We start from the raw sequence: 109,282 nt of genomic DNA, 5'->3' as shown, positions 1-109,282 counted from the left end.
CTCATGTTGCACAAATTTTACACTGAACTGAAAAGGGCATAGCTAGGAAATGTGTGCTGGGAAAATGTTCCATGACACAACACAGTTTTGTGAGAAAAGAAAAAAAAAAACACATGTTACGCAACCACCGTTTTACACTGCTAATATAAAAGATTTTTATTGATTGGCCTGTGTTTATGCCTAAAAGGAGTGTGTGAGTGCAACGCTGCAGCCCAACCCGTTCCAGTGATAGACCTGTCTCTGCATGCCCATTAGATGCAGGCGAACTGATTAATACACAGGATAGTGTTCTCATCTAAAGAAGTTATACATCCCAGGGCTGTGTTTCTGGGACAATATGGCCAAGATCTCTGACGGGAATTCAGAGCACAGCTCTCATGAATAGCACATAAACAGAGAACATCCGTAAACAGTTTAAAGGACTCGTTTGGACTTTGTTCCAAGACGGTGGGTGGGAAGGAGGGATTCAGAAAGGGGACCGAGACAGAAGGCCAAGAGAGTGAAGCACTGCAGCTGATATTCCCTCTATGGCGGCCTGGTTGGGAGGAGCAACATCAAGCTGCCTCTGTTCTCCTTTGGGACGTTCTGCCTGTACAAACAAACCGACCCCGGGCCTCTGGTCTAATGGGAACCAGACCTGCTCGAGGACCAAATCTCCTATTTTTTTCTTTCCTTTTCTCCCCCCCCCCCCTCAACAACCAACGCTCCGTTGACACGCACTCCAGCTGAAGGACGCACTTCAATTATTCTAAACAGACCTGAAACAATTTCCCTTCCCTTTATCAAGCTTTCCCACACAGCAATTTTACATGACATTCCAAGTTTGTACATCAACGCTGACCTTCTTGATCCTCAAGGAACCAGATTCCAGTGACCTGTACTTATCACCGCAGACACACTTTCTCTCACTTTTGCATACTTTCTTTATCACTCTTCCCCATTCCCTCTCTCTGTGTGTCAAATGTGTGCACACAGAGCTTCCCATGCATCTGTTTGCAAAAACGTCAGTCTTTTTGACAAAGTGTGAGTACATTTCTGCACCCAAGTAAATGCATAACTAGAGATTTCCACCAAATGACGAAAGCATAGGCTTAGAGGCACCAAGGTGATGTGTTAGCTGCTGTATGAAAGAATGTCATCCCTGGCTACAAAGTCTGAATGTTCTCACTGTTAGGGTTCAGAGTTTATCAGTGAATGTCCTCCCAGTCTCACTGGTGTCTCTATCTGAATGTTCTGTTTTACCAAAGTATGAATACTGGCACAGAGTCAGACGGGGAAAAAAAGGCTCTTAAAACACATAGAGCCTCCACATTGACAGCACATCTGATTCAAAGAGGCCTGATTGTGATACGGCCTGGTGACAGTGCTCCTAACAGACATGTGGAGCTGTTTAAATTGCTTCATTTCATCACTATAGTCTCCTTCCTGCACGATAAGGCTGGGATAAAAAATCCAACACTTCCTTCTGTTTTTAATTTTTCTTTTCTCTTTAAGTCCACATACAATCTGTAGTCAGGTCACTAACGCCAAGTGCATGGAAAGACGGCAGATTTTGTTGACAAGAATGAACCGTGTCTGAAGATGTGGAAAAAAACTCACAAACACTGGATATGACTGTTCAGCTCTGTCTTCCTCCCACACATCTGGGCACAAACCCGTCAATGTCCCTCAGGCAAAGATCGCTGATGAACTGAGCTGTCTTGCTGCCCAGTTCACAGTCATTCAACCCCACCACCCCCTGACAAAAACGTGTGCAAACACTCATGCTCAATCCACACCCTTACATTTGATTTTTGCCCGGTCTTGTGAGCTGCTCTGGGCTTCTCTCTTTCTCCATGGGATTGCTATGGGATTTCTGGCAGTGTTTACTTCTTTGTGCTCTACAAGCCTGGAGCGGCCAAGCCCAGGCATACACGCACTTCTATGGAAGGGTAATGTTTTTCTGCACTGTCAGCACAAAGTGTTAACAAACGTGTTGCAACTTATGGTTCTGTGTAAGCATGTAGGAGTCAGAGTTATATACAGGATGTGAAACAAAAACCACTCAGATATTGGGGTCACTTGGAAATGTTCTCATTTTCAAAAGAAAACTGAATTGCTTTTCAGCACATATCAGCTCATGAACCATAAACGGCTAATTTTCAGCAACCATTGTAACATCCTGTGTCATGTTCTATCATCGCAAGTTTCAGCTGGTGTTTACAAAAGCTGTCATTTTAGCTACTTTGTGTCTGCAGCATCTAACTTTGTGGGTTTGAATACAGGCTGAATCAGTGAAAGGGAAAAAAGAACTTTCACCTGAATTGTTGCTTTAACAAATAAGGCCAGCTAATTAACAATTAATTTCATACAACGGTGTGTACTGTTCCTATCACACACACACACACACACACACAAAAACCCCACAAACAGCTTTAAAACAGAGCAGAGAGAGAAATAGGAGGATCCCAAGAGAGCAAAACATCTGTGTCTCTAGTTTGGTAAACATAGCAAGTCTACTTTGTTTGATGGTAGTCGCATAATGCCAGGGCTAATGTCAGCAACAAATTAATAGATGCTGGCTTTGTGAGCAAAGCTGCAAAAAGAAAATATGTATCAGAAAGCAGTTCATAACTGAAAAAAGATTAAATGAGCAAAAGAACAAGCACCAACAATATATTAAGCCCACCTGCTTAATACACCTACTGTGTATTGTGAATCTTCCCCCTGTGCTTCCAAAGCATCTCTGACATGTCAGGACATGGACACAGGACCCCTGAAGGTGTCGTGTAGCGTCTGGCACCATGACTTTGGCAGCAGGTCTGTGGGATACAAGCTGGGGCCTCTGAGGATCAGGCTTGTTCAAACATATCCCTCAGATACTCAATCAAACTGAGATCAGGGGGAATTTGGAGGCTAGATCAATGCCTTGAGCAATCTGTCATGAAACATAATCTGTTCTTCAGCAGGTTTCTTTGGTAATGTTTAGGTGGGTTGGACATGCCTGCAATGATTTTTACTGTTGTTGCTGTGCTCAGGCTATGATTATCACTTCTCATTCGTATTTCGTAGCGTGCGTTTGTGAACCTTTGTGATTGGATGATACAGCTCCAGGGCATATTTAATTGGTGTCTCATTGATCTGCTGTTTTCATGTACTCACGTGTCATGTAGTCCTGTTACATGAAATAGAGATGGGTCAATGCATTAACGCTATCAGGGTCTGAACATTTTAAAAGTTTGTTTGGGGACTATATAGTTGTTTAGATGCTGTTACATTGTAATAAAACACTGTAATGTGACTGCCAGCTTTTACAATATCCATAAAACACACTGAATGAACGATATGTTGAAATCTTGCAACATAACCACAAAGTAATAGTGTCTTATGGTATTAGTGATGACACCAGGCGGGTGTGTCTAGGCAGGAGTTAATGCCATACTTGTTTATATTCTCACTGATGTAATTTGTTGAGGCAACACAACTTTGGCAGGAAGGGACTGACAAACAGTCAAGGTCATTGACCCAGTTCAGGGAAAAAGCCACCAATCAGCTGTGTGTCCCTGATGTTTCAAATTAACGATTAGTTCTTGATATAGGACAGTAGATGGGGCAACAGGGCTGTCTTTGTCTGTTAATGATCACACAGCACTATGACCAATAATGGTTAACCACACATAACATCTTTCACCATTTTTTGAAACCTCCTTCCTCTTCTCGTCTTTCTTTTTTAATGTGAGCTCTTCCTCTATATTGTTCCACTGCCACGTTGAAACTATTCCGAGTTTGGGAAGTAGAGACACCTGGATGTAGCCCCCCCCCCCCCGAAAACGTCTTTCTTCCAGGGTAGGTACGCCAAAGGCTATGGCCATGTGATGACAATGATGATGTGGCATGGTCTGATAGTGAGAAAGTATTGAGCGTGGGGACTCCACACCCCCGTGGCCTCGCAATGCTCCCCTGTCCTGAATCAAATACACAGAGATGTGTGGGATTACTCTCACAGGAGGCACTTGAACCCTTTGACTTCCTGCCCGCTCATGAGGTCACTGGTCTCAGTGGGAGTGTCTGTGAAATGCATGCTCAATAACAGCCGACTGAAGGCAAGAGAGACCAGAAGGAGGAACAGGACGTGCTGTGAAGGGAGAGGAGTGAATGACAGGTTAGTGGGGGAGGTAGAGAAGGAGGATGAGTGGGGGGAAACGACCATCCAGGGTCTGTCTATAACGAGCCTGAGGCTATTGGCAGCAATAGCATGTGTTATGGAGAGGACTCAGTTCTCTCTTAAAAAACTGGACGGTGGGGGTGGGGGTGCGAATGCTGCGCAGCCAGGAAAAATTCACAAAATAACAAAAAAAAAAGTTCCTCAGCTGTCTGACAAAATGGTCTGTTTTTCATTAATATGGGCAAGTTGCTATTTTGAGGCAGAGCTTCCATGTAAAATATGACCTTAAGTTTTAATCTGTTGGGTGCAGATAAAGATCTGGACTCTATTTGCTAAACACGCTGCATCAGCCTGAGGCTGGTCTCATTTGTGACCAGCCTTTAGCAAGCCTCGTGACAGCCTGTTATGCTTTCTACGTCCATCATGTGCCACAGTAAAGCCATTTTGCGCTTATAACATGGTACAAGGGCTGATAACGTGTGGTATCATGTGCTGGTCCCTGACAGCTTGCTTGTCTCTCACTGGCTCCCAGCTAATATTAGAGCAGCGCTGATTAAAGAGGGCTGATTTTGGTCCCAGTGAAGGCCAAAGTACTTAAAGTGGCAGCATCGAAGTGCTGTGAGGCGAACAAGAGTGAGCACCTGGTGTCCAATGCCTGCAGCTCGAAAGGTAAGGTTTGAGGAAGGAAGGGAGGGGGTTGATGATGATCTTATATACAAAGCCAGCTTGTTTGAGACCAGGCTCAGATGGAGCTGCTCTGCCAAGGGTCCAGGGCTCTACATCCTGCCGCGCACTGAAAGACCCAGTCTTCAAATAAGTCGCACGAACAAAGAGCCATACAGGCTGTAAGCACCCATAAGCAACCCCATACACACATAGAAAGAGTACACTGTACTTCTCTATCTCCTTTGTTTAGTTTTTACTGTTTGCAGAGCCACCCATTCAGCTCCGAGTATTTCTCAAGAAGTCCCGGTTTTAAAATCTAACTCACAAATCAGTGCAATTAAGTCATTCTCTGCAAAACACACATACACACAAACACACTCACTCCCTCGTCATCGTCTCCCCATGTTTCACCCTCGGGCAGCAACTGCGTAATGCCTTCCAGATGTTGGGATGCTGTATTCTCTGGCCTACCAAACCTTGGAAGTCAGTGCCCCTCTCTCATGGTGTTAATGGTGCCCAGGAGGCCTTTGAGGGGGGAAGGGAGGGGAGTCACAAGACCTTTCAACCTCCTATAGAGAATACAAAAAAGACCTCAGGATCCTTTCCCTTTCACAGGGTAATCGGTCAACTGTCTTCTCTTTGCATTGATCAGCAGGGTTTCAAATGGAATTCCTGATGAGAAACCTGGGTGTGGTTTAAAAAGAAATCCCAGTAACAGTGGAGGCAGGAAGGTGTGCTTACAAACAGGATAGCAAAGTCCTCTGCAGCTGTTCTTTCTCCAGATGGGTAGTGGTGGTGAACACTATTAGATTTCATATATCAGCTTCCTTGGGCTGAGTATCTTGTGTCAGCTGCTCCTTGTCAACTTATTGCAAACCTGCCGTATTATTCCTTTTTCTGAGTCTTAATAAATGAGTCTCCGGTATAAAAAAATCAATGGCTACTCTCTTGAGTTAGCTTGTGTTACCATCTTTCCATTTCTCTCTCCCTATGAGCCTCACTAAATGATCTTCTGTCACAGTCTCAGTTTTATGTTCCATACTTTACTCCAAGCTGAATGGCCAATCATTGGGGTCTTATCTATTTCGTAGTACAGACCATAAAACAGTATAAGACATGGTAGACAGCCACAGTCCCTCTGGGAATATCTTTTAAAAACAATATTAAAACCAGTGTTGGAACGTTTCCAGTCATGGTTATTCATTTATGTTCTTTTACTATGGAGGTTTGCAGTGATTGGATGATGAAATGCAACTATCAGGGATGCAGGACAACTTCCAAAGATGGCTTTGGGGTGTTTCTGTTATCCTGGCAACTTGCACCATATAAAGGATAGACCACTCAAACGCACCAGCATGGCTCGGGCAAAGGGTGCAGGCCAAGTGATCCCCAGACTGAAACCAAAAGAGGAGTGAGTGAGCTGAAGCGAGAGGAAAAAAGCTCCAGGCCGAGGATCTCTGTGAGAAAGTGTCCATCTGCAGCACACGCTGGAAACGACCCAAAACAAACAGGTTAAAATTAAACCACAGAGTGAAAGCCAATCTGTGTGTTTAACGTTCTTACAAACAGAGGATTACCGTGTTACCATTTCAAAGGTCTGAGAAATTGTCAGTTTTGTGGTTTATCCCACCACAATACAACCAATAATCTATGTAGCAGCTCCACCGCTGGCTGACGCACAGCGAGATAGGGCATTATGGAAAAAGATAGAACTAAAAAGAAAGTAAAAGGTCACAAGTAGGAAGGTCTTCAAACTTTGGCATTCTGTTTAATTATTAAAAACCACTTTTTAAAAACTAGAATGATAAATTCTCCTGCTATAATTTACAGCATAACATGTTCAACTTTTACAGTACAGTTACTGTAATAACTGCAGGTATGAGTTCCAAAGAAAAGCATATTTCTTACGCAGAGATAAAATATGAATACAAATCAAGCCAAAGCTTGCAGATCCTTTCTTTAGACTTTGACATGGGTCATGAAGCTGCTTGAGATGTGAGCTTTTCCCACTAACTGCACTGCATGTATCAGCAGGTTGACTGATATTTTTGCCATTTTTGGATGATAATGTAACATTTCTCGATGTAGAAACACAGAGGCTCTGTCTTTGCATCTTTTTAATCTGACTAACGGGCGTCCCGTGTTTCTAACCAGTTGATTCTGACTTTCCTAATTGGGTTTGGGCTTTGTTATGAAAGCATGTGGTTGCTGTGGTTGCCACCGCAGATGTTTCCCAATTCCATATGTACTGCATTCCCCTCCTCCACCTTTTTCAAAAGCCATGTCAGCCCCACAAGTTACTGCACAGCCATAGGGGATCAAATTTGTTCAGCTGCTAAGGACAAAGTGTGTTTCTGAGCTGTGGTGATTTGACACTTTGCTGCCATCTAGTGTTGACTAATGGGTCTGGATTTAAAGTTGTGTCTTCCGATAGTATTGTAAAACAGTGGAAAATCATTTATAAATGAGATAACTGTAGCCATTTGTTAAAAAATAAATCTAATATTTAAGGTGTGATTCACAATGAAGACATGTAAAGTACTGGAGTATATTTTGTTGGCTGTGGCTCAAGAGGGAGCCAGAGATAAAGGGACTAAAGTGAGCTGGTTAACAGATATTCAGTAGAGATTCAGCAATAATAAAATAAACAGATAAAAATTCACATGCAATATAGTGCAAAGATATTGAGGAACTCCTCTTTTCATTATTTTTTGCTCTCAAAGTTTTTCTTTTTCGCTTTTTCTGACCATTTTCCGTGGAATGTTTTTTTTAAACCTAACATTGACCCATGAATCATTTGAACATAAAAATGGCAGTTAGGTAAAGGAATGAACCAGGTTTGTGTTTACACATAAGAGAAAACTTAGCCAAGAATCAGTTTTAAATTGCATCTTTTGTTGCAGCTTGTTGCAGCACAAGCTGTTTGTTCTAATTGTTTTTGTTTAATCTACAAAAAAAGAAAAAAACAGTTTGACAGCTGAAGCCTCATCAGAAATGGTCTCAGTGAAAGGTTGCCGGCCAAGAAGCCATTCTTGAGGAAGGGAAACTGGGGGAAAAATTACATTGTGTGCCAAATTACAAAACAACTGAGATGAAAATCAGTGGCAACAGGTCTTATGGAATGATGAATCCATATTTGAAATTTGTGGCTCAAATCATTGTCAGTATCCACAGAGGAGGTCGAGACAAATGTACAACAGTCCTAGCAAGCAAGCTACTTTCAGCTGCTGCCCTGTCACAAGAGGCTGCCACAGCAGATAGCTCTGCATATTTGGTATGACAGATGCCTGACGCACACAAAGAAATTTTTTGTCTCCAGCTGGAAGTCATCTGTAAAACACAGTGGAGAATCGGTATGATTTAGATCCACCGTGCAATACCATCTGGAAAACATTTGATTTATACCAACTTCATTTTTCAGCATGACAATGTTCCCAAACACAATGCCAGTGGAGTAAAAGCATACCCGGAGAGCAAAACACACAGTGGAACACTATCAGTCATGGATTGGTCTCCCCAGAACCCAGACCTCAACATTAAGGAAGCAGTGTGTGATCACCTTGACAGAGAACGGAACAAAAGGCAGTCAACATTCAAGAAGAGTGAAAGTCCTTGCCTGGAGAAGTATTCCTGAGAACTACTTAAAGAAATTAAAAGAAAGCTTGACTAAGTGAGTTCAGGCTGTGTTGCAAAATAAAGACAATCATACTAAATATTGACTTTAATGCTTGCTAGAATTATACAAACATTGGTTTTATTTACCTTATATATTGCATTTAGATGTATGTTTGCACATATTTTAGTGAATCGCTCCAACTTTTTCCCATTTTTCTTGAAAAATATAAAGAAATAAATGGAGACTCAAGACTTTTTTGCAGCAGTGTTCCCCATTCTCCTTGTTTATGCATCTGAACCCATAAAACATATCTGTTGCTGGAGAATATCATGCCAAGGGTTTGGTGGTCTTTCCAGCCAGATGATGTAGCAGGGCATTTGCCGTTCAGCTGGAAAAGTATTTACAGTTTATAAATCCCAGACTGCATGACATCATATTTTGCATCCTCTTCACTCAGCACACACCTCTCCTAAACCCAGAGTCTAAAGTTACCAAAGTCCAGATAAATAAATAAAAGCATAAACAGACAACCCGGTGCTGCAGTGAGTCGACCAAAGTTTTCTGCGCTTTAAAATTCTTCAAGGCTTGTAGATAATAAAAAAAAAGACTGCACAGAGGAAACTGAATGCACTTCTGTCATAACTCTTTATCTATCTGTCTATCTATCCCCACTATAATGATGCTAAACATTTCCATATGTCTATGATGTCAAGCTTACTTGCAGAGTAACAATCCTCTCCTGGGTCCATCAGGCCCAGATAGATTGTCCCTCAACAGATTGAGTGAAACCTGCTGTCAAAACACATTTTTCTTGCCACATGTGCTTTGTATTTTCTCAGAAAATGCATTTCACAGAAAGAGAATTTTTTTTAAAAAAAGAAAAGGTAAGTGAAAAAAAAGAAAGAAATGTTTTTGCTCTGGAATCTGTGTGACATTGTAAGAAATCTAAATATGTGTCTTTTTAAAACTTTTCATTCCTTCTATGGTTATCAGCAGTTAGTGATTTGGCAGATCACCAAACTCTTCTCTCCTGAGCCACCTAGGAGTGTTTTGGTTGACTCTGATAGTTGTGGGTAAACAGTTGAGCAAAAACAGGGGCCTGGAAGAGGCAGATTGTTCTTGGACAAGCTTTCTGCCCTGACTCAGCTGGACAGCAGGCATCCCATCATTGCAAAACAACAAAGAAACAATGCCATTACTCTGAAAAGAGGCCTTTGGTCTGAGCCAAGGCTTTGAGTAACACTGCTTAATTTCCAAGTGAAGAGAGCTGTTGCATTTTAAAGCACACAGGAGAAAGGAGCAGACAGAGGATATACGGTGTGAAAGCAAGGCTGGAGTAAGCTAAAACAAAAGAAGTCAAGAAAAGAGAAGGATTTAGGTCAGCAGATGTTTGGCAGCTTCACACTGACAGGCAATAATCCAAACGTGCTCAGCAAAAGCTCAAAGCACAGGATGTACTGCCTTCATTAGGAAGCACAGGTAGTGGACAGGATGGAAAAGTGGACTGAGTGTGATTACTAAAGGAAACAGAAAAAAGATCATTAGGAGATAACAGACAGGAGTTTTAACCGTGAATAAGATCCAAACATGGGATCCAGGAAACAGAAAAAGCCCACCTTCACTGCTTCTCGCGCTGCTTTTAACAATCAGATTTATGCCTTTTCTCTACGGACTCATTAGGCCTGTTTACTACTAACGACTTCCTGTTTGTTATCTGGCTCCTGCACACTTACACGTTTACACTTTCCTATCTAACATGCTAAAAGATTTTCATTGCCATGTGACAGATTTATGTTGAGTGTTGGACCGAGCTTGTTTTGGTATGTTTTACCAAAACATCCCCATAAGAGAGTCTGTCAGAATCAATTACTTACTTTTCTTGATTATAATCAACCTCATATGGCTGCTAATGGCTTTGACGGTCCAAGGGTCCAAACTACTGACATTCCAGCTTCAGCTTATATAGTTTGTTTAATTGATAATTGGGAAATGTTAGCCTGCTAAAACAATAAACTCCCACTGTATATCCACTTGTATGCAGACTTACCAGCGCAATGTATGGATTTTGACAGGACAGTGATGCCTCAAGTCAAATATGGGAAATTATGCACTTACTGGAAATGAAGATAAAACTGTGGCAAAAAGAAGACAAACAACAAATCACATGCATATGCTAAAACAGTAGAGAACAGCCTCTGTGCTTTATTGTTGGGTTCTACCCTTTCAGTAATTCTGCAGCAGGAGCTTATCTACAGTTTATAGCCGACTAATGTAAAGCGATGACAGCTTTCCCCAGTTTTGTTATTGTTGTCTCACTCCATGAGAGACTCAGTTCCCACAAAATATCTGCTAGGTTCGACTTGAGTCACTCATTTAAGTGCATTTAGGCATTTGTCACATTGTTGAGTGAAGCACTGGACGTGGGTGAACCGCTGAGGACTTTAGTCTTAGTCTAAACGGCGACTGCTTCGTCTTCTTTCTCTCTCAGCTTCTCCGTTCCTCTCAGCTTTCAGACCTTAAGCTAAACCTAGATGCTGCACTCAATTGCACTAAATTGCATCACTTGCCCCACGCTTTCCTTCGCAAGTGTAATTTGTGGCTGGCCTGTTTGAGTCTTATTGGTTTTGTGCTCTAGTTTAGTTGTGCAAACAGATGACTGTTTGTACAGCGTACAACCTTTACTTGAGTCCAGTGTGTCACAGGAAATAGTGTAAAGGTGAGGTCTTACCAACCTACAAAATTTAATTCAAAAATACTAAACACTTTTCAGAATAACCATCACAGAGTCACCATTTATTCATAAAGTAACAATCAAAAACAACAACAACAAAAGGTTAAAGAAATGAAAACATGAATAAAAAAAAGAAGAAAAACAGCCTTCTGGGGCCTCAAAGGTGAAAATAACAAACATAGGCACCTTTCTTTCTAGACACAAACAACAAAAAACAACAAAGCTACAGCATGAAAAAATACTACAAATCCTAGACCCCGTGTCTAACCACAAATGGAAAAAACGGAGGAAATAAAATTGCTGACTCCCTACCAAGCTTCCACTGCCTTCAGGCTAGGTTTAAACAAACAGAAAAGAACAGGAACTAAGATTTCAGAGGTTTTCAAATTCAAGAAGTACATTTTAGGTCACACCAAATAACCCTGAAGCCTTGGTGCAGAGGCTAGAAATACACCTTGTTCACTACCAAAGTTTTCTGCTGTGGCATTCGGGTGTAGCCTGCCTGGAACACACGGAAACACACACACACACACACAGCAAACAACACATTGTCTCCGGATCTAACATGTAAAACAATCATGCTACTTCATATGAAGTAGCATGATTGTTTGATGGTTGTTCTTCTTATATGATCACCAACGCTGAGAAGTGTGCAGCATTCCCCTAAAAAAATCTGTTTATAAAAGACAGACAATAGCTAACAGGTCAGATAAGTGAAGCCAAAGCAGAAGCATGTTAAACCTGCATTAATTCTGCGGCTCAAAATGTGAAAAGTCCAGTCTGACAGAAGTCTAACAGTAAGTGAACCTTCATTTCCTCTAAGTGTGAGACACTGTCCTTGGTGAGTTTGTGGTCACAGTCACAGTTTCAAATCATATTCAAACTAACAATCATTAAAGTTAAAAAGGAGGTTGAAGCAGGTTATTCCGACCTACCTTGCTTTGATTTATTTTAATCATACTCACAGTCACCTCGAGGAATCATTAAATTGAAAGGTAACGACCCTACATTATTAGACAGAAAACCCTAACAAGGAAACCCCCTATAAGGAAGCACTTGGGGTTAGAGGGAAGAATGAAGTCTCTTTAAACAGGAAGAGACATTGGGCTAAACCAGACTCCAGGAGCAGCAGGTATCTGTCAGAAACAGAGTTATAGTGAAAGGGTGTCGTCGACATTTGAGCGTGCCCGCTGTTCCCCTCTCAGATTCATTCCTCATTCATCACATCCAGTTTCAATTTCACAAAGACAATACTCTTGACTCAAGGTTTCACACATCCACCATTTATATACAGTCTATGTGCATCTCAAACTTACATTTTTGACTGCTATGATGGCACCACAGTTGTACTCATAGTGCACGTCATGTAGCTGTATTTTACAGTATGAATGCAATGAAAATGGCAAGTGTGGAAGTATGCAATTTGAGACACTGTATAAGTTAAAATTTGCAGTTAATCAGTATGTTAGCATGCTGAAGTTAATGGTACTCTAAACATAAAGTGGATTTGCTAAAATTAAGGCTGGGTGTGTGCAGACTAACTTCAGTATTCACCTACAAAAGTTTTGGATAACGATAACTGGAATACGGCAAATTCTGGGAGTCTTTCCAAGAATGTCTGTTTACAGTCACACGTAGCCTAATATATACAGTATCATTCCCAAAAGTACACACACAGGAGGTAATGAATGAGGGAAGAGAGCAATCTTTGGCAGGGGAATTGATGTTTCTCAGTGCTGTGGCATGTAGCATATTTCAGATTCAACTTTTGGAGATTTACTTTCCTGGATGATTGAGAATGCATCAAGACATGTAGCATATTAACTGAAAAGTGCAGTTTGCACAGAGATTAACAAAAGCGTATTGAAACTAAACTGGAAACAGTGACAAATTTATTCTCAAATACATGTTGTAAGAATTAGTCTGAAATTGCTTTGAGATTCTGATTAAGTTAGGAGGAATTTTCCACACTGGATACAAGATGAGTAAGCTGCTGCTTGACTTAATCATGAATTTCCCAGCAGGAAAGATACAATTACTGTGTACTGCAGTCAGAATAGGGCATATCTGATGTTATGTGTGTAACAAAGAATTTTAGGGAATTTTGTCTCCCCAGTCTCCCTGACACTGATACAATGTCTCTTGCACAAAGTAAAGAAAATGCCAAAGAAGAAAATGCCAGCAGAGAAACAAGGAATCTGTGGACACAGAGGGTCCTCTGTTAGACTCATGAATCTTCCAAGCTCACGTTACAATAAGCCGAGCTTCAGTAAGTAAATGGAGATATTGTTGCACTGTGAATGTCTCTGTTGTTTTCCTGTGTTTTCACAAATGAAGTCGTTGGACACTGGTTGCTTGCTCGGTTTTATAACGGGGTGAGGAAAGTGCATGTGGTCTCCAAAAGAACTGAATTTCTCTCTAACAGAACAATGCCATCCTGTCTGTGGTAAGATATATGATCAGTTCCTGTGTGTTAGTACAGGACTGGCATTAAAACTGCAGGATACAGTCAAGTGCCTTTTTCCTTGTCCTTAGGACTTTGTCAAATTTGAACGGCCACTTCCCCTTTGTCACTGGAAAATTCATTCTAAAAAAGGCCAACATTGTCACATCAGCCTCACGAACATTTATCACGCCATTAATTGCTCTGTGATTTATTCTAGTAAACGCCTGAGTCCAGTTAATCTCAGTGTCCTTGAAATCCTTCGAGGCCAGCTGATGAATGTGGTTCCTGCACATTCTTAGACTTGAACAGGAAGTACCCTTATTAAATGAAACTGATAGCGATCACAGCGTGGCTTCATGAAATGTAAGTGAACCGCACAAACATTTGAACATTTCTGTTAGGTTTGGCAGCACTTAGCTTGGATTTCAAATGGACTTTGTTGCTGGGAAACACACACCATTTGTCATGAGAATCAAGCTGGAATGAGACCAGTATTAATCCAGTGAAATTTTAATAGCAGCCTTTCAAGTCTGATATGTGTATAAACCTCCAGGAGAGAGAAAAGAAGACAGAGGGGGGTGTAATCCTTGCTAGCTTTTTCTGCAGCATGACTGGAATTTCAATGCTTGTTTTCTTCACTGGAGTGTGTTTGTCTTTCAGAGCATTCCTTCTTGGATATCCTCCTCTATCTTTTCTGCTTCAACATAATGGACCTTTCAAATAACCTTTGACCTACACTGGATTAAAAGACAACTTGCTGCACATAGCTGCTTTTTCTCACTTGCCCTTAACCAAAAACATATTGTTCTGGTTTCTATTAAACATTTCTGTGGGTCCCAAGAGCACAAGGAGGATGTGATTACTTGCTTTTAAAGCCTCCCACGGATTCACTATTCTTGCTCAGTGATTTGTTATTTGATGCAGGGGGTGCATCCCAAAAGAGTTCATCACCTTAAACTGACTCAGAAATGATTCCTGCATCCATTCCTTTAGTGTGACAGGACAATTCTCTTTCAGTTTCTAGAAAATCACATGCTTATCTGGGAGTATCCCACATTTCCAGATTGTGCCACACAGACGCCACACACATACACAAAGATCTAACTGAAAGTGAAATCTGGGAAATTCCAGATTCCAAAATGGGCACAATACGTTAAACTGATGCTAAGATGATAATGAATCGAAAGCAAAAGCCCAATCCCAATACGTAAACCCTATGGTACATATTTCATTTCTGAATCAATGTGGTGTAAAAATTCAACCAGAAGGGACAACAAAATGGCCCAGTTTTGGTCTTTAAACATTTGGTCTAAATTATGAAAACACAGAGCAACAGAGCCGATGGTGCGTGGGTGTGAATCTATGTGCTGTTGACCTTAAGATGTGTCTGTGCATGCGTATGCGTGGGCATAACGACGGCTAACAGCCAACAAACCAAAAAAATCTTCACTCTTCAGCTGATTTAGAGGATTTGGGTAATTTTGTTGTTGTTGTTTTAGTAGTAAAATGAACAGATGTAAATGAGGTCACAGTGAAATCGCATATACAATATATATATATATATATTCCATATAAAATTTAATTCCTCCTTTATTTTGCACAGTTTCCGTTCTTTTATAGTGTAAAACTTTCCAAAAATAATCACATTTATGCTTTTTCAGGGGATTTTCCCACAGTTCTAGAGAAAAGACAGGATGTCTAAATTTACAGTATGGAAAGAGGAAGTATAAATGACCTATACAGATTTTTTTTGTATTATTTGTTGTCTAAAGGTCAACGGTCTAAATCCCAATTTGCTAAATGTAGAGTTTTTATGAATATAATATCATAAATTAACGTTTTCGCAGCAAATATCAAATTGTGTTAAACAGGCAAAATGATTATTTAAAGCTATTAATGTCTGTAAATACCTCACTCAAGACCTACAATAGTTAAAGGTGCAAACATCAGACTGTGTATATAGCCTGACTCATGAATAACAGAAATATCTCCCCCTGCATGCAAATTACTAACTGTGCAGTGAAAGTGGGAAGAGAGAGAGAGAGAGAAAGCAAGAGAGGGAGAGAGAGATAGGATCTCAGTGTATTTCTCTCTCTCCCGTTCATCTGCTTGTACTTATTCACGACAGCTCGGAGCTGCACAGTCCAACAGGGGAAGCTGAGCAGAGGAGTAACAAACGACTGAGGGGTCATTGTTGAGTAAAGCAACTCAAATGAGTCAAAGTAGATTATTTGTTCAGCTGTCAGTGGGGCTCGTTCTCATTGCGGCAGGTAAGATGCTCTCACTTTCATTGCTAAAATGACGGTCTTCAAGCTTTATAATGCATATTTGGTGTAATTTTGTTATGTGATGTCTTTTTCTCAGTGGCCAATTTATTTTTGTTATTTATTTCTTTATATTTTATTTTCGTTACCCACGAGGTCTTATACAGATCAAGCATATATGAAGCCATAGCCATATTCGTGTTAGAGAAAGAGAATGATGTGGTCATTGGCGTGATTAGTAAAACAACAGCAGATAAAATTGTGACATGCCCAAGGCGCAGGACTTAATTTAACCAGAAGGGTGCGATAGATTGTCGTGTGTAAAAAAGAGAGGGAAAATAATGAAAAACAAATGGTGGATAGTTTCCCAGATGTTGTGAAAGAAAGTGTAAAAGGGGAGAAAACAAAGATGTGAAATCTGAACCAAATCTTTTCCCCTCAAATGAACACTTATTATGTGCAATTCAGTCTTCTTAGATGTGAGTTAAGGCTATTTATGCAACAGCAATTTCAACTCGCTGGCACTGGCTGTGACTCTGAATGTTCATTAGTGGTTTATTGGATTGATGTAGTTAAATGTATAGGCAGCTGTGTGTGTTTCTTTCCTTTCACTTTCCATTAAGTATATATTTTTTTAAAAATGTCTTTTTTTTGGAATTGGGAACATGGAGGAATACTGCAATAAGGCTTCAAATTGATGAATAATTTGATTCTACTAAAAGGTTTGACTTGCACAACAACTTCATTTCCCCTTTAAAGGTGTTGCCCTCTTAAGGGTTCATTGTTCACTGTGAGGTCATGGACTGTATGGCACTATCAACCTCTTGCTTTCATTGTTATCATTTAGGGAAGTGTGGCTGTGTAAAAAAAAATCACTCTGATAATCCTGTTTCTACATGAGTCCTCCTGAATAACAATGTGGGGGGTACGGTGAAAAACAAAATGCTTTAAAAGCTCTTTTCTGCTTAACAGGAAAATATATCAAAACAAGGGCTTGATAAAAGAAAAGTCTTATCTGGTGAGAATGATCACTGAAATATTTTTGTTCAGTTAATGCACTGACTAAAAAGGGGGGAGACTATCAAACTCATAGTCAAAAGAATGACTCACCATGGGAAAGGAATGTACACGGGCAAATGAAGTCAGCTTCCAAGAAAAATATGTGCTGTTTAATGATTTATTTTATCCATGGTGAGCAAGCAAGCAAACTCTGGAGGGAAGAAACTCAAATACAGGTATTAGTGAGCAAAGCAAAGAAACACACAGGAGGAGGGGGCAGATCCCCCCAAATTGCCATTTTGCTTGTTTGACTTCATCTGCTTTTTTTTATTCTATTTTGTTGTTTAGTGAGAGAAATCTAGCATGCTTTTTTACTTGTGGGTTTTTAAGGTCTAAATGTCTTACAGAAAGTTATTTTACTACAGCAAAAATCTGTAAAACACTACAGGTCCATATGGCGACTAGTTTTCCACTTCCCTCCAACAAAACATCAAAATAAGGGGAAGTGAATAAATAGAGTCCATACACTTCCTTTTCCGATTTCTTAATTTGTGCACACTTGATGAGTCTCCTTGCACATGTCACTTTGTCTCTCGCACAAGAGATTTGGGCAGAGGAGAGGAGAAGGAACGAGGAGAGAGGAGAGGAGGAAACAGGAGTTTAACAAACAAACAAAAAACATTCAACCTTCATTTTAAAGCAATGTCAATTAAACAGATGAATTATAAGTTGACTTGTTAGCTTTGTTTATTTGCATCAACAAGGTGATTCCCAAAGAGCTAATAGCTGAAAACTTGGTATATATCTGCACAGTGTCCAGTGTTGCCTGAGAGATGCATTTGGCTTCAGTTGACCCATCTAGTGTTTCCTAAAGACTCATCTTTCAGTGGAAGGCTGGCTGTCAACAAGCCATTCTTCAGTAAGGGAAATGGGGAGAAAAGGCTGAGGTATGCCAAAGTACACAAGAAATGGACTGAAAATCAGTGCCAATAGGTGTTATGAAGTGCAAATAGTCATACGTGTTGAAGAGGTCATCTGAAAGGTACAACAGTATGGTGGAGGCTTTGTCATGGTATAGGACTACATTTCAGTCTTTGGTGTTGGTAACTTTGTCAAAAGTAATGGAATTACAAATGCAGAAAAGTACCATCTTGCAGTGCCATGCAGTACCACCTGGAAAACATCTGATTGGCCTAAAAATCTTCCCAAAAACACTGCTGAAGTCCTCTTCACTGTTCTGCATGCACAACATTGCTATCAGTGAAACTACGCTGTGACTAACTGAAATGGACTGCGGCTAGGCTGTTGGCATGCTGGTTTGCTGGAGCCTTACATGTCCATGAAAGCATCATCTCTAACCCGGTTGTTCTTGTCAGAAATCTGACAGCACAGAGGTGCTGAGATGACCAGTACATGTGCTGTTCTTGCAGTAGCTAGAATAGCTCTGCAGCTGTTTCAGCAGGGCATTGCCTGACCCAACACAACCAGAGGAGTGCAGGCCTTTCTAGATCAGAAGCATATCCTATTACACATATTAGCCTGCTTGTATATATATATGTAGTAGTGTTGGTCTATAAAATATGTTTAAAACACAAACTTGCATTTCCTTTTTGACTAGTATATTTGGTTTGATTTGTCGATCGTACATTTTATTTTTACTACAAAACAGAAACAATGTGAAGCATCTAAATATATACAATATTTCTATGCTGCAGGTGTAGGTGCCTCATGTCGCATTGAGTTGAGCCCTTCCAGTGTTGTGGTGAGATATGGAGACCCAGTTTTAGTCAACTGCACCACAACAGTGAGCCATGATGGAATGGGTTGGGAGGCTTCACAAGGAGGGATAGGGAATATGGAGGTCGACCATTTGGCCTGGAAGGTGGAGAATTTAACAGAATGGGACATCTCTCCTTCTTGCTATATTAACCCTAAAGATTCAGACCAGTGCCAGGAGAATCTGAACATTGTTGTTTACAGTAAGTCCTGCTTGTTGCATATATTATTACAATGATATTCTGATAGCTCTAATAACTCCTTCCTTTTTCTCAGCATTTCCAGAAAAAATCAAAATCAACTCCACCGGTGAATCCAATGGTATGATGGTAGAAGGGAAGGAATATAACATTATTTGTGAGATCCCCAAAATAGCACCAGTCCAAAATCTTACTGTAAAGTGGTACAAAGGAGACAGAATCATTGAACCAGATATTTTAGAAATCATTGAACCAAATCACTTAAAAAATACTAAACAACCAGTGAAGCTGTTATCTACCTTCCCGTTTACACCAACTCGAAAGGACAGTGGTACCAGGTTCAGATGTGAGGCACAGATGGACCTGAGCCCAGTAGGGCCACATTTTAATGTATCATCACAGGAGTTTTCTGTTACAGTTGTCTGTAAGTATATACTTATTTGTTGCACTTACCTGAATATTCACATAAAATACAATTCTGTCTCAGATCGTATTTGTGACTATTATGTTTACCTGGCAAGATGGTATATGTCTAAAAGAAGAATAAAACATTACATTGTAACAAATGGTTGGTGCTTTCGCTTCTTTTCAGTTGGACCAGATGTACAGTGTTCCAATCTTATTGAGTTAATGGAAAATGAATCTTTGGAGGAGAATTGCAACATAACAGGAAATCCCACCCCCTCAGTTAAATGGCTGAAAGATGAACAACTCTTCAACTCAACCACTCCGATGAGAAGGGAAAATGCAGGGATGTACACACTTGAAGCTAATGGCCGGAGCTCTGTCCAAAAGAACATCCAGGTTCATGTGTTATGTGAGTGTCACATCCACTCTTTATGACAAACTAACAAAAGTAATACTACATTTGAACATTATACATTTAAAAATAGCACAAATTGCTGGATGCAGAAAGTGGAAGAAGTGCTCAAGTCCTAACTGAGAGTAGCTGTCACCGTTTTAATCAAATGACTCAAACTTAGAACATAGTCAGCAGGTTTAAAGGTTTTAATTAACAGAGTCTTAGGAAATAAGAGTATTGAATTTCAAAGGAAGCTTGTCTACTTAATCAGGTGAAAGTCTCCAGACTGTCACTTTATCTGTTCACATGCTGGGATGAAACACAGGTGAATATTCAAGAATGATCTCTTAAAGTGTTTCTCTTAGTTCTGGTCAGTGTCAGTCTGGCCAAACTGCGACTGGAGCAGTATCTCTGTTTTCCAGCAGATAAATTCCTTTGAAAGACAGAAGCTCGGTGTCATACTCAGCTGTGTGGGAGGATATTGTGGACATAAATGCAGGAGGCAGGACCTTGACTCAAAGCAAGACTTTTAATGCTGACTAGACCAAAGAAAACACAGAAAAGACCAAAGTTCAGGAGAAACTAGGAAACCATGCCAGACAATCCAAAAGCCTTAAATAACTGGGAAATAAATATTCTCAGGGCATTACAGAGCTGGAAGACAAACAACTATGAGGGTCAAAGCAACAAAGAACAAGGAGAGACTCAGACAATATACAATGTAATACAAGGAGGTGAAGAGGGTTAAGGGAAAGGGGAAAGGGAGTAGGACAGGACAGTGTAGGAAGGCAAAAAAAGACAAAGCAGAAAGATGACATTAATGGAAACACCAAGGGAACTAACTAAAGGACAAGCTGAGAGTAACAAAGTTAAGAACAGAAGACTCAAACAACAAGACTGAAATATAAACTATGAAGAGCCTAAATAAAGCAGAAGATAAACAAGAATTATAAATACAAGGGAATAATAACAAAATTTTAGTAAATAGAAACTAAACACTGACAACCCAACATTATACCTTTTTTGCTGAAAATTTATAATGAATTAAAAATGTAATAGAGAATTTAAAGAGAAACTAAAGAAGAACAGTGCTTTAACATAAATCACTTTACCAAAAAGTGAAAGGAATAAATAACAAAAAACTCAAAACCAAGGGTCCAAAACCCAGGGAGGACCACACTGAGTCTTTGTCCTTTTCCTTTGTCCTTTCCTTTTCAGACGGACCAGAGTTGAACTGCCCAAGCATTTACATTGCAGAGGAACATACTCCTCACAATCTCACCTGTACTGTTGAGGGCTTTCCTGAACCTGACACGGTCTGGTACAAAGATGATAAGGTGGTGGAACTTCCAAAGACGTTGTTGAGAGATGATGCAGGACATTACTTGATCACAGCTTCAAACAGTCAGTCAAACGTTAACACCACTGTGGAAATTATTGTTCACTGTAAGTCTTTCAGACACACGTTAAGCGAGAGTGATTACATACGTATATTGCACTCCTTTTTTGTCTTAAATAAAATTGTTGTCTTTAGATCAACCGTCAGAGATATTTGAGCTTCAAGACATTCAAGTCCACCTTGGTTCCACTGTGGAGCTGAAGTGCTCCTCCAGTGGAAACCCACGACCAACGTATAGCTGGAATTATTACCAGACTGACAATGTGATGGAGGAAAATGAAGATGGAGTGTCCCGTCTGGAGATTCACAGCACTACTGCATACAACATGGGTTCCTACACGTGCCATGCACGGAACAACAAGGGAAGCATTTCCAAAACAATCAGAGTGACAGTTATAGGTAGGTGAACTGCAGTACGCAGTATGCAGCATGATCAACCTACCAATTACAGCCTGCTTAGTAAATAATGTTCTGGAAAGACTGATAAAGTATCATGGATTGTGTGTAATATGAGAGCATTCATAAAAACCAGCTGATCCTCAGGCTTTTTGGCTTTTGAGTCTAAATCAAGAAGTATCGATTTACAACTTCTCACCATTACCGCTACTGATGTGTTGTTCAAACCAAATGGGGAAGAAGGGTGATGTAAGTGACTTTAAATGAAGCATGGTTATTTGGTCAGTTGGTTGGTTTTTGAGTATTTTTAAAAACTGCTGATTGACTTGCTGATCAACAGCTGATTTTCCTGCACAGCCACAGTAGGATTTACAGAGAATGGTCCAAAAAGAATAAAATATCCAGTGTTAATGTTGAGGCCAGAGGAGAATGGCCAGATTGCTTTGAGCTGATAGGGAGGTAACAGTAACTAAAATATCACTTGTTGCAGCCAAGGTATACAGAGGAGCACGTCTGAATACACAGTACGTGACACCTTGAATCAATAAAGCAGCACAAGACCACACAGGATGTCACCTCTGTCAGGGATCACATCACGGATGTGCAGCCAACAAATCTGAAGCAGCTGTGTGATGCTATCATTTCAATGTGGACTGAAATCTTTGAGGAATATTTCCAGCACTGTGTTGAATCTGTGCCAGTTCTGAAGGCAAAAGTACCAGCAAGGTGGTGGTGTCTATGTAGCACTGTGACCGAAATCATTTCTATTTACCAGTTACTTTTTATTCTCTGTTCAGAATGCTATTAGTAGGAAGCTTCCTTTGTCCACAGACTAATTTCACTCTAGATCAACAGACTGGTAATCTGTTCAGGAAGTACTTTGCTTATCGCTCTGTGGTAGAGGGGATAGCCAAAAATACTATTCAATCCTTGAATCACACACGGTCATCTACTTGGGCATTACACTTGAGGCAAACATGCCGATTTGCATGTGACAACTGGTTCAGACGCCATCACTGATCCTAAGACAAAGGAAGCAGCAGACACAACTTCTTAGCCTTTATGTCAGTTCACTTATTAATTTTGAGTACATACAGATATTCTTGATAAGATTATGTCATTCTGTTACCTCTGCTGAACTTGGGAAAAGAGTTTCTTTTATGGCAGGAAAAAGATGCACTGTTGTCAAGTGAATAAAAAGGTAAACAAAGAATTTATGCAACAAACTTAAAACAAAAAACAAAAAACGACAGCACATATGTATGAGAGGCATATAATTTATGACTGGGTATTCTTATGGGTTGGCTTAACTGTTTCTAGGACTGGAATGAGGGGAAATGAGTGACTTTTTACTGTGGTTATTATTAAGGATTGTGACCTGCTGTATATAAACATTTTGAGCTTCTTCTCTCCACTTGTGTTTATTGTAGTTGCATGGTTAAAACATATATACTTCAGTTCAGATCACATTATACCTTATATTAAGAGTAATTGGGCCAAGTAAATGTGACACATTTAAATGATATGTGTTCAGGTGCAGTCCACCCCAAATAATTCTTTGAGCTAGCGAGGGATGTATCCTTCCTGGGATCTTTTCCTGTTGCCTCCAAAGAAACAGCTTAAAGACCTTTCCTTTCATTGTTATTTCACTACAGTGCTGGATGTGGAAATCTTGCACTAGTGTAATGGAGGAATGTAGACTTGGACTGAAATAACATTCATCACTCCCACCCTTCTTTCTGCAGGTGCTGAGCAAGAATGCCCACTTGAAATAACTCCAAATCCAATGGTGCTTGAGTACAGAAGCAGAGCACAGGGTGCAACGTGCAGGTCAACATCCACCATCTCCACAAATGTCCAGAGAATGTACTGGGAGGGTGTAGAATCTGATAATATGACTTGGTTTGCTAACACCAATGAAGACTGGGGGATGACACCAGTTTGCACTGCATCATTTCGAGGAATAGGAAAATGCAATAAATCATTGAACTTTACTCTTTACAGTAAGTATGTACATAATGTCTGAACATTATGTAGACATTATGGACTTGAGTAGAACTACACATAATTGTGTTAAAAAATACTCTGGTAAAAGTGCTGTTTTAAACTTCTTTACTAAAGGAAATGGGAAAAGGTACAGGCTCAGAATGTACTCAAAGTAAAAAAGTATTGAGTAGTTTTTTTAAGGATTTTTCTACCTTGTGCTATACTAATGTAATAAAATTGTATTAGTATATAAGGGAATAGAAACCTTATTTCAGTCTAAATTTTATTCTAATGATTGTTTTAAAGAGCTCTATTTCTGTTTCCTACATTGTAGAGGATAACTTTGCCTCCACACGTAAACAGGAAAATGTACACAGTCAGGGGTTAAGGAGAGATTCAGCAACACATCAGCCCACTTTAACCACTATCAGTATGCCTTTTGTGTATTACCGTTTAGGATCAAATTGATTTAATGTTTAAAAGCACACAGTCATGCGAAATAATATCTCAACTTGAATGTGTTATACCAGATGTAACAAGGTTGTTTTGAAAACGTAAGGAATGGAAAGTACGGACAGTTGTCAGACAAATACTCAGTATTGAATACTCAAGTAAAGTACAGATACCTGAGAATTATTTGTGCTTTGTTACTTCCCGCCTCTGTTCACAACAATTTTCATAACTTTGCTGCCTTCAAATTTGAACCTTAAATTGTGTTACTCTGCTCTTTCCTCTCCCAACAACTCTCCACTGTAGAAAAACCAGACAGTGTTTCCATTTATCACGTGGATCGCTTGAGCTATGTGGAAGAGGGCGAACAGTTCCAGCTGCGGTGTGACATTGTCAGTGTTGCTCCAGCACAAAACCTCACTGTGTTGTGGTACAAAAATCAAGGTGAGGAACTTTTCTGTAAATATTATAAATGTGGTGTGAGAGACTTGCAACACAACACAATACAGTGCTTTGAGATTCTTTCTAGTGTCCAGCAGGGGGCGACGGCACTCGATGCAAAAGGGAGATTGATCATAGAAAGAGAAAATGACCCTACCTACCACATCATTTGCTAACTCAGTAATTTTCCCTTAAATAAGTTGCGTTTATGTAGAATTCAGTAGTGTATAAATGTGAAAGATCAAGACAATGGCATATACAGTGTAAACATTAAATCTTGGATAAAGTAATGTGCAAAAGTCTTGGGCTACTCACTGTTTCTTTTTTATAAATTATCCTAGTAAAATAGGAAGTAGATGCAGTTCTTTTAATTAGTCTTCAGGAACAGTTAGCATTTTTTAGTTTCCTTGTTCTTCCTGGATTAATCATTTGTACTTCTGGTTTAAGTTCTTGTTTATTTAGTCTGTTCTCATTGGTGCCTCCCTGCGTAGTCTGTCATGTTTGTTTAGCTCTGTCTCAGTTCATTATTCTTGTCTCTGTGCTCCAGGTTCATGCATCCCCTGTGTGTCTCAGTGTCAGTCATTTCTCCGTGTCGCAGTGTCAAGTCTACGTTTTTGTGAATGTCTCTTGTTTCCTGTTTAACTTTGACAGTCTTACGTTTTCAGTTTTGCTTCCTGCCCATCTCATTATGTGTGATTACTCCCCGCTGTGCTCTCCTCCCTTGTTTCATTCCCTCGTTATCCATCTGTGTATTTAAGCCCTGTGTTTTCCTCTGCCCGTTGCTGCATCATTACCCCATGTGCTGCTTGTGTCTTCAATGCACCTGGTTGTTGTCGTCTCCAGTTTCCAGTGTTTAGTTCTTAGTTTCCGTGTTCAAGTTTTGGTTTGGTTTTCTCAAGTTTGTTTTAAGGAATGTTTTTCTTAGGGCTGCTTTCCTTTGATCATCCCATTGTTCAAGTCCTGCATTTGGGTCCTCATCTTGCCTGGCACACAGCACTAAATGTGACAAAGATTGTTTCTTAACAGCCACCCTTCCATTGAGACCACTTCTGATGAGGCTTCAGTGAACATTAAATGGGTGATAAACCTGTAAATGTTAGTTAAACCAAGCAGTGCACTTATATAGAAAAAACAAACTGCCTCAAGATCTAATTAAAATTTTATTCTTGTCTAGGTTTTCTGCTATGTGTACACACAACAGTAGTTGATCCCTTCAGTTAGGTGTCTTTAATATGGTTGAGTGATTCATCAGCCATTGTTAAGGTGTTTAACAAAGAAAAAAAATGCTCTGAAAGTGGTCATATTACAAGGAGTGGACTGAAAATGAGTGAAAAAATAGCCAATAGCAAAAGAAAAAGGCTTTAAAAGACCTTCACAAAGCCTGTAGTAGAACTGTTGTTCAAGACCACTTTAAAACTCTTTGCTTCTTATAAACTAAATATAAAGAATAAGGCGTGGCTCGAGACGTTCTCACAGTACTGTAAGTCATGCTTAACTTCTGTTGTGTCCCCCGCTCATATATAAACAAGTGAAAATGTCAGCTTTTGTCTTTTTGTTGTCTTATTTTCTGTCAGACATTCTGGAAGAAACTGATTGTCAGCTTGAAAACAACAAAACCTGCAAACTCAGTGATGTCAGATCCCCGGTAAATGTTTCTGCCACGATTAATGTCAATCTGCAAAGGAAAGACGGCGAAGCGGAGTTCAGATGTGAGGCTCGGCTAAACCTGAGATTAAATCCTCTTCCGACTACAACATCCAGCACCCTTAAGATCACTGTCCTCTGTAAGATCACATTTCATATTCACTTTTCCCTATTCAGAGGAATCTACCATTCCTTTTGTTATGTTGAACATATACTGTTACTGTCTTAAGTGTTTATGTTAAATGTAGTGAAATGTTCAGACAAAGAGGTAAAGATATTTAAAAGTACACCATTTGACTCTTTGCTCTAAAATTGTTCTTTCTATTGTGTCACGGTCATATCAGTTTATGACAGATGTCCTTATATAGTCAACTGCTCCAGGCATAGCACATCTTTAAAGTCAACAATAATCTTCCTAGTGCATATAGATTACAGCATGTAATTAAAAGACTAAATCAATTCTTATAACAATATGAAAGTAAAGAGAATGTAATTACAAAACAGAGACATCCTGCTTTAACCTTGCTGCAGATGTTTGTGCTATTCACTTTTTCCATTTACATTTACTATTCTTAACATTAGTGTACAGATGAGTTTGAAAATATGCTTTTTTCATTTTTAAATAGCATATTTGTTTATTTTGGGTGGTATTGTTTGAATACTCAGTGTCTTGACATTATTCTATTTACCTTTGTGTCCAAACAGATAAGCCCAAAATTAATACCACAAAGCTTCCAAAAGAAATTCCCGTGTTCAGAGGTTACTCTGAGGAGCTTGTTTGTGAAGCAGAAGGTTACCCAATCCCAAAGATCCAGTGGCACTACAACCCAGAGTCCCATGTGAATGTGTCTAAAGGAAAACTCACTGTGTCTGAGCCGGGCATCTACAACTGCACTGCCAGCAATGACGTTGGTTCTGCATCACACGTGGTTGAAGTGATTTTAAAAGGTAACACACTTTTACAGATACAGATTTTTCACCTTATGCAGTTATGCAGCTTTTCTGTACATTTTTACATGTATATGTTTCTGGATGAACTTAAAGCTACACAATCAGAGGGTTCCACTCCTGTTAGCCAAGAGAATAAGAATATAAGACTGCCCTAGACGTTTTATAAAAAAATCACGGCTCTTTACGTGAGGACTACAGAGGATTCATGAGGGCAGTGGAAACAACTAGGTAACAAGAAAAATGGTGAACTAGATAGGGTAAGTAAAAATACAAACCAGACATGGAAGACAAAAAGCTACTAAAATGAAAAAAAGTGATTGAGCTCCATTTCTAGGTTCTTATTGTGACTTAAGAACCTGACATTCTTAAAAATAACTCAGAATGACACAAAGGAGAAGGCGATGAAAATACCACAACAAAATTTACAAAATAAACCTTAGTATATACAATGAACCTTGAATAAAACAGAACTTCAGTTTCAATTCAATTCAATTTTATTTATACAGCGCTAAATCACAACAACAGTCACCTCAAAGCAATTTGTATTGTAAGGTAGACCCTACAATAATACATACAGAGAAAAAACCCAACAATCATATAACCCCCTGTGAGCAAGCACTTTGGTGACAGTGGGAAGGAAAAACTCCCTTTTAACAGGAAGAGGCCTCCAGCAGACTCCTCAAAACCCTCAAAGCTCTAGGTCCATTATTGTCATGACAACAGGGCTTTTTATTAAATCCTTCAACATGCAGATTGGAGGGACTTGGCACTGTTTCTGATTAGTAGTACTTCCTGATTCACAGCCATCCATCCGCTCAAAGGGCCTTTTTTTGTGAAGTCACATCTTGAAGTCATGCACTGAACATCTGCCTCTATTTTGGCTGTTTCCAAAATAGAGGCAGATCTGACTCTAAAACAGAGGAAACTGCACACTCATATGGCAGTGACTTATAAGTCACAAGAGCTATGTCCTACATTTTGTATTTTATGTAAGCATAATTTGCAAAATATCCCTCCTATAAATAAAACTGTATTAAATAAAACTTGAAACTACTAACTGAGATTATAAAAACTACAAGGTCGAAGGTATATCTGCACCAGCTTCACTTTTAATGAGGTTATGTCTGTCCTACAGTCATGGTAAAAAGAAATACTCTCTTTAAATACAGTATAAATACAGTCTATGGATTCTGCAGTATGCACTGGTTCACTGCTGCTGGTGACATTAGGGAACGGGTAATGATTTGTGTTTTTATACTATATTCAGTGTGATGTTTCTAATACCATCATAATAACGTAATAACCATAACAATAACCATAATACACTTGTTACAGTTTTCCTTCCATTTCTGTTGCTGAAAACATTACTTTGAATAGTGAGGAATTCTAAAACATGAAATCTTATTGATATTTTTATTATTTTATTTGCAGTCCCACAAATTCTGGATGAATATAATCTAGAACTTCTCACCTAAAATGTTTTCAAACTTCACTGGGATTACTACTGCACATCTTTACTTATGCTTTTACTTTTGCATGTGTATTTGTTGACCTCTTTAAATTGTAGAGTTACATATAGAGTAAAACTTTTACATTTCTATTGTTGCACACTGAAGTGTTTCCCGTTTCACTGTCTTCATTACAGAGGACTACCTCCCTCTCATCGCTGGATTTGTGGCTCTCGCAGTTGTAGCCATCGCCATTATCTTCCTCTTAATCTACTCAGTCTACTACAAGAACACCAAAATGCGCCACTACAACTTTAAAAACCCCAAATTTAGCGAGCACAATGGGAATGTAGCTCACAGCAACGGCGACCTGCAGTTCCCTATGACCAGACTATCAACGCAGTACATCCCTGCGTAGTACAGAACAGACTGCTGAGCAATCTGAATTGGCTGCAGTTAACAGTGTTTTTAAAGTATGATTACCACTTAGACAAAGATCTATTCATTCATTCAACCTTCTACTGCATATCGATTTTCCAATACATCATAATCAAAGGTGTAGTCCTATTTGTCTGAGTAACATAGTGCACGACAAAAGCTTTTTCACTGCAGAAGCAAATTTACATTATTCAACTACAACTGAGCAAAAGTGATCAATGCCAGTTCTTACATGCTGCTTACAGCTCTTTCCTTCCTGGATGTGTCTTCTTAATTTTCCATACTGTCCTGTTTGATAGTTGCCTGCTCTCTCTCAAACTTGCCTCTCTCCCTCATGTAATCTGTGGTGAATTTTGCACCACTTTTCACACATTTAAGGTCAGGGTTATGAACATATCTGACTGCTAGTTTCTGAAGCCCTAATTTGCTCTTGGCATGTAATTATTGAAATGAATGTAATTATTGTAATGTATGTAATTTAGGGCACGGTTAGATCACCCAAAGCTTTCTTTCCCATGAGCACATTTTAGTGAACGCATCATCACGTTAATTTGTTCTGCAGCTTTCAGTCACAAAACTGACACTGTGTCTCTTCGGTAAACTCTAGCAGAGCCTTTCTGACCTCAAACGAAGGTTTTGCAATGGCACAGGTCGTTACTAAATCTGGCCCTAGATGTCATGATGACATTGTTGACCAATTACTTTGTCGTCTTTTAACTAATACTCTTAAAGTGACAGCTATATTTTGAATGATTAAGCTAAGTGAATGTTTTATTTCCTGTCTTGGAGAAGCAAAATGTTGGGCATGACTCTGGACTACACCTCTGATTATAATAGTGTTTTATCCTTAGGAGAGTAAAGCTAGGTGCAACCACAGTTCCATGAGTCTAATCATTTAAAGAAAAAAATAGCGTCAACCATACTTGATTTAAATTTGGCAGAATCTCTCCGTGTTCGCCTCTTCCTTCCATGAAAGTTCTGTTTCACCACTCCACTCACAAAACTGTAATTTCACTGTGAATCCTAAATTTGAGTACTCATCAGCTTCACTGACAAACTAACGTGACATCATATCCACGATTATCACTGGTCATTAGAGCTATACATTAGCTATACACGAAAACTGAATACTATTTTCATGTATAGCTAATTCAATCTTTATTTACCAAACAACCCACAACACTTCAACAGTTTATTCTTTCAACTCGTAAATGAGGCTCAGACAAATTTTAATCAAGGGTTTTTTGTAACTTTGTGATTGCACCTACCATTTTTACACAAGTGTGTATCTACTACTGGATTCTTGCCCGTTTTCACTGGATATGAATATGTGAAGGAGTGATAATTTTGCTTCTGACTTGAAAGTGGAACCTTTCCTAATTTAATGAGCACAAAGATATTTGATGTTTTTATTTTTTGTTTTTTCATGTCAAATTTTTTTTGCCTTCTTAAGATTTCAAATCAGTATGCTTCAAGCTGTTAAACTCACAGGAAATTCAAAATATATATCAATTGCATTACTTGTCACCAGTTGCATTCCACAGGGAGATCGGTACATAATTAAAAAAAAAAAAAAAACTCTCTGCAGAGCTCAGCAGTGTGCACACACACACAGACACACATGCAGCAATTTCATGTTTTAACTTCCCTTTATCACAGTCATACATATCATATAGAAATATCAGTCAAAATGTAGCTGTTAATGTGACTGTGTTATATAATCAAAATGTGCAGAGATGTTCTAACGATGTACCAATCTCCATGTGAAATTTAACAGGTGAGGACCTACAAGCATTACAGTATTTTAGACATTAAGCGTATAGTGTATATCATGTATTGAGCCAACTGTTGTTTCAGTCATAACTTCCTATAAGTCACTCTGCATTCCTTTCTACATATGTAGCCCTTTCTGTGCCTGGCACTTTTTATGCCAAAATCTAAAAGGTCTCTCATTATGGGACAAATTGTCTTGTTCCACAGATGAGTGACCACAGGCACTGCTACCCCAGTGTCTATATGAGCTGTATGCAAATGCATATTTATATTTATTTTTGAGAAAAAGTAAAGACTATTTAATGTATTATGAAAATGGACTGCATGGCGATATGGTGGCATCGCAAATTATTGAAGGGTTAATGGAGTTCAAAGCCTTTGTGTGAAGGGTGAGGAGGCCTTTATAACACATTTGTATATACTGTTGTAAATATTTGTGACTGAGGAAAAAATAAGTATTTTCTTATTAAAATGATCGCTTTTTAAACATGTTGTTGCTATTTATATGCATGCACAGCAAGTATGGCATATTTAAGAAAAGTGCTGGTTTCAATTCAATTCAGTTTTATTTATACAGCAAAAGATCATTACAGCAGTCGCCGCAAGGTGCTTTATACTGTAAAGTAAAGACCCTACAATAATACAATAATACCCCTTTCAAGCAAGCACTTGGCGACAGTGTGGAGAAAAAACTCCCTTTTAATAGGAAGTAACCTCCAGCAGAACCAGGCTCAGGGAGGTGCAGCCATCTGCTGCAACCAGTTGAGGGTGATGGGAGAAAGCTAGGAAAGGAAGGTGGAAAGTTCCAACAAAGGAAAACAGTAAATTGGGTTTTAAAACTCTTGACAAATAATTAAGAATGGCTGTTGAAAACTAAAAAAAGAAAAGAAAACTAAAATCAAGATAAAATTGATGGCTAAATACCAACATTAGCATGTCAAATTTAAATGATAATAATGTGATGAAATACTAAGTTCTGAATCGAAAGGGAGTCCTACGCAGTACTAAACAAGGTGTACCTAATATAATGACCAGTGAGTCTAGTATTACTGTGACTAAAAATATTACATTACTCCATACAAGCTACTCCACACGAATCCATCTACTTTTATCTAATCCACTTCAAAGATCTACTTTTTTTCCTCTACATTTATAATGTTTGCTGACTCTCTGCATCAAAGAGCCACTTGTGTCACTTAATGCAACACTTTAAATGAACCTTTTCTTGTCTTTACACTAAATGTTACTGCTTTACATTTTAACTAACTGCATTGTCTTTGTCACTTTAAACTGTAATTTATTAGCACTGCTGCAGTGTTTTCTTAGTCAGGGGTAGTGAGTGCACTCTGTGTCTCTCTGTGCCCACTGTTGGGGGAGGGACAGTTTCCTCCCCGGTAACTGCTGGGAGCTGGGAGCGGCGTGCTGCTGTCAGCTGTAGCTTAGCTTAGCTTTCTCCTAAAAAAGTCAACAAGTCGCCGCTAGTTTACTTAGCAGCTGAGCTGAAGCGGTAACAACTCCAGTTCACTATAAGAGAAAGGAAAGCCAAGGAAAAGGAGCGACAGCTGTTGGAATAAGAGACTCAGAGAGTTTACTCTAATGGATTATTTGAGCTTTCTTCGTCTTCTTTCAGCCTTTTTGACAGTAGAGCTGTTATCGCTTTCTAACGGGGCAGAAACCAGTAAGTAAGAAACACTTGAGAGCTCGTGTTTTCTTTGCTGTCGACATGGAAATAACAGAGGCTAAGGGTTCCATCCCTGCGTGCTTTGGAGTCTGCTTATAGCAAAAAGGGGGTGTTTAAAAAGTTGGGAATGCCCGGAAAGTGTGAATGAAATTTTTAATTAAATCCTTTATTTATCCAAGAAAAAGTTTCACTGAGTTTAAAGTCTAGTTTTCAAGAGAAGCCTGCACAGAAAGCCTATTCCTAAACGATTAAATGGGTGAAAAAAATGACAAAAGTGGGAAAATTAGTGACTTTTATTGTTGGGGTTATAAGGATCTTCTGTATATTGACATTTTCCCCCAGCAATCTGTGTTTATTGTAGATGCATGGTTAAATGATATATGCCTCAGGTGAGATAACATTGTACTTTATAATAAGTGGAAATGAACTGAGTTGAATGTGACGCATTCAACTGATATGTGTTGTTGGTATAGTCCACCTCAAAGAATGGTGGGCAGCAAGTGCAGACTTCCCTGTGGGAGGGGTGTATCCTTCCTGAGTCTTTTCCTGTTGCCTCCAAAGGAACAGCTTAAAGACCTTTCCTTTCATTGCTATTTCACTGCAGCGCTGGATGTGGAAATCTTGCATTATTATATATAATGGAGGAATGTAGTGTTGGACTGAAATAACATTTCCCACTCCCATCCATCTTTCTGCATGTGCTAAGCAAGAATGCCCACTTGAAATAACTCCAAACCCAGTGGTGACTGAATACAGAAGGAGTGTGCAGGGTGCAACATGCAGCTCAACATCCAGTACTCTAATATTTCAAAACTATGAAAATGCAATAAATCATCGAAATGCACTCTTTACCCTTTTACCGCCTTCAAACCTGAATGTCAACTTGTGTTATTGTGCTTTCTTTCTGTTACTGTGATTTCCTCTCCCAACAACTCTGTACTGTAGAAAAACCAGTCAGTGTTTCCATCAATCACGTGGATAACTTTACCTCCGTGGAAGAGGGCAAAGAGTTCCAGCTGCGGTGTGAAATTGTCAACGTTGCACCGGAACAAAACCTCACTGTTTTGTGGTACAAAAATCAAGGTGAAGAACTTTGTTGTAAATGTTATAGCTTACTCCAGGTTTCTTTGTCTGTATTTTGCTAGGGAAGTGGGAAATGGGGAATGGGTACAGACGAACGTGAAAATGCAAGACATAAGGCAAAAACTGAGTTTATACAATTCCAAGTTTAATTATTATATCCATATTTGTTAGGACCACTTTAATTCTTCAATACAACCCAAACTGGCTTGGGGAAGCTTTTAGTTTCTTTAAATAGTTTTGAAAAATAGATCTCCAGGCTTCTTGAAAGACATTCAAAGCTCTTTTTTTTTAATATTAGTAGCCTTTTGTTCTGTTCTTTGTCAAAATCCCACAGTGCTTTGATAATGTTGAGGTCCGGGTTCTGGGGAGCCAATCCATGACAGTTTCATTGTTTGTTTTTCTATCCAGGTATGCTTTTATTGTGTTGGCAGTGTGTTTGGGATCATTGTCATACTGAAAAATGAAGCAGCTGCCAATCAGACACTTTGCAGATGGTATTGCATGGTGGATAAAAATCTGATGGTACTTTTCTGTGTTCATAATTCCATCAATTTTGACAAGATTCCAAACATCACTGGCTGAGATGTAGACACTTACTGCTGTACATCTCTCCTGACCTTTTCCGTGTATATAGATGAAGATTTGAACCCAAAATTTCTCATTTCGATTCATCAATCCATAAGTTGATCCATTTCAGTTGAGTTGCTATAATTTGGCAGCTTTTTTTTTTGCATGTTCTCCTCCACTGGTCCAGTGTTTCCTTACATTTCTTTAAAGACACACAGCACACCGTAGAATACGCCAAAGTCCCAGATAGCGGTTCCCTGGGAATTACCTGATTGATGCAAAAGTTTAATTTTATGCCTGTAAAACTGTGTTATCTTTGGCATTTTTATGAAATAAAAATATAACAAAATTTGTGTTTGCAACAGGATGCTTGATTCTTACAACGTTTTCTGTTATGTATAAACACAACACTGGTTCATTACTTGAGTTAAGTATTAAGACATTTAGCAAGCAAAGAAAAATTTCCTCTGAAAATGGTTAGGTAGGAGTGGACTGAAAATAAGTGAAAAAAATAGCCAATATCCAAAGAAAAACCTTGGAAAGACCTCCAGAAAGTGTGGAGAACTATTGTTCGAGATCATTTTAAAATATTACAAGAAAGTCAGGAAAAATATAAAGAAATAAGGTGTTGCTTGAGACTTTTTCACGGTACTGTAAGTCATGCTTCATTTCTGTTATGTCTCTGACTCATATGCAATCAGCTTTTGTCTTTTTGTTGTCTTATTTTCTGTCAGACAAACTGGGAAAAACTCATTGTCAGCTTGAAAACAACAAAACCTGCAAATTCAGTGATGTCAGACCCCCGGTAAATGTTTCTGCCACGATTAATGTCAGTCTGCAAAGGAACAACAGCGGAGCGGAGTTCAGATGTGAGGCTCTGTTAGACACGGGATCAAACACCCATCAAAATACAACATCCAGCGCCCTTAACATCACTGTCCTCTGTAAGATCCCATTTTCATATTCACTTTTCCCTATTAAGAGGAATCTTCCATTCCGTTTGTTATGTTGAACATATACTGTTTTTTTGAGTGTTTATATTAAATGTCATGAAATATTCAAATAACGAGGTAAAGATATTTAAAAGTACACAATTTGAACAAAAAGTTCCACTTTTGAATTCTTTGCTCTGAATACCCAATTTCTAAATGTTTTCATGCTATTCATTCTTATATTCTCAATTGGATTCATCTCAGAGGTGTACAGATGGGTTTGAAAATATGCTATTCAAATTGTAACACATTGTGTTTGTTTTTGGTGGTATTGTTTGAATATTCAGTGTCTTGACGTTACTGTATTTACCTCTTTGTCACAACAGATAAGCCCAAAATTAATACCACAAAGCTTCCAAAAGAAATCCCAGTGTTCAGAGGCTACCCTGAGGAGCTTGTTTGTGAAGCAGATGGTAACCCAATCCCAAAGATCCAGTGGCACTACAACCCAGAGTCCCATGTGAATGTGTCTAAAGGAAACCTCACTGTGTATGGGCCTGGCATCTACAACTGCACTGCCAGCAATGATGTTGGCTCTGCATCATATGAGGTTAAGGTGATTCTAAAAGGTAATATATTTCTGTAGTACATGTTTCTGCAGAAACATAAAGCTTAAATTCTGCAAAAGCATAAACATAAGGCTGTCCTAGACTGTACATAAAAGATGGACATGGCCAATGTGGCATTTCCCATGTAAATGGTAAATGGTATTTATGTATTGCTCTATTTGAGAACTTTTACTACAAGTCACCCAATCACACACACATTCATATGTCTGTCATATTTTGGAGTGTAACAGATCCAAATGGAATATGGCTGATAAAATTCAAAACTGTGGTTAACACAGAGTCCAAAACTACGAAGGCCCAGAAAGCACAGAGAAAACGACAGATAAACAGTGAGCACAATCACACAGAACAGAGTACAATGCAACAAAGGACAAATAAAAAGACACAACTCTTTAGATGAGAACCACACAGGGTTCATGAGGGCAGTGGAAACAACTAGGTAACAAGAAATAGGTGAAGATAATCAAGGCCAACCAGACAGAGGAAGTAAAAATAAAAACAAGATACTGAAGACAAACAGTTAATAAAATAAAAAAAAGGAAGTCACTGACTAACGTACTATGAACTAATGAACTATGAAATACCACAAAATAATATACAAAAAAACTAACACCAAATAATAAGTGCAAATAACTCACAATTTTAGGTTCAAGACCAAGGATCATAACAACAACGAATGCATCTGGGTTAACACAGGTTCAGTATCTTGTCCATGAATCCTTCAACATGCAGACTAGAGAAGCTAGGGACAATTTTTAAAGCCATGCACTGTTTCCCTAATAGTAGGAGACCTGACTGTGAAACAGATGAAACTGTACATGGCAGTGGCTTGTCAGTCAACAAATAGTTGTGCCCTGCAACATTTCAGATTTTATGGGAGCATAATTTACAAAATGAACCTCATGCTGTTTTAAAAAAGACTTGAAACTACCAACTGAGATATAAATATAAAGATATAAATATTGAAGATACTTCTGCAATGGTTTCCTGTTTAAACCCATGGAATATGTCTGTCTTACAGTCATGGTAAAAAAGAAAATACACTCTCTTTAAATTCTCTAAATGCAGGAGGCTTGGAAGACCCTGGACAGATCACCAGTTTGTCACAGGGAGACGGACAACCATTCATACCCACATTCACACCTATAGACAGTTGCCAATTTTAAGGAAATATAAATCATAAAATGGACAATTTAGAATTACCAATTAACCAAACCACACTAACTGCATGTTTCTGGGCTGTGGGAGGAAGCTGGAGTACCTGGAGAGAACACAAGCAAACACAGAGAGAACATCTCCACAAAGAAAGGAGTGTGTGGAGATGGCAGAGTCAAACTCAGGACTTTTTTGCTGTGAGGCAACAATCTCTGCACCACCATGTTGCCCATTTTTAAAGGAATTCTTAATCATAAAATTATATTGCGCAAATTTCTCTGTAAATAGAACCTATAGCCTCTCACGTAGAACGCATTAGAAACTTAAGGGGTACTACTACTTTGCAATTGATCTTCCTGCCTCAATACTGGGTCATTTTTAAAAGTAGATTAGAAGCTATCAATCTTTATTTTTAATTGCACTTTTTAATTTTGTATCTTTATTTGTTGACCCCCCTTAAATATAGAGTAAAAAGTTTACATTTGTATTGTTGCACATAGGAAATGAACAGCCTTGAATTGTTTCCCGTTTCACTGTCTATATTGCAGAGGACTACCTCCCTCTCATCGCTGGATTTGTGGCTGTCACTGTGGTAGCTATCTCCACCATCTTCGTCTTCATCTACTCAATCTACTACAAGAACACCAAGATGCGCCGCTACAGCCTTAAAAACCCCAAATTCAGCGCGCACAATGGGAATGTAGCTCACAGCAATGGTGACCTGCAGTTCCCTATGACCCGACTATCAAAGCAGTACATCTGTGCATAGCACAGAATAGACTGCTGAGCAATCGGAACGGTCTGCATCTCTCTGCCACCAGGGTTAACAGGTTTTTCTTGTTTTGTTTTGTTTTTTTTATTGTTGTTGTTGTTTTTTTTAAGTCTGAATACCGAGCCAAATACAGAGAAAGACTATTCTGTCCTCCAAACGTCAATCACCCTGTTATTCTCACATAGATTTCCCCTTACATTATAATCAGAGGTGTAGTACTATTTGTATAATTAGTGCATCGATCACAGGCACACAGCCTTTAGAGTTATTTGTTTTAAGGCTATATCACCAAAGTGTCAAGTTTAAATTATTCAACTATAACCATAACATGCTGATTACAGCTCTCTCCTCCCTGGATGTGTCTTCTTTGTTTTCCATGCTTTCCTGGTTGATAGGAACAGTCTCTCTTTAACACTGGTGCCATCTCTCTTCCTCACTTATTCTCCAGTGAACTTTAAATTCTACCGTTTTTCCCATAGTTGTTACATTGTCTGCACACAGCTGTGTGCAGTGCTTTGGGTTTGTGCCGAAATTCTTCACTGAGTCCGCTCTAAATATGCAGAGTGAAGAGTCCCTTTCTACTCTGGTGTTTTTCTACACGTCATACGTGTCATCTTTTCCACACAGATTTCAGGTTTATACTTTGGAGTAGTTTGTGATAATGGAGCTCTCCTCTGGATAAGTCCTGTCTTCCACCTGAGTAGCTTTTTGATGCCAAAAGGTGGTGTAAACTGTTAGTAAATCAGGCCCTAGATAGCCCAGCTTTGATTACTTATTTTGACTTTTTTTAACTTTCTGCCATGAAATATTGTTGACGTGACAACTGAATTTCAACCGATTAAGCTAACTGTGAATATGTTGTTTCCTCTCTGGTGGGGGAAAAAAGAGGTGGGGACTACACCTGCAATTATAAGTGTTTTATCCATAAGGCGGTAATACTAGGTGCAATCACAAATTTCCTTGATTCGAATCATTTAAAGAAAAAAATAATGAAGACCATACTTGATTTAAATTTGGCAGGGTCTCTTGAGGGTCCTCTGCTTGTTAACGTGTTCACCACTTCCATCATGGCTGCTGTTTTTAGATCCTTCAGTTTTCACTACTCGACTCACAAAACTGTAATTTCACTGTGAATCCTAAACTGAGCAAATATCGGCTTCCCTGACGAACTGACGTGACTTCATATCCATGATTACCACTGATAATTAGATCTGTCTCACGAGTCCAAGCCCAAAGGCTGATCTAAGATTAGGACTGTGTAGAGTCACCACACAGCACATTGAATGCTTTTTTTTGTGCCACCAAACAAAACACAAGACTTATTTCTCGGGGCCTTGCTTCATCCTTTTCTTATAAAGAAAGCAGTCAGAATGTGATGTACATTTAGTGATCTGAAAATAGCTGCCACACTTGGAAGCAGTTTAGTTTTAAGGAAACAACAAAATAGAGTGAGGATCAGAAACATTCAAATCAGGTTTTTGAGGGGTTTTTTTATTGTAGCTTTTACTCTTTGTAACTGTTATTGCACCTGGTGTAGTTACACAAATGAGCAACCTCGGCTTGAGATGTACAAGTCTGTCTATACTACTGGATTCTTACCAGTTTTCACTGGATGGAAAGAAGTGAAGGAGCAATCCAACTCGAAGGTGAAAATTTTTTCTATTTTAATTTTTTTTTATATCTGATGCTTGGTTGGTTTCACTAATGTTATTGTTTGTTTTAACCTTAAGACTTCAGATCAGAACCTTATGGGATTTATCACGTCTTTAGGACATAGTGACTCTCAGACTGCTGTGCTATAAACTGTTAAATGGGAAATGCAAAGCATTTATAAACTGCTTTTTCTTATCACCTGTCCTGCCAGCAGTGCACACACCGCAGTTTTCTTATTTAACTTCACTCTTCCATGCGTATCATATTGAATGTCTATATGAATTGTATATTCAGGGTAATATTTGATGTAAATCCAAAAGTTTATATTTATTTATGAGAAAAAGTAAAGGCTGAATAATTTAGTGTTGAAAATGGACTGCACACTGGTTAGTAATTCAAATTATTGAAGGGTTAATGGAGTTCAAGTCCTTCGTGTAAAGGCTGAGGAGAACTTTATAACACATTTGTATATACTGCTGTAAATATTTCTGACTGGGGCAAAAGTGTATTTTCTTATTAAAAATGTCGCTTTTTAAAACACGTTCCTATTTATATGCATGGAAACATCCAAGTATTATAGTGCAATAAAGAAAACTGAGGAGTTCAAGAAAGGAAAATTTTGTATATGTTGTTTTAAACCTTTTTACAAGTAATTAAGAATGGCTGCTTTATTTGGTTATTGGCATGAATAAAATTAAAAAAGAAAATTGTATGCCTAAATACAGACTCAGCAACCCTAAGCATACCATTGTATTTAAATCATAACTGTAATATTTTTTGTGGTAAAGGAGGAATAACAGTACAGTATTTTTGCTTTACCTAAACCTATAGCACAAAGTATATGGAAAAGCTCTGCTTTGTCCAGCACACATATCTCTAAGAACATCATCTACAAGAACAAGAAGCTAATATCATTCTTTTATCAGCCTTTTTCCTCCATTTTTCAGAATGGTTTATGAATGTGCTGAAGCATAGCATGTCCAGGTAGTGAGACTCTGTGTAAAAGAAGACTATAAAATGTTTTTAAATTATAAATTCAAAATAGAATGCAATGATTGTTTAATTATGCCTTACATGCAATATATGAGTTATATTTTAAAGCAGTCCAAATGTATACATACTGATAATTATAAGGATGGTGAGATCATTAAATAAACAAGCATTTTACAAGAAATGCTAACAGTGAAAATTCTATGTTGTCTAAATGAATCAATGGGGTCTCTCTTGAATATAAATGTATATAACTAAGTTCAAATGGTGGACTGGTATATGTCCCATTTACATTGGTGCATACAATGTAAAACAAAGGAAAAATGTTAACTTACTCCAAAAAAATCTTGATTTTATTTTAAAAATATATACATGCTCTACATACTGGGTTCAGTACCGGTTTAGCATAGAGTATGTGAAGCATTCACAGGTGTGATGTCACCTCAGTTTTCTTCTCTCCACCTTTTTTCCCTTTTTTTGTTTTGCTTTTTTCTTAATTAACTAACCAACTAAATAAAATAAAAAGATTTTAGTCATAGCATTTTTAATTGAAGGTAATCCATCATGAAAAATAAACATTAAAAAATATATACTGTGCTACTACTTTCACTTTACAGAACATGCGTACTTTTGGTTTCAGTTTTGGTCACAGCAGCAGGAGCAACAAAGGTGTGTGACTAGGTGTATTCAGCCGGGTCTAATTTATTTGTCATTTCTTTGAGAGCGTGTTGCCCTCTATGCTGAAACCATGATGTGGTTCTTCTTCTTCTTTGGCTTCTTAATCGCGTGTACAGGTGAGCTCGTTTTCTGTCGTGTTTGTTTCTTTGTGATATAAAGTTACAATATTATGTCTCCGTTAATATATAATTCATATCAGCTCTGTTAATGTACCATATAAAAATACTGCCATACGGTCTATGACCTTGTATTTTTATATTGGATATTTGCTTTATTTAGCTTGATGGGTTTAATTTTAGTTTTCATGTGATTCTGTAGGTTAAGCGAAACTTGTAAATGATACAGCATACTTGTGAAACCTGTTAAACTGGTTAAACATACCTTGAAAGGTATGACAGAGTCACCAAGTGACAAACAAGAATCTTCTTTCATAAAATATTTTCTTTTCTACTAAACAGCCTTTTTTCTCACTTCTATAAACCACATTATCATCTACAGGACACAAAGCATGATCCCACAAAGCATCTTGAAATTTGATTTATGAGGCTATACTAGTTAGACCAGCTTTCATTATTGTTCATCTAATTCATTTAACGTTGTTCATTAGATTGGGCATATTTTTGATGTCATGAGTAGATTCTTTTAAGCTTCTAAAATTGATGTATTCTGGTGGGGGGGAAAATAGCTTCTGCTTGTGGCACCTGTTATGCTGTAGATACTGTCTGGTCCTCATTTCGAAGAAAAATCTTGTATTCCAGTGTAGTTTGATGCTTAGTGTCTTTTTAAGAGGTTTTTAAAACCAACATATGCTGTTTTCATGAAAATGAAAAAAGGCTCCTTTAAAGCTTTTCATCTGGGGCGTTAAAGAGGATGACTGTAGTGTTAGTTGTCTAATGTTGTCTTACTAGAATGACAACAGGTTCAAGTGTTAATGCACAAAGTCGAGTGAGAGAAAAGAAAGTAGTGTTTGGTATGGTGTGATTTGGGGAAAAGGTGTTGAAATATCAATTTTTGTTTTAAAATATTGAGTGGCTCATCCTTTAAGTGGAGATTCTTCATTCCCCTGAACTGAGTCAGAGTACCAGCCATGTATACATCGCTGTTTGTGCCATATGCCAAACTTAAGTCTTCTTCTTCTCTAGGAAACCCTGCAAGTGCTTCCTGTCCATTACAAATGAGTCCCTCTAGAGTTGTGGTGAGATTTGGAGGCTCCTTTTCAGCCAACTGCACTTCACTGTCTGACCAGACTGATGGAATGGGCTGGGAGTCTCCATATGGAGGAGTGGACCTTACCCAGGGTGTCACTTCTCTTCTCTTTACAATTGACTCTGTGCCAGAGTGGGAGTTGGGGCCAATGTGTTATGTGAATTCCCGTGATGGTGATCAGTGTACGGAAATATTGCCAGTCACTGTTTATAGTAAGTAGCCTTGTTTCCAACAAAGCCATTTTAGTATTTGAACACTGAATGACATTAATTCATTTTATTTCTTTTACTTGCAGAAATGCCAGACAGTGTGTCATTGAGACAGAATTCAACTACAGTGAAAGAAGGTGAACAGTTTGCCATACAGTGTGACATTGTTAATGTTGCACCAGCAAGAAATCTCTCTGTGCTTTGGCACAAAGGAAATAAGATCTTAAATTCTGAGACATTTGATGACTCCAGACCATCTCCAGTCAGTAAGTCATCTGTCCTCACTCTGACTGCTCATGGAGGTGATGATGGAGCTGAGATCTGGTGTGAAGCAAAACTAAACCTGTGGCCAGGAGAACAAGGTCCAACCATGATGCGCTCAAAGTCACATAGTGTGACTGTACTCAGTGAGTTTTCATCACCTTTTTCAGCAATTGTAATTGTATTTTAATTTCTTGAAGTTTTTCTCTGTGCATCTCTGTATTCTGATACATTCATAACATTTCTTATTTCATTATACTGTTTTTTATTGTCATAATATTTTGTGCTGTGATTCTCCATTGAGTAGTCGTCATGGGACCAGTGCTGGGATTTTAATTGTTTTGGTGTTTGTTTTAGGGATGTGTAGTTTATTGTGTTTGTATATAACACTGGAGACAATGGCTCGTTTTTAGACACACTTTAATGTCCATCAACCTGTTTACATCACACTCTCTTCACTTCTTCTCTCTCCTCCTCATTGTACCCGTTACACAGTGGCACCTTTGGCCCAAAGGAGTAATAGCAACCACAGAGCACACAACACCCTGATTCAGTCCACACAAGATAGTTTATTACAGACAGAGTAGAAGGACTGAGAAGATGAGCTGCGAGCGACAATGTAACAACATTTCCCATCTCCCACAGGGGCTCGAACAACCTTTGGAGTCATGCTGGCAGTAGGTGTGGCCGTTGGAGTTTTGCTCCTCATTGCTGTTGCATTTTTTGTGACACCCAATGGCACATTCTCTTTCAACAAAAGCCGCTATCAACCAGGAACTCCCTCAGGATGAGTATAAGGTAAACTTTTATCTTCTTCTAAAAATGCACATCTCTACTAATATTATTTTATTATTATCATTTCTAATTATTTTATTTGGTGTTTGGAGAAAACATCTGTAACATGTCTGTTGATGGCCGAGGGACATGTCTGCTCTGCATGCTCCGTGGGTGTTCTTCTGTTCAAAGCTGTAGCTTTAAAAATGCATTAACTTGTCAGCTATCTCTAAAGCTGCATTAATCAAGACTGCTGCCCTAACACACATTTGCGGTACAGAAAATGTGCCAGGCTTATTATGGAGGCATGACTCACTGCTTCCTGGATTTTTTTGGACACCTTTTCCACGCAGTTATTTTCTGTTTCAGTTTTAGGCAAAGCTTTCCACTGTCCTGCATATTTGCATATCTGTAGCTGATGTCAGGATGGTTACTTGAGTGAACTGGTGTTGTTGCTACTGAAGGTGGTTCTACTATGGCTTTTTCTTTTTTTGTTTTCACTAATTTGCTTATCCATTTTGATTAAGTTTTTGTTAAATACAGTACAGTGAAAACCCTTTTCTTGAATTCTTAGGTTTTTTATTTTTGTCACACTTTAATGTTTCAGATCATTAAACAAATGTTAACATTAGACAAAGATAACCTGAGTCAATTTTAAAAAAGGAATTTATAAATTATGGTATGTATGATGGTATGGGATCCAGTCAACCACGGAGAGAGCCACAAAAGGAGAAAACTTGGAATAGTGGCGAACCTTCCCATAAATGGTTGAACCTACCAAAATTACTCCAAGAGTGCATCAACATCTCATCCAGAGGTCATAAAATAACCCAGAGCAGCATCTAAAGAACTGCAGGTCTCACTTGTCTCAGTTGAGGTCAGAGTTCATGATTCAATAATAAGAAAAAGACTGGGCAAAAAAATGGCTTCATTGGAAAGTTCCAAGGTGAAAACCACTGCTGACCAAAAAGAACACAAAGGCTCAGATGGCCCGACTTCTGTGGACTAGGAAGACAATAGTTGGACTTGCGTCCTGTTACATCCATTGCAGCAGTCCATGAAAAGAACGTCTTATCAACAGTCACACATGGTGGTGGTAGTGTAATGATCTGGGGCTGCTTTGCTGCTTAAAGACGTGCACAACTTGCTACAATTTACTGAATTCTTGCTACAATGAATTCTGCTCTCTAATAGAAAATCCTGAAGGAGAATATGCAGCCCTGAACCTCAAGCATGATTGGATTGTGCAGCAGATCCAGAACAGACCAGCATGTCCACCTCTGAATGGCTACAGAAAAAAATACAATAATAAATTAAGGCACCGTCAAACTCACAGGAAATGCAAAGCATTTATAAACTGCCTTTCCTTATCACCTGTCCTGACAGCAGTGCACACCGCAGTTTTCTTATTTAACTTCACTCTTCCATATATGCCATATTCAATGTCTGTATGAAATGTATATTCAGTTTAATATTTGATGTAAATCCAAAACTTTATATTTATTTATGAGAAAAGTAAAGCCTGAATAACTTAGTGTTGAAAATAAACCGCACACTGATGTGTTAATAATCCGAATTATTGAAGAATTATTGAAGGGTTAATGGAGTTCAAGTTCTTCGTGTGAAGGCTGAGGAGAACTTTATAACATATTTGTATTTGTTTGTATGTGCTGTAAATATTTGTCACTTAGGCAAAAGTGTATTTTCTTATTAAACATAAGATAAGATAAGATAAGATAACCTTTATTAGTCCCACACGTGGGAAATTTGTTTTGTCACAGCAGGAAGTGGACAGTGCAAAAGTTATGAAGCAAAAATTAGAATAAAATAAAATAAGAATAAATACAGTACACAACTGTACAGAATAGAATAAAATAAAATACTATATACAGTAGAATAAAATAGAATAAAATATACAATAAGATAAAAATAGAATACAAATGCTATATACAACTGAGTAAAAATACAACGATGCCAGAAAAGATTATTGCACATTAGTGTTATTGCACATGTGTGGATGTGTGTGTTTGATCAGTTAAAGTCTTTGTTGTGGAGTCTGACAGCAGTGGGGAGGAAAGACCTGCGAAATCTCTCCGTCCCACACCGTGGTGCCGCAGTCTCCCACTGAAGGAGCTGCTCAGTGCTGTCACAGTCTCATGCATGGGGTGGGAGATGTTGTCCAACAGGGATGACAGCTTAGCCGCCATTCTCCTGTCACTCACCACCTCCACTGGGTCCAGAGGGCATCCTAGAACAGAGCTGGCCCTGCGGATCAGCCTGTTCAGTCTCTTCCTGTCCCCAGCAGAGATGTTGCCGCCCAGCAGACCACACCATAAAAGATGGCTGAGGCCACCACAGAGTCATAGAAGGTCTTCAGGAGTGGGCCCTCTACTCCAAACGACCTGAGTCTCCGCAGCAGGTACAGCCTGCTCTGCCCTTTCCTGTAGAGGGCGTCTGAATTATGAGTCCAGTCCAGTTTGCTGTTCAGACGAACACCAAGGTACCTGTAGCTGTCCACAGCCTCAATGTCCATACCTTGGATGTTCAGTGGTTGCAGTGGAGGATGTTTGTGCCTGTGGAAGTCTACCACCAGCTCCTTGGTTTTACTGGCATTGATCTGGAGGTAGTTCAGCTGGCACCAGTCCACAAAGTCTTGACATCTTATTGCTATTAATATGCATGTAAACAGCAGTTATTAGTGTAATAAAGGAACATAAAATATACAAGGTTATAAACCTCTTTGCCAGTAATTCAGAATAGCTGTTTTCTTTGGTTGTCGTCATGAGCAAAATTAAAATCGAAAGGAAATTACCATTGTATTTAAATCGCTAGGAGCACAATATAGTTTTGCCTCAGCCTGCTGCACAGACACAAGGTATATATGGAAAAATGGCATAAACCATATCCTTATTTTGGGAACATTTGGTGCACATGAAACAAACGGCACCTGAATTCGCAGTGTTTTGTTGGAGTCTGTCCTCGGGAGGTGCTGTGGGAGAATCCAATTGGTTTTCAGGTATGGACGCCTTCAAGTGCAGTCGGGAATATTGCTATTACAGACATTTCTACCCAGTATGAAAAATGACGAAGCTCCAAGCCTTGCGACTTGGTTGTATAAAAACTGCATACAAAGTTATCATTTACATGCTTTAAAATTGATGATTAAATGCTTAGTTTGGGTTTTTTTTTTAATTGAGTAATTAGCTGAAACTAAAGGTTGAGCCGAGGTTAAATGAAACTAGTTGCTACACCGCAAACGTTTGAAGGTTTTATTCAAAAGTAAATTAAACGTTTAATTCAGGGGTGTCCAAAGTTAGTTGGCCCGCGGTCCATTTTTAATTGGCCCTCAAGTAATTTTATAAATAGGATAGAAAATGGCCCGCACTTCAACTTTTGCTTGAGTGTATTGCACTTCTTAGTTTTAACACCAGGGGGAGCTGCTGTTGATCAAGGCAGTTGCTCCACCAAAAAGGACAATCACAGAAGAACTTTACCCCCAAGTTACCGAACATGGCAGAACCAAAGAAGCGAAAGGTAGAAAGTGAGTGCAGAAAATTTCAGACAAGGTGGGAGAGTGAATATTTCTTCAAAGAATTAAAGGGGACGTGTGTCTGTTTGATCTGCACTGAAACTGTGGCAGTTATGAAAGAGTATAATGTACGACGTCATTATGAGACCAAACATCAGGCCTATGCATCCTACACTGGTGCTGAGCGAGAGCAGAAATTAAAGCAAAGGGTAGCTCTCCTGCGGGGTCAGCAACAGTATTTTTTTCGTGCTCAAATTGTCCAGGAAAAGGCTACAATAGCAGCTATGAGGTCGCCCAACTCATCGCAAGACATGGCAAGCCTTTTTCAGACCTCAACCTCATAAAACACTGCCTCGTTAAAGTCACCGAAATAATGTGCCCGGAAAAAGTGCAGGACTTCAACAACGTCAGCATGTCCAGAAATACAGTTGTGCGACGCACTGAAGACTCGTCAGCCAACATCAAACTGCAACTGTCCGATAAAGCTGTGCTTTTGATTTTTACTCCATCGCATGCGATCCGAGCACTGATGCCACAGACACCGCACAGCTGCTAATTTTTTTTTGCGGGGAGTGGACGAGAGCATGAGCGCTTTAGGTGAGTAAAAAATATATTCCACAGTACACGTGTGTTAATAAGCATGCATGTGCAGGTACACATGCTTCAAATATCAATAATGCGCATCAATTCTGTCACTACCCTGCTTTTGCGCACCACTTTCTTATATGCGTTTTTCTTGTTAACACACAGAGTACACACCGCTGTGCACAGCGCACGCACACGTAGTCAGCTGATCTCATCTGATGCAGATTTGCTCCTTGATCAAGTGACATTTGTCCGGATTTTTGGCACGAGTGGCGTCGGATCAGCACCGCGGCTGGATGGCCCGATTTACATACCCAGCGCAGCTGATACTCACCAGAATAATTTACTAAAATTATATGCGCTCCTGTTATTAAGTCCAGTTCAGTCTGTTAATGTTGATAACCGTTTCAAACGAACGTTAATAGGTGTGTTGCTAAGCCTAAGAACTTAAATAACAAGCTTGAAATGTACCCGTCCCATTTTCCCCTTTATTGTTTTTTCTCTGTGCTGTAAATCTTCTGTCCAAGAAGAAATCGAGGCTGCTGTTCTGAGAATGAGCTACCAAAGCTTTTTCTGAATAAATCAACAAAGATCCATTTATGGAAAGCTGTGATGAAGGCAGTTTTGTCTTTAATTATATTCAACAATATAACACATTTGACCACTTTTAAGTGATTTTTCTAACTTTAATACACTACAGTTAAGGTTATATACCTAATTTCTAGTAAGTGGCCCAGCCCCTCCTATATTTTTATGTATGTGGCCCTCAGTGAAAAAAGTTTGGACACCCCTGGTTTAATTTATTAAGTAAGGGGTTCAAAAATAACCTCGAACTGTTCCTTTAACTCATGATGTCGCAGAAACCAGAGCGAGCAGAGGACGGGACGCTTGGTGAGGTAATCGTGACTCTCGGGATAGTTACTGCCTGACCACTTTTGTTTTCGGATTTATTTTTTTCCTTTTTCCTTACAGGTTTAGGGTTTTGTTAAGCTTGTGGGTACAACAGCAGGAGGAGGAGGGACACGGGTGTGTGACTAAGTTTATTCAGCCGGATCCGGATTATTTTTCTTTTCTTTGCGAGCGTGTTTCCCTCTTTGCTGAAACCATGATGTGGTCCTTCTTCTTCTTTGGTTTATTCATCGCGTGTACAGGTGAGCTTGTTTTCTTTCTTTGTTACATAAAGCTACCATATTGTGTCTTTATGAATCGATCGGTGCAGCTTCGAGCTCATCTTCGGGAGAAAGCCTACGCCCATTGTTTGATGCATATCAGCTCTGTTCGTGGACTGTATAAACATGCTGTCCTACTGTCCGTGACCGGGTTTGTATTTGTTTTCTTTCTCATATTCGTGAATTCAGTTTTAATGTCCGTGTTGTTATGTAGATCCTCTCGACTAAACACAGCTTGTAAATCATTGACAAAAGTTTGTGTATTTTATCAGGTCAGTGTCTGAGCTGTTACCTGGGGATATATAAAAGAGAAACTAAATGACCAAGAAGAAATATAGTAACATTTGTATCAACCACTGTAAACAAAACAACAAAAAGTTAGAACCCTCAAATCCAATCAAGTCCGACCCCATCACCACCACCAAAAAAAAGAAAAGAAAGTGCTACCAGAAACAAAAGAAGGGACGGGGTTACATTTAGTGAAGCAAACATAGATATGAATAGAAATTGTACTCTATGTGTTTACATAAACTTGCATCTCCATATTTCATCATCTTGTGTGAACCCAGAAAAAACAACAACTTTGAAACATGATTTATGGCGCTACTAGACAGACCAGTTTTTCTCAGAGATCTGTTTCTTTACAGAAGGGGAGATTTCTTGCTGATTTTATGAGGAGATTTCTTTAAGCTTCATAGGAATAAGGAGGAAAATTTGCAGTTTCCATAACAAAGCAATGAATTATTATCAGTCATCACCTTCTTTGCAAGAGAAATATGAGTCATGTCACTGAGTAAGGCTGGTTAAGGTTAGCAGAAAATCTAATATAGTATCTAATGCTGATCCCAGAAAATACTTTAAATTACTTGAATAAAGTTTCCAGTGGGTATTTTGCTTCCGAAATGGATTCATTTATCAGCTGAAGGCATAATGTAAGACAGACTGCAACAAGCTTGTGATACCAGTTATGCCGTAGATACTGCCTGATCCCTTTCTTAGGGAAAATGTGTCTTTTAGATTAGAAGTCTTTAAATCCAAAGTATGTTATAAATCAAATCTTTATAAAAATAAAAATGTCCTCAATAAATTTTCATCAGGAAGGTTGAAAAGTATAACATTTGTGACATTAATCTTTTCTGGCTATACTGGAATGGCTTGACTTTCAAATACTAATGTAAAAGTTGAGTGACAGAAAAGACAGTCCAGTGTGTTTGGGCGAGAGTTGTTGAAATATCAGTGTTTGTATTCAGATATTGAATGGCTCATCTTTTCAGCACGTAGTCTTGAGTCCCCGAACCGAGCCAGAGTACCAGCAGGGCCGTAATGCTTAGTAGAACATCAAAGTAAATGTTGCCATAAGCCTAACTTAAGTCTTCTTCTTCTCTAGGAAACCCTGCAAGTTCCTCCTGTTCATTAAAATGAGTCCCTCTAGAGTTGTGGTGGAATTTGGAGGCTCCTTTTCAGCCAACTGCACCTCACTATCTAACGATACCGAAGGAATGGGCTGGGAGTCTCCATATGGAGGAGTGGACCTTACCCAGGATGTCACTTCTCTTCCCTTTAAAATTCACTCTGTGCCAGAGTGGGAGATAGGACCAATATGTTATACGAATTCCCGTGATGGTGGTCAGTGTACACAAGTGTTACCAGTCACTGTTTATAGTAAGTAGCCTTAACTTTCTCATATATTTCCAAGAAAGGTGTTTTAGTATTAGAACAGTAAATGACATTGATTCTTTTTATTTCTTCTACTTGCAGAAATGCCAGACAGTGTGTCATTGAGACAGAATTCAACTACAGTGAAAGAAGGTGAACAGTTTGCCATACATTGTGACATTGTTAATGTTGCACCAGCAAGAAATCTCTCTGTGCTTTGGCACAAAGGAAATAAGATCTTAAATTCTGAGACATTTGATGACTCCAGACCATCTCCAGTCAGTAAGTCATCTGTCCTCACTCTGACTGCTCATGGAGGTGATGATGGAGCTGAGATCTGGTGTGAAGCAAAACTAAACCTGTGGCCAGGAGAACAAGGTCCAACCATGATGCGCTCAAAGTCACATAGAGTGACTGTACTCTGTGAGTTTTCATCACCTTTTTCAGCAATTGTAATTGTATTTTAATTTCTTGAAGTTTTTCTCAGTGCATCTCTGTATTCTGATACATTCATAACATTTCTTATTTCATTATACTGTTTTTTATTGTCATAATATTTTGTGCTGTGATTCTCCATTGAGTAGTCGTCATGGGACCAGTGCTGGGATTTTAATTGTTTTGGTGTTTGTTTTAGGGATGTGTAGTTTATTGTGTTTGTATATAACACTGGAGACAATGGCTCGTTTTTAGACACACTTTAATGTCCATCAACCTGTTTACATCACACTCTCTTCACTTCTTCTCTCTCCTCATTGTACCCGTTACACAGTGGCACCTTTGGCCCAAAGGAGTAATAGCAACCACAGAGCACACAACACCCTGATTCAGTCCACACAAGATAGTTTATTACAGACAGAGTAGAAGGACTGAGAAGATGAGCTGCGAGCGACAATGTAACAACATTTCCCATCTCCCACAGGGGCTCGAACAACCTTTGGAGTCATGCTGGCAGTAGGTGTGGCCGTTGGAGTTTTGCTCCTCATTGCTGGTGCATTTTTTGTGACACCCAATGGCACATTCTCTTTCAACAAAAGCCGCTATCAACCAGGAACTCCCTCAGGATGAGTATAAGGTAAACTTTTATCTTCTTCTAAAAATGCACATCTCTACTAATATTATTTTTATTATTATCATTTCTAATTATTTTATTTGGTGTTTGGAGAAAACATCTGTAACATGTCTGTTGATGGCCGAGGGACATGTCTGCTCTGCATGCTCCGTGGGTGTTCTTCTGTTCAAAGCTGTAGCTTTAAAATGCATTAACTTGTCAGCTATCTCTAAAGCTGCATTAATCAAGACTGCTGCCCTAACACACATTTGCGGTACAGAAAATGTGCCAGGCTTATTATGGAGGCATGACTCACTGCTTCCTGGATTTTTTTTGGACACCTTTTCCACGCAGTTATTTTCTGTTTCAGTTTTAGGCAAAGCTTTCCACTGTCCTGCATATTTGCATATCTGTAGCTGATGTCAGGATGGTTACTTGAGTGAACTGGTGTTGTTGCTACTGAAGGTGGTTCTACTATGGCTTTTTCTTTTTGTTTTCACTAATTTGCTTATCCATTTTGATTAAGTTTTTGTTAAATACAGTACAGTGAAAACCCTTTTCTTGAATTCTTAGGTTTTTTATTTTTGTCACACTTTAATGTTTCAGATCATTAAACAAATGTTAACATTAGACAAAGATAACCTGAGTCAATTTTAAAAAAGGAATTTATAAATTATGGTATGTATGATGGTATGGGATCCAGTCAACCACGGAGAGAGCCACAAAAGGAGAAAACTTGGAATAGTGGCGAACCTTCCCATAAATGGTTGAACCTACCAAAATTACTCCAAGAGTGCATTAACATCTCATCCAGAGGTCATAAAATAACCCAGAGCAGCATCTAAAGAACTGCAGGTCTCACTTGTCTCAGTTGAGGTCAGAGTTCATGATTCAATAATAAGAAAAAGACTGGGCAAAAAAAAAAATGGCTTCATTGGAAAGTTCCAAGGTGAAAACCACTGCTGACCAAAAAGAACACAAAGGCTCAGATGGCCCGACTTCTGTGGACTAGGAAGACAATAGTTGGACTTATGTCCTGTTACATCCATTGCAGCAGTCCATGAAAAGAACGTCTTATCAACAGTCACACATGGTGGTGGTAGTGTAATGATCTGGGGCTGCTTTGCTGCTTAAAGACGTGCACAACTTGCTACAATTTACTGAATTCTTGCTACAATGAATTCTGCTCTCTAATAGAAAATCCTGAAGGAGAATATGCAGCCCTGAACCTCAAGCATGATTGGATTGTGCAGCAGATCCAGAACAGACCAGCATGTCCACCTCTGAATGGCTACAGAAAAAAATACAATAATAAATTAAGGCACCGTCAAACTCACAGGAAATGCAAAGCATTTATAAACTGCCTTTCCTTATCACCTGTCCTGACAGCAGTGCACACCGCAGTTTTCTTATTTAACTTCACTCTTCCATATATGCCATATTCAATGTCTGTATGAAATGTATATTCAGTTTAATATTTGATGTAAATCCAAAACTTTATATTTATTTATGAGAAAAAGTAAAGCCTGAATAACTTAGTGTTGAAAATAAACCGCACACTGATGTGTTAATAATCCGAATTATTGAAGAATTATTGAAGGGTTAATGGAGTTCAAGTTCTTCGTGTGAAGGCTGAGGAGAACTTTATAACATATTTGTATTTGTTTGTATGTGCTGTAAATATTTGTCACTTAGGCAAAAGTGTATTTTCTTATTAAACATAAGATAAGATAAGATAAGATAAGATAACCTTTATTAGTCCCACACGTGGGAAATTTGTTTTGTCACAGCAGGAAGTGGACAGTGCAAAAGTTATGAAGCAAAAATTAGAATAAAATAAAATAAGAATAAATACAGTACACAACTGTACAGAATAGAATAAAATAAAATACTATATACAGTAGAATAAAATAGAATAAAATATACAATAAGATAAAAATAGAATACAAATGCTATATACAACTGAGTAAAAATACAACGATGCCAGAAAAGATTATTGCACATTAGTGTTATTGCACATGTGTGGATGTGTGTGTTTGATCAGTTAAAGTCTTTGTTGTGGAGTCTGACAGCAGTGGGGAGGAAAGACCTGCGAAATCTCTCCGTCCCACACCGTGGGTGCCGCAGTCTCCCACTGAAGGAGCTGCTCAGTGCTGTCACAGTCTCATGCATGGGGTGGGAGATGTTGTCCAACAGGGATGACAGCTTAGCCGCCATTCTCCTGTCACTCACCACCTCCACTGGGTCCAGAGGGCATCCTAGAACAGAGCTGGCCCTGCGGATCAGCCTGTTCAGTCTCTTCCTGTCCCCAGCAGAGATGTTGCCGCCCCAGCAGACCACACCATAAAAGATGGCTGAGGCCACCACAGAGTCATAGAAGGTCTTCAGGAGTGGGCCCTCTACTCCAAACGACCTGAGTCTCCGCAGCAGGTACAGCCTGCTCTGCCCTTTCCTGTAGAGGGCGTCTGAATTATGAGTCCAGTCCAGTTTGCTGTTCAGACGAACACCAAGGTACCTGTAGCTGTCCACAGCCTCAATGTCCATACCTTGGATGTTCAGTGGTTGCAGTGGAGGATGTTTGTGCCTGGAAGTCTACCACCAGCTCCTTGGTTTTACTGGCATTGATCTGGAGGTAGTTCAGCTGGCACCAGTCCACAAAGTCTTGACATCTTATTGCTATTAATATGCATGTAAACAGCAGTTATTAGTGTAATAAAGGAACATAAAATATACAAGGTTATAAACCTCTTTGCCAGTAATTCAGAATAGCTGTTTTCTTTGGTTGTCGTCATGAGCAAAATTAAAATCGAAAGGAAATTACCATTGTATTTAAATCGCTAGGAGCACAATATAGTTTTGCCTCAGCCTGCTGCACAGACACAAGGTATATATGGAAAAATGGCATAAACCATATCCTTATTTTGGGAACATTTGGTGCACATGAAACAAACGGCACCTGAATTCGCAGTGTTTTGTTGGAGTCTGTCCTCGGGAGGGTGCTGTGGGAGAATCCAATTGGTTTTCAGGTATGGACGCCTTCAAGTGCAGTCGGGAATATTGCTATTACAGACATTTCTACCCAGTATGAAAAGACGAAGCTCCAAGCCTTGCGACTTGGTTGTATAAAAACTGCATACAAAGTTATCATTTACATGCTTTAAAATTGATGATTAAATGCTTAGTTTGGGTTTTTTTTTTAATTGAGTAATTAGCTGAAACTAAAGGTTGAGCCAAGGTTAAATGAAACTAGTTGCTACACCGCAAACGTTTGAAGGTTTTATTCAAAAGTAAATTAAACGTTTAATTCAGGGGTGTCCAAAGTTAGTTGGCCCGCGGTCCATTTTTAATTGGCCCTCAAGTAATTTTATAAATAGGATAGAAAATGGCCCGCACTTCAACTTTTGCTTGAGTGTATTGCACTTCTTAGTTTTAACACCAGGGGGAGCTGCTGTTGATCAAGGCAGTTGCTCCACCAAAAAGGACAATCACAGAAGAACTTTACCCCCAAGTTACCGAACATGGCAGAACCAAAGAAGCGAAAGGTAGAAAGTGAGTGCAGAAAATTTCAGACAAGGTGGGAGAGTGAATATTTCTTCAAAGAATTAAAGGGGACGTGTGTCTGTTTGATCTGCACTGAAACTGTGGCAGTTATGAAAGAGTATAATGTACGACGTCATTATGAGACCAAACATCAGGCCTATGCATCCTACACTGGTGCTGAGCGAGAGCAGAAATTAAAGCAAAGGGTAGCTCTCCTGCGGGTCAGCAACAGTATTTTTTCGTGCTCAAATTGTCCAGGAAAAGGCTACAATAGCAGCTATGAGGTCGCCCAACTCATCGCAAGACATGGCAAGCCTTTTTCAGACCTCAACCTCATAAAACACTGCCTCGTTAAAGTCACCGAAATAATGTGCCCGGAAAAAGTGCAGGACTTCAACAACGTCAGCATGTCCAGAAATACAGTTGTGCGACGCACTGAAGACTCGTCAGCCAACATCAAACTGCAACTGTCCGATAAAGCTGTGCTTTTGATTTTTACTCCATCGCATGCGATCCGAGCACTGATGCCACAGACACCGCACAGCTGCTAATTTTTTTTTGCGGGGAGTGGACGAGAGCATGAGCGCTTTAGGTGAGTAAAAAATATATTCCACAGTACACGTGTGTTAATAAGCATGCATGTGCAGGTACACATGCTTCAAATATCAATAATGCGCATCAATTCTGTCACTACCCTGCTTTTGCGCACCACTTTCTTATATGCGTTTTTCTTGTTAACACACAGAGTACACACCGCTGTGCACAGCGCACGCACACGTAGTCAGCTGATCTCATCTGATGCAGATTTGCTCCTTGATCAAGTGACATTTGTCCGGATTTTTGGCACGAGTGGCGTCGGATCAGCACCGCGGCTGGATGGCCCGATTTACATACCCAGCGCAGCTGATACTCACCAGAATAATTTACTAAAATTATATGCGCTCCTGTTATTAAGTCCAGTTCAGTCTGTTAATGTTGATAACCGTTTCAAACGAACGTTAATAGGTGTGTTGCTAAGCCTAAGAACTTAAATAACAAGCTTGAAATGTACCCGTCCCATTTTCCCCTTTATTGTTTTTTTCTGTGCTGTAAATCTTCTGTCCAAGAAGAAATCGAGGCTGCTGTTCTGAGAATGAGCTACCAAAGCTTTTTCTGAATAAATCAACAAAGATCCATTTATGGAAAGCTGTGATGAAGGCAGTTTTGTCTTTAATTATATTCAACAATATAACACATTTGACCACTTTTAAGTGATTTTTCTAACTTTAATACACTACAGTTAAGGTTATATACCTAATTTCTAGTAAGTGGCCCAGCCCTCCTATATTTTTTATGTATGTGGCCCTCAGTGAAAAAAGTTTGGACACCCTGGTTTAATTTATTAAGTAAGGGGTTCAAAAATAACCTCGAACTGTTCCTTTAACTCATGATGTCGCAGAAACCAGAGCGAGCAGAGGACGGGACGCTTGGTGAGGTAATCGTGACTCTCGGGATAGTTACTGCCTGACCACTTTTGTTTTCGGATTTATTTTTTCCTTTTTCCTTACAGGTTTAGGGTTTTGTTAAGCTTGTGGGTACAACAGCAGGAGGAGGAGGGACACGGGTGTGTGACTAAGTTTATTCAGCCGGATCCGGATTATTTTTCTTTTCTTTGCGAGCGTGTTTCCCTCTTTGCTGAAACCATGATGTGGTCCTTCTTCTTCTTTGGTTTATTCATCGCGTGTACAGGTGAGCTTGTTTTCTTTCTTTGTTACATAAAGCTACCATATTGTGTCTTTATGAATCGATCGGTGCAGCTTCGAGCTCATCTTCGGGAGAAAGCCTACGCCCATTGTTTGATGCATATCAGCTCTGTTCGTGGACTGTATAAACATGCTGTCCTACTGTCCGTGACCGGGTTTGTATTTGTTTTCTTTCTCATATTCGTGAATTCAGTTTTAATGTCCGTGTTGTTATGTAGATCCTCTCGACTAAACACAGCTTGTAAATCATTGACCAAAGTTTGTGTATTTTATCAGGTCAGTGTCTGAGCTGTTACCTGGGGATATATAAAAGAGAAACTAAATGACCAAGAAGAAATATAGTAACATTTGTATCAACCACTGTAAACAAAACAACAAAAAAGTTAGAACCCCTCAAATCCAATCAAGTCCGACCCCCATCACCACCACCAAAAAAGAAAAGAAAGTGCTACCAGAAACAAAAGAAGGGACGGGGTTACATTTAGTGAAGCAAACATAGATATGAATAGAAATTGTACTCTATGTGTTTACATAAACTTGCATCTCCATATTTCATCATCTTGTGTGAACCCAGAAAAAACAACAACTTTGAAACATGATTTATGGCGCTACTAGACAGACCAGTTTTTCTCAGAGATCTGTTTCTTTACAGAAGGGGGAGATTTCTTGCTGATTTTATGAGGAGATTTCTTTAAGCTTCATAGGAATAAGGAGGAAAATTTGCAGTTTCCATAACAAAGCAATGAATTATTATCAGTCATCACCTTCTTTGCAAGAGAAATATGAGTCATGTCACTGAGTAAGGCTGGTTAAGGTTAGCAGAAAATCTAATATAGTATCTAATGCTGATCCCAGAAAATACTTTAAATTACTTGAATAAAGTTTCCAGTGGGTATTTTGCTTCCGAAATGGATTCATTTATCAGCTGAAGGCATAATGTAAGACAGACTGCAACAAGCTTGTGATACCAGTTATGCCGTAGATACTGCCTGATCCCCTTTCTTAGGGAAAAATGTGTCTTTTAGATTAGAAGTCTTTAAATCCAAAGTATGTTATAAATCAAATCTTTATAAAAAATAAAAATGTCCTCAATAAATTTTCATCAGGAAGGTTGAAAAGTATAACATTTGTGACATTAATCTTTTCTGGCTATACTGGAATGGCTTGACTTTCAAATACTAATGTAAAAAGTTGAGTGACAGAAAAGACAGTCCAGTGTGTTTGGGCGAGAGTTGTTGAAATATCAGTGTTTGTATTCAGATATTGAATGGCTCATCTTTTCAGCACGTAGTCTTGAGTCCCCCGAACCGAGCCAGAGTACCAGCAGGGCCGTAATGCTTAGTAGAACATCAAAGTAAATGTTGCCATAAGCCTAACTTAAGTCTTCTTCTTCTCTAGGAAACCCTGCAAGTTCCTCCTGTTCATTAAAAATGAGTCCCTCTAGAGTTGTGGTGGAATTTGGAGGCTCCTTTTCAGCCAACTGCACCTCACTATCTAACGATACCGAAGGAATGGGCTGGGAGTCTCCATATGGAGGAGTGGACCTTACCCAGGATGTCACTTCTCTTCCCTTTAAAATTCACTCTGTGCCAGAGTGGGAGATAGGACCAATATGTTATACGAATTCCCGTGATGGTGGTCAGTGTACAGAAGTGTTACCAGTCACTGTTTATAGTAAGTAGCCTTAACTTTCTCATATATTTCCAAGAAAGGTGTTTTAGTATTAGAACAGTAAATGACATTGATTCTTTTTATTTCTTCTACTTGCAGAAATGCCAGACAGTGTGTCATTGAGACAGAATTCAACTACAGTGAAAGAAGGTGAACAGTTTGCCATACATTGTGACATTGTTAATGTTGCACCAGCAAGAAATCTCTCTGTGCTTTGGCACAAAGGAAATAAGATCTTAAATTCTGAGACATTTGATGACTCCAGACCATCTCCAGTCAGTAAGTCATCTGTCCTCACTCTGACTGCTCATGGAGGTGATGATGGAGCTGAGATCTGGTGTGAAGCAAAACTAAACCTGTGGCCAGGAGAACAAGGTCCAACCATGATGCGCTCAAAGTCACATAGAGTGACTGTACTCTGTGAGTTTTCATCACCTTTTTCAGCAATTGTAATTGTATTTTAATTTCTTGAAGTTTTTCTCTGTGCATCTCTGTATTCTGATACATTCATAACATTTCTTATTTCATTATACTTTTTTTATTGTCATAATATTTTGTGCTGTGATTCTCCATTGAGTAGTCGTCATGGGACCAGTGCTGGGATTTTAATTGTTTTGGTGTTTGTTTTAGGGATGTGTAGTTTATTGTGTTTGTATATAACACTGGAGACAATGGCTCGTTTTTAGACACACTTTAATGTCCATCAACCTGTTTACATCACACTCTCTTCACTTCTTCTCTCTCCTCCTCATTGTACCCGTTACACAGTGGCACCTTTGGCCCAAAGGAGTAATAGCAACCACAGAGCACACAACACCCTGATTCAGTCCACACAAGATAGTTTATTACAGACAGAGTAGAAGGACTGAGAAGATGAGCTGAGAGCGACAATGTAACAACATTTCCCATCTCCCACAGGGGCTCGAACAACCTTTGGAGTCATGCTGGCAGTAGGTGTGGCCGTTGGAGTTTTGCTCCTCATTGCTGGTGCATTTTTTGTGACACCCAATGGCACATTCTCTTTCAACAAAAGCCGCTATCAACCAGGAACTCCCTCAGGATGAGTATAAGGTAAACTTTTATCTTCTTCTAAAATGCACATCTCTACTAATATTATTTTATTATTATCATTTCTAATTATTTTATTTGGTGTTTGGAGAAAACATCTGTAACATGTCTGTTGATGGCCGAGGGACATGTCTGCTCTGCATGCTCCGTGGGTGTTCTTCTGTTCAAAGCTGTAGCTTTAAAAATGCATTAACTTGTCAGCTATCTCTAAAGCTGCATTAATCAAGACTGCTGCCCTAACACACATTTGCGGTACAGAAAATGTGCCAGGCTTATTATGGAGGCATGACTCACTGCTTCCTGGATTTTTTTGGACACCTTTTCCACGCAGTTATTTTCTGTTTCAGTTTTAGGCAAAGCTTTCCACTGTCCTGCATATTTGCATATCTGTAGCTGATGTCAGGATGGTTACTTGAGTGAACTGGTGTTGTTGCTACTGAAGGTGGTTCTACTACCCATTGAATCATATGGCTTTTTCTTTGTTTGTTTTCACTAATTTGCTTATCCATTTTGATTAAGTTTTTGTTAAATACAGTGCAGTGAAAACCCTTTTCTTGAATTCTTAGGTTTTTTATTTTTGTCACACTTTAATGTTTCAGATCATTAAACAAATGTTAACATTAGACAAAGATAACCTGAGTCAATTTTAAAAAAGGAATTTTTAAATTATGGTATGTATGATGGTATGGGATCCAGTCAACCACGGAGAGAGCCACAAATGGAGAAAACTTGGAATAGTGGCGAACCTTCCCATAAATGGTTGAACCTACCAAAATTACTCCAAGAGTGCATTAACATCTCATCCAGAGGTCATAAAATAACCCAGAGCAGCATCTAAAGAACTGCAGGTCTCACTTGTCTCAGTTGAGGTCAGAGTTCATGATTCAATAATAAGAAAAAGACTGGGCAAAAAAAATGGCTTCATTGGAAAGTTCCAAGGTGAAAAACCACTGCTGACCAAAAAGAACACAAAGGCTCAGATGGCCCGTCTTCTGTGGACTAGGAAGACAATAGTTGGACTTGCGTCCCATTATATCCATTGCAGCAGTCCATGAAAAGAACGTCTTATCAACAGTCAAACATGGTGGTGGTAGTGTAATGATCTGGGGCTGCTTTGCTGCTTAAAGACGTGCACAACTTGCTACAATTTACTGAATTCTTGCTACAATGTATTCTGCTCTCTAATAGAAAATCCTGAAGGAGAATATGCAGCCCTGAACCTCAAGCATGATTGGATTGTGCAGCAGATCCAGAACAGACCAGCATGTCCACCTCTGAATGGCTACAGAAAAAAAAATTAATAAATTAAGGCACCGTTAAACTCACAGGAAATGCAAAGCATTTATAAACTGCCTTTCCTTATCACCTGTCCTGACAGCAGTGCACACCGCAGTTTTCTTATTTAACTTCACTCTTCCATATGTGCCATATTCAATGTCTGTATGAAATGTATATTCAGTTTAATATTTGATGTAAATCCAAAACTTTATGTTTATTTATGAGAAAAAGTAAAGCCTGAATAACTTAGTGTTGAAAATAAACCGCACACTGATGTGTTAATAATCCGAATTATTGAAGAATTATTGAAGGGTTAATGGAGTTCAAGTTCTTCGTGTGAAGGCTGAGGAGAACTTTATTACATATTTGTATTTGTTTGTATGTGCTGTAAATATTTGTCACTTAGGCAAAAGTGTATTTTCTTATTAAACATCTTATTGCTATTAATGTAATGTAAACAGCAGTTATTAATGTAATAAAGGAACATAAAATATACAAGGTTTTAAACCTCTTTGCCAGTAATTCAGAATAGCTGTTTTCTTTGGTTGTTGTCATGAGCAAAATTAAAATCGAAAGGAAAATTGTAGGCCTAGATACAAACTCAGTAACCTAGCATACAAGCATACCATTGTATTTAAATCACTAGGAGCACAATATAGTTTTGTCTCAGCCTGCTGCACAGACACAAGGTATATATGGAAAAACTCTGCTCTGTCCTGCACACAGATTTGATATCTCTATAAAAGGCATAAACTATTTGCTTATTTTGGGAACATTTGGTGCACATGAAACAAACGGCACCTGAATTCGCAGTGTTTTGTTGGAGTCTGTCCTCGGGAGGGTGCTGTGGGAGAATCCAATTGGTTTTCAGGTATGGACGCCTTCAAGTGCAGTCGGGAATATTGCTATTATAGACATTTCTACCCAGTATGAAAAGACGAAGCTCCAAGCCTTGCGACTTGGTTGTATAAAAACTGCATACAAAGTTATCATTTACATGCTTTAAAATTGATGATTGAATGCTCAGTTTTTTGTTTTTTTTTTTAATTGAGTAATTAGCTGAAACTAAAGGTTGAGCCGAGGTTAAATGAAACTAGTTGCTATTCAGCAAACGTTTGAAGGTTTTATTCAAAATTAAATTAAAGTTTAATTTATTAAGTAAGGGGTTCAAAAATAACCTCGAACTGTTCCTTTTAACTCACGATGTCGCAGAAACCAGAGCGAACAGAGGACGGGACGCTTGGTGAGGTAATCGTGTGACTCTCGGATACTGCCTGAGCACTTTTGGTTTCGGATTTTTTTTTTTTTTTTTTTTTTTTTCCTTACAGGTTTAGGGTTTGGTCACAGCAGCAGGAGGAGGAGGGACACGGGTGTGTGACTAAGTTTATTCAGCCGGATCTAATTTATTTTTCTTTTCTTTGCGAGCGTGTTTCCCTCCTTGCTGAAACCATGGTGTGGTCCTTCTTCTTCTTCGGTTTATTAATCGCGTGTACAGGTGAGCTTGTTTTCTTTCTTTGTTACATAAAGCTACCATATTGTGTCTTTATGAATCGATCGGTGCAGCTTCGAGCTCATCTTCGGGAGTAAGCCTACGCCCATTGTTTGATACATATCAGCTCTGTTCGTGGACTGTATAAACATGCTGTCCTACTGTCCGTGGCCGGGTTTGTATTTGTTTTCTTTCTCATATTCGTGAATTCAGTTTTAATGTCCGTGTTGTTATGTAGATCCTCTCGACTAAACACAGCTTGTAAATCATTGACCAAAGTTTGTGTATTTTATCAGGTCAGTGTCTGAGCTGTTACCTGGGGATATATAAAAGAGAAACTAAATGACCAAGAAGAAATATAGTAACATTTGTATCAACCACTGTAAACAAAACAACAAAAAAAGTTAGAACCCCTCAAATCCAATTAAGTCCGACCCCTGTCACCACCACCAAAAAAGAAAAGAAAGTGCTACCAGAAACAAAAGAAGGGACGGGGTTACATTTAGTGAAGCAAACATAAATATGAATAGAAATTGTACTCTCCGTGTCTACATAAACTTGCATTTCCATATTTCATCATCTTGTGTGAACCCAGAAAAAACAACAACTTTGAAACATGATTTATGGCGCTACTAGACAGACCAGCTTTTCTCAGAGATCTGTTTCTTTACAGAAGGGGCAGATTTCTTGCTGATTTTATGAGGAGATTTCTTTAAGCTTCATAGGAATAAGGAGGAAAATTTGCAGTTTCCATAACAAAGCAATGAATTATTATCAGTCATCACCTTCTTTGCAAGAGAAATATGAGTCATGACACTGAGTAAGGCTGGTTAAATCTTAGTCTCTGATACTGATCCCAGACAGTACTTTAAATTACTTGAATATTACTTGAATTGGATATTTTGCTTCTGAAATGGATTCATTTATCAGCTGGAGGTATAATGATGTAAGATGAAGTAACTCTGCAACAAGCTTGTGGTACCAGTTATGCTTTAGATACTGCCTGATCCCCTTTCTTGGGGGAAAAAAATATGCCTTTTAGATTAGAAGTCTTTAAATCAAAATATGTTATAAATCAAATCTTTATGAAATTAAAAAATGGTCCTCAATAAATTTTCATCTGGAGAGCTGAAGAGTATGAAATTGATAATTTTTTAATACAATAATCTTTCTGGCTATCCTGGACTACCTTGACTTTCAAATACTAATTGGGCGAGAGTTGTTTAGTGTTTGTGTTCAGATATTGAATGGCTCATCTTTTCAGCACGGAGTCTTAAGTCCTCTGAACCGAGCCAGAGTACTAACAGGACCGTAATGCTTAGTAGAACATCAGAGTAAATGTTGCCATAAACTTAAGTCTTCTTCTTCTCTAGGAAACCCTGCAAGTGCCTCCTGTCCATTACAAATGAGTCCCTCTAGAGTTGTGGTGAGATTTGGAGACTCCTTATCAGCCAAGTGCACTTCACTATCTAACCAGACTGAAGGAATGGGCTGGGAGTCTCCATATGGAGGAGTGGACCTTACCCAGAATGTCACTTCTCTTGACTTTAAAATTGACTCTGTGCCAGAGTGGGAGTTGGGGCCAATGTGTTATGTGAATTCCCGTGATGGTGGTCAGTGTACAGAACTGTTACCAGTCACTGTTTATAGTAAGTAGCCTTAACTTTCTCATATATTTCCAAGAAAGGTGTTTTAGTATTAGAACAGTAAATGACATTAATTCTTTTTATTTCTTCTACTTGCAGAAATGCCAGACAGTGTGTCATTGAGACAGAATTCAAGTACAGGGAAAGAAGGCCAACAGTTTGCCATACAGTGTGACATTGTTAATGTTGCACCAGCAAGAAATCTCTCTGTGCTTTGGCACAAAGGAAATAAGATCTTAAATCCTGAGACATTTGATGACTCCAGTCCATCTCCAGTCAGTAAGTCATCTGTCCTCACTCTGACTGCTCACAGAGATGATGATGGAGCTGAGATCTGGTGTGAAGCAAAACTAAACCTGTGGCCAGGAGAACAAGGTCCAACCATGATGCGCTCAAAGTCACATAGAGTGACTGTACTCTGTGAGTTTTTAACTTGATCTTAATCAAACATCAGAAGATTTCCTTGTATTTTATTTTCTAATTTATTTCACATTTGTCTGTATTTTAATTGCATGTATGTCCTCAGACCCACCAACCCTCACCAAGCCTGGAAATGAGACTCTGGAAATGACAGTTGGTGAAAATATAACTTTAAATTGCAACGCTAAAGGAAACCCTCCACCATCATACCGCTGGGAATTCCCAAAATTCTCAAAAGAATTTCACAACAAAGAAGTAGTGATTGAGCCAATTTTGACCCGAACATTTGAGCTTCCAGGGGTCTATACCTGCACAGCCTATAGTAACCAAGGCACTGTGACCAAATATTTCAACATCAGCGAAGCTCCAAGTAAGTTCTCATCAGTTACTTCATGACATTTCGTATCTCGTTATACGTTCTTATTGTCTACAATATTTTGTGCTGTGATTCTCCATTAGGTAGTCATCCTGGGACCACTGCTGGGATTTTAATTGCTTTGTTCTTTGTTTTAATTTTTATTTTGGGATGTGGGGTTTATTACAGACAGCAGAAAGTCTGAGCAGATAAGTTGAGAGAGAGAATGTAACAACATTTCCCATCTCCCACAGGGTCTCGAACAACCTTTGGAGTCATGGTGGGAGTAGGTGTGGCCGTCGGAGTTTTGCTCCTCATTGCTGGTGTATATTTTGTGACACCTAATGGCACATTCTCTTTCAACAAAGGCGGCTATCAACCAGGAACTCCCTCAGGACCAGTATAAGACAGACTTTTTTTTTTAATTCAGATTTGCATGGATATTATTTTTATTTGTGTTAATGATTTTATTTGGTGCTTGGACCCAAAATTCTGTAACATGTCTGTTGATGGCCGAGGGACATGTCTGCTCTGCCTGCTCCGTGGGTGTTCTTCTGCTCAAAGCTGTAGCTTTAAAAATGCATTATCTTGTCAGCTATCTCTAAAGCTGCACTAATCAATGCTGCCTTAACAAACATATATAATACAGGAAATGTGTTTAAATGCACCGCAGTAACCTTTATAAGTCTGTGTAAAAAAATGCAACAGATAAATAATTAGATTTCATCCCCACTACAGTCTTATTTTGGAAGCATGATGTGCTTGCTGGCCTGTTTTGGAAATCTTTACTACACAACTACTTTCTGTTTCAGTTTTAATCAGGCCAATTCAAACCTTTTTGCATATGGATGCGATGATTTCCTCTCCTGCACATTTGCACAAGTCTGTAGCTGATGTTGAGATGGTTACTTGAGTGCACATAAACTCATTTAATGAATCAAGCTGATGTTGGACTCAGGGGAATTAACACCTAACAGGAGCTCTTTTTTCTAGCTCATCATTTTGGTTTTATGGCTTTCACATATACTGTATGGTTTGTTCTGTGCTGATTATCAGCTTTGTGCTGCAGCAAAGCTCTGATGAAGCCACTATATCCTGTCCATGCAAAACTACAAATGAAGACGAAGTTCGCGAAGAAGTGCCTCACATCTATCAGAGGAATTAAACGGAGCATATATTTTGGACACAATTGCTGTAATACGTTGATACAGCTATATATGGTCAGTAGAGTGGATTTCTCAGCTTTTTGTGCGGTTGTGCTTTTGGGTTATGTTTCTCATCTAGTAATTGTGTTAAAAAAAAAATATTGTTTTTGTTATTCATATGACTTGATAATTAGGTACTATTTAACAGCAACTGTTGCCTCATCTGAATTGTGGACCTCTTGTGTGTCTTTAAAAAAATAACAATTCATCAAGAAATACATTAAATATTTGCATTAAAAAACTAATTTTTTTTTAAGCAAAATTAGCAATTCTATGTCAGCATTTTATGTATTCATTTTGTTTCTACTCATCTAAGCATGTAATGCTTTAGAGGTACTTTATATGGAATTACTTGAGAGCACAATGTAGTAATTACTTTTCATTTTGGGATATGCATAAGTTATTCATATTTCTTTCTCTTTTTTTGTAAAATTTGATTTCTGTACGCACTGGTACATCTTTTGGATCGCTTCATAATTTTTGCACTGAATAGACTGATGGAGTTTATCAAGTATTGCGCCAACTTTTGACATGACACAACAGTTGTTTTACTGAGTCTGCATTGTACCAGAGTTTGTCTAATTGTACCAGTGACATGTTTAAAAAAAAACACTACATGTGTGTGATTGTGAATGGTTAATTAAACAAGAGCGTGAGAGAGCTTATGAATCCTCGAGGCAAAGTCAAACCAGTTTTCTTTCTCACTCTCTGTCTTTAAGTCTGGCTACATTTTACAATGTTCACTCTGCCATACTAATTAGTTCTTAACAAAGTGAATGTAAAGAAGATCATTTGTGATCCAGGCTACTGTTGCCAATATAAACCTATTTCTTATGAAACCATGTTTTTTTTTCCTTCTCTGTCACTGTTCAAATACTGTTTCTGTATGCTCTGTGTTGCCCTAACAACCTGGCACAGCCACCAGTGCTCAATTAGTCATGGACTTAAAGAAAAAAACAAGATTTTTCAAATGAGCAAACGCACAACATTAACATGTTTCGATAGAGAACTTTTAGAGGGAAGAGCATATTCAAAGCTGCAAGTGAACCGAGCTCATACTGCAATGTGTAAGTTGAGATTCCCAGCTGTGCTGTCCATAAATACACCATAAAGCGTTCGATTACTCGCTCCCTTGCACTGCAGTTGTGGTCGGAGCTGATAGGCTGCGTAGCATTCTGGTCACAGTTGGGAGTCTTACAAGCTACATCCTGCACAAGACCAGCATTGCTCCCTGCTGGGATTTCACAAAGCATGGAGGTCAGGAGCAATAGGAGGCAAGCATGCAAGACGAAGGGAAAACAAGCATTTCTTCACAGAGAGTGACACTGAAAGGAAAGAGAAAATGTGGGTCAGGTTGATATGCTTTTACCTCTCTGTTCTAGGAGACTCACATGACTCAAAAATTAAAGAAGGAATGAAAGTTTGGTTTTTACATTTTATTCTACTCAGATTTCAAGCTGGGTGTTGGAAAATAGGGGTGGGGGGTGGAGAAACTAGACAGATGTATTAATCCTATATTAGTGGCATTTTAGTTCTACATATACTTCGATGTCTCTGCAGGCTTTTAATATCCTGCATACTTGTTTCTAAGATTACTGCAGTGCAAAGTGTTATGCTGTGTTTTTCAGAGGCCTGCAACCTGTTACTTTTCCCTCTTTCCCTTTCACCCCCTCCATCGCCCCCCAAAGTCAGCTGGGAGGGAACTTTTGTTCCAACATAATTCCCTGCAGGGTTGCCAAGGTCTTTTAGGTTGGAATTCTCTTTCTCTAGCCTGTTAATCCACGGCTCGGTGCAGAAAATAACATGGGAAACAACTTTCTCATATGGATTCTTTTGCTTTGCACATTTCGTTCAGGTAAGACTTTGTCGCAGTGGTGTTTCTTTTCACTTCTTTGGGTTGTAGATGATGTTTGGTCTTATGGAAATGCTAGTAAGTAAATCCAGGTTGGAATGATCAGTAACTTCTGTGCAATAAATCTAAAGGCGAGCTCGAAGAATTGGAGCAGCCAGTTTTGTGCTGACAAAAATATGACCATTTCTCTTAATGCCAAGACTATTATTTACTCAAGTGATGAAAGGCCCTAAAGAATAAGATGTGTGGTTGCATGCTGGATGCTTATTAGGTTGCAGCCAAGATATAATGTAGGTGACGCCCTGTAAGTAGGTCAGTGTAATTCTGCTGTCATAGCACATTTGAACTATATTGCTATAAATCCCATATTAGCAAAGCACATTTGTAAACATTGAAAGTATCAGACAATTCCTGCTTGATTACTTGTGAGTGTGTTGTAACAGGGTTACATAATGTGTAAGTAGTTACAGCTTTTTCTTGTAAATATGAATATACATGGTGGTGATGATGATAACAGAAAAACAGTGAGAGATATCACTGCTGTGTATCTTAGTGTCAGGTGAAGGCTGCTCCCTAATCCTCAAGCCGTCCAGGGTTGTGGTGGGCTTTGGGGAGTCAGTGTCTGTCAGCTGCGAGGCTGCACGCCCTGTCCGTGTCCTGGGCTGGGAATCAGCCATCAGTGCTTCACACACACAAGAGGACCGGTCTGTCCAGTGGAAAGTGGACAGTCTCATTGATTGGATAGAGGAGCCCATCTGTTATGGGGTGTTTTTCACAGCTCCGAAACAATGCGAGGAGAAGCTCAACCTCGTGCTCTACAGTGAGTTGTTTAAAAGCTGTTGTTAAGATTGATTTCTCAACCGAACCCTTTTTTGATTGACCTGAACCCTGTGTGTTATTCATTTAGAAACTCCAGACAGCGTCTCCATCAGACAGGTGAACCACACCGGCCCCATGGTGGCAGGGAAAGAGTACCAGCTGCTCTGCGAGGTTCAGAATATTGCTCCCGTTCAGTATCTCAGCCTGAGGTGGTACAGAGGGCAGACTGAGGTTTATAACCACTCCTTCTCTGATCTCACCTCTTCCTCACCTGTCCAAGTATCCTCTATCCTTGTTATCACACCAACTAAAGCTGAGAATGGAGTGCAGTATAAATGTGTAGCAGAGCTGGAGCTTGGGCCAGAGGGACCACAGCCACCTCCCACTGTTTCCTCAGAACCTCTCAATGCTTCTGTTTATTGTGAGTCACTAAGCTCTTCTCATTCTTAAAGCAAGTTCCTGCATGCTCGATACAGTGAGAAACGATATGTGTAATCTTCTCTTTAGTTCCCCCGACATTCCTGAGTCCTGAACCAGAGATTTTGGATTCTATACCGGGTGATGAGCTCATATTAAACTGCACTGCAACAGGAAACCCCACCCCAATATACAGTTGGCAATCCTCCGTTCCCATGCAGGAGAGGGCGGAGAATGAAGCAACTGTTACCTCGTCCTCACTGCTCCCAGGGACCTACACCTGCACTGCATCCAATACACTGGAAAAGAAAAGCAAGCAGTTCATTGTCAAGGCAAAGACCAAAGGTAGAAGAGAGAAATGAGGCACATGTGCAACCTGTCTGTGCACGCTGCACCCTAACTTGTATCTTCTTTTGCTTTCACCTAGGTGTTTGAAACAACCACTGATGAGATGGGATCAGACAACCACATCAGAAACACAGCAAGAAGTTTATCTTTTATATAGTTTTTTTTCTGTATTTTTGGTTTTGGTTTTGGTTTTTTACTTTCACATTTGCTGCTCTGGCGATGGAGGTGGATATTTATGAGACGATCCTGTTATCATCTAGAATTAGTTCACACAGAGAAACAGACCTGAATATACTGTGCTTGGTAATTACCATTTAATTTGTCAGTGTTGTTTTAGGATGTAGTTCACATTTTATGAGACATTCTGTGTCTAATTTATATTTGGATAGGCCCTTTTTCCTATTAATGAAATTATCTTGTAACACTACAGAAGTGTAGCTACTCATCATAGCAATATGACTAGCAGCAGGACATGGCTGTAAATATGAAGTCTTCGTTTTCTCATCTTTATCAATAAAAGTTTATTAAATGAATTGTAATGAACTTCTTTCATGGACCAACAAGCCACCTTTGATCAAACATCTTTCCAAAGGAAAAAAAAAATACTAAAAACACTAACACATAATTTACAGTAGTCTGTCCAGTCCAGATGAAGCTTAAGTGAATCATGCACTGTAGAACTTAGAACATACTGATATAATTCATATTAAAGGTAATCTTTATAATTTCCTATATGCATTTTAAGTGAAATTACATATTCTATTTTGTTTTAATTTTGAAGATTATGACTTGAAGCTACAATACAGAAATATCCAGCTTATCAAAAGTATGTTCATCTGTACACTCAACATTTGGTCTGGGCTCTTTTACCATGAACTGCTGCATGATTGCAGAGCAGCGTGATGCAGCTGATCAGCCTGCAGCACTCCTGAGGAGTTATTGAAGCCATTGCTTTAATAGCCACCTTCAGCTCATGTTTATTTTCGTGTTGGGTGTTTCTCAGCTTGACAATACCCTCCACAGACTCTCTGTGGCAGGGCTGGGCAATTACCCACCCCCACTCTCGGGGTTCAGTTCTGGCAAGTTGACTGGCCAAACAAGCACATTAATAACCTAGAAAGCAAATCTGGTAATGGTTTGGGACTCTGGGCAGGTTCTAAGTCCTGCTGGAAAAGGAAATGAGTTTAACAGCAGATGGAAGTATGAAGTGTTCTATAATCTCTTGGTAGACAGCTGCATTGACATTGCACTTGATAAAACATAGTGGAACAACCACATCACAGACTGTGGAAATTTTACATTTGATTTCAAACACCTTGGATTCTGTGCCTCTCCACTCTTCCTCCATGCTCCAAGACTTTGATTTCCAAAACTAAAAAGTAAATCTGGTTCATCTCTGGTTTAGGAAAAGTCAATGTTTGCTCTTGATGCACTGGCACCACGCTCAGCCCATTCCTTTTCACCAATGACTTTCTCTGCCTTACCCACTTTGTGAAGACTGTCATTGATCGCTGTCTGGACAAGTGCCAAGTCAGCAGCCTTGCCCCATAATGTGATTGCACGTGGCATGCCCTAGGAGATAAACAGTATTAATGCTGTAATAACATTAATTTAATCAAACTTGTGGAAAAAAAATCTAATATCTGAGACACTGTATTTCTGATTTTCACAAGCTATAAAACACACTAATTAAATTAACAAAAAAATTGTTTATTTCACTGTGTTTGAAATTAATGCAGAATACATACGCGTTTACCTTTTTAAAGCTGTACCAAAAAAAAACCCACAACTTTTCACAATATTCAAACAGCTGCTATTACATCATTTGCCCTCTGTCACTGGGTCACTACGACTTCTCACCACGAGATGGCGTGGTTATACTTCTTAGGAGGTGATTGGCTGTTGAAAACTCACATGATCAAAACACTGCCTCTTAAGATGTTTTTTTTTTTTTTATATAACACTAGTATATAATTGTTGATTTAAAAAATTTAGTGCCATATGTGTGTGGATTTTATAATTTGGACCTCTGTCACGCGGCCACTGCGGCTTCTGACCACGAGATGACGCCGCTGTACTTCCTAAGAGGTGATTGGCTGTTGAAGAGTCACATGTTCAAAACACTGCTTAGCAAGGGGGGACTAGCATTAGCAGCTAACATTAGTTAGCTCTCTAAGACTAATTATTAGCTCCGTGAAAACTACTTAAAAGTGATAAAGGTGGGAGTCATTTCTTGGGTCCTTTCTGATGTTAAGTCCTATTTGCATTTGCTCACAACAAAGAATGTCGTGTTCTCTTTCAGAAATGCCACAGAAAGATCCGTGCCAAAAGCAAGCATGTGCAATTCAGAAGTGTTTACAAGGTGCTTTAAGCGCTCACTTTGACGCAATTATATGTTGGTAAAGTGAACCTGAACTGTTGCCTAACTCTGTCTTCCTCCTGCAGCTAATAAGTACGTGGAAAGCCTGTGCGAGGACGTGATCGCGGAGATGCGGCGGTGCTGTCAAGTGCATGCGGGAAACTCCATTTGCTGCTCCGGGTTCAAAGACTCAAAACCCGCAGAGAGCAAAAGTAGCGAATAGTTCCATGCGGCATCTATTCCCGCAAGTGATAATTCTGCATTGTATCAGTATAACATGACAGTGGAGTTGTTGCATATTTATTTGTCTGTCTGCTACCATCCGTTTGTTAAATTTAAATAGGGTTTTCTCACAGCAGACATTTTGATATTGCAGAAAGCCTCATAAACACTCATTCCCCTGGGACTAAATGGCACACCTCTCTGGCAAAGCTGAACAATGCAAGCTGTCTAATGTATTTAAATATTATCGTGTCGTTCTGTCCACACCCAATGTATTTCTCGTGCCTAGTATGAAATTTCAAGTATGTGTGTGGCAAGGAGTTTTAGTCTAATTAGTAATAAGAAAGATTTTTTTAAATAAGAATTTCCCTGGAAATCGAGACTAACTTGTTATTCATACAACATACATCTCAGCCTACAGCGAACACCCTACAGTGGAAAACTGTTAGGGGTGTAGAGGAGAACATGGCAGAAAGACAAAGTTTAATGCTAGCTGGTTACACAAAGATAAGGCTCTAACAGTTTTTTTTTTCCTTCTGGTGAAGAAATAAAATATTTGCACTTTGAATGAAACTATTGGGTTGTACTTTTTAAACTTAGGAGCATCATTCACCACTCATGCAATGATTAGGACAAGAAAGTCATAAAAATTTAAGATGTGTCAAACATTTTCTTGATGGAAGCAGGTAAAAGTGGAGGGGTGAACTTAGTAATACTCAGGTAAATTTGTGGCTTTCAGTTAATTAAACAACCTTAGTGACTACATAAGAGTAATTAGAACGACATAATGTCCTGGGTACATTTTATTCCTAGGTGTGTTGTTTTCACCTTCCATTCTGCTGGGTCGATTCGGGCCCTCGGGCCTTATGTTTCACATCTCGGTTTTAGAGGAATGCTTCCAACAGAACTGGGTCAGCCACACCTCCTCAGTGACTTAAAACTTTTAGTCCCTGGTGTTATGGATGGGCCACAGGGGTCCAGGCCCATCCAAAAAGGTCAGTGCACCCCCTCAGCTGAATTCTACTGGCATAGTTTTAGCAACTCATAAAGAGAGAAGCAAAAAGAAGAACAATTTTAGTAAAATTAAATCCTTCAGTTTGGTCATGAAAAAGACACCTAAATCACTATTAAGCTATTACAGTAAAAAACAAGCTCATGTTACTTATTTGATTAATAGTAGCTTAGTGACTAGGAAGTAATCTCAGTAGTGGGGACACTGATTTTTGGAGCGAATGGGCCTGTGCAAGTCGAACAATGGGAAGAGCCCCCATATGACTCTCTGGAACAAAACAAAGGTCATTTTTTCAGGTTGTGTAGTTTGTGGTGGATATTCTTGTGGTTTAAAGTTGGTTGTTCTTGAATTTGTTGTGTACTTTTAAAGGTGGCCCAGCTGCCCCCATATTTGCAAGGGGTCATTACAGCGAGTAGCACCAGATTTCTGATTTGTCAAGCCCTTCTTGACACAACATCAGATGGGTTGAAACAGGGACCTTTTGCTTGTTGGGTGAACGTGTAAAACTCTACACTATGGAGAGTATAGGTTATTATTATACAGGACTCCCTCTTACTGTAACATTTTAAATATACCCTTAACCTTTTATTTTTAGCTATGCATCTTATTTTACCCTCTGTTTTTAAAGTGCAAGTGCAAATGTGCACACAGTGTATAGGATAAATGTACCTAAATGTCTCTGAAGATGTAACTTATGCCTAATATTTTTTAGGCGTGGTCTGAATATTTGTGAATCCAGGCCTTGGATTATTTTAACACTGACACCCTGGTTGTACCTGTTAGACCCAGACAAACTACATTGTTAAGGATTTCCTTAGTACATGATGGCTGACTGATGACTTTGGAAGTCCCGGTACAGCTCCACATTCTCTTAATGGGAGTCATTGCCATCTTGAGCAGCTGTAAACGGTTGCTCAGGCTCATTTTACACTTTGAAACCTTGCACCCTTTTGTCAAAACTCTAAACAAGTAAATTCACACAACTTCTGTCAAATCTTACTAACACATCAAGTTTTGCAAGTTCTCTAAACCACACAGTGTTGTCAGATCACACAGGGAACCATTCAGAATAATCATACCACACATGGTACATTGCACAATACACCTAGGACATAAAATGTAAACAGCTTTCAAAACATGTAACTCAAGTCACACACATACTGCCATCCACTCCTCAGCTTCCCTTTTATTTACCAAGTCATCATTGTGGCAACAGAGGATCTGCTGAGAAACCAGTTTCGTTTTATTCTCATCTAACAGAATTATAAAAAAAAAATTAGAAACCATATAAAGCTGTAGTCTGGGAAAATGTGAAACACTTTAATGAGTACAAAATTGTGAGAAAATTAAATCACCTACTTCACACTTCTGCTGTTTCTTCTCATATGGGTTATCAATTCGTGCACAAAAATGTGTGTTCTTCATCTTATTCTTCCTCCTGTGCCTCTCACATAATTTCCACCACCCTTTGAGCCATTTTAGCAGGTGTCTTTATATCTTATATCTAGAATTTAAGAAACGACATCTGTGCTGTAATTGTGATTAATGTCTGCTTGCTGTTCTTGACGTACAAATGCAAGTGAATCACTGTGGAGAAATTTATTTTTTAAGGCTTTAAGCTTTAGTCTCTTAACCTATAGCTTTAATAGAATTATACATGTAAAAGTAAAGAGTGTTGACAAAGGTTTATACATTCAGACCAATCGAATGTATAGCCAAAGACATATCCAAAGTTGTGGTTTTGCAAGATACACAAACTGCTATATACAAAATAAGAAAAGAAAAAAATCAAGAAAAGCAGGCTTTGGATCTTTTGATCTAGCGATGTTGAATGTTTTCAGTTCATATGTTCAACAGGTTGGATGCCAGTTAGAAAAGAAAGAGGAATCCTGGATGAAGTGATGGAGAGTGGCGACTGAAGCAGCGTTCAGTGGATATGTAGGTTAAAAGTTGATCAGAGGTTTTGGGTTAAGGAAAGAAATGTGAAAGCACTGATGGTAGTGGGTCGAGAAGAGGGTGGCATAAGAATGGAGCAAACAAACATGTAGAAGGTGTAATCTGAAAGAGACAGGAGCCTTCTCAGTGGTTTCAGGGGAGAATGTAACTGGGCAGTATTAGATGGTAGTCTGTAAGATGAGTTTGGACATCAAAAAGAGGAAGCAGTTGAAGGCAGAGATAATCACTGAATGGTGGAGGTTGAGGAAGGAAGAATGCTGTGCAGAGTTCAGGGAAGAGTTGAGGCCAGCTCTGGGTAATGGTGAAGAGTCATCAGATGACTGGGAAAGTACAGCTGTAGTGGTGAGGGAAACTGACAAGAATATATTTCATACTTAGTGTCGGAAAGAAAAAATACAGGAAAGCATTCAAAGGAAGAAGTTAGCAAAGACAAGGTGGGATAGTAAGGGAAATAAAGAATGTAGACATGAGTACCGGTAAGCAAGGTCTACAGCAAAGGAAAAGGCTTATAGTGAGATGCACGTGAGAATGGACATTGAGAAAGGAGAAAAAGACTTGTTCTATCAGCTAGGCAGAGCCCTCGACCTTGAAAGGATGTGCAGCAGTTCAGGGTGATTAAGGATAGAGACAGAAATGTACTAATGAGTAAAGAGGGCTTGGAAGATGGAAGGAGTACTTTGAGGAGCTGATTAATGTGAAAAATGAGTGGGTGAGGGAGCATGCATGAAGGACAGGAGGACAGTTGGTGAATCGGGAAGTGCAAGGGATTAGTAAGGAGAAAGTGAGGGTAGGTGTAGAGAGGATAAAGAGTGAAAAGTGGCTGGTATAGATGGTTTCTCTATACCTGTTGGAGAAGAGCAGTGGACTTTTTACCCAGATTGTTTACCTGCACGATATTCAAGAGTGAGGGTGATGTGCAGAACTGCAGTACTTACAATAGATGAAGGTGAAAATAGATGGACATGTTTAGAGGAGGAATAATGATATAGAGGACACGGAATGCTGAAGATGGACCTAGTGGGCAGGAAGGAAAGAGGAAGACTACATAGAAGTTTAATAGATGTAGTGAAGAAGGACACGCAGATGGATGATGGTGATGTTAGGGATAGGATGAGATGGAGACAGGTGGTTCTCTGTGGCAATCAGAAGAAGATGTGGGGTTCCTATTTTTCATTAATTGAAGTCCTTTTAAATTAAATTCTTTAAGTCTCTATACTTTAAGGTATTATAACATATTAAGACTAAATAAATACAAAATTATTCTTTACCTTTACACTTCATTTTTGTTCTGACAAATTTAAAACGATGATGTTTTGAAGAGAAGTTACAGCGAGTCATTTATTTTATTTTATTTTATTTTATTTTATTTTATTTTATTTTATTTTATTTTATTTTATTTTATTTTATTTTATTTATCTAGTCGAAGGGAAAGGAACAGCACTCGTGTTCCGATTTCCGGCGTCGTCCTGTTGACGCAATGACGTGATGACGTCAAACGGAAATCTGTAGCTCCAATTCTTTCTAGAATTCTGTAGCACTCTCCAGCCCGCTGTCTTCAGGGAGGTTCATCTGAGTTTGTCTACATCTAACACAGCAATAATCTCTTCTAAAGAAACAAATACGTATTTCTGCGCAGTGCGGCGATTTTGCGGTCTGTCCTCGTTTCAATCAAACTTGTTAGCTTCTCATACCTCACGAACGTAGCCGAAGCCTATTGTAAGCTAACGGTGTTAGCTTTGGGGTCTTGGTGTCAGGATGTCCAGGATAGATTACAGCGTGTGGGACCACATTGAGGTGTCGGACGATGAGGATGACACCCATCCAAACATCGACACACCCAGCCTCTTCAGATGGAGACACCAGGTATACCAATAAGCCACGCATGATTACAATTAAGATGCTACACATAAAGTAAAAGTGGTGCATATTTGACTTGAACTGTTAGCTGACCTCGTGTGTTTACTTTGGTGCTGTGTTCACTTTTAACATAAATATAGGAATGTTTAACTTTTTGCAACTAAGTCCATATTTGAAAAAAACAAGTAGTAAAGATTTTATGTTTTGACCTCAGGCTCGTGTGGAGCGGATGGAGGAATTTCAGAAGAAAGGTGAAGAACTAAACAAGGGACTGTCCGAGTGCAGACGCAAGCTGGCAGACACACAGAAGAAAATCAAGGAGCTGACCATTTCAACGTCAGAGGACGCCAAAGCAGAGTTGAGCAAAGTTCAGGCTGAGGAGAAGAAACTGAAAAAAGAGGAACGGGATTGGGAGAGAAAGGTGGGAGACTACCAACGGGAGGAGAAGAAGATGCCATGGAATGTAGACACGCTCAGCAAGGATGGGTTCAGCAAGGTGAGGTAGAGTAAGTGGAGCTTAAAAAGCACTACAGGTTTTACATCGCACATCATTTATTACACTCTTTTTTTCTTTTTTTTTTGTCAAGTATTTTCAGGAAAACAAAAGCTAACAAAACTGTTGTGTCTTCTCCGTATTTCTTCTTTTAACTTGTGCAATTGTTTGTTTGAGCCTGACATCCAAGGGAAAAATTGGCCAAAAACATGATCACCACATGTCCCCCACAACAGAGCCATTAGATCCCCTCAAAAGTTCAACACCTTGTTCACCTTGCTTTATCATCCATTCAACTCCTATACTACTGTGCCCATCTGTCCTGCCTTAGAATAAAATGTGTGAAAGGACATGGTACTTCAGATGTGGCTTCAGCTGCCATCACCTGCACTGATCCTTGGCTCAAAGCTGGAAGTATCACCAGTTACTTAAGAGTAGACGTTAGACTGAGGGAAATAGGAAAGGGCACACATACAGAGTCGACTTTTCTGTTTCAACATTTACAATTGATTTAGAGTTCTGTGTTGAGTCTTTGCAGATCCTACAAAGCAACCTCCACAAGGATCCAATATTCTCACCAGCATTCATGCTTGTGCGTAGTGTTAATTACCTGATAGATTCAGCAAGTATTAAAAAAAAAAGTAGCCAGAAATGCAGAGGAGGAATTGACAGTACTGAACAAGCCAATACAACTGTTGTTGTTACGACATACCTACAGTGTAGATTCAATGCAGAAGTCTACATCTACTGTCAGTCTTTGACTTTGTAACACAATGAAATCTTTTCTTGCAATTTTCAGGTATGGGTTCATTAATATTGACATCTCTAACTTGTATGCAATGACATTCTTTCTGTAGAACTCAGAGACATTGTCTTTAATGAGTCCATTCTTCCACTGTTCTTTTCATAGAGTATTGTTAATGTCAAACCTGAAACTGAAGAGACCGAAGAAGAGAAGGAGCAAAAGCACAAAACATTTGTGGAGAAATATGAGAAAGAGATCAAACATTTCGGTAAGCACTCGCATGCATCATTATTTACTCTCGTTATAAGGTAGTGGTGAGAGTAGAGATGCTTCTTCATTACTCTCGTTACTGCAGGCATGTTGCGACGTTGGGATGACAGCCAGAAGTACCTCTCTGACCATCCTCATCTGGTATGCGAAGAGACTGCCAACTACCTGGTTATCATGTGCATCGACCTTGAAGTTGAGGAGGTAAGTAATACAAACAGAGCTTGTTTGTCATGAATTCCTTCTGCATGCGACCATACTGCATCTAAATATTAAGCTGTAAAAATGCTTCTTCCTTGTGCAGAAACACGCATTGATGGAGCAAGTGGCTCATCAGACCATCGTCATGCAGTTCATTCTGGAGCTTGCCAAAAGCCTCAAAGTTGACCCCCGTGGATGCTTTCGCCAGTTTTTTGCAAAGATTAAAGTAACTATGTTTTTGTTGCTTTTATTTAACTTGGTAGCTATAGTATAACTTTTTCAAAAGTTTCCAGAGTGTGATTTATTGATTTGGTTTAGTTTTTGTTGTTTGAAAATGTTTAGTTTTAGTTTAGCTTCTATTAGTTTTAGTCTTTTTAATTATTATTGTGTGGAAAGTAAATGTCAGAGTCAAGGTTTAGGAGAATCAGTACAGGCATTGCAATTTGGATTTGGATCTTATAACTTACAGGGAGTGCAGAATTATTAGGCAAGTTGTATTTTTGAGGAATAATTTTATTATTGAACAACAACCATGTTCTCAATGAACCCAAAAACTCATTAATATCAAAGCTGAATGTTTTTGGAAGTAGTTTTTAGTTTGTTTTAGTTTTAGCTATTTTAGGGGATATCTGTGTGTGCAGGTGACTATTACTGTGCATAATTATTAGGCAACTTAACAAAAAACAAATATATACCCATTTCAACTATTTATTTTTACCAGTGAAACCAATATAACATCTCCACATTCACAAATATACATGTCTGACATTCAAAAACAAAACAAAAACAAATCAGCGACCAATATAGCCACCTTTCTTTGCAAGGACACTCAAAAGCCTGCCATCCATGGATTCTGTCAGTGTTTTGATCTGTTCACCATCAACATTAGTGCAGCAGCAACCACAGCCTCCCAGACACTGTTCAGAGAGGTGTACTGTTTTCCCTCCTTGTAAATCTCACATTTGATGATGGACCACAGGTTCTCAATGGGGTTCAGATCAGGTGAACAAGGAGGCCATGTCATTAGTTTTTCTTCTTTTATACCCTTTCTTGCCAGCCACGCTGTGGAGTACTTGGACGCGTGTGATGGAGCATTGTCCTGCATGAAAATCATGTTTTTCTTGAAGGATGCAGACTTCTTCCTGTACCACTGCTTGAAGGTGTCTTCCAGAAACTGGCAGTAGGACTGGGAGTTGAGCTTGACTCCATCCTCAACCCGAAAAGGCCCCACAAGCTCATCTTTGATGATACCAGCCCAAACCAGTACTCCACCTCCACCTTGCTGGTGTCTGAGTCGGACTGGAGCTCTCTGCCCTTTATCAATCCAGCCACGGGCCCATCTATCTGGCCCATCAAGACTCACTCTCTTTCATCAGTCCATAAAACCTTAGAAAAATCAGTCTTGAGATATTTCTTGGCCCAGTCTTGACGTTTCAGCTTGTGTGTCTTGTTCAGTGGTGGTCGCCTTTCAGCCTTTCTTACCTTGGCCATGTCTCTGAGTATTGCACACCTTCTGCTTTTGGGCACTCCAGTGATGTTGCAGCTCTGAAATATGGCCAAACTGGTGGCAAGTGGCATCTTGGCAGCTGCACGCTTGACTTTTCTCAGTTCATGGGCAGTTATTTTGCGCCTTGGTTTTTCCACACACTTCTTGCGACCCTGTTGACTATTTTGAATGAAACGCTTGATTGTTCGATGATCGCGCTTCAGAAGCTTTGCAATTTTAAGACTGCTGCATCCCTCTGCAAGATATCTCACTATTTTTGACTTTTCTGAGCCTGTCAAGTCCTTCTTTTGACCCATTTTGCCAAAGGAAAGGAAGTTGCCTAATAATTATGCACACCTGATATAGGGTGTTGATGTCATTAGACCACACCCCTTCTCATTACAGAGATGCACATCACCTAATATGCTTAATTGGTAGTAGGCTTTCGAGCCTATACAGCTTGGAGTAAGACAACATGCATGAAGAGGATGATGTGGACAAAATACTCATTTGCCTAATAATTCTGCACTCCCTGTATTCAGTGACCTAAATATGGGGTGGAGTTCAGAGACCTGGTATTAAATTGAGCTCAAGGCTAAATTATTAAAGATGATGACATTGGCATGGTTTGGTTCCAAGGTACTTAAGACAACGGTTTCCTATTTGCATAAATGTTTCTGTTAACGTTTTACCTCACCACGTCTGTTTTATTTGTCTTTCTGAGTTTGTTGACAAGTCAAGCAGAGAGCTCTTTCTTCCACACTTTGCAGTGGCATGCAAACCAAGCTCCTGTTCCTATGGCAGGAGCTTAGAGAAGTTAAGGTTAAAAAGTCTGGTTACACTTTACTGGAGATTTACCTGGCAATGGTCACTACCACATATACCACATATCCAAAAAGACTTGGCAGAAAAATGCAAGTTCTCAGATGCCTAGCTTTAGTTTATCTTTGCCTAGGTTAGGTATTCACTGTTCACTAAAGCCACTTTGTTTTACACAGGGATGGATTTAGGTTGATTCTGTTCATCTTGATTCAGAGTTTTCTGTGGGAGAAACGCTTCATCGGTCATCTGATTGGCTTCGTCGTGGATGAGTGATGAAACATTTCTTCCACTGGCAAAGTTTCAGCTTTCTGGGATTTCCTTATTGTCGAGGATGTATTAAGAAAAGCAGTCAGAAAAATTCTCAATGTCTAAATTTTTGTATTAAAAGAAGTGGAGAACGGTAACATTAATCATCACCTGAACTCAGCAAATGTAGAGGACCGGTTCTTAACCTTTGACGGATTCCTCTGAGTTCAGAATGTTGAACCCCGATCTGTCGTTATCTCCCTTGGTTTCAGAAACGCAAACAGTCTAACCTATAATCCTTCTGTTTTGAAAGCTTGACAGATGTATGCAAATGCAGGTTTACTTAACTAAACCGTTTTTTTAGTTCATAATAATAATTTCTGTCTGTTGCACCAGGGGATTGTGGAGTGGTTTTGTTTTGGGTTTTTTAGTTTTTTGTTGGTTTTTTTTTTGTTGTTGCATCTAAACCTGTTGTGCAGGAACTAAATTTAGTCCTCAGTGTTCAGTGCCCAGTTTCCATAAACGGTCTCTGACGTGGGGAAACCCTCGTACTAATTGTGTGCATACGTGTGCTTACATGTTCCTTAACAGACAGCAGATCAGCAGTACCAGGAAGCTTTCAATGATGAGTTGGAGTCATTCAAGGAACGCGTTCGGGGAAGGGCGAAGATCCGGATAGAAAAGGCTATGAAGGAATATGAGGAAGAGGAACGACAGAAGCGCCTTGGACCTGGAGGGCTTGATCCCGTTGACGTCTATGAGTCACTTCCACCTGTAAGTTTTCAGTATGATTGAGCACATTCCTTTGTTTTTGTTCTCTTGAATAGCGTGTTTCACAGATTGCATTGGTAATTGCAGGAGATGCAGAAATGCTTTGATGAGAAGGACATCCAAATGCTGCAAGAGGTTATTAGCAAAATGGATCCGACGGTAGGTTGTTTGGTGTTGTGGCACAGGTTTATAGTTTTTGTTATCGGAGTCTGTTTAAATGTAAAAATGTATGTATATTTTTTTAAACATCCTAGCTTGACTCGGTTCATAAATGTGATTCGTTCTACATGATTTAGGAGGCAAAGGCTCACATGAAGAGGTGCATAGACTCTGGGCTCTGGGTACCCAACGCCAAGGGAGACGACGGGGAAGAAAAAGGGGAAGAAAAAGGGGACGAAAAAGACGACGAGCCCACCTACGAAGAGATCCAACACGAGAAGGAAGAAGCCAAAAAGGAATGACCACATTTGAATTGTGATTTGTTTTTGTTTTTTTGGCAGATGTAATTACCCCACTGTATTTCAACTTCACTATGTGTATGTTTAGTTTGCCAACCAATGACACAACTTTTCAAAAATATTTAGCTGACATTTAAGGGATTAGTGTTCACTTAACTCCACAGCAACATTACGTCAACAACTGCTGCCTGGAAAAGAAACTGCCGCTTCTGTGTGTGTGTGTGTGTGTGTGTGTGTGTGTGTGTTATTTGTTTGAATCTCACTGAAGTTTTGTTCTTTGAGTTATTCGTATGTATGCAGACATGCCTGCCTGCTTTGTTTGTGTTGGTCGTGATGATTTTGTACTTTTCAAATTCCAATTTTTCTTTGACATTTTTGGCTTGAGCAGCCAGTGTATTATTTTCCCAAATTGCATTTTCTACAAACGTACTAATCTAAACGTTCACTCCTTGAGACTAGCGTTTGTGGTTGTTTTGATTGTATGGGTAAGCTCAGAGAGGTCAAACATGTGAGTCAAAAGCAGATGAGACCTGTAGTGGCGTTAACCCTGATGACTTTGTTGTCACTTTTAGTACGTCACAAACATGAAGACGATGACTACAACAATCACGACTTTAAAACACAAAACTTTTCATTTCAGGCCTGACACTCACACTGGCTACACATATACTGTAACTAATTTACAGCCTAACGAAAAGGAGTTAAAAGTTCCTCAGGTTTAGCATTTCCTTATGGGGTCAATTGACAGATCATATGTTCTAATAGTGAAATTCGCACAGTAGTGCATGCCAGTTAGGCATGTTTGGAATCTACATTCACTTTCTGTGCTGTCATTTTGAAGGTGACTAGTACTTGGGCTTTTGCATGATGTCAGAACTTGTTTTACAAATAAACTAATTGCAATGGCTTATAAAAGGCATTTTTTAACTTTCTTGGACATTAATAAATGAAACTTCTCAATGAACAAAATTTACCCCAACAAATATTTATTTTTCATTGAAAGCCAATTTTAAGCTTGGGCAAAAATAACTCTAATGAATACAAAATGCATTTCTTAAATGATTTCATTTATTAAGGGAAAAAACTACCAGGCCCTGTGAAAGAGAAATTGCCCGCTCTTATTAAATCATGAGTTGATTGGGAGTTTCATTACTCCCTGACCTGTTGAATCGAGAGCTCACTTATATAGAACCTGTCTGACAAACAGCAACACGTCAAACCACGATGTAAAGAAACTTGAGAACAGATAAGAAGAAGTCGTTGACGCCTATCAATCTGGAAAGGGTTACAAAACCATTTCTAAGGCTTTATAAAGAAGTGCAGGCCTCTCTTGTCTCAGCGAAGATCAAAGTTTATGATAAAAATGTTTTGGGGGGTTTTTTTCCATATTTTTTGGACTGATTAAACAGAAGTCAAACTTCTTGGAAGGCTTGTATTGATTTACATCTGGTGTAACTACATCAGGTATATATAATGATGTAATTACATCAGGATCCTGTCAAAAAGTAGAATCTGCAATTCGTTTTTGGTAAAGTGACCTTTGTATATCCTTTATTTATCCAAATAAAAAGCCTCAGTTGCATTAATAATATCTTTTTCTAAAGGATCGGCCCAAGAAGGCAGCAGAAATTGTCACAGATATAACAGTTCTATAAAGATAGTTTAAGTGGGCAAAAAGGGCTGAATTGATTATAATATAGGTCCAATAAGAGAGAGCCATAAAGATACCTGCAAATGAGTCAGTTCTTTATTTTATATACAACCCCTTCATAAATCCTGTTGACTATAGCCTATTTACTAAAATCACATTTTAAAAAAACAAACAAAATAAAACCCTGCAGAAACACTGGAAATCAGCATTCTTGAAAGAAAAAAAACATCAAACAAACTTGCTTTTTCCTTCCTGCACAATCTGCTGATTTCAGTTTGTGTGTGAGTTCAGTTTGTGCCAACCTCAGCCCAGCAGCCCGACGCAGGAAACCAAGGCAGTGATGACTAGTGCTGTGCAATACAGCAAATTTTGGTATCCAATACCAAGTAAATACAGGGTTTCCTATAACAATACCAATACTGAAACTTTTAACTTATAAATGCAACTTATATGGTGGGGGGAAGTGTGTCATATCTTATGACTTATTAGATGAGTCATCATCAGTTCGTAAATTCTCAACATATTTTAATGACCACTAAATCATTGTGATTTAAGACTTCGGCTTCTTGTTATAAATGTGTTCTTTAAATAAAAGATTTCATAGTGCATGTTTGATGGATATTTTTTATTTCCAAAAAAACAAAAAATACTGAAGTTAGTGGATAAATTCAGTATGTATTGATCTGATGCTAATACCAGCATTGGCATCGATACTATGGTATTTGGGTCGATCCCCTCTGATGAGCAGCAGATATAATGGGCACAGGAGGACTGGGGGGCCATCACAAAGAAGTCAATTATTTTGGCAGATTTTTACTTTGCACATGACACATGAGTAGATAGTTGCACAGTGTTTTTCAACTTAAAACACTTAACAAATCAGTTTTATTTACTTTTATTTCAGTTGTGTTTTGAGGTCTTGTGTAGAGCTGTATTTCAAGCTTTCAAAGAAAGCTTTAATGGCACATCAAAAAGTTTAGGCATGCGATTATGATGTTCCTAAATCGTGGGTGTCAAACTTCAGTCCTCGAGGGTCAGCCTCCTGCTTGTTTTTAAGAAATCCCTGCCCTACCTGCTGCTATTACCTGAATCAGGTGTGCTTTGCCAATAAGAAGCTACAAGGGCAGGTTAGTTGGAAAACAAGCAGGACAGCACAACTTCAGCACAACATGCCTAGTTGAGTCTCTCACTGCACATTCTTCAGGTGTTAATCACGGCATGAAGTGGAATTGTCCCGAATTCTCTGCAGCATACAGTGATCATCAATCTTGACAGGACCTTGAACATATCAACCTCTACCTCTGATAGAAACATCACGGGTGGCACACCACCAATCCTTCAGTTTTACAGATGTTAACCTGAAAGTGATTCCTATAACAATATTTAACAAACTCTTGTGACACTTTTATACCATCAAACATCCAATAACAACTCTGCATACCTTTTGGTGGCATAACCTACTGTTGTGTTTAAAGCTCGGTGTAGAGTGATAATATTTTTGCAGGTCCAGAACACCTGGCTCCTTGCGGTGTGGAGGAGCAGCAGCTTTACTCAGAGTCCCTCCTGAATGACCGGGCCTACCTCTGACGTAGAGCCCAGACACCCTGCTGAGTAAGCTCATTTTGGCCCTGTGATGTCATCCTTTAAGTCACTACCCAAAGCTCCCACTCATTGGTGTGGGTGTAATAACAATAGCTAATAATAACTATTTTAGTGCAGTACCACTTTCAACACAGTTTTCTATATCTTATTTAAGGTGTAATGAACTGAGAAATATGGAAATTCCCTGCATTGTGTGCCACCCTAATGAAAAAAACAAATCCTGTAAACGCCCCTGCTTAAAAAAAACAAACAAAAAACCCCCCAAATGAAATCAGGTAGAAAATACAATATTGACTTAATCTATGGACTATCAGTCTGGGAGAAAGATTTATTACATTGCATTTTTGGCTGTGCGGAAGGAGAAGTAAGAAAGTGTCAGGACAGATATTATTACAAGCATATATCTATTAAGGGTCTTTCCTCTACTATTTAGTCTGTTCCTTTCTTTATCTTGGATTTACATTAACCGCAAATAAAAGCGGAACAGTTTAACGTTTTATTTTGAAAGGTACGTGCTCGTGCGTACCCGTACGCTGGCGACGGAAGGAGTGGCCCTACTATGGCAAGCCATTAGTGCCAAAATTCGCCACTTTTCTAACCCGTTTGATTAAGAAACGGCGTAAAAAACGCCGTTTAATTATTCAAAACGCCGAAAAAAACGGCGTTCTGTTTCGACAAACGCCGTTTTTCCGACTCTCACATGGCGCCCTGAACGCACCATCCGAGTGACGTAAAAGCGGCGTTCAAAGACACACGGAAACGCCGTTTTTTACGCCACTCGGCAGAAAACGCCGTTCAAAGATGCATAAAAACGGCGTTTTTTACGGCGTTCTGTGCCAGCTGTAACGGCGTTTAAAACGGCGTTTTATTGAAATTATGCAGGGCACTCCCCATGGTTCCCTCATCCAATTACTTTCAACTCATTTCACCCAATCAAAGAAGAGGAAGTGCAGACCACACTAATGCATCACCGATTCACCTTGCTGCTAAGTGATTGCCTATTCAGTACCAGTGCTTGTCACAGTATTGACTTGTATTATAATCCCACTATGCATTTTGATGTGTTTAAGGCATGATCAAGCAAACAAACGACAGAATACTTTTTCTGAAACCTTAACTGTGATACCTGTTATGGCAGCTAACAGGTAATGAGCAGCGCTAGCTCTGCTAATTTCTGAGCTTCTTTCTTATTTTCCTCTTTACTTCTCTTAACCTTTAACTTATGTCTTAGCAATCAGATTCTGCCGTCATGCATTACCGCTCCGTGCTAGTTATGTTGACTTTTCTCTTCTTTTGTCTTCTTTTTTTCACCCGTATTTAGACACTCGGCGCATGGCTCCTTTGTTTACGTTAGGGATCAGCTGTTAGCGCTGCGCCCTGCAGCTGCGCTACCGGCAGACAGACCCTACGTCCCCAGTGAGGGAAGAGACGGGGTGATGTCTCCCGAGAAGGACACCTTACACACCATCTCTCCTTCCTGTAATCACTGTAAACGTGAGATCGCTCCCTGATATGATTGAGGAGCTAATGACGCTAACCCGGTCACAGTGGCAGTACCCGACACTGCCCGGTACTCCCTCTGTGAGTAGGCTGCCCGGCTTCCAGCTGCTGCGGCCGGACAAGACCAGAGACAGCGGTGAGAGGAAAGGAGGGGACTGGGCAGTGTTTGTTAAAGACAGTTGTGGTATCCCTGGGCACATTGCTGTGAAAGAACAACTCTGCAACAGAGACATTGAGCTATTAGCCGTTAGCATCCGTGGAGGCAGCCTGACTCTCTGTGGTCCGCAGACTGCAGACGCAATCTCCGAGAGCTCTTCTTCTAATATCAGGGGACTTTAATCATGTCTCGCTGGACTCCACACTGCCCACCTTCACCCAGTATGTGACCTGCCCCACCGTAGGCAATAAAACATTGTACTTAATGTATGCCAATGAAAAAGTGGCATACAGTTCATCACCTCTCCCTGCCCAGGGAAGATCTGATCGTAACCTAGTGCACCTTGTCCCTGTGTGCAGCACTTGTGCACGGAGCCACCAATCACCCACGCAGTGCAGAGATGGTCCGCGGAGGGCATATGAATAAATAATAAAAGCAAATAAATGACAGAATGCTTTTTCTGAAACAAACGGAGACCTTAACTTTTATCAAAATACCATTTTACTCAGTTTAAAGTAATACCACTGTATAATAGCCTTCAAATTTAATAATGTTAACAGTATCTCAGGAATATTTTTGCCCCATCAACATGCATTAAAAATAGATATGCAGTTTTGAATCAGACCTGTATGTACGTTTTCTGAAAAGTGATGTAAATAAATAATCTCAAAAACATGAAATAATTGTTTCCCATGTAAACTGGAGTTGTCCTTGTCAATGTCATCAGAGTACTCTGGATGTCTTACATGAATTTGAAACAGAGAGTGGCACATGACAGCGTTGTACATAACATAACTAGTTTACCTGTATGACATGAAGTAATTTAAAAAAAAAAAAAAATCCATGTAACTTGGTTATGGCTTCTTTCTGATAACTGTAGATACAAATGGGCTGCAGTGTGCATTATCTTGACATAAGTATAAGATACTGAACCCGCTGATATGATGTGGTGGAGGAACACAACTACCTGGACACCCACATATATACATTTGCTGAACTGGAAGATCAAAACAGAGGCTGTACACAAGAAGTGGATGGGCAGGCGGGTTTTTGAGAACAAGCTTATGTGTGCACCAAAATGTTAATGACAGGTGTTCTGTCAGTTCAGGTGAGTGCAGTGCACTTTGATGTGTTCTTCTTGGATCAGGAGAGCACGTTCTGTGCTCGAAGCTGTGGTGGAGAGGAAGTGAGTGAACAAACTGCCATGCATCATGGATATTCCTCTCAATCCACCTCATCAGGTACCTCTCTAAAAGTGTGACTCAGGTCTGTTGCCCCAAAGGATACAGGAAATGCACTGATTTCAGGACAGAATCGTGTCTGTTTAATGCTCCATGATGATAACTTTCCTGTGAGCGCTTGAAGATCACTGACATCATGGCTTTTAGCCTCATTGTTTCTGCAAAGAGATTTCTCCAGTCACTGAATCTTTTGATAAAATATATTTTATGCCTCTAGAGGATGGAATATTTTAAGTCTTTACAACTTTACATTTGGGAACATTATTCTGAAATTGTTGCACAATTTGTTAATGGAGTTTTTTGCAGCTTGATCAACCTCTGCCCATATTTCCTCCAGAGCAACTCTGCTTCTCTAAGATGCTCTTTTAATATCTAATCATGTAACTGACCTGTTACTTTTAAAATATCCCTGCAGCTGTTTCTTTTTAGTACCACTTTTTCCAGCCTTCTCTTGCCCCATCTCAACTGTTTTGAAACATATTGCTGCCATCAAATTAAAATGGACTTATTTTTAACGACATAGTCTCGGTGTAAACATTTGACATGTTTTCTATGTTCTACTGTGAATAAACTTTGCCTTTCACATTTGCAAATCAGTGCTTGCTCTTTTTTTATTCACATTTTACACTGGAGTCCAGTATTTTCAGAACTATGTTTGTACAAAGCATGAACTGTCACAACATCAAACACACGCTAAACCACTTTATATCTACTACACTATACTGAGCCACTTCAATACCTACTATACAGTTTTTTATTTTTTAATTATTTACTGTCACTGCTTTATAGTTGTATTTATCAATATCAACAGCTGTAACTTTTAGATTAATCAAGTTGACTTTATCGAGATTCAGCTTCAGTTGTATACTTTCCATTTCACAACTTCCATCTTATACACTTTAAAAATCACTCAACATTTTTTATTTTCAGTGTCACACAGCTCGTTCTTGTATCTCCACTACTCAATGGTACATAGTAAACACGTATTATAACTTTTCACATTATATGTATCCAGTCACCTAGATATTTTGAAGTCTTTCCACTTGCTGCTATTATGTTTCAGTCAATAATTGAACTGTGTCAGTGATATGTCGAGTCCAGAAAGTATATTAAGCCAGAGATGAGTTCAATACCATGACTCCCTCTGGTGCCAGTTAGTGGATTAAATAGTTCTACCACTTGCTCCATCATCGGTCCGTCCAGAGTAAATTCGATGTCTGGCACAGTAATCCTCTCAGGCCAGTCGACCAGCAATCCCAGCTCATCTGTACCATGAGCACCACCACCAGAATCAGTACCTAAGCCCTGAGCAGCAGTCGTCTCACTCTCAGTGGCTGTCACACTACCATCAGCTGTCCCACCAATAGTCCCAGCAGCAGCAGCTGCTCTAGTCTGAAAGATGTCCTGCATGGCAGTTGAGGCTCGGCCCTGTTGCTGGAGGCTGCCTCGGACAAAAATCTGTAATGGGCTCAAGTGTCTCTCTGTCCGCAAGCCATGATTGTTCCACTGTTGAGTGAAGTCTTTCAAATCTCTGTTGATCCTTGGGAGATAGATGTAATGGAGAGCCCAAAGGTGCATTTCATTGTCAATGTCAATGATGCCTTCCTCCTCCAGGTGGTGAAATAAATCACAGTAGACATTGGTCATTCCTCGCCACAGATCACCCCAGAGCCTCTCAATTCTCTGATTATGGGTACTCCTTCCTCTTAGGGCGCTTCCACGATCAAAGCCTCTGAAAATGTTCATCATCAGGCAGACAGCATTGTTTTCCCTCCTCTGTCTGTCCGGACCCTCGAGGGTACACCATAGGATACCACGGCTCTGATGAAACTTGATAAAACGGTACTGCTACGGTTGTTGTTTGAGGCATGAAGGAAGACCACAAGACGACTGTATCCATCAATAGCCCCATGAATGACTATCCTCCACCTAAAACCGTGGTCCATAAGAAGAAAAATATTATTTCTGCTTTGTTATTGAAACAATGGAAAACACACTCTTATTTGATTTACATGGCACTATTACATGTCAAGTTTGAATTTTTCTCTGTATGTTGCTTGCGCTGTCTGTGTTCTCTCCTCTTCCCCTTTAAACATAACCGTTGTGTTAGAGGACTGCCCATCCCAGGGCCTGGCTCTATTGGACGTGTCTTATTGTTCAACAATTATATTTGATGTAACGCTGAATTTCACTTTGGTCAAAATAGGTGTTCAACAAATCAGTGTGGTTGGTTACCTTATCAGCTTGTGATTTCCATCAATGTGCCACAATGAGTTTGGACCTGCAACCTGATATGTTCTTCGTTCTGGTCTCCGCAAAACTGCTCTAAGGGCAGCTGCTCCAGGATTTATCCGTAACATGCTTGCTCGAACCCTCCTTCGCTGTACACGTAGTCCACGTACTCGCAGGGAGGCTCTGACAGCCTCAGGACCAATTTGTTCATTGCCAGCGACAATGTCCTGCACATGTTCATCCAAGGCACTGTCAGTCAGTTCCGCATACATTGATGCACGGGTGAAATGATACTGTCTGAAATCAGACAAAAAACATGAGTAATTTATCACTACCATAACAGCACACTTCATTACTTGACTAGTGGTGCACATTCAAATATACTAATGTTTACAATTTCACAATACCATTTAATTTGAATAAACAGTGAGTGTGTGTCACAAAGAAATGAAAGTCACACTGGTTTCAAAAGTCACTGACCGCAGACGTCTTCGAATTGTACGAAGTGAAACATTCAAAATATCAGCCATCTGAGGTGCAGTGAATCCACATGACTTCAGGAATGAAAGTTGTTCCCGAGTGATAAGGTAAAGGGATCTACCTCTACCTCTGTTGAAAACCACTGGTGCCTGGTATCCAAAACAGCCTGAAAATATATAAGCGTTTGGTAAATAGGTGTCAGTGGCAAGACATTTTTAAACATTGAAAGAATACAGAAACAGTCAGAGTTTTGTTCAGAGAACTACGTGCGCACGGGTGAGTGATCGGGTGATACCCACACCGAGGCTTTGCCCATATATCAGGTAAATATATCAGGTAAATAGGTAAATATTTGGAAAATAGGTTAAGACAGAGTCATAATTTATTTCACACTGTTGGTGAGTCAAGGAATCGACACAATATGTGCTTACCTTGTTGGCCATGCTGAGTAGACAGTTCGACCTCCTGAATCAATTCAGCCAAGTCACGCAGAAGTTGATCTGCTGCAGTTACATTGATCAGTCTTCCTCTTGCCCACTGAAGGCTTCTCTGCATAGTCTCCAACCTCAAAGATATCAAAAATTACTTCTTAATTCATGATATATTTTCAGGCCATATTCCCTTAAACATTTTAAATGTTAAATGTTTTCTATCTTGCTTTAATCATACCTCCTTAACGCTAACTGTAGCACATTTGGCCCAACATCGTCCATCAGCAGCCGCCGTGTACAGTCATTAAGAATGTTCTTGCACCTTGAGATGAAAATCCTCCAGGCCATACTTTGTAATGGTCTGGTTGAGTCACAACTATTTTTCCACAGTGCCTGCTCTACTTGGGGTGCTGGCTGCTCTACTTCATCGCTCCTCTGAGGATCACCACCTGAGACAAATCAAGCCAGCTGTATTTAAGACCACCGTTCACAACCAGTCTTTGCCATATTATCTGTTAACCAATGTCAGTTATTGGCCTCACGTTGCTCATAGCTCTAGTACTTACCTCTCTGTTCATGTCTTCTTAGTTACTTCCTGGACAACCTTTCACACTCGCAATAGCCTCACTCCCTGGACACGGATCTCCATTTGCTCCTCAACAGCTGATAACCTCTCACTCTTTTTATCCATTCATGCATTACTCCACCTGCAAACAAGTAAGACTGTTCAGACTGCCTATTTGGATCTTTTCTGAACTTCTTCCAAGACCCTCCTGACTCTGCTCTCCCTCTGCTGCAGTACCTGTAGAGGCTATGCCTACACTTGAAGCCACTGAAGGGTTTGATGGCAGGGGTGAGGCAATGTAACTGTTATGAATTAAACTTGTAACAGCCCAACTCAATCTATACTTGTCTTGTACGGTTAAGATTGTTTTTGTATTCATCAGTTTTATTTGCTTCTCTTTATTCAATGTCATTTATCATAACAGCGCAGATTTTACAAACTGTTTGCTTGTTCTGACCAAAAACACCTGGCTTGAGTTACGTTTATCTTCAATACATTTCCATAAACACACCATACGTAAAAACACAAAAGGTGACCCGTAGCGGCACACATAAGGTAACAATACAAAAATGGGTCCCACAGTGCCGCTCCACCATCAACTCTCACACCACTGTTTCACTTGCCGAGCTCCAGCAGCCACAGATCATGTTACTGTTCCCTCTAGTATGAACTACTGTAGTCCATGTTCATAGCATTTTGCTCCTAGTTGTAGAACTCAAAGTTAACATTCATGCATTCTAGCCTTGTTTTTAATTTTACCTTTTGCATCACATACACATACTTGTCTGTTTTTTCTATTTTATTACTATATTTCTATTTCTATTGTACAGCACTTTGGTCTACCAGGTGTGTTTTTAAAGTGCTATATAAATGATGATGATGATGATGATGGTTATGATGTAAAGAACGTTTTCTGTTAACTTCACTCTGAGCCTGCGCTCGAATCTGCTCCTGAGTACACTTCATGTTTCTTGTTGTTTAAGGAAGAGAGTTCGATTATAGTCTTAGTCATTTACAGTGATACAATAGTTGTAGGACATAACCTGCTTGCTGGTGTTTTTTCTTGGACAAACTTGGACTGTATTAGAAATCTATACATTACTGTGATCCTACAAAGACAAAAATTTAAATTATTACTTTCAACAGGTTTATATATTTAAATAAATCAAAAATTCCATGTTAGTCTTCTGAAAATTGTGACTGAGCACTTTTGGAAACACTCTGTCATCACTGTAAGTATTGAGACTGTGAACAGTTACAGAATACATCTGAAATAAATGTCAGATTCTAACAGGTTATAGTTCTGTTAATAGAGCTTTTGAATCTACTCTTCATACATATTCCTATCTTTAATAACAGTATGTCAACGATGTCAACCAATATTTTCATATTTCAAATACACACCCAAGTTAAAAATTTGAATCTCCACATCTTCTACTCTGCATATCTGAAAAATCAGTTTTGATAATGTTACAATTCCATTTTCAAATGTTCCCATCTATGTTATTCATCTTTGTTTATTTTAAATGCTGTCATTAGCTTTGATTTTTTTCCAACTTATTAAAAAAATGAACATGGTCTACATTGTTTTGTTCACTTGAATAAAAGACATTTTTGTATCGTACTCTGGGTTCTTGAAGACCACGCTGTCTTTTAACTTTATTTTTTATTTTCTGCATATACTGTTGTTTATTCATTTCTTTACTCTTTGAGGCTGCCATTCTGTGTTCCTAGTGCAAAGTCTGCATTTCTGTGTCCTATCTTTAGTTGGTTACTACTTTATATTGTTGACGCTCTAGTCTTTTGTGCACTTGCTTTTGCTTCCACTGGTCATACTTGTTTGATTCAATTCACCTGTGTCTTGTTTCTCCCAGCTGCGTCCTCTCTCCCTAATCAACTTGCGCAAGTATTGAAGCCCTCAGCTTTTCACTCTGTTGTTTTGTTTCAAGTTGTACACTTTGTTTGTCTACCTTGTGGCTTCCTGTACGTTAGTTTTGGATTCTTGGAACTTTAAAAAAAAAAAAATCAATATTATTATCTCTCTTCACTGTGGATTTGCCGCACTCATATTTAAGGTCAGTTTTCAGTTCATGGAGTTTGTCTTTCAGTCTGCAGTGTCGGGTTTAATGATAGTTTAACAGTCTCATGTGGCTCTTTGTATACACCACTGTATTACTAAATCCTGGTATTGTAGATACAACTATACATGCGTTTAAAAAGGCACATGCGTGCTTATCAGGGTGGACATCAAAAGCTGAAAATTCGGAACATCTGTCACGATCTAATTCAGATGAGTTTACTAAAATTGCAACTTGGTGTTGCACTATGACTTCATGGTTTGACAGTCTGTTAATCCCGCTTACTAGAAAAAGGCTCTTGGGATAATTACTCGGCTGTAGAGTTAAATGACTAAGTTTCTCCCACTGAACATACTGTATTATATGCAGCACCTACGCACAACCTCACCATCATTAGAGCCACGTAATTGCGCATTGATTTTTCCGGTGAGCATGCGACGTAAAGTCACGTGGGCATGCCGCGTGAGCAATCGAACTGAGTCTAAAGTTTTCATGTGCAAATTGAAGCGGGTGCTCTCCAATCATCAAAAGTAACAAAGTCATTGAACACATTTATACAGTTACCTTTACGTTTACCTACCATATATCACAGATTTGCTTTTTTTTAGTACTATGCAAAAAAGCAACCACAGAGCGACAGTCTGGGTCAATGGTGGCCGAGGCGACGGCAAGGCTAAAGAAACCCTCGAAGCGTTAGGCTAGCTCTGTAACGGAATATAACAAAAGTATGAAACGAAAATGTGTTCTTTGTTGCCGGACTGTAAGATGACAGTAGATACAATTTCGGGCTCCTATATTTTGTCCGAAACTTTATATTAACGAATCTATTACTGTACTGGAAATAACTAATAGAATAAAATTCATTCTTACCTTATAATCGTGGTGCAGGCCAGTGCAGTGCATGAACTTGTGCCTTCTCCAGTGAATTCCGCTGAGAGTAACTGTAATGTCCCGCTCTACTGTACATGACTTGTGAATGGTTACCTGAAGGGATGTACCACTGTGAGGGGGTGCTAGGAATAGTCCAAGTGATCGCTGCTTTAATTTCCGGTCAACTATACATACATTGCAAGTAGACATGATTTTATTAAAGCTGTTGAACTGTAACTAGACCATAAATCAGTGATAACAAAAGAACACTCAATCTATTTTCTCCGGTACTTTATACCCGCTCAGTAATTTAACGCTCAACTACAAATCAATGGCTTTTTTTAATGGTGACCTGTAGGGATTTACCACTGAAAGAGGCTCTTTGGATGATCGCAGCTTTGATCTCTGGTCATCTATAAATAGATGTTGTTTGTTGTTTTTCAACGTAGTTGTTGTCACCTGGTCGACTACAAATAGATCAAATATCAATGACAAAAACAACGTTAAATCAACATTATTACAAAGTCCCTACAGTGCAGTACAATGTAGCCTAATCCGGCTAATGTAACAAGTGTGATAAAACCGTATTTTCAATAATATAAAGTGGCCAAATGAAGTAACATATTAAAGACTTTATTACCATGCCTCACCTAAAATGGCATGTTGGCAACATTCCTAACGGACCAAGGTTAGTATGACCTTTTTTTTTTTTTTCACTTACTACAAAGCTAACATGTAACATGTGCTTAAAAGGACAAAGTAATGTTTCACAATCATGGCTTAGCTTTTAGGTAGCAAAGTCAAACAGTAATTGAGGTTAACTAGGGTACTTGCAGTCAAATGTGGTGTTTTTTTTTGTTGGTGCAGAGATTTCGCATCCATTCACTTGAATGTAGTTTGTCGCACATAGCTTGATTGAGACAACACAAATATGAGGTTGACTGTGATTGGTTACCACAAATTCGGATCACAGGTTGTGTTAAGGGTGGATTAAAAAAAAAAAGTCAGTCTTGCCGATCCAATCACGAACAACGTACCTTCTCCCGCCGTACTTTGAATTTTCGGGATGCTATATATATCTGCCCAGCCTTTTGGCGGACTTTTTATGGACAATCATGTCTGAACGTACCGCTGCGTTTCGACGGAGAGTCAATGATATCAGAGACAGAATGAATGCCCAATTTAACCGGCTACTTAATCAAGATGACGGTGAAGAGGGGACTTCTCTTCTACAAAGGTGAAACGCTTTGGTGGTGGTTACTATATTGGCAAGCTTCTAGCTTTGCGCCTTTTTTGTTCTTGCCAAAAAAAAACCTAATAAATGGCTCGTTAACTAATTATCTGTTACAATTCAATCCACAGCATTTAACAAATTCTGTAATCATAAAATCTCTCCTAGGTTGACGATTTCAAATGACAATCATTTTAATCCCTCTTATGTGCATTTATGCATAAGGATTTTAGTTTATAAATGTAGCATATCCCACGTTTTCTGGGAGCATTTAATTTGCCAGACAATCGGAAAATGCATGCAATAAACACCGATATGCTGAACATTCATGCCTTACTCGGAGTGTGTGGTGTTTTGTTTTGTTGGGGGGTCTCTGTGTCATATTAGTTTGTGACTTAACTTATCTCATGGTCTAATGATAGCTTTGGAGTTTTCCGCCAACAGCACGGGGTGGACCAGTGCGCAGGCCAAGAGGCGGAGAACCAGACATCGCCAGTTAACGTTTAAGGTGTCAGTACTAAGGAATCCGACACTGACCCACTACCGATCTCATAGGGGTAATCTTTATTTTAAGATTAATTATTTGGAGTGATGGTTTTCAAAAAATTGCATCATGGTGTCATTTGTTTACAAATTGTAGAATTTGGCATTAGAGATTTAGCACCTTTGTAATCGTTATTTCCTTGCACCAATAAATTGATGTGGAGACACTACAATGTGACAATTTTCCGCTTTTAGGGAAAGTTCTAAATAACATTGCTAGCTAACTTGGTTTAAATTTGTTTACAGATGCCACTCCTGCTACTCGGGTGGTCGTTCCTGTAAACCTCAATGCCGCTGAATTCAGGCAGGCACTACGGGACAATATTGCAGACATACCTTTGCAGTTCGATCTATGCAAAGTGAATGGACAGCGGCTCATTCTTCCTCTTGAAGAGGAGACGCCCCAAGAAATTAGAGCAAGAAACCTACTGGGTCGCTCCAATCTTTATATCCGTCCAAAGGTATTCAAATGTTCCACTGGGGTGGCTGATATGGCATAATTGTCACTATTACTGTAACTCAGTGGCTCTCCAGTCACCCTAATATTGTATAAGCCATCTTTAACATGTCACTGCTCAGAATAGTAAATGCTGTGATTTCCCCAAAGGATTTAAGACATTCATCTGATCACTATGCCAGATGGCATAGTGCCCCGTCAGTTGAGTCACTGTTAATAACAGAAATGCAGTAGAGCAAGCTTGAACTGTGGTCTAATGGTTTTTGTTTATGGGCTGATGTGCATCTTTCATAAAACAATTGTGTGTAAAGATTTATATTTTTTTTTCATTTTGTTATTGTAATCCCAGTTTCCTGGGTTTTGGTGTTCTGGGTTTTCATTCTTTTGTAATGTCCTTATCCTTTCTTTTTTTCATTTGTTGTTCAGTTTCATTTATATTTTAATACTCTGTTTTAGATTACAGAAGCCAATGACGACTCAACTGGTGGAGAAGTGGTGCAGTCTGAAATGGCAATGTAAGTGTTTGACCACTGCCTTTGGACTGTAGCACTATAAATGCATTACATCCTCTCATCATCAATATTTACCATATTGCAGTGTGCTGCATGACACAGAGACACCTGACCATGGCAGGCACAATGTACAGGAGCCAGAGGTTATCAGGTAAATGGCACTGTTTGTTTATGAGTTGGAATTTTAATCTTAAAATATTGCACAAATTTTATTTTTGGTAAAACTGTTGTACAAACTAATTCTCATTATTATAACTTGGATCATTTTGTGTAGTCTAGATCAAGAAATATCTGCGTTGGGGTCCTGTTCCTGTTATTAAATATTACTGCTATTCCTTTGCAGTGGTCTGCATGAAAACCATACAGCTAATTCTAGTAGGCCTGGTCTCCAGGAACCAGAGGTTAACAGGCAAGTGGTAGTTGATGAATAACGTGCCAAAACTGAAGTGTAAACTGTAACTTATTGTCTATTTACCTATGGTGTGTGTTTTATAAGTACAATATAACGGGTGAGACCAGCAAAAATTAAAATTTAAAGGTTGCATGTATTGAACAGAGTACATTTATGTACTCTGACTATAGACCAATGGTTTAATTGCCTCATTTTGTTTCTGTTTTGCTTTTTCACATTTTTGAGATTTGTTGATGTCGTGATATTGGCATTTTTAATTGCTGACAATGCATCGATAACACTTTAGTCATCCTGACCATTCAGACACTTGGAACTACAGATCACCCAAAGTATTCCCAGTAAACAGTTCTGTGTTTACAAATTTCAGTGTAATTCCATAAATGGACACTGTAGTGGCAGTTCCTTATGTTTCCCAAAACATCTAACAAAAAATATACAGAAGACACTGCTGCCCTGTGATAATCTTTTGTACGCAGGCAAAACTGCACTGTCCAAACTTGAAAGTTGCATTGTATAGTTTATTGATCCAGTTTGTAAACCAATAACAAGATCTATTTTTGTTGCTTCATGCTGCTTGTCTCAAATTTAAAAACAAAACAAAAAAAACACACAAAACCATTGGCCTATCCCAGTGCATGCTGGTCCTATACCAGTCTCTTAATTTATCAAAAATGGCCCTGAAGTTCTTCCTGGCTGACTTGACAAGATAAACAACAAAACGATGAAGTGAGTATTAACCTACAAATAAAAAATTAATTAACCCCAAAATAGAAGTAAACTAACAAAACTTTACATTTTAATATTTTGAAATTTGTTAAAATACAAATGCTCCAACACATGTAATCAAGGACCACGTGGCCATTTTAAGTGGCTGTATCTGTACAGTAAAAGAATCTGATTTCACATTATCAGATGAGTCAATACATTTCAATATGTATACATGATATTAAAAATCAAATGCATTTGTGTTCTGTTTAGGGAAGAGTTTTACATCGACTCTGCAGAGTCAGAAGTATCAGACCTGGATGAGGCTGTCCTGGCTTCCCTGAACAAAATGATTCACATGTATGTGTCATGAACAACACCGCCAGAACTGCTGTGGATGTTTTTATGTAGTCGTGACACCTCTCTCTCTTCCCCCCCCCCTCCTTCAGGATGAGATGGACCTTGCTACTGTCCTGAAAGACTTCCAGGAAACGCATCTTGACACCAGCAATTATTGTACAGTAATAGCCCGACGAAGGAAAATCCTACATAGTGCCTGCATGGCACTTTCAAGTCATATTTTGCCTGGCATAAATTACCAAACATTGAATTCGTTGGTGAAATGGCCGATGATTATGGAGGCCCAAGGCGGAAATTTTTTCGGTAAGCAAAGTCCCATCTCTCCCACACAATAATAGAATGCGTGAATGTGTGTTTTGTTGTTATTGCAAAGATGAAATCACAATTTGACTCAATTTTTTTTTTTTTCTACCTTTTCCTGCAGCTTACTTATGGTCGAAACTCAGAATTCCCTAGGGATTTTTGAGGGAAGCCTGGCAGTCTGCTGTTCAGTTATAGCCAGCAGTTGCTGTCAAGCAACAAGTTTTATATGGCTGGTAAACTGATTGCTTGGTCGATAGCACACAATGGGCCAGGGCCACGGTGTATCAATAGACACCTGTTCTGTTTGATGTGTGGCCAGAAGACATCTCTTGATGACTTTGATGTCGAGGTCTTCATGGACGATGACATTAAACAGAACATAGAAAAGGTAAAGCTGTGTACATGCTGAGGTGTAATTAAATTCAGTGAAACACAATGCATAGCTTGACTCATCAGTTGAATGTCTCAAAATGTAAGTCAACTAGTGAATGCTTCAAACGTATGTATTTATGGAGCTGCCTGATTTTCAAGGTTTCCAACTGCAGCACCCCAGAAGACCTGGCAGACTTGAAAAGTCACCTTGGGGACTGGATTGCAGGCTGTGGTATCCCTGACATCTACACTGCCACACTACTTGATGTTAAGAGGATAAGGGGCGAGATTGTATCTCATTTTATGTTTCACAGGTGAGAATTTGTTAGAAAATTACAAAGTAGTTTGCTGGTCAGTGCTCGCCTTCCCATTGTGTTCCCCCTAATAGTTAACACTTAAACAAATCAATCTGCTGAATTGATATTGCAGTTAAGGTAGTGTTGAAATTGACAAAACAAGCCTTTTTCTGTTTTGTTTGACTGTTTTGCTATGTGGTATGAATTGAGAGTACAATCTGTGGTCAACAGGGTTGCCAGCATGATTCAACAGTTTGTTGCCGGTATGGACTCGTGTGGTCAATTTCTGGCAAATGGTGAAGAGATGCTGGAAGCAGTTCCTTCCTGTATTTACAAATGCAGGAAATAAACTTACAAGGAACAGCTTCCAGGATCTCTTCACCATTGGATGGAGTCCAGCTGGAAGTAACAGACGTGAAGAAGAGGAAGCCACCATCTTTCAGTGGGAATGGTGGCTTATGGCCATTCAGGGTGAGTACATAGAATACAACACATGTCTTGGTTCTGTTTGAATTGCTTCAGGCATCTCATGTTAAATACAGTGTCCACAATACAAAATACAGACAACTAAATCTAAACAACACCTGGGTGCAATGAAACCTTTGAACTTTGCAAAATCCACACATTCTTACAGCATATGGGGAAGTTTTTGATTATTTTACCTTTTAGGTAAGTTATTTTAAAGGAAACGACCTACAAATATTTTTGGAAGATTATTTCTTCTGTCATTTCTACCAGATCTTGGTTGTTGAGACTGATAGGATGTAATTTGATTTTCATTGTGATTTCTGTTAACACGTTAATTTTATTACATGACCACAAACTTCTCTTAACACTAAAATATTAAATATTTATATTACATATTTGTATTTAAATTAGTAAAATTTATGATTCAACTGTATTAGCACATCTGAGATTAAGGAAGTGTGTTTGCAGTGTTTAAGACAGGTCTCACCTTTCAAATTGTGTTATTCTGTCTCTTTGAGACAACGGTCATTTGTTAATTAGATGCACTGCCTAAATTGAAGCTTCAGGTATTCCATTGACTATAAAGACACCTCATGTATATTAGTGTCCTAGGTAATCAAGTGGTGCAATGACAACACCCATGCAAATGTGACGTCACTAGAAAGTCAACAATGTACTTTTGCAAGGACAGAATGAATAACTTGTTTTAAAACATACACATTGCATAAACAGTCCTTGACATATAGGTCAGACTCGGAGGACCAAAATTAATTTCCTGTCTTAGGAGGGCAGGATTACTTTAAGTAATTTTTTTATTATACAGCGCTTTGCAATATTGGTTTTGCCTAACAACCTGTTTTGGACTCCAAAATAGTCATTAATGCAACTGCTCTACAGTCAGTGTAACTGATTATAAATCTTTGATTCATGAACCTATACATTGCACCTTATTTACTAGTTGTATGTATTTCAACAGAGCAAGAGGTGGACAACACGTTTGAAGAGCTGCTGGTCTTCATAACTGGGGCTGACTTACTTCCACCACTGGGGTTCCCACAGTCCTGCAACATAGACTTTTACGATCAGGAGCCGGGGATGCGGCGCATCCCATACGCATCAACGTGCAGCTTATCCCTGTATCTTCCAAGAGGTGTTGCAGATGAAGATCAATTTAAAGATCTTATGAACGATGCATTAAAAGGATCCCTTGGATTTGGAAAGGTGTAGCTGCATACATGAACTGATGCTGGGAAGCTATGGTTAAAACCTGTGGCCTTTTGGGATGAAGTTGTTATTGTAAGTGTTAAATGGGATTGCTCCTGGCACTCAGGCTTCTTAAAGATTTTACATTTTAAGTGTTTTTACAAATGACTATTCATTGTGTATATAGTTGTATTTATGGTCCAGTTAAGACAACTGGGGTATGCATGTATCAAGCCATGCAAAATAAGTGGTGTTCAGAAAGTTTACAGTATTGGAAGGAAAATGACAATTCATCTAGAAATATTAGTTTGAAAGTTTGTTGTGGATTGTTTGTTCAATTACAGTACACTGCATAGTGTGGGTTTTGTTTTTAATTTATTTTTTCAAGATGTACAACAGATGCCAAACTTTGAACTGAAAGACATTGACTGTTGTAAAATAAAATATTATAATGTCAGTTCTCATGGTGTCTTGTCTGTTTAGAAATTAAAGTTGAGGCTTACCTGTTACTGTCCAATACTGGTATTGGGTTCCATTGACAAGGGCTATGTAGTACAATTATGTGCTTAAGTCAAGGTAAATGGTTCAATGAATTTACCCTCATCGGTTCTCAAACCAAGAACTCAAGAATCAACTCAGACTTAAAAGTTACGCATTCATTTTAATGCTTTCAAGAACAAAGCAGTTTTAACAAACTGACTTTAAACTTTGGTGTTAACTCTGAGATTGGCATCTGGCCTTTGACTATAACCTGGTTAAAAATCAATTTGAGGACTCTGAACATGTGTCAGTGTTGACCGTGATATTATTTGGGTTAAACTGTTTGTGGGGGAGTTTTATGGAAACATTTAAGACTTCTGCCTAATTTTACATTTAAATAGTTTGACATGAACTTTGTAGTGAATTATGTAAATGTGGTAGAATTATGTAAGAGATAATGGCTGTAAAGCTATTGTTTTTGCAAAAAATAACATCAAGATAAACACTGGCATTTAATTATGTTTTATACATAAAGGCACTAACTGTAATTAACAAAGTAAAGAAAATGATTTGTTAGACTCAGTTTGTTGGTGAACGATGCTTAAAAAGTGTGTAGCAATTCGGACAGTCAATCCAGTGATTGCTTTGCATTTTCTATGGTCACGGCTTACCTTCATTACAGTCATTTTGCTGTACGTGGCAATATATTTAGCTAAAGTTCCTTCTGCTTGTTTAGGTTTCTCCCTGTGTTCTAGGTTCATTCAGCCCAACCTCAGGAAACTTGTCTGCTTGCCTACTGTCATCTCTACAAGCCCCTCATATTCATACTGTCTGACTCTGCTGATAAGGAACCAAAATCGCTGAAATGAAGTCGCTTTCTAGCCTATATTTTTTAAGCCTGTTCATCCAAAAAGGGATTACACAGTGGTGCATGTTTATAGATCAAACACTCTAAAATGAATGTTTTCATTTTCACTAGTGTGTGCACAAAGGACACAGCCACAAGTGCTTCTACAGTGTTTGTTTTTACTTTTAGCTACAGGGTGGTTTAAATAAATGTCACACATGAACTTGTAATCTCTGAAAAATAACGGGAAAAGGTGAGATTTGAAATGACTAACTTCAAGATACCTTCAATGCACTAAGTCGGAAGAAGAAAATTAACTCCCCTTTAGCTGCTTAAAGCAAAGAGCTTGAAACAGAGGAAGTGAGTTGTCTTTGTAGAATGTGTGCCAGGTCTATTGAGTTAAGGAAAAAAAGCCAGATCAAAATATGTTCACAATTGTCTACTGACAGATGTAAAATGACATAAGGGAATGCCACATATTTCTCTTCTTGTGGTTTCCAAAAAAGAATTTTAAAAGAGGCAATACACATGACATTTTTTCTACTTAATTTACGTGTGTGTGCCATCCAGAGGGAAATACCTCATAATCAGAATCGCGTTTATTGGCAAAGTATATGCACAAACACATACAAGGAATTAGGTTCCGATTGAGGGCGTCTCTCAAGCAAAAAAATGTAAAACACAATCCATCTATGTGTATGGACATGCATAAATACACATGCACATATGCACACAGGTGTATAAACTAACAATATAATACACAATCTAATTCTTTTATACAGAGATTACAGAAGTTAATACCAAAGACTGCAGTTGCAGTCTAGCAGTGTGACAGTTCAACCACTTAGGAGGGAGATGGCGAGGGAAAAAAATGTTCCTGTGTCAGGTGGTGCTGGTTTGAAGGCTTCTGTACCGTCTGCCAGAGGGCAGCAGGTCAAAAAGTCTGTGTCCAGGGTGTGAGGGGTCTGTGATGATTTTCCCTTCCGTTTCCTGGTTCTTGAGAGGTGCAGGTCCTGGATGGAGGCAGGGGGTGCCAATGATCTTTTCTGCTGCCAGTACAGTCCACTGCAGCCTGCTCCTGTCCTGCTTAGTGGCTGCTTCATACCGGACTGTGATGGAGGAGCACAGGAGAAACTCAATGACTGCAGTGTAGAACTGGTGTAGATATGGTGAGGGAGGCAGTGTTGAGGGATATCTCCACAGTCTTAAGCGTGTTCAGTTCCAGCTTGTGCTGACTACACCAGAGTACAAGCTTCTCAACTTCCTGCCGGTGTACAGACTCAACACCATCTTTAATGAGGCCAATGACGGTGGTGTAAAACTGCATATCAGGTTATTTTTCAATGCATGTTGAAGGGGCAAAATATTCCTGAGATGCTGTTAATAATATTACAATTGAAGGCTATTATACAGTGGTATTACTTTAAACTGAGTAAAATGGTATTTTGATAAAAGTTAAGGTCTCCGTTTGTTTCAGAAAAAGCATTCTGTCATTTATTTGCTTTTATTATTTATTCATATGCCCTCCGCGGACCATCTCTGCACTGCGTGGGTGATTGGTGGCTCCGTGCACAAGTGCTGCACACAGGGACAAGGTGCACTAGGTTACGATCAGATCTTCCCTGGGCAGGGAGAGGTGATGAACTGTATGCCACTTTTTCATTGGCATACATTAAGTACAATGTTTTATTGCCTACGGTGGGGCAGGTCACATACTGGGTGAAGGTGGGCAGTGTGGAGTCCAGCGAGACATGATTAAAGTCCCCTGATATTAGAAGAAGAGCTCTCGAGATTGCGTCTGCAGTCTGCGGACCACAGAGAGTCACAGGCTGCCTCCACGGATGCTAACGGCTAATAGCTCAATGTCTCTGTTGCAGAGTTGTTCTTTCACAGCAATGTGCCCAGGGATACCACAACTGTCTTTAACAAACACTGCCCAGTCCCCTCCTTTCCTCTCACCGCTGTCTCTGGTCTTGTCCGGCCGCAGCAGCTGGAAGCCGGGCAGCCTACTCACAGAGGGAGTACCGGGCAGTGTCGGGGTACTGCCACTGTGACCGGGTTAGCGTCATTAGCTCCTCAATCATATCAGGGAGCGATCTCACGTTTACAGTGATTACAGGAAGGAGAGATGGTGTGTAAGGTGTCCTTCTCGGGAGACATCACCCCGTCTCTTCCCTCACTGGGGACGTAGGGTCTGTCTGCCGGTAGCGCAGCTGCAGGGCGCAGCGCTAACAGCTGATCCCTAACGTAAACAAAGGAGCCATGCGCCGAGTGTCTAAATACGGGTGAAAAAGAGAAGACAAAAGAAGAGAAAAGTCAACATAACTAGCACGGAGCGGTAATGCATGACGGCAGAATCTGATTGCTAAGACATAAGTTAAAGGTTAAGAGAAGTAAAGAGGAAAATAAGAAAGAAGCTCAGAAATTAGCAGAGCTAGCGCTGCTCATTACCTGTTAGCTGCCATAACAGGTATCACAGTTAAGGTTTCAGAAAAAGTATTCTGTCGTTTGTTTGCTTGATCATGCCTTAAACACATCAAAATGCATAGTGGGATTATAATACAAGTCAATACTGTGACAAGCACTGGTACTGAATAGGCAATCACTTAGCAGCAAGGTGAATCGGTGATGCATTAGTGTGGTCTGCACTTCCTCTTCTTTGATTGGGTGAAATGAGTTGAAAGTAATTGGATGAGGGAACCATGGGGAGTGCCCTGCATAATTTCAATAAAACGCCGTTTTAAACGCCGTTACAGCTGGCACAGAACGCCGTAAAAACGCCGTTTTATGCATCTTTGAACGGCGTTTTCTGCCGAGTGGCGTAAAAACGGCGTTTCCGTGTGTCTTTGAACGCCGCTTTTACGTCACTCGGATGGTGCGTTCAGGGCGCCATGTGAGAGTCGGAAAAACGGCGTTTGTCGAAACAGAACGCCGTTTTTTTCGGCGTTTTGAATAATTAAACGGCGTTTTTTACGCCGTTTCTTAATCAAACGGGTTAGAAAAGTGGCGAATTTTGGCACTAATGGCTTGCCATACCCTACGTCTTGGTTTCGGGAAGCAGCGCTCTGCCGTGGTTGCTCACAGTTCGCGAGAACCCGAGAGTGTAGGCGGCGGTGGGGAAATACGCTCGCAGAACTATGAAGCTTTAACTGTCAATCATATTTACGTGCTGAGGTGTCTCTTTTATATTTTGTATTTTTAATGCGAAGCTTTTAGAAGACGCTCGTTAAACGGTAAGATATTTTACTGTCGCACAGGTTGCTAAGTTTACAGCTCCACTTGCTGTTGATATATTTCCTTGTTGTGGTGTCGCGTACGCTGTTAAGTGCATACGAGGCTTGATTTGGGCCTCGCGATAACGCGGTCAGTTTGCTTTTATATAACGTCAGATAGAGGGGAAAAAAAGCAAACTTTTGTTGTACTGTGCGTCTCCGTATAGTTTAATCGGTGCCCTCGAATAGTTAGTAGCTTGACGTGATGTAAACAATACGTTATAAGGCGTAATCCCCGATAGGCCTATCGACATATTGATCGGGTTTTCTGACGTCATATTTGTTAAAGCATATTTTTTCTTCTTTTCTTTTTGTTATTTGGTAAGCTATGAAGTTTGTTTTTTTGTTTGTTTGTTTTTTAAAGAGAGAAATGTATAATAAAAGCAATACATTTTATTTTAAAGGAGATTTAAACTTACTCTTTGTTTCGTATTTATGTATACCACAGTACGTTTATGTAGCTGATTTTCTTAACGCTGTGGTTAAAGTGCCGTTTGTCTGTGTGTGTCAGTAATGGGAGGGCGGTCCAGATCTTCAGGCTCGTTTACAGGCCTGAGCGAGCCTCCGAAGGATCAGGGCATCCATGTCTACCTTTTCTGGACAAAAGATGGGGAGAAATATTTGTCTCACACCACAGGAGAGGTCACAGCGGAGGAGCTGTGTATCTCTGCAGCAGAGACCGTCGGTAAGAGGAAAAGGCTCCACCAAATGCACAGTCCAGAAATGAAAGTGTTTTCTCTTTTCATGTGGTATTTGAGCCTGCTAGTGGCAACAGTGTGTAACGTCAGTGTTTCCTCCTCAGGGATAACTGCTCTGTGCCATTCACTGTTTGCGCTCTACAACCCAGAGAGACACTTTTGGTACAGCCCAAACCACATATTTAAGCCAGAGGAAAACCCGAGCCTTGTACTTCGCTACTGTATGAGGTGAGTCTGTGTTTGTTTAACACTGTACTTGTGACACAGATAACACGCAGCGAGGATGTTGATATAATCTTTTTGTGTTTAGGTATTACTTTCGGAACTGGCATGGACTGAATGAAAACGAGCCCATGATGTGCCGCTATCCTCCCAAATCTGGTTCAAAACGGGGTTTCCCTTTACTTGACACAACTTCACTGGAGTATTTATTTTCCCAGGTTGTTTTTGGGGGTTTTTTAATGGCATGCTTTTACAGTCATAATGTTCTTGTCTTGACAATAATATGGTATCTTTTCCAAATCAGGCTAAGTATGAATTTGTGAATGAAGTGGTACAAATAGAAGACGTCAAGACAGAGGAGGAGCAGACTCGCTTCAAAAATGAGAGTTTGGGAATGGCTGTGCTTCACCTCTCATACCAGGCAATCCAAACACAATCAACTTTGCAAGATGTAGCTTCAAAAGTCAGGTATATACTTTGGCTCGATCACACCGCAATCCCTGCTTCCAAATAGTGTTTTAAGCTTTCATTCTTAAATGGCTTATATGTTTATATCTTGTATTGTTAATGTTATTTTCTGCTACTGTAATAAATGTCTTTTAATCCAATCTAATCAGTAAGTTCAGATAATATCACTATACCTCTTTTTTTTCAGCTTTCTAGACTGCGTTCCAAGATCTTTCGCCAAACACATTTCCAGAGACAACTTCCTGACTAAACTCAGGATCCAGCGAGTGTTTAAAGACTTTGTGCGGTCCTTCCAGCAGCACACAGTGGATCGGGGCAAGCTGTGCACTGAGGAAATCATGTACAAGTACATCGCTACTCTCGAGCACTTGGCACCACGTTTTGGCACTGAGATTTTCCCCGTAACCCGCCTGGATCTGAGGGACGAAGATGACAGAAGTGGCTCGTGTTCCAGCACCACCCACGCCCAGTGTGGTTCAAAAGACAACTTCTGCGGCCCAATATCACATGAAATATCGGTGTCCGGTACTGAGGGGATTCAGTGGAGGAAGGTGTCTGTTCAGAGGGTCTGTATAGATACTGATGCTGGCATATATGTTGGTTGAGTGGCCTTTTTTGGGTTTTTTTTTAAAATTTGTTCAATCTCTTTACCCAGGCACAGGCAAATAATTACATGAGGAATGGCTACTTAAACTACATGAGAAAACAAAAACAGCACTCCAGCCAACCAGATGCAGACACACCCAATGACTGGACCTTCTTCAGCGAGTTCCCTGAAATAACTCACATAGCCATTACTGATTCTAATGTGTGCATCAGTACTCGAGACAATCTCTGTATGGTGAGACCACTTGTTTGTTTTTTAATGTAAAAGCTGCAATGCATTCACTTAATTGGTAAATGTCTTTGTAATGCATTAGTGCAATGGATAAAGCGTTTTTTTAGTCATTCAACTAATTGCTCAGTCTTTTGAGGATGTTTTTATAGACAACACAGTATACATTTCTGCCCAGATTCTATATGTGTTTGACTATAAAGCCTCTCGGTTTTGACTTTGCTTTGGGCAATTTATCATGTTTTGAATTTGTATGTGTCAGTAGGTGGGAGCTCTGATTGTAAGCTAGTGGTGTTTCTGTATATGTATGTAGGAGGTTCAGATGATCTCCAGCCAGGAGGCCCATTCCTTCGTCTCCCTCCTAGATGGATACTACCGACTGACTGCAGACGCCCACCACTATCTTTGTCATGAAGTGGCTCCCCCAAGGGTAGTGTGGAGTGAAGCAAATCTACTGCATGGACCTATGCAGTGAGTTTTCTACCCTTATATACATGCACATTCAGACACAGAAAAGGCTATGAAGAAACATGGTGTGTTATGTCATAACTCCTGTGTGTTTATCCAGTGACGAGTTTGTGCTGTCTAAGCTGAAAAAGGAGGCAGAGGATGAGGGAACTTTCCTCGCTCGTTGGAGTGTTGTTGACTATAACTGCATCATCCTAGCTGTGCTAATCAAGAATCAGGTGAGTCAACACCCACACTCTTATGTGGAAGTAGTTGCAGCGTAATGATGGTCGAAAAATAAACCCGATACTTTCCCTGCACCTGTGTTTTGTGCATACAGGATGGTGCAACACGAAGCCACAAGCAGTTTCGTGTCCACGTAAAGGATTCAATGCTCTGTCTGGAGGGCTTGGAACGACAGTTCCCCAGCATGAAGGAGCTCACCGATAGCC

General features: G+C 39.4%; 6 protein-coding genes and 1 non-coding gene across 13 annotated transcripts in view; 6 read left to right on the top strand and 1 right to left on the bottom strand.

Moving 5' to 3' along the window:
* The first annotated feature begins 15,709 nt into the window (after window positions 1–15,709).
* LOC116332766 (hemicentin-1) lies at window positions 15,710–44,455 on the top strand. Of its 2 annotated transcripts, XM_039611361.1 has the most exons (18): window positions 15,710–15,873; window positions 18,582–18,845; window positions 18,919–19,266; window positions 19,435–19,659; window positions 20,863–21,090; window positions 21,179–21,442; window positions 23,185–23,442; window positions 24,182–24,319; window positions 25,891–26,100; window positions 26,666–26,908; window positions 33,197–33,334; window positions 34,636–34,845; window positions 35,220–35,462; window positions 37,166–40,826; window positions 41,853–42,128; window positions 42,212–42,532; window positions 43,032–43,184; window positions 44,355–44,455. In XM_039611361.1, exons 1-14 carry the CDS (start codon window positions 15,816–15,818, stop codon window positions 37,384–37,386), a joined length of 3,048 nt encoding a protein of 1,015 aa, XP_039467295.1. In that variant the 5' UTR covers window positions 15,710–15,815; the 3' UTR covers window positions 37,387–40,826; window positions 41,853–42,128; window positions 42,212–42,532; window positions 43,032–43,184; window positions 44,355–44,455. The 2 variants fall into 2 exon arrangements, with proteins under 2 accessions (XP_039467295.1, XP_031611681.2); XM_031755821.2 differs by lacking the exons at window positions 33,197–33,334; window positions 34,636–34,845; window positions 35,220–35,462; ... (3 more) ...; window positions 43,032–43,184; window positions 44,355–44,455 and adding an exon at window positions 28,557–31,057.
* A 2,439-nt stretch (window positions 44,456–46,894) lies between these two features.
* LOC116332763 lies at window positions 46,895–52,727 on the top strand. 3 transcript variants are annotated; one of them, XR_005612914.1, is made up of 6 exons: window positions 46,895–47,286; window positions 48,247–48,425; window positions 49,831–50,105; window positions 50,202–50,522; window positions 51,019–51,171; window positions 52,345–52,727. It is a non-coding gene; the product is annotated as an uncharacterized LOC116332763 (transcript). The 3 variants fall into 3 exon arrangements; XR_005612913.1 differs by lacking the exon at window positions 46,895–47,286 and adding an exon at window positions 47,958–48,170; XR_005612912.1 differs by lacking the exon at window positions 46,895–47,286 and having other exon boundaries at window positions 47,960–48,425.
* A 2,200-nt stretch (window positions 52,728–54,927) lies between these two features.
* LOC116332776 (cell adhesion molecule 3-like) lies at window positions 54,928–69,519 on the top strand. 4 transcript variants are annotated; one of them, XM_039610865.1, is made up of 14 exons: window positions 55,937–56,161; window positions 56,237–56,415; window positions 57,828–58,103; window positions 58,200–58,520; window positions 59,019–59,171; window positions 60,357–61,941; window positions 63,309–63,584; window positions 63,681–64,001; window positions 64,108–64,371; window positions 64,611–67,416; window positions 67,967–68,233; window positions 68,321–68,653; window positions 68,740–68,994; window positions 69,077–69,519. In XM_039610865.1, the coding sequence occupies exons 10-14, from the start codon at window positions 67,365–67,367 to the stop codon at window positions 69,082–69,084; spliced, it is 915 nt and encodes a 304-aa protein (XP_039466799.1). In that variant the 5' UTR covers window positions 55,937–56,161; window positions 56,237–56,415; window positions 57,828–58,103; window positions 58,200–58,520; window positions 59,019–59,171; window positions 60,357–61,941; window positions 63,309–63,584; window positions 63,681–64,001; window positions 64,108–64,371; window positions 64,611–67,364; the 3' UTR covers window positions 69,085–69,519. The 4 variants fall into 4 exon arrangements, with proteins under 4 accessions (XP_039466797.1, XP_039466799.1, XP_039466796.1 ...); XM_039610863.1 differs by lacking the exons at window positions 55,937–56,161; window positions 67,967–68,233; window positions 68,321–68,653; window positions 68,740–68,994; window positions 69,077–69,519 and adding an exon at window positions 54,928–55,279 and having other exon boundaries at window positions 64,611–66,403; XM_039610862.1 differs by lacking the exons at window positions 67,967–68,233; window positions 68,321–68,653; window positions 68,740–68,994; window positions 69,077–69,519 and having other exon boundaries at window positions 55,951–56,161; window positions 64,611–66,403.
* Window positions 69,520–71,095: 1,576 nt separating this feature from the next.
* cmc4 (C-x(9)-C motif containing 4 homolog (S. cerevisiae)) lies at window positions 71,096–72,151 on the top strand. Its single transcript, XM_031755826.2, has 3 exons — window positions 71,096–71,216; window positions 71,300–71,359; window positions 71,443–72,151. Exons 2-3 carry the CDS (start codon window positions 71,302–71,304, stop codon window positions 71,577–71,579), a joined length of 195 nt encoding a protein of 64 aa, XP_031611686.1. The 5' UTR covers window positions 71,096–71,216; window positions 71,300–71,301; the 3' UTR covers window positions 71,580–72,151.
* Window positions 72,152–76,035: 3,884 nt separating this feature from the next.
* On the top strand, window positions 76,036–83,313 carry LOC116332767 (cell division cycle 37, HSP90 cochaperone). Its single transcript, XM_031755822.2, has 8 exons — window positions 76,036–76,409; window positions 76,618–76,899; window positions 77,807–77,909; window positions 77,997–78,112; window positions 78,213–78,335; window positions 81,255–81,437; window positions 81,522–81,593; window positions 81,731–83,313. Exons 1-8 carry the CDS (start codon window positions 76,302–76,304, stop codon window positions 81,893–81,895), a joined length of 1,152 nt encoding a protein of 383 aa, XP_031611682.1. The 5' UTR covers window positions 76,036–76,301; the 3' UTR covers window positions 81,896–83,313.
* A 5,446-nt stretch (window positions 83,314–88,759) lies between these two features.
* Window positions 88,760–91,818, bottom strand: LOC120440064. Its single transcript, XM_039611660.1, has 6 exons — window positions 91,753–91,818; window positions 91,425–91,635; window positions 91,187–91,320; window positions 90,756–90,921; window positions 90,279–90,572; window positions 88,760–89,972 (listed from the first exon to the last, which is right to left on the bottom strand). Exons 2-6 carry the CDS (start codon window positions 91,532–91,534, stop codon window positions 89,792–89,794), a joined length of 885 nt encoding a protein of 294 aa, XP_039467594.1. The 5' UTR covers window positions 91,535–91,635; window positions 91,753–91,818; the 3' UTR covers window positions 88,760–89,791.
* Window positions 91,819–105,832: 14,014 nt separating this feature from the next.
* The window catches only part of tyk2 (tyrosine kinase 2), a 9,410-nt gene continuing 5,960 nt past the window's right edge, over window positions 105,833–109,282 (top strand). Inside the window, exons 1-10 of the mRNA XM_031741261.2 lie at window positions 105,833–106,121; window positions 106,672–106,845; window positions 106,963–107,086; window positions 107,169–107,298; window positions 107,385–107,548; window positions 107,736–108,114; window positions 108,204–108,389; window positions 108,697–108,854; window positions 108,952–109,069; window positions 109,171–109,282. The exon at window positions 109,171–109,282 is cut by the window's right edge and continues 72 nt beyond it. Of these exons, the coding sequence (XP_031597121.1) occupies window positions 106,674–106,845; window positions 106,963–107,086; window positions 107,169–107,298; window positions 107,385–107,548; window positions 107,736–108,114; window positions 108,204–108,389; window positions 108,697–108,854; window positions 108,952–109,069; window positions 109,171–109,282 (1,543 nt within the window). The 5' untranslated portion in view covers window positions 105,833–106,121; window positions 106,672–106,673. The remainder of the gene's footprint in view (window positions 106,122–106,671; window positions 106,846–106,962; window positions 107,087–107,168; window positions 107,299–107,384; window positions 107,549–107,735; window positions 108,115–108,203; window positions 108,390–108,696; window positions 108,855–108,951; window positions 109,070–109,170) is intronic.

Source organism: Oreochromis aureus, linkage group 4, assembly GCF_013358895.1.
Source record: "Oreochromis aureus strain Israel breed Guangdong linkage group 4, ZZ_aureus, whole genome shotgun sequence".
NCBI lineage: Eukaryota > Metazoa > Chordata > Actinopteri > Cichliformes > Cichlidae > Oreochromis > Oreochromis aureus.
The sequence above is the reverse complement of the archived record's forward strand: the minus strand, read 5'-3'. Positions and strand labels throughout refer to the sequence as shown.

Bases quoted from the DNA above. Each gene is read 5' to 3' on its own strand.
- LOC116332776 (XM_039610863.1), top strand. From the start codon at position 61,896: ATGGTGTGGTCCTTCTTCTTCTTCGGTTTATTAATCGCGTGTACAG. The intron at 63,585-63,680 runs GTAAGTAGCCTT...TTCTACTTGCAG, and splicing joins GTTACCAGTCACTGTTTATA to AAATGCCAGACAGTGTGTCA. The intron at 64,002-64,107 runs GTGAGTTTTTAA...GTATGTCCTCAG, and splicing joins ACATAGAGTGACTGTACTCT to ACCCACCAACCCTCACCAAG.
- LOC120440064 (XM_039611660.1), bottom strand. From the start codon at position 91,534: ATGGCCTGGAGGATTTTCATCTCAAGGTGCAAGAACATTCTTAATGAC. The intron at 91,321-91,424 runs GTATGATTAAAG...GATATCTTTGAG, and splicing joins CTACAGTTAGCGTTAAGGAG to GTTGGAGACTATGCAGAGAA. The intron at 90,922-91,186 runs GTAAGCACATAT...ATATATTTTCAG, and splicing joins TACTCAGCATGGCCAACAAG to GCTGTTTTGGATACCAGGCA.
- LOC116332766 (XM_039611361.1), top strand. From the start codon at position 15,816: ATGAGTCAAAGTAGATTATTTGTTCAGCTGTCAGTGGGGCTCGTTCTC. The intron at 15,874-18,581 runs GTAAGATGCTCT...TCTATGCTGCAG, and splicing joins GCTCGTTCTCATTGCGGCAG to GTGTAGGTGCCTCATGTCGC. The intron at 34,846-35,219 runs GTAAGATCCCAT...TTGTCACAACAG, and splicing joins CCTTAACATCACTGTCCTCT to ATAAGCCCAAAATTAATACC.
- cmc4 (XM_031755826.2), top strand. From the start codon at position 71,302: ATGCCACAGAAAGATCCGTGCCAAAAGCAAGCATGTGCAATTCAGAAG. The intron at 71,360-71,442 runs GTGCTTTAAGCG...TTCCTCCTGCAG, and splicing joins AATTCAGAAGTGTTTACAAG to CTAATAAGTACGTGGAAAGC.
- LOC116332767 (XM_031755822.2), top strand. From the start codon at position 76,302: ATGTCCAGGATAGATTACAGCGTGTGGGACCACATTGAGGTGTCGGAC. The intron at 76,410-76,617 runs GTATACCAATAA...TTTTGACCTCAG, and splicing joins TCTTCAGATGGAGACACCAG to GCTCGTGTGGAGCGGATGGA. The intron at 77,910-77,996 runs GTAAGCACTCGC...TCGTTACTGCAG, and splicing joins GAAAGAGATCAAACATTTCG to GCATGTTGCGACGTTGGGAT.